We start from the raw sequence: 144,179 nt of genomic DNA on the forward strand, positions 1-144,179 counted from the left end.
ATAACTGTCAGGCGTCACTTGTTTGCTGCTTGCCTCTGCGTATCTCCACCACCCAATCTACTACTTGATTTACAATGCATCAATCTAATCTTGAACTTGCCAACACATCATGCCTTCACCACCACAGAGGCTTCTCGCTAATTAAAGCCTTCTCCTCTAGATGCACAGCAACATTGCACTAGCTAACACCTTGTCAACATTGCAAATTGTGGCCCTCCTACTGCATATTGATCTCCATCTGCTACTCTGATCATCGACAACATACTTCTCCATCGAATTCTAGCAGCACAACTACTTCTGTTTCAAGACCAGCTGTTCTAATCTACTCCTAGACCTTAATCTTGTGACGACAACACCAGCAGCCTTTGCCGCCCCTTTGTCGGCCTACAAGCAGGAGGCACTGGATGCGCTGTTTTCCCTACTACTCTTCTCACTTCCCTCTACTTCTACTACTACTCCACTACTACTCTTTTCACTTCCCTCTACTTCTACTACTACTACTATTGTTGTCTTACTACTACTCCAACTACTTCTACTACTTACTATTGTTGTCCTACTATTAATACTACTGTTATCCTACTACTAGTACTACTGGTTGCTGTTTTTTCCTATGTGTTAAATCCCTGGTACTATGCATTACTATGCATCCCTATGTATTAACTTGCTGTTTTTGTCCTCTCTTTTGCTCTCAGATCCTTTGCGACTGAATTACCATGCGTGACTGTCCAGCGGGTTATTATCTATAATAGACTCGCCCAAGACTTGTTAGCTGTCTTTTGACATTAGCTGCTGCTCTATGTTTGCTAAGCAGTTGTTGCTTTTTTTTCCAAATCTCCCCTCTCCTCTCCTCTCCTTTGTTTTGCCGATGATGAAATTGTTCAAGTCCATACATTATATGGAATATGAGCTGATGATAAAAAAACTTGTGAGGAACTTGGCATCATTAGCAGTCGCCCCTATATTACATTCTCCTCTTTTCTCTGTTATGATGCCTTGATGCTCTAAGTTCATGATCAAATGATGATTGATATGTTTTTGAGGCCTCTACTACTGCTACTACTCGCTTTTTGATATATTGTTGTTTTATAGGACTACTTTGGTTTATAGACCTTTTTTATTTCTTATACCTTCTCGCATACCTAAAGTATACTTTTTTGCATCTATTAGAACAAAGCACGAAATAATGTCGCGGACACCAGACAGTGCAGCCCGATGCCCCGAGCATGATGAACAGCCAACCTATGAGGAGCAAGCACTAGAGGACTAGCTTACTCAGGAGCAATTCGATAACGAGTTAGAAAAAGGATCTAGAAGTGACGCTTACTCAGGAGCAGTGTGACGAGAAGGAAGGGGGAGCAGAAGAAAGAGCAGGAGAGGCTGCTGAAGGCGAAGAAGAAGAGGATGATGATGATGAGGACTAAGAAGAGGGATATGTAAGTCCCAAGGATCCTTTACCACGAGAAACCAGAAGGAGACCAACGGAGAAAGATTTGAACAAGGATTTTGATCTGAACAAGGAGGTAGGGATAAAGCCTTAGCTTGTAAATTTTGCTAAAGCTTTGGCTGTGTTACCTCTGCTAACACTTTTACCTGCCGTATATACAGGTCCCTCCTGAAACTCTAAAAAGACGACGTCGACGTCCATGACATCTCGCCAGACAAGATAGAGTAGAGGAAAGGAGAGCAGAGGCAACCGCCACAGAGATGGACATTGAGGCCTCTGCTCCACAACCTCAAGACACAACCACGAACACGACTACCAAGCCAAAGAGGAAACGAGGGGATAGAAAAGCAAATCAATATCCAGATAAGGCATGCTATGTGATAATGAAGGTCGGGCCAGCAGGGGAGATACTTGAGCTGAAGGAATTCAGAGGACGATTCAGTAATGCGACCGGGGCCCTAGTAAGAGATAAATTGAACCATGAAGCATGAGTTCATGTAGTGGAGGATAGACTACGCAACTCCTGAGGGGCTGGTGTTACTCAGAGACGTAATGGGGTAGTTCATCCTCTGGCACAAACATTATATTAAATTGACTGCTTCTTCGCCGCCTCCCCCTCTCTCAAATTTGGAGCGAGCTGTTGATGATGGGGAGATATTTTCACTGTCTCGTGACCACCACATTCCTGAGATGTCACATTCTTTCCCGGCTCCTAGCTAGCATGTGCCTAATAAGCCACAACCTTCTCTAGCTCGTACTGAGCAAGTGCATAATGAGATGCCACAGTCTTCTCAATAAACACAGCCGATACATGAACAACGAGTGCCTCCTGAAGAAGGTGATGCACAAGAAGATGAGGACGTGCCTGAATGGGAACTTCAAAAGAAGCATCAAATCACCATAAGACCAATATATGTTCCGATGAAAGATGACTCATCGGTGAATAAGTGGTATTCCCATGACTAGTTCAAGCCTGAGAACAAGTTAAAAAAGTCCCATCATGGGCTTCTGAGGAGGCTATCACTAGCAAACTCTACCAAACAATAAAGCAGTATCCAAATATTGATGCCATCAAATGATCAAAGGATTGCCCAAAAATATATGAAAGAGGCAAGCCCTTCCTACCAAACTGGGACATCCAACGCCTAACACTTGGAATGAGAAGGTTTCATGATTGGTACTTGCGTATTCTCCTAACAAGCATAGACCTCGTACAAGCATGCTTCCCTACCAGCACATTTGGAAGCCCAGTCAGGAAAATTATCTTTGACTTCAATGACATGTAGACATGCTTTCACCTCGGAGCAATGGAAATGAATCTAATTCGCACGTAGTGCCTGTAAGTCCTTGTCCTCTCGATATGTGTAGCACCTGGTTTTAAGAACAAAACCAGATACACATCATATGTGAGCCCAAAAAGTCAAATCTCACATATAGCTACAAATAAGGGTAATATCAAAAAACAATACTTAAATACATAGCGTATTAGTATAAAGATTATAACCTCAGAGTATAGACAGTAGAAAGACAACTCCGATCTTCAAGCAAAGACTCCAAATCCACAGGGATAACTAACTAGTTGATCACAAGCCTAATTCCTCCAAATTCTAGCAATCTGGTACCCATCCAGGATTTTTATCCAAATATGTGAAAAATAAAGCAAGCATAAGTACATGTCGTACTCAACAAATATAACATGGGGTTCATGAGGCTCAAAAGGCTGACACTGGTTAACTATGATTAGCTTTTAATGAGTCATAATTTTGCAATTGAGTAGCAACAAGTTCATCACAAACCCATATAAACACATGATCAGGTAAACATGAATAATGAATAGCATAAACGGTTAACCATTAGTGAGCATCTTCATCATCCATATCATTAGTGTTCATCATCTATTCCGTAAGGGTTCCAAGGCCACTCGTGACCGTGAGCACGGCTGATATACCAGTTTTACACTCTGCAGAGGTTGTACACTTTCACTGTGAGTCGTGATTTACCCTTTCGCCCGAGGTGATCAGCCTCTTGACCCGCTACCAAGGAAGGTCGACAGGGTTCACTATGAAACATTTCAAAGGTTCGTCTAACAAGTTAGGGTCATTAGATTCACTCGGCAAACAGATGTAGAGTCCCCCTTCCCAATGGCACATTGACACGTAGCCTATACACATGGGGACAGAGGTTGCACTATACCCAATTCGGCAAGCCATTCTTACGCCAATAAAGGTAACCACTAACAAGCTAGAAAAGGTCCTCATACTGAGCTAAAGCCAGAGCCATGTAGCCCTCACAGCTGTACTGTAAGTCTCGGATGATCACTTACAGATAAGTCCTTAGGGAGAGGAATCTAGAGCACCATAAATAGCCCAATGCTCTAGCCCCCTTGTTCCATGTTGCTAAAAAGCATCTTTTAGTGTTTATTGCATATACCATTAGTCAAGTTATAAGATCATGGTCTTTAATTGAGCACTAGCATCATACTATCCAATGCAATACCCCAAAGGTAACAAGGCACAAGGTACAAAGTACTAGGAATTCCTTAATGACAGTCAAGGTAGACACATGCAGTATGAATTAAATGATTAAAGGTGAATAGGTAACAAGGAAGATCCCATGTTATACTTGCCTTAAAACACCGATCCTTCGGTAAGCTTTAATCTTCAACGCTCTTCTTCTTCTTCTTCTTGATCACCACGTATATCTCACCGACTGGATGTAATCATAAAGCACCACACAAACATTCGTACAATCATACATGAAGCAACAATAGATCTAAATTAGAACAATACACCAAACATAAAATCAAGATGAAAAGTTTGTAAAACGAATCTACGTCTCGCTACGAACACACAGACGCAAAAAACACGCTAATCGAAGCTACGGTGAAAAAGATACATCTACCGAAAGATTTGCTCAGAGGAGAAAATATAAAACTATTAGCTTCATGTGTTTTAAATATATAAAAACATATATAAGATATTTCATAGAGATTATAATTTAAGTCAAATTTAGATTTGATTTATAAAACTAAAGTGAAACAAATCATATTCTATTTATAAAATCCAGTTGTATAATTGTTATTTAAGATATGATTCAAACCATGAAATTCCAGTATTAGTGACATGATAAACACTGTTACTAACGCGTAGATCTTGACTCTATGAATCTAACGCAACTTGAATGGACTAAAACGGATCTAAGACGCAGAAGATATGATTTAAACAAGATTTCTTTTAATCGAATAATAGATTAAATCTAATCATGAATTTTAAAAGTTAAAAACATACTGAACAGTAGTATGAACATGTAGATTATGAAATTACGAACCTAACGCAATTTGAACGGATCAAATCGGAGTTAAAACGGAAAAGTTATGACCAAAACAAAATAAGTGATAATTCTATAAATAGCTGAAAACGTATTTTAGACTTAACCGAAACAAAATGCGCTTTCAAATGAAGAAAACAAAATCTGTAAACATGTTTTGGACTGCGGGTTTATTTTCCAAAAATACAGGGTCTCTTTAGCAAAAAGAACAGCGAAGGGGTATGTTTTAATCTGGGCCATCAATCTAAAAACGGACGGCTCAGGATGATGCGTATTTCTATTGTATTTCTGGATTTGTTTTTGTAAAGGAAAACGGCCACAAATTGAGCATGACGTGGAAGATGATGTCATCAAGCTAACAACCAAATTTAATCACGGCGACGCATCGCATGCATGGCTCTCGGCTAGTGGCGCCATGGCCGGTGACCAGAGCTACGCCGAAACAGTGATTTGGAGCGCGGTTTACAACGGAAAGGACTTAGGGAGGTGGAGAAGAGAATGGTGAGCTTACTTCGGCGGGTCTCGGTGGCGCGGAGCAAGCGAAGACGACACTGTGCTGGCCAAAGCGGACGGCAGATTCTGGCGTTTGAGGCTTTGGCTGCTCGGCGTCTTGGCAAAGGGAACTACAGCGCTGGAGCTCGGAGTATGGAGGCAGCGGCAGACTCCTGGCTTCTTCACGGTGGCTTGGGACAGCTACGGAGCTAAGTTTCCTAGCGGCGAGGGCTTGCGCTAGGGCTTAGTGTGAAGTGACGTCTCGGCAAGGCTTGAGGCGAGGGTAGTGCTCCGAAGCTTGGGATAGGAGGCGGCGCTGCGCTTGAGGACGCGGGCGGCTCATCGGCACGAGCACGCTAGGGCATAGATGGCGGCTGCGGCTTTCTCCAGGCTTGGTGGGGGACGACACGGGCACGGAGGCTTATATGGGGCAGAGCGACGTGGCGCACACGGCAGGGGAGGAGTCGGGAGCGGCGCGGACACGGATTTGACAAGGGTTCATCGGCGATACGGAAGGCGGCGGTCGAGTCTGTGGCGACAACGACAGTACCGACACCGAGGGTCCACCTGACAACGTGCGGAGAGGCGCGGGCCCAGCGGCAGTGACAGCTCGAGAAAGACGGCGCGTGGGCAGCACGGACTCCAGGCAGCGACGACGGAGTCCAAGCGGATAACGAGCTTGTGGAGAGGATGGAGCTGACAGGGCGGCCCCACTTGTCGGCGCAAGAAAGAAGAAGGGGACACGTGAGCGGCTTTCGCTGCTGAGCGACCGAGCGCGCGGGGCTGAGCTGCGGCCTGGGCCATGGATTGGGCCGTGCGGAGAAACGGAGCTGGGCCTGCGTGCGAACTGAACGGGCTGGCGCAGTGGGAAGAGAAAAGATGGGCCACGCGGGGGAAAAAGAAGAAAGGGCCGCGCAGAGGGGAAGGAGCAGGCCGGTGCTGGGCTGCCTGCGGCCACGGCCAGAAGAGAGAAGAGGAATTTTTTCCAAATTGGATTTCCCTAACATTTTTTTAAATGGGTTTTGAATTCATTTGAGCCTAGAATCAAAACCAAACATAAATATTATTTCAAATATACTTTAAATTCAAAGTAAGCTGAACAATTTTGGTATATTTTCAAAATAATTTTTTACAACTTTTTAAATGTTCTTATTTTCTAATTCTCTTTTCTTTCTTTTCTTTAACTTCAAAGTTAAGTTTAATTTCATTTGCAAAAGCAATTTCAACCATTTTAAATTTCCAATCAAAACCACTCAACCAAATAAATCAAATGCAAAGGCATATATGCACAAACATGTTGCTAAACCTTATGATGAATTTTAATTTAATGAAAAAATTTATTTTCCTATATTTTATGAGCACAAAATTCCAAATTAAATCTCTTTAGCTCTATTTCCAAAAATTCAAATTTTAGGGTGTTACAATATGATATGAATGTAATCTTTGAATTTTGTTGTAACTAACCCATGTCGTAATTTGTAGAATGCAAGTGCACATTGTAAAACAAATGCCTAGTGTGAAAGCCGGGTATATAGACCCTCAAGCTATAGCACAAACAAATTTTAATTACCCTAGACAGTGGAAACTGGATGACAAAGAGCTAGCTGCTGAGAAGACCCTTCGGGAGAAAGAGGGCATCCGTGCGATGAAACTAAGGCAAGAGTCCCTTAAGGTTTCGGCAAACATTGCCCTGGCTTTTAAAAATCTCCAACAACACTCTACTATATGGCTACCATACAACTTCGAGTAAGTTCAACTCTATACTTCAAGCTTTGTTTGATATATTTTATTCGATGTAAAAGAGCTTATCTAGTTCTATGATTAAATCTATGCAGCAACCACTGGATTTATATAGGCGTCAATGTCGGGAGGAGCATGACATGTATCTTTGATTCAATAGATATGGACCTGATGACATATAAAGACTTCTTATCGATTCTCAAGACGTATACATATCGACAATCCTCATTAGCTTATATGTTTGTATACATACTTGTAACGTTCACTTTTGGATACTAACAAGTTGTATTTGCTAAAATAATTCGAACAGGGCATTTATGTTCTATGTCAATAAACATCACGGAAGGCATGATCCAGTAAGGAAGGAAAGGCTGGCTATAAAAATACTATGTGCGGTAAGTGTAACTTACTTTAGTGCTCCATTACATGACAGTCAAAATCATTACTTAATATTTTCATATGCAAAACACACAGTGCCCCAAGCAGAAGCCTGGGAGTGTACATTGTGGATACTATGTATGTTCTATGATGAGTAACATCGGTGTCTACAGGAGACGCCCCTTAAGGGTAAGTTTGAAGCTCTTCACCCGTAGTATAAAAACTTCGCACATGATATGAAATACTAAATTGAAACTTGTTCTCTTGTAGTGGAAAGAAGAGAAAGAAATAAAAAGAGATCCATACAAGGATGACCAACTCTTAGAACTCGTCAACGACCTTTGCGACTTCATATTGGACCAGATTGTACACGTCAAAGGCACATACCATGACCGAGATTCTGACTTAGGTAGAAATCCTCAGTGCCAACACTTTCGTGAGACTGAAAGGCTAGCTCTAGGCTGTTGATAAGAATGTGTATGGAATTTGATATTGGACTTTTGAATTATGTTTATTTAATAATGGATTGTATATATTCTTGTGAATTGGACTTATAATGGTAGTTTATATAATATTCATGTGCTTGTAGTAAGATTTGAATTATATATATGTTCTGGTCAGATTCGAATTATATATATATATATATATATATATATATATATATATATATATATATATATATTGTCGAATTTGAATTGTAAATTTGAATTTGTTTTTATGAAAAAATATATTGTAGGTGCGGTTCTAGATTGAACCGCCCTACAAACAGGTATTATAGGGACGACTGGTACTACAGCCGCCCATATAAATCGATTTTGTAGGGACCGCTCCTATAAATCAGCGATTTATAGCCACACTTTGGTAGGAGCGAATGGTCAAACCACCTCTACAAATACCCATTAGTCGCCCCTGCAAAACATATGTGACGTAGTGTCCTGGTATAGCCGTATAAGCCAGGATATATGCGCGGATAAGACTGGGAAAGAAATGAAAGTGCATGTCTGTTCTGTCCATCAGGCGGCAGAAATTGACTCGAAAATACGACCATAGACAGCGAGCTTTGCAGGGTGATTAATGAGCGAGGCAGGTGAGGTGGTTATACTAATTTTATTTTTTCTTTCAATCAAACATGGTTGTCTTCAACTGCCCAGAGGTATTGGAACTGTTCAACAAATTAAATTGGAAACCATAGGACAAACCGAATCCAGTTGGACGGGCATGTACAATAATGTCACGATGGGGGGCCATTCGGCTGGTGAAGAATTCATCTGGATTTCACTGTTTGAGGCTGAAAATTACTGTTCATTCTCTCACAAATTCATCTAGATTTCTCCAAATTCCTCCAAGTGAACAGACCTATACAACGTGGGTGATGAGCAATGGTGTTCTTCTGGTTTGAATTATTCTTCCTGATGACTGGCCGGGTGCAGAATGGGTTCAATGAATCAGCTTTTAAGAAAACCTTGACTGTACAACTCGCATATACGTATATAATTTGTTGCCCTAATCTATCAGTTTCATATATGGCCACGTCCTTAACTTCCTCATCGAACTTTTGGTGGTTCATTATGCTTTTATTATCACTCATCATCATGGGTCATGTGATGTTTTCAGTCTTGTGATGCACACTTGTAATAATCGGACGGTGCAGTGCTTTGAACTGATGAAAGGAGCAAAAACTGAAAGTTTAGTTGCCTCTTTATTTATGACCATAGTTTTTCTTTCAATCAAAATTCAAAAACAGGGTTATGTGAGAAACTGCTCAGCCTCAGCATCAGTGGTAGTGGAGTGGTTTGGAAGTTTGGATAAAGAATAACAACTTGACAAGTATAGGACAAAAGGGATCGATCTAGGCCTGGTTTAGTTTCTCCTTAAAAGTTTACACCCTATCCCATGAAATATTTGGACACATACATGGAATATTAAATATAAACTAAAAAAATAACTAATTGGACAGATTGTGACTATTTTGCGAGACGAATTTTTTAAGCCTAGGTAGTCCATGATTTGACAGTGTGGTACTACAATAACACATGTGCTAATGACAGATTAATTAGGCTTAATAAATTCGTCTCGTGATTTACTGATGGATTCTGTAATTTGTTTTTTTATTAGTATCCGAACACCTCATGCGACACCCCATGTAACACCCGACGTGACACATCAAAATTTTATACCCTAGATTAAAACAAGGCCCTAGTTTGATTGACATGCACAACAAAATGAACAATAAGTGGATGTTCATGTTATGACGTGAGCATTGACTGGATTATTAGTGGACTATTCCAAGCCAATTTGTTTGAACGAAGAACAGAACGCCCGTCGTTATCTTCCATGCATTTGAATGGCGGACATATGGTAGTGATGATGGGATGCCTGATGAACGAGATAGTAGTAGACTGGAACAACTTAACTTTCCGCTTACTGAGACTGGACTGGACTTCCAAGAATAATAGTATCTCATATATCTTCCTATCGCAAAATAAAAGAAAAATAAACTTGCATGTATTTCTTGAAATCTCTGATGACAAACTCACAATATGTCAATACCTACGATTTACCAATATGCAAGAATGACAAAAGGCTCTGCAAAGCCGGTAGGTTTTTCTATGACGTGTTTTTTGATCTATTCTAATTTATGATTCATATGGCAATTCTCATGCCGTCCATTACAAAACAAAACAAAGGCTCCTGTACTAAGGACAAACATCGGAACCGTGCCAATGAACTCTTGAGGTAGCAATCGTGCAAATGCTTGTCCATTTTGTACACAAATCTTCAGAGGGTGTTTAATTTTAATTTTCCCTTCTTTTGTGATATATACATATATAGGACATGCTGTTTCGTAGCTAATAATATATATAAATAAACCTGTTTTCTTATGGCATGTATATTCACACAAAACTAACTATCCTGTCCAAATTGCAGTCTCTCTCTTGATCCCTCCCAAATCCATGGCGTCCACGCAGTACTCCCCTCTGCCCTGATACCTGACCATCAACCTCAGCAGCTCAGTTGCATTCTCCTTGGTTTCCTGTCTGCACCCAGCCTGCAGAAGCAACAGCACCTTCTGGAGGGCGCCCAGCTGCAGCGCCTCAACGATGGCGTGCCGCCTAGCTGCCTCTGCCGCCGCGTCGTCGTCCGGGCATTTCTTGCAGATGCGCAGCAGCGCGGACACGACGAGCGCGGTGGCGGCGTCGGACACCCAGAACATTTTCTTGACCAGAACGGGCATGGCGAGCGCGTCGGCACGGGCACGCGCTCTGCCGTCGCGAGACGCCGCCAGTGCTGCGTCGAGCGCGGCGAGAGCCTTCTCGGCCGTGCTCTTGTCAGCGTCAACGAGGAGCTCCACGAGCACCGTCACGATCCCGGCCGACGCGAGGTGCGCCGCGGCGCTCTCGCCGGTGCACGCCAGGTGGTACGCCGCGACCAGGCACGCCCTGGTCGCCGGCGGGCAGATGCCGTCTCTGATCGTCTTCACCAATACTTGGGGGACGGCCTCGGCGTTCGCGCTCAGATCGATCGTACCGGCCGCGGCACCTCTGTAAGCTGAGAGCGAGACGATCTCTCTGATTACCACCACGGCTTGCAGCCTCCTGTGCAGGTCGCCGTTCGCGGCGACAGCGACCAGCCGCGCCACGGACGCGCTGGACGAGCCCACGGCCAGGATGGCCTCCTCGTCCATCGGCATCACGAGCACCAGCGCTGCCAGCACGACGTCGAGGACGTCGTCAGTAGCGGCGGCCGCAGCATCGGCGGTGCCCGCAAAGAATGTGAACGCCGCGGCGAGAGCGCGCGCCGCGCCGGCGGACTCGAGGCGGCTCCGGTTCTGCGCTGCCGCCCGCCAGGCGAGTCGCCGGACCCCGCGCGCTGCGGCAGCGCACCGCTCGGCGTCGCCTGCGCGCGTGGCGCCCTGGAGCTCGGCGACGGCGGCCTCCTCGGGCGTGGCGGGGACCCGAACCCGATCGACGCTGCAGCAGCAGCAACGGTTGGTGGCGTACCAGTCCTGGATGAGGCGGCGGAGAGTGTGGTTGGGGACGAGGTCTCCGGCGCGGAGCTCACCGTGTGTCACAGGACATGTGCGCTGGCCGCCGGCGAGCAGCCAGGTCTCGATGGCAGCGCGGTCGTAGGTGATGCCAGTGGGCGCCGCGACAGGGTCCTGCATAAGGTCTAGCGTGATCGGGCACAGGAACTCCGGTGGCGCCTCCGGCTTGGCGGGAGCCGTCCACAACTGCTGGGACGACATGGACGACCAAGGTGGAGACTGAATAGTGGGTGAGCGGAGCGTTCTGTGGAATGGATCAGTGAAGGACTTTATTTATGGAGGCCATTCCTTACGTAGTTAGGTGCCACTAAAAAGTTCTAAATTTCATATCTATCAATAAATAATTGGTATGCCATATATTAAATCATTGCTCTAACTTTTACGACCCTCGTGTGCCACTTGCGTTAACATGTCGTCCAATCTAACTGCTAGGTGGTGGTAGAAAAGAGACGACTTTTACGCTCACCGTTGCCATCTCACCATATCTATTACTGTCGACGAAATATGATCGACAGTCTACCTAAGGGTATGTCTAAGGTAGTAGATTATCGGCAGACAGATGCGTAAGCTACACAAAAGATGGTGACGCAAAACAGACACGAAGTTTTATCCAGGTTCGGCTGCCGTGAAGGCGTAATACCTACGTCCTGCGTCTGATTGTATTGTTATATATCAATGAGAGATGTTTTTGAGAGGGGTCCCCTGTCCGCCTTATATAGTATGGGGGGGGGCAGGGTTACAGATCTGGAAACTAATCCTAACCAGTTACAATTGCCATAGGTGGCCGAATAAGGATCTCTATTCTAACCGACCAGGATCTTGCTTGATTTCAAAATCTGTCTTGATTCCTTGCGCGGGACTCCGAGCAGATTGACCGGGCCGCACTTCGTCTTCTAGTGGGCCAGACCCCCTGGTCCGGGCCGGCCCAAGCCTAGCCGTCAGGGTATAGGGGTTAATACCCCCACGGCTAGTCCCCGAGCACCATGTATTATGTTGCGACACGCCGTTCGATCTTCTTCAACTAATACGATCTGTCTTCATGTCATCTTCAACTGGCTGAAACATTGACCAAGCAAATGTGCCAGTATTCTGGTCAGCACAGAGAGCAGTAGACCACGATTATAGCCGAAGATTCCGGTTGTCCGAAAAATGCATGGTGCTCTAAAGAAAAAAGAAAAAGATTTCTTTCCTGATTAAGTGTGCCCACTTGTAACACCCCAGGTGTTTAGCTTCCACATTTGCACTGCATTTCATGAACATGAGCATCATGCATCCCTTCGTGAACTTATAGCACATGAAACATAATTGCAAAACACTGCAACGTCTTGTATATTTCATGTGTGTTGTTCTTTTATGAAATGTAAAGTGTGCAACACTTAAGTGCAACATGTGCCACTCACTTAGTGAAACAAGATTAGTTAATACTATGCAACAAGGTCATGAAACATGTGAAACATGACTATGAAACATTTGCAACATTCCTTGTGTTTTTCATTGTTTCAATACATGTGATGCTTGATTCTTGTGTGACCAATGTGTGGTGTGGTTAATAATCATCCTAAGTAACTTAGTTACACCTAGAATGTCTTTTGGAACATTGTTCATGTTGATCACTTTGGCTAATTAGGTTTCCAAGTCATGGTTTGACCAAATTTGACCCCTGAACCCTTTTTGTTTGACTGTTTAAAAAGTGTGGCTTAGGAGATTTGCATGTCTGAGCAACCTAAAGCAAAGTTGTAGCAAATTTAATAAGGAACAAAAGTTGTTTTATGGCCATCTTATGAAAATGTGCACAACATGTTCAAAAATGGTCCACAAGTCAGTTTTGAGCTCTATTTAGAAACTCTGAAATTTTCTAAGTGTTGTAACTGAGTTTCAGTTTCATGACCTCAACTTTGGCTTGATATAACTCGTGATCCGTGGAGAGTTAGCTGTTGATTTCTAAATCAAAGTTGTAGCTCTACTATAGCTCTACAACTTTCATGTTCATTATTTTCTCTAATACGTCTCGGTTTAGGAGCTAATCGCGGTCAAACTTGGCCTGTCAGTCGGCTTCATCAGGCCTGATGGCCGTTCTGACCGACCGGTCATGGCCGACCAGCGACAGAGGACGGCCGCCGCGTGGCCGCCACGCGCTCGAATTGGCCTGACCGCGCCGTGTGCTGGCCGGATTGAAATGGACGACGCCACCAGCTCACTCCACTTCCATTTCCTCTTCTTCACCGTGCAAGCCGAGGCGGACTGAGGGCGACGCCATCGCCACCGCGGCCACGCCGAGCTCGCGTCTCGTCGTCATCGCATCTCCGCTCGATTCGAACCACCCAAAGCTCCACCATAGCCTCTGTTTGCTTGTCCACCTCGCCGTTGTGTCAGTGAGTCAAGGGTGAGGCCACATTTCTCCTTCCCCGCGTCGGAGCTCCATTGCCGCCGTTGGTTTCGACGAGCTCTCACGCGCTCGCCGTCGTGTCTCACCTCGCTCTATCTCGCTCATAGCTCGGCCTTGAGCTCCTCTACCTCGTCGTCATCTTCGCGCAGCCGCTCGACATTTGGTATGGCCGCTTGGTCGTTCTGCCGCCGTCCGAGGCTCGCCGGAGTTGGACCTCGCCGTGGTCATGCTAGCTAGGGTTCTTCTCACCCTCCGTTTCCTACCTCGCTAGCTTCGTAGTGACACCGTGAAGCTCGTACCGAGCTTGGGTGGGGCAGTGGGGGCTCGCCGTCGCCGGGGTGCCGTAGCGACCTTGCCGCCGTCCGCCATTGTCGACGCCGTCATAGCTAGAGCATGGTAGCGGTTGGGGAAAAGGTATAGGTAGGTGCGTATCATCTCTAGGAGCACGCCAGTGTCATTGGCCTCGCCGGAGTTCACGCCGCCGGCGAGCTAGCGCCGCTTCCGCACCGTCCCGCGTCGTCCCCTGCTTTCGGTTTCGCTGACAGACGGGGTCCCCTGACCAGTGGGTCCCGGTTGCAAGTGAGTCAGACCCAGGAAGCTAGCTCAAAAATACAGTTTTGAATGCCGATTTGTGATTTTTGTAACTCCCAATTGGTAGATCCAAATTGAGTACTTCCAATTTCGTTAGACTCACAGTTAGGTCTAGTATTTAAGAAAAATATATCTTGAGCACATTTTGTAGAAATTTTGGATGAATTAAATAGGAACTTAAAAAGTGTTTTCGAGTGCATGCAAACTTGTTTAAATCATATCTTGAGTTTCTGTGATCCAAAAATTGTGAAATTTTGTGGGTAAGCTAGTATTGCTTAGTAGAAGCTCTGGTTAAAATTTGAGAGTCATTGCATGTGTAGTTTTTAAGTTATAGATTTTCCTTTTATCATTGGATGATTCTTGGGGGAATTTTAGTAATTTATTTATGAATCCATTGACTATGAAATTTGTTGGAGAGTATCCTAGTACCTTAAGGATGCAAGGAAAAATATGAAATCTGTTGCTTGACACTTTTCATTAGGGTTTCCTAATTATGCCAATTTAAGCCATTATGTCTTATCATTTTTGTGTAGGCTTTTATACTTGCTCAAATGGTGTGAAATTTTTATGGTAGTCTACTTAGAGCATGTAGTGTCTACTGTAATTTTTGTACAATTAATGGGGTAGTTTTCATATATGTTTACTATTTCCACTAATTAATTAAATAAATTAAGAAAGGTAGTAAAAGAAATGTTTTGGTGATGAACACTTTACTTGCTGGTGTTCTTACGATATGTGTGATGAGATAGTAAAGTTGGTTTTGTCTAATTATATGTTTACATCATAAGTTGCTAATTATTTGTTGGTATTATGTCCCTCTGGACAGATCTGGGGACTTTAGAAAGCTCCCCATGATAATTTGGTTTTCTGTGCTTGTGTTGAATACAAAAGTTGTATATAATTTATGTGTCTAGCTCCTGTCAAAATTTGAGGGCATTTGGCCCAGTAGTTAGAAACTACAGCTGTTTAAAGTTAGGTTGCAGTTTTTGCTGATTCTCTGCCTTGTGAGGATAGACTTCTGTTGATTGATGAATTCGACCTGGTAAAGGTTTGAATCATGCTTTGAGGTCTGAAAATGTTTTGTAGACAATTTTATAAGCTTTCCAGATTGTCTTGTTGCATCTCAATTGGATTTATAAATCTCCAGTTATAGCTAGTTTACTGCACCGCTACATAGTATTCATTTTGCTGAAATACAATTGCTTGAGTGTATGTGGTTGCAATGTTCTCGTTGATTGTTTAGGGGTTAGCCTAACTTGAGAATATGCTTAGGTGCAGGTGCTAGGTCGTTAACTGAAGATGAGCAATTATACATTAGGTTGTATAAACTTGGTAAGTAAAGTGATTTGAATAGGGCTTAAGTTGGAATATGCAAACTACAGCGAACATGTGCATCCCCCGAGCATCCCTGACATTCGTTCATGTGCATCCATGATATTTATCTGCGCATTCATGCAATAGGTGTGCCGGAGGGAGTGACGTTGCTGGAGTTCGAGGGAGCCAACCAGGAGGAGGAACCCGAGGTGCAGGAAACCGACGAAGCAGTCGCCGCGGAGGAATTGCCCGAGTGCCCTGACCACCAGCCTTCCTCATTCCTGAAAGGCAAGCCCCGGAGCATATTAAGTCTCCTATGTTTTCACAAATACATTGAGTATCTTTTATTGTTGATGATGCATTAAGTATAGGAATTGGTTGGAACCAATTGCTGCATTATATATCCTTCCTTGTCCAGATATCGCACTGGAATCCTATTTAAGTTCAGGACGGGTTAAATGCTTAGCCATGCTTAGTGCGGTAGAAGTCAGGTGATTTCCTGTCACCTGCGAGCTTTAGGATGAGGTGGATCACGGTTGGCTATATTTGCTATCGTGGAAAAGAACCATATGAATAATGAATTAAGACCGGGCGGGGTCTTGTGTAGGTTTGAACATAGTGACTCCGTCTGAGTCGTTTAAGGACCGATACGCTGTACGTCCTCATGTCATGTTGAACGCAGCCTAACACTTAGCTGGCCAGATAAGTCGTTCCGACCACGAAGCCTAGTAGCTCGACTCAGGCCGGGGACGCGAGCAGTGGCGACATTCTGGAGGTAGTAAGGATGTGCGGAGAGCCATTGGCATAAGTCCAAGGCGGGTTAGAGTCCCGAACAACCTTGGCAGAGTGGGTCTCTGAGAATGTCGATCTGTTCGGACTCGCGACTCCTGAATCGTACCAAAGGTGACTTGTTTGCGACCCTGACGGGGGAAGCAGGGTTTGTGTTTAGGAATACCCCTCCAGCTGGATAGGAATCGATTCGAATCGCCGTCTCTCCCGGATAGTGAGAACTTGACTGAGCAGCGGCAACGTAGATTCAATTAATTTAACGATATGGTTAAATGGATGATGATAAGGTTGCCACAATGAATACCTGATATGGTTATTAATGTTTGCACCCTAATAAAATGATTGCTTAGTACAGGTGCTAATATAGAGGATAGGTTAATGGCTAAAAAGTCACTGCTAGTTCAGGTTAAGAGTTGATCATTATTACTTATGCTTTTCTGCAAAAAGAAAGGGTTAGCCAGCTCCACTACATTAAGCTATGCATAATCCTTGGTGTCATTTGTTTGGTTTTCGACGGGTAAGTCTAGCTGAGTACATTCCCGTACTCAGGGTTTATTCCCTCTTGTTGCAGATGACCTCCTATATCAGGGATTCTGCAAGTACTGTCTCCACCTGGCGGGTGATGAGGACTAGATCATGGGCATGATCTCCTTTCTCTTATCTGAATGCTTTTGCGGTCTGTGATCAACCAACCAATATGTGTATTTGAACTCGGTGTGTGAGTTAAACTATTTGCTTCCGCATGTTTTACAAGACTTGTTTTGTAATAACAATGACTCTGTGATGATGTAATCTATTTGCGAACATCTGTGAAATGTTGTAACGTACGATATGTTATGTTGGATTACTGTGATCTTGGTTGTATGCAAGTTGGTTTGAAATCCTTCGAGATTTCAGTTGACTACCGGGTTTATATGGGCTCAAGTTCGAGAATTTGATCGTTTCGGCGATTGTTTTTGTACTTGTGCTCTTATAAATTGGTCGGTTCCGTGACACACTTGTATTTCTGAAAAGAAATGTAAGTGACCCTTGTACAATAGTAGTTATGGCCAACAGTCAGAGCGTAGGGGTCGATAAAATAAGCACATTCACCGCAAGGTGAAGTGTGCCCACTTAGTCCCCGAGCCTGGTAGTAGGTGACGCAGGCATGTGGTGCCAGGGTCTAAAAAGAATTCCCAATTAAATTGAGAATCCAATCATCGTGCAAGCGAAACGAGATGCATCGACAGGTGCATCGTACTGATGTAGTCCCCGAGCTTGCTGGAAGGCAATGTATCAGCCTTGTAGCAAGGTCTAAGTGAGAAAAAATAAATGCCTCTCAACTGTATGTGAGTACAAATCACATGTAGCCGAGGAGAACGGTCTCCGAGCAATGGTCGAAGAGTGGTCGGGGCAGTCCCCGAGCACGATGGTGGTCTGGATAGTCCCCGAGCATGATGGTGATCTGGACAGTTCCCGAGCACGAGGATAGTCGCGACAGTCCCCAAGCATGAGGGTGGTCTGGTATATCCCCAAGCACGAAAAGTGTGGCAAAAAATCACATGCCACTTGTACTATTATTTTATGTATTTATTTACTTGTTCCATCAAGTCCAATCTGACACGTCTGGTCAAAAAAGTAGACGGATATAGCACGTCATACTGCCTTTTTGTCCTGTCAAGCAAACAGTTGCATGGCACCTGTCAGTAGGTGCGTCAGCGTGGGCCCTCCCACACTGGCAATGAAGAGGCGCATATATTGGCATAGATCTCGAGGCTGTGAAAACAACCGTCTACGGCGCGTGCGCACGTCTCCCAAGAATTCTGGGCAGACGAAACGACATAACTCTTGGGTGAAATACGGTATAGGACAGGTAAGTTATTATTTACTGAACCCCATTGTCATTCGCAACCGCATCTTTCTTCTTCCTCTCGCCAACCCTAATACATCCGAAATCGCCACCAATCAATCCACCGCCATTTCCCCGTTCACCAGCAAGGCCAGAGTCATGGCGAAAAGTGATGCTCAGAAGAAAGTAGGGGTCATGGCGAAGGAATGGTGGAAATCGAGAAGCAACGAGCAGACCATTGAAGACCTCATCACCATGGGGGTACTCACAACAAGGAGCTCGCAGGATGGCGTGCGCCAGAGGGTGAGGGGTACCCCGATCCATGACCAGGTGAGATCGTGGTGTTCGAGGATTTCTTTAAACGGGGATTTGAGGTTCCGGTACATCCTTTTCTTCAGGGGCTTTGTCTTTACTATGAGATTAGGATTTGCAATCTGCATCCCAACTCGATCCTCCTTGTCGCCACTTTCATACATCTCTGTGAAGCATATGGCGGCTTCCAGCCCCATTTCGATTTTTTCCGCCACCTGTTCTGTCTGCGGAAGAAAGGAAGCGGCGGTTCGAAGATAGCCGGGGGTGTGTACCTCAACCTCCATGACGGCATGAAAGCCCAGTACCTGCACTGCCCATGGAACACGTCGCTAGACGACTGGTACAAGAAATGGTTCTACATCCGCAAAGAGCCGAACACGATCACGCTGTGCGACGTGGGGTACATTCCGGAGAAGAGGACAAGCTGGTTAGAGAAGCCCGAGCACCTGGAATAGATTCCAGAAATATTTGGGATGATCCTGTGGAAAAAACTGGATGGTCCGAGCATGGTTGGGAGCTTCATCAGCCGACGGATCCAGCCCTGCCAGAGGAGGGTACATCCTGGCTATGAGTATCAAGGTAGCGCGGACCCGACAAGGACAAGGCAGGGGGCGCTTGACAAAAATGAAGTCAAAGCTAGAATTGGAGAGCTATTTAACTTAGCTGATCCAAATTATGCTAGATTGAGCGACATCGAGCACGCTTTCAAGCTTGCCCGACCTCCCCCAAAGGTAACTCATCTTGCCTTGTACCCATAGTCTTATATTGTGGTAGGATAAGTGGAAACTTACTGTGTTCATTCCCTTTTGTTACCTAGGTTAATGGTTGGGATAGAGCGACCGTGTTTGTGTTGCCACCCCCTGGAGTAGAGTGGCCACAAGGAGCTGATCCCACCACCTAGACCAGCGTCGAGATCGAGGACGAGGACGTCGACTGGGTGGTGCTTGGAGCTGGAGAGGAGGCAGCGGCCAGAGCCGATGGTAAGCGGCCGGCTGCCCCCAAACAGTCGAAGAAGAGATCAGTAACCACCCTGCTCACCGGGGGGTGCTAAATATCAATGAGCCCGAGGGGGGCCCGGAGGAGAACCCGGCCAGCAAGCGTCGGCAAGCGATTTTTACTTGGTCGGACGATGACGCAGAGGAGGGAGAGGATGCAAACACCTTTTGACTTGTCCCTCGAAAGAGAAGGAGGCAACTGGAGTCGATGGAGCAAGGTGGCTCCTCCGTGCCGGTGGGACCTACATTGCCGACGGCGGTGAAGGATGTAGCCGGGTCAACCTCGGGAGTACCAGGGCAAGGAATGCGACCGAGCACGCCACCGATCACTGCAGCGCAAAGGATAAGCGGCGGAGGGGTCGAGCACCAAGGCCCAGCGATAGTGCTGGATGTAGAGGGAGACCAAGGGTCACCCGCACAGCACGTAGAGCAAGTACAGACAAGGAGACGCACCTTCTCCACATCATTCCATGCTTCCAACATGTAAGTATTTGTAACCTTGATGTAAGTTAGGAATTTGCATTGAATATGATTGTCTTCTGAACTTATCTCGGATGTACTAGTTCGGCGTCCACAGAAAGTCTGGATCAGCTAGCCGGAAGTAGCGTGGCTCCGCCAATAAGTTCAGTGCATACTGCCCAGCAGCCGGCCATCGAGGAAGCCATAGTAGAAGATCCGTCGGGGCCTCAGCAAACGAGCAGTCAGATGACAGTCCCTGAGCAGGTGGTTGAGGGATCAGCTGAGCCAGGCACGACTGCTCCGAGCGCTAAACCTGCTGAGGGCAACACCTCAGCGTCGAGGGTGACAGAGTAGACCGAGGAGCAGCGGCCAGAGGTGAGAGCACAACCCACATTTGCCGACGCTGTAGCTCGTGGGAAGGCTGTGGCGATCACGGATGCTGCCGATGCCAGGCCGGCATCAGGACCCAAAGAAGAGCCCAAAGAGGATGAGGTGGAGGAGGTCCTGGGCCATCCGCAAGACAAGCAACAACATGTGTATGTGTCACATTGGCGGAATGACCAATGGGTTGTCCATGAGGAAATCTCGAAGGTCGAAGAAACCAAGAAAGTTGAACGGGCGGTGAAACGGCTTGTGACGGTGGTGCAGGTAAGCTTTGCTTCACCCCCTGGTCTTGCCGTCTAGTCATAATTGTCTGACTTAGCTGTCTGCACATAGGACCTAATGAAGACCGCAAGGTACCGCAAGAAATGCTTCGACCAGATCGAAGGGATCGCTGCAAGCAACAAGGAGCTGACGACGGAGGTGGAACGCTTGCGCTAGCGACTTGAAGCCACCAATCATGAAAAGACGGTGCAAGAGTCCCAGAACCAGAACCTGGTCATCTAGCTCAGTAATAAAGAGCAGGAAAGAAAAAGTAAGTAGCCATTTTATCATACCGACTACTGACAAGTGTTGTTGTGTTGTTGGTAGTAACAGCTGTAGTGCATGCTTAGAAGCTGAAGTGATCCATCTCTGAGAGGAGAACAGTCGTGCGGTCATGGAGTGTGATCGCCTGAACGAGAACAATAGAAAACTATTGCAAGACCAGTCGCAGCTCCGGGACCACACGACCAAGATGACAGAGGAGCTGAAAGGTAAGTTATTCAAACGCCTTTGCTCATTTTTGTTGCCTACCATATTTTGTCGTGGTATGACATTTTAATAGCGTGTGCGGTTTGCAGTTATAAAAGTCAATGCAAAGAAGCATCTGGAGGCCATGATGAAAGACCGTGATGGCTGGAAGGCACAATGCCAAGAGATCACCAAGGACTGTGACACCTGGAAAAGCTGGTGCCAGGAGGTGGCAAAGGGCATTTTGCCGGTCCTTAACCTCATCGATCCGGCGCTTGTAGAAGATGTGCCAAGGACGCCATAGCCGGGATTGATCGAGAGATGCCAAAAGGTATGGGGATGGTTCTAGGAGTTCGTGAAGGAGGCAGGAGAGTACGCAGGTGCACATGTGCTGAGCATGGTACGTGCTCACTACCCCCTGATCGATCTCAAGCGCCTGGAGGCTGGATACCCAAGGAGGTAGATCCAGACAAGGTCGAGGAGCTATGGATGACCCAGCTGGACTTGTCGGCGAAAATAATTGGTGATATTAACTTGTGTGGAGGTGCGACGCCATCCGTACAAGGAACGCCGTCAACAAGTCAGCTAGGAGCGCTGCCATTTTCAAGCCAATCGGCGAAGCCCGCGGTCTCGACCAGCCAGGCATCGACGGGGCCATCTTCTTCAGCTCGATCAATGCCAGAGTCCTCGAGACCCTTGCACGATGTCAGGCCCAGCGAGTAGCAGGTGCCGTGTGCCCCGACCAGCCATTAGTGTAGGCTACAGCTGTAGAAGAAGATGTAGTTGTGTTATTGTAAACTTGGACCTTTTTAGGCAAGCTTGTAATAACGTAACTGTATATCAACATGAGCTTGTTTGTTTTGTAGAAGATGTGTTTAAGCTCGGATATCGTGTTGATGTAACTAAGTTAGAACGTGTTGGCGTTCTGTTTACTTGTACCAGTTTAGTCGACACATCATCCTAAAGGTTTGTATGGCCATGGTTTGTCTTGCAGTCGGAGTGTGAGGCGTGTAGCTTGTGCACATGTAGAAACACACAAGTCAAACCAGAGAGCACCTGCCGATCACCCATAGCGTAGAGAGCGGATCCCATGCACGCGTTGGGAGGAACCGGAGACAGGGCCTACTCCGAAAACTTGAGAAGGAATGGTGGTCGGTTTTAACTGGTTGAGTTAAAATAACAATAGACTTCAAAGTGACACATTAGAGTGGTCGGAGAAATCATAATAGCTTTATTGAAATAACTCGAAAGTACAAGAGGGGTACATATCTTAGTAGTTAAGCATAGAAACGCCTAAGTTTGTCGATATGCCATGAATTAGGTACGTCTATACCATCTAGGTGAGCTAACCTATAAGATGTTGGACATGTAACCTCCTTGATCATGAAGGGCCCTTCCCATGGGGTTGTGAGTTTGTGGACACCAGCCTAATTTGTCTTCCACTTCAGGACCAGATCCCCAACCATGAAGAAACGCTCCTTGACGTTCTTATTGTAGTACCTGCGCAACACAGCAAGGTATTTGGCTGTACGTACATAAGAATCGAGCCGCTTCTCTTCTACACTATTCACTTCTAGCTCCCATACTTCATTGGCCTTATCTTCATCGAAGTTCTCTACCCGTGCTGATCTGAAGGCTATATCTGCCAGGAGCACTGCCTTAGCACCATAAACCATAAAGTATGGTGATACGCCGGTATTGCGACTAGGCTGGGTTCTGAGACCCCAGACCACGGCTGGTAACTCTTTGAGCCATCTTCCGGGAGCTTTGTCATTTTCTCTATACATCCTCTTCTTAAGTGCGTCCAGGATCATACCATTTGCCCACTCGACCTGTCCATTAGCTCTAGGGTGTGCCACCGAGACGTATTTTACTACTATGCTCCTTTCATCGCAGAAGTCCCAAAAAGCATTCCTGGTGAACTGAGTGCCCAGATCAATGATGATGCTGTTGGGTATGCCAAAGCGGTGGATGACCTGGTCGAGGAATGCTACAGCCTTTTCTAAAGATGCCTTGACCAGGGGCATGTACTCTATCCACTTGGAGAATTTGTCGATCAGCACAAAGACGCATGTAAATTTCCCAGGGGCCGGTTTGAAAGGCCCGATCATATCTAGTCCCCAGCATGCGAAGGGCCAAGAGGCTAGTATAGTCTGAATCTCGTGTGCTGGTACATGGATTCTCTTGGCGAAGAACTGACAACCTTCACAATGGCGGACTAGCTTCTCTGCATCGGCTACGGCTGACGGCCAATAGAACCCTACTCGGAAAGCCTTGCCAACCAGCGTTCGTGAGGCCACGTGGTTGCTGTAGGAGCTAGAGTGGATTTTTTCTAGGAGATGTTCACCATCCTCCTGGGTTATACACTTCATCAAGATTTCCTCCTTTTTGTTCTTGCGCCACAATTTGCCATCGACGAGCAGATACTGCTTACTGCGACGCATCAGGCGTTCATTTTCTATCCGATCAGTGTAACCGCTACCATCTATCAGGTACTTGATGAAAGGTACTCTCCAGTCAGGCTCTTTAGTGGTCGGAGGTGGTTTGGTGGTGTTTGACGCCGGAACCATAGCCACCAATAGCTGGTCTAGAGGCTTGTCGACCGTGGGATCTTCTTCTTTGATGGAGGGCGTGAGCAGGTCTTGAACAAATATGCCATGTGGGACTTTGGCTCGGGATGACCCTAACTTTGATTTTTGTCCCAGATCACATGTGTGTACTCGATGCCATAGAACTTGCCTTCCAGCTTTCTGATCGCTTTGCAGTATGCGTCCATCTTTTCGCTGGTCGTATCCCAGTCCTTGTTGAGTTGGTTGATGACCAGAGCCGAGTCTCCATAGACATAGAGATGCTTGACACTGAGCTTGACCGCAATGCGTAGACCGTGTTGGCATGCTTCGTACTCGGCGGCATTATTAGACGCCGGGAAATAAATCCTGAGGACGTATTGAAGCTGCTCCCTGGACGGTGATACGAAAAGGACTCCTGCTCCTATGCCGTCGATGTTGAGAGAGCTGTCGAAGTACATCTTCCAATACTCGGCGGTCCCCTGAGAGGCAGGTGTGCTTAAGTCTGTCCACTCAACAATGAAATCGACAAGTGCCTGAGACTTGATTGTAGTACGGCTTACAAATTCCAAGGAGAAAGGGCATAGCTCCATTGCCCATTTGATGATGCGCCCATTTGCATCTTTGTTGCGAATGATGTCTCCCAGAGGGTACTCAGTCATGACCACCACACGATGTCACAGAACCGACCAATTTATAAGAGCACAAGTACAAAAACAATCGCCGAAACGATCAAATTCTCGAACTTGAGCCCATATAAACCCGGTAGTCAACCGAAATCTCGAAGGATTTCAAACCAACTTGCATACAACCAAGATCACAGTAATTCAACATAACATATCGTACATTACAACATTTCACAGACGTTCGCAAATAGATTACATCATCACAGAGTCATTGTTATTACAAAACAAGTCTTGTAAAACATGCGGAAGAAAATAGTTTAACTCGCACACCCGAGTTCAAATACACATACTGGTTCGCTGATCACAGCCCACAAAAGCATTCAGATAAGAGAACAGAGATCATGCCCATGATTTAGTCTTCGTCACCCGCCAGGTGGAGATAATACTTACAGAATCCCTGATATAGAAGGTCATCTGCAACAAGAGGGAATAAACCCTGAGTATAGGAATGTACTCAGCTAGACTTACCTGTCGAAAACCAAAACAAATGACACCAAGGATTATGCAAAGCTTAATGTAGTGGATCAGGCTGACACTTTCTTTTTGTAGAAAAGCATAAGTAATAATGATCAACTCTTAACCTGAACTAGCAGTGACTTTTAGCCATTAACCTGTCAACTATATTAGCACCTGTACTAAGCAATCATTTTATTAGGGTGCAAACATTAATAACCATATCAGGTATTCATTGTGGCAACCTTATCATCATCTTCCATTTAACCATATCGTTAAATTAATTGAATCTACGTTGCCGCTGCTCAGTCAAGTTCTCACTATCCGGGAGAGACGGTGATTCGAATCGATTCCTATCCAGCTGGAGGGGTATTCCTAAACACAAACCCTGCTTCCCCCGTCAAGGTCGCAAACAAGTCACCTTTGGTACGATTCAGGAGTCGCGAGTCCAAACAGATCGACATTCTCAGAGAACCACTCTGCCAAGGTTGTTCGGGACTCTAACCCGCCTTGGACTTATGCCAATGGCTCTCCGCACATCCTTACTACCTCTAGAATGCACGCCACTGCTCGCGTCCCCGGCCTCAGTCAAGCTACTAGGCTTCATGGTTGGAACGACTTATCCGGCCAGCTAAGTGTTAGGCTGCGTTCAACATGACATGAGGACGTACAACGTATCGGTCCTTAAACGACTCAGACGGAGTCACTATGTTCAAACCTACACAAGACCCCGCCTGGTCTTAATTCATTATTCACATGGTTCTTTTCCATGATAGCAAATATAGCCAACCGTGATCCACCTCATCCTAAAGCTCGTAGGTGACAGGAAATCACCTGACTTCTACCGCACTAAGCATGGCTAACCATTTAACCCATCCTAAACTTAAATAGGATTCCAGTGCGATATCTGAACAAGGAAGGATATATAATGCAGCAATTGGTTCCAACCAATTCCTATACTTAATGCATCATCAACAATAAAAGATACTTAATGCATCATCACAATTTTTGGATCACAGAAACTCAAGATATGATTTAAACAAGTTTGCATGCATTCAAAAACACTTTTCAAGTTCCTATTTAATTCATCCAAAATTTCTACATAATGTGCTCAAGACATATTTTTCTTAAATACTAGACCTCACTGTGAGTCTAACAAAATTTGAATCATATCATTTGGATCTACACATTTGGAGTTACAAAATTCACAAAATAGCATTCAAATTAGTAATTTTGAACTAGCCCTATGAACAACAGTCACTGATGCGTGGGACCCAGGTGTCAGCTGGACCCGCTTGTCAGTGAGACAGAATAGGGGAGGCGGCTTCGACAGCGCTGACCACGGTGAAGCTCGCCGACGGTGACTCCTCCGGCGAAATGGAGGACACCTACATGATCTATGAGACAAGACGCGTCGATCAATGCTACTATTGTGATCTAGGTTTAACCGGAGGTAGCTTGTCGCCGGTGATGGTGGCACGGCAGAGCTCCGGTGTGAGCTGCCGGCGACGGCAAACCATGGCCGGCTCAACCGAGCATGGTATGAGCTACAGGAGGTCGCCACGGTGCTACCCCAGCAAAGAGAAGAGGCAGGAAGGTTCCTAGCTACCCCGACCACGGCGGCCTCCTCTCCGGCGAGGACACGCTCATGGCGGCGATGGCTGGAGGCCCTCACCTAAGGACGATTGGCTCAGCTAGAAGGTGGAGAAGGTCGAGAAGAACACGACGGAGCTACAAACGAGCTGACTGACGCGTTTTTGCGGCGGTGCATGAGCTAGGCGACGGTGGAGCACCACGGCAGCAATGGTGGAGTGGCTGTTCTATTGCTGCTCGTGGGTGAAGGCGAAGAAACTGAAAAACAGACTAACGAGCTGGTTGGGTAGGCATGTGGGGGTGTTCACATCGTGGCCGGCCGTGCCAGGATGCCTGCGGCGCGTGGCCTGCGTGTCAGGCGACCGGCGACGAGTGGCGCCACGCGGCGTTCGTTTTCTGAAAATGGTGATCACTGTAGCTTGCCTGAAACGCTGATTCAGTGATCCATCACCCGACTGACAAGCGATGTTTGACAGGGATTAGCTCCTAAACCGTGACGTATTAGTGGAAGCAATGAACATGAAAGTTGTAGAGTTAAGCTAGGTCTACAACTTTGCTTTAGAAATCAATAGCCAGTTCTCCATGGATCAAGAGTTGTATCAAGCCAAAGTTGGCTCAATCAAACAGAAATGGCATTTAGGACTTAGCAAAATTTTCAAGTGTTGAATCAGCTTTCACTTCTGACTTGTGGGTCCTTTTTGAACATGTTGTGCACATTTTCATGACTTGGCTTATAAACAAAGTTTGTTCCTTATAAAATTTGCTACAACTTTGTTTTAGGTTGCTCAGACATGCAAACATCCTAAGCTACACTTTTTAAATAGTCAAACAAAAGGGTTTAGGGGTCAAAATTGGTCAAACCATGACTTGGGAACCTAATTAGTCAAAATGATCAACATGAACAATGTCCCAAATGACATTCTAGGTGTAACTAAGTTACTTAAAAGAATTTTTAGCCACACCATACATTGGTCACCCAAGAATCAAGCAAGGTATGTACTGAAACAATGAAAAACACATGAAATGTTACAAATGTTTCATAGTCATGTTTCACATGTTTCATGATCTTGTTGCATAGTATTATCTAACTTTGTTTCACTAAAGTGAGTGGCACATGTTGCACTTAAGTGTTGCACACTTTTCATTTCATAATGGAAACAACACACATGAAACATAACGATACGTTGCAATGTTTCAAAAACATGTTTCATGTGATATAAGCTTGTGAATGAATGAATGATGCTCATGTTCATGAAATGCAAGTGCAAATGTGGAAGCCAAACACCTAGGGTGTTACAGCCCTCCCCCCTTATAAAAATCTCATCCCAAGATTTGAAAAGCGTACCATTGTTGATAGAATTCCTTATAACCATCCCTCAAATAATCTTCCCTTTCCCACGTTGCATCGCGTTCACTACCATGATTACTCCACATGACTTTGTAGAACTTGACCACCCGACTCTGAGTCACTCGCTCACGAGTGTCAATCACTCGAACCGGCTTTTCTTCAAAGGTCAAATCAGATTTTAACTTGATATCCCCCAATGGAACTGTCTCTTCAGGGACACGAAGACATTTCTTCAATTGGGATACATGAAAGACATTGAAGATAGCACTCATCTCTAGAGGTAATTGAATCTTGTATGCCACTTTACCACTTTGTCCAATGATTTCAAACGGACCGACATATCTCGGCGCAAGCTTTCGCTTCACACCAAAGCGTTGGACACTCTTCATAGGTGAGACTTTCAGATAAACGAAGTCTCCAACTTTGAACTCAATAGGTTTTCTACGTCGACCAGCATAACTTTTCTGCCTAGCTTGAGCTGCGGCCATGTGGGTTTGGATAGTACGGACTTGTTCTTTAGCTTCTTGAACAAAATCAATTCCATAATATCTCCTTTCACCGGCTTCTACCTAGTTCAACGGGGTTCTACACTTCCGGCCATACAAAGCTTCGAACGGTGCCATCTTGATGCTCTCTTGATAACTATTATTGTACGAGAATTCAGCTAGGGGCAACCATTTTTCCCATGAGCCCTTAGCCGAGATAACACATGCTCTCAACATATCTTCTAAGATTTGATTCACTCGTTCAGTTTGTCCATTGGTTTACGGATGATAGGCAGAACTTCTTACTAGCTTAGTTCCTAATAATCCGTGTAAGTGCTCCCAAAAGCGAGCAGTGAACTATGGTCCTCTATCCGAGACAATAGTACGAGGGATCCCATGAAGTCAGACTATCTCATTGAAGTACAACTCCGCATAGTCAGTTGGATGGAAATCTATGCGAACAGGAATGAAGTGTGCAGACTTGGTCAGTCGGTCTACAATCACCCAGATTGAGTTAAAATTCCTTTGCGTAGTAGGGAGTCCAACAATAAAATCCATACTTATCTCTTCCCATTTCCATCCTGGAATAGACAATGGCTGAAGTAATCCAGCTTTCAGGTGCATGGCCTTGACCCGACAACAAGTGTCACACCTAGCCACATAAGCGGCTATCTCTTTCTTCATTTTGGTCCACCAAAATCGAGGCTTTAAATCATGATACATTTTACTACTACCAGGATGAATAGATAATTTAGAGGAATGAGCTTCGAATATGATTTGATTTCTAAGCTCTCTATCCTTCGGAACTACCAACCTATCCTTGAACCATAACACGCCTTCCTCATCTATTCGAAAATGTCTAGTTTCTTGCTCTTTCATCTTGCGCTTGATATGAAACACACCTGGATCTGTCTTCTGTAGCTCGATAATTCGACTCTATAGAGTACAACTGACAGTGATGTTGTGAAGGACTACAGGATGAAGGAGCTTTGACAAATGGACGTCACTTTCAATTAATGAGTGGCAATGAGACTTTTTGCTTAAGGCATCCGCTATGACGTTTGCCTTGCTAGGGTGATAATGCACTTGGAAGTTATAATCCTTGATCAACTCGAGCCATCTTCTCTGACGCATATTCAACTCTGGTTGAGTGAAGATGTACTGGAGACTTTTTATGATCAGTGTAGATGTTGCACACATTGCCAAGTAAATAATGTCTCCAGACTTTCAAAGCATGAACAACAGCAGCGAGTTCTCAGTCATGCGTTGGATAATTCACTTCATGCTTTTGAAGTTGGCGAGAGGTATAAGCAATGACTCTACCCTCTTGCATAAGAACACCTCCTAACCCAATACCTGATGCATCACAGAACACATCAAAAGGTTTCTCGATATCCGGTTGTGCCAAAACCGGAGCCGACGTTAGAAGAGTTCGCAGGGTGTGGAAAGCCACATCACACTCAGGAGTCTAGACAAACTTCATGTCTTTTTGCAGCAACTGAGTCATAGGCTTGGCTATTTTAGAGAAATCCAGGATGAAGCGATGATAATAGCCAGCCAACCCCAGAAAACTCTGAACCTCGTGCACCGAGATGGGAGCCTTCCAGTTCAATACTTCTTGCACCTTGGTGGGATCAACCATAATTCCACCATCGGACAACACATGTCCAAGAAAAGGTACCTCATGAAGCCAAAATTCACATTTGCTGAACTTTGCATACAACTGGTGTTCTCGCAATCTAGTGAGAACCACCCGTAAATGTTCAACATGATCTTCTGCATTCTCAAAATAGACCAGGATATCATCTATAAATACCACCACAAATTTGTCCAACTCGGGCATAAACACCGAATTCATCAGATACATAAAATGTGCAGGGGCATTGGTCAATCCAAAAGACATAACCAGGTACTCGTACAGACCATATCTTATAGAGAATGCGGTTTTTGGGACATCCTCAGGCCAAATTTTGATTTGATGATACTCAGATCTCAAATCAATCTTGGAAAAGACTTTTGCTTTAGACAATTGATCAAATAAGATATCTATGCGTGGCAGAGGGTACTTATTCTTGATTGTAACTGCATTCAAGGGTCTATAATCTACACACATGCATAGGGATTGATCCTTCTTCTTCACAAAGATCGCTGGGCACCCCCACGGAGATGAACTAGGACGGATAAGGCCTTTCTTTAGAAGTTCATTCAACTGGGTCTTAAGTTCGGCTAGTTCATTGGGAGGCATTCTATATGGCCTTCTAGAGATGGGAGCTGTGCCAGGAAGCAACTCTATCTTGAACTCCACTTCTCGATCCGGGGGCAATCCAGGCAAATCATCGGGAAAAATATCTGGAAAGTCACACACAATAGGGATATCTACCAGAGACTTTGCTTGCACCGCATTGGTCGTGCAAGAAAGATTAATGTCTCAGGGTAACTATACTAGAAAACCCACCTGATTACCAGGATCTCTGAGCATGACTACCCTAGTCGATGTATCAATAAGCACTCCATGATGGCTCATCCAGTTCATTCCCAATATCACATCGATACCTAGCCCAGGTAAAACTACTAGATCAACCTGATAACTTTGCCCCTCTATCTCAAATTGTACGTCACCAACTACCAGCTTGGTTGGGATAATACCACTGGTAGCCCTAATACAATAATCCTCACCCTCAATAGTATATGTTTTCTGCATAAACTTGGATGCAAATGCTAGACTAATAAAGGAATGCGAAGCACCTGAATCAAATAGTACAACTGCGGGGTGTTGATCAATCAGAAACTTACCAGCAGTCACCACCTCTCCTGAAGGAATCTCAGTAATATTAGTGTGGTTCACTTGCCCCTGACGGCCACCCCCTTGGTAGTTATTCTTCTTAGGGTAAGGGCACTCCCTTGCCTAGTGGCCTGTCTTGTTGTAGTTCCAGCATAGCATGTTGCTTGGAGGAGCCCTAGAACTACCCTGACTGGTAGTGCCCTTGGGAAGAGCAACTGTAAATGCCTTGCGAAACCCAGTCTTGGCGGGATTCTTCTTCTGCGGTGGGCGAAACTTAGCGGCTGACGCTGGAGGATGGAATGGAGCCCTCTATGTGACGGGAGCCTTGGATTGTGAGGCACCTGCCTCATAGGCCCTCTTATGACTTTTTGAAGCAGCATACATAGCATTGTTGTTCTCTTGAGATAAAGCATCACTCACAAACTCATTAAAATGAGCACACTTGCAATTTCCCATGGTCTTCATCAGTTTGGGGCTAAGTCCCCACTTGAAGCTAGCAATCTTCTTGGCATCAGTGTCCACAAACGCGGTAGCATACCTTGCAAGGTTGTTGAAAGCTTGCAGGTATTCATTCAGGCTCTTGTTCCCCTGGGTCAGCTTCATGAACTCTGCGCCATGAGACCAGGAGGAATGTAATTTCCCCTGAAAGCAGACTTGAACTGATCCCAAGTGATTTGGGCATTAGCAGGCATAGTGGACCGATGATGACTCCACCAAATGCCAGCTGGCCCATGCAGTTGGTGAGATGCGTACTCAGTCTTCAGCACCACAGTCAAGCAAAGCAGACGGAACTTCTGCTTGAGAGTATTCAACCACTCATCAGCTTGTAGAGGCTCCTCAGCCTCCTTGAAGATCGAGGGTTTCGTGTCAAGGAAATCCTTGAAATCACTGTATTGATTTGGTTCTAGTCCTTGGCGTGGACCATGACCATCCCGATTCGCAATCGTACGGAGGGCCTTGGCCATAGTGCGCTGTCCTTCCGCAAGCATTACTATTAATTCCGTTGGTGTGGGTGGTGGTGGTGGAAGATCATCATCATCACTCGCACCGGTGGAACGAGTATGAGGCATCTGCACAATGCGCAACCAATAATTATTGATGATGTCAGCACATTGGAGAGGAACAATATAATCGTGCCAAACTGAATTTACTGACGAGAATGAAAACTTCATACAATAAATAGAGGCAATAATTCATTCTCCAATCACCACATCATCAAGTAGATTACTAGCACCATACGCAGTGCATTCCAACATGACAAGTTTTAAACTTAACCATTACGATACGCATCCCAAAGGGAGCAAATTAAAGTACATTACATGCCGAGTTCGAATTTAACAGGGTACATCCAACATCAGTCTTCGTACTTAAGTTCATTACATCAATGACTACAAAAGCCTAACTAGTGAGACTTGCTAACGAACTACTCGTCGAAGTGATCGTTGTCCACATCGGAGACACCTTGGACTTCTTCTGGGTCTTCCTCTTCTTCTTCATCTGCCGGCTCAGCTGCATTGTCATCCATCTGCACGTCCTCTTCTTCCTCATCGGCCTCAATCACTTGAGGTCCACCCACATTTGGATACCTTGGTATGGGGCGAGGAATAGGAAACAGATGGTTGTGCAGTTGATGGTGCTCAACCTAAAGCTCTTCAAGCTGTTCTTGTAGTGCTTGCTCCCTTTGAAAGGCGTTGTGGTTGGCCAAAATCCAACCCCGACGTCTTTCTTCTGCTAACTCTAAAGCTGCATCCCGGTGACGTGTCACACGATCCAACTCTTGTGCAGCCTCATCTCTCTCAATGGTGAGGTTCATCAGCTAGTTATGAAGCTCGTCTCTCTCGCGTGCGGTTTGACCCCACTGTTGCAGACGATAATTTGCAATACCACGAATCTCCTCAACTTCTTGCTGAGCTCTCCCACATGCATCCGCCCTATGGTGATACTTGCGGGCACGCAACCTGAACCTGTGCTAGGCTTCCATTGCCTTGCCAGCTTCATCTAGCGCACTTGAAAGGGTGTTTTGCCTGACTCGACAAAGCTTCAAGACTGCCATCATAGCACTCATTCCCGCGTTGTTGCTCTGCACATGTTCGCCACGGCCTCGAACCAAGGCCTGACCAATGTCCTGAGTCCACTCAGCCTCAGTAGGAGCCACTCGAGGAATGGATGAAGCTGGTCCACCCACTAACTCATCCCTGAAGCTCTATGCTATATCCATCAGCACATCAAGGGCAGCAACCTGAGCGGCTTCCCATGGGCTTCGTCCATTAGTCTCAATGCTCCACCCATGCCACAACGGTCTTGTGGGGTTTTGCGGCACTACAAAGGTCACGACATACCATGGTACATCTCCCAATGGTACCGCCTGCCTCCATGTGTAGCTAGGTGCCTCCGGGTACCCAACGGAACTGAGCACCCTCCAGAGCAAGGTGGGAGTACCGAACTGGTCCAAAAAGGTGCTGCTACCAGTAGGAAACACGGGCACGGCCATCTGTATCAAAAAGGGATGCAATTCACATGAGAGGATTATTTTGCTGAGAGATTGCACTTTACACTTGGGATAAGCAATTATAAGGGAGGGAGTAATGCAATATGTATAACATGAGTGAATATGATGCATGCTCGTTCCGTACGTCCTCACAAACCTAAGAAAATTTAAGCTTTAGCGGAATATACGGTGGCATACATACGTTCTCTCAATTAGCGGTAACTAGTCGATCTACACGGTGTGTTGTTAGCGTACCTGCAGAAAAACTTCATTGCAGCCCAACCCAACAAGATATAATGCTAATTACACAAGTAGTAACTAAGATACTCTCCATATATACATCCCCCGATATATATACTTCGGTATCCAAACTACCCGACAAATGTACCCACAATTAAGTACCTTCATATATACATGTATGCAACATGTAAATACTCCAGTAACCACAACTAGCTCTCCCCTAGACCGACGGTTGGACGGTCATGCTCTCGCAACTCACACTTACCTTAGTGTAGAGGCAATTGATCCATACATTACCATTCAAACGAATGGCATCCATGCAATATCATGCCACATGGACGATGAAATAGAAACAATCAATTCCCCCAAGTTAGTAATTATATATAAGCCACCTAAAAGTCCTTAAGTGGGCTATAAAGGATGTGATCACCAGTATACCATAAAATTTTTTGATTTTTGAACACTTATATATAACTATAAGTTGGAAAACCGTTTTTACAACAAAAGCTTTTGTTTTAAATAGCCGTAAGACATGTTTAATGTTGAATCTAGCTCTGATGCCAGCTGTCATAGAACCGACCAATTTATAAGAGCACAAGTACAAAAACAATCGCCAAAACGATCAAATTCTCGAACTTGAGCCCATATAAACCCGGTAGTCAACCGAAATCTCGAAGGATTTCAAACCAACTTGCATACAACCAAGATCATAGTAATTCAACATAACATATCGTACGTTATAACATTTCATAGACGTTCGCAAATAGATTACATCATCAGAGAGTCATTGTTGTTACAAAACAAGTCTTGTAAAACATGCGGAAGCAAATAGTTTAACTCGCACACCCGAGTTCAAATACACATACTTGTTCGCTGATCACAGCTCCCAAAAGCATTCAGATAAGAGAACAGAGATCATGCCCATGATCTAGTCTTCGTCACCCGCCGGGTGGAGACAATACTTACAGAATCCCTGATATAGAAGGTCATCTGCAACAAGAGGGAATAAACCCAGAGTACGGGAATGTACTCAGCTAGACTTACCCGTCGGAAACCAAAACAAATGACACCAAGGATTATGCAAAGCTTAATGTAGTGGATCTGGCTAACACTTTCTTTTTGCAGAAAAGCATAAGTAATAATGATCAACTCTTAACCTGAACTAGCAGTGACTTTTAGCCATTAACCTGTCAACTATATTAGCACCTGTACTAAGCAATCATTTTATTAGGGTGCAAACATTAATAACCATATCAGGTATTCATTGTGGTAACCTTATCATCATCTTCCATTTAACCATATCGTTAAATTAATTGAATCTACGTTGCCACTGCTCAGTCAAGTTCTCACTATCCGGGAGAGACGGCGATTCGAATCGATTCCTATCCAGCTGGAGGGGTATTCCTAAACACAAACCCTGCTTTCCCCGTCAGGGTCGCAAACAAGTCACCTTTGGTACGATTCAGGAGTCGCGTGTCTGAATAGATCGACATTCTCAGAGAACCACTCTGCCAAGGTTGTTTGGGACTCTAACCCGCCTTGGACTTATGCCAATGGCTCTCTGCACATCCTTACTACCTCCAGAATGCACGCCACTGCTCGCGTCCCCGGCCTGAGTCGAGCTACTAGGCTTCGCGGTTGGATCGACTTATCCGGCTAGCTAAGTGTTAGGCTACGTTCAACATGACATGAGGACATACAGCGTATCGGTCCTTAAACGACTCAGACGGAGTCACTATGTTCAAACCTACACAAGACCCCGCCCGGTCTTAATTCATTATTCACATGGTTCTTTTCCACGATAGCAAATATAGCCGATCGTGATCCACCTCATCCTAAAGCTCGTAGGTGATAGGAAATCACCTGACTTCTACCGCACTAAGCATGGCTAAGCATTTAACCCGTCCTGAACTTAAATAGGATTCCAGTGCGATATCTGGACAAGGAAGGATATATAATGCAGCAATTGGTTCCAACCAATTCCTATACTTAATGCATCATCAACAATAAAAGATACTCAATGTAATTGTAAAAACATGGGAGGCTTAATATGCTCTGGGGCTTGCCTTTCAGGAACGAGGAAGGCTAGTGGTCAGGGCACTCGAGCAATTCCTCCGCGGTGACTGCTTCGTCGGCTTCCTACACCTCGGGCTCCTCCTCTTGGTTGGCTCCCTCGAACTCCAGCAATGTCACTCCCTCCGGCACACCTATTGCATGAATGCGCAAGATAAATATCATGGATGCACATGAACGTATGTCAGGGATGCTCGGGGAATGCACATGTTCGCTGTAGTCTGCATATTTCAACTTAAGCCCTATTCAAATCACTTTCACTTACCAAGTTTATACAACCTAATGTATAATTGCTCATCTTCAGTTAATGACCTAGCACCTGCACCTAAGCATATTCTCAAGTTAGGCTAACCCCTAACAATCAATGGGAACATTGCATCAAGCATACACTCAAGCATTTGTATTTCAGCAAAATGACGATGTAGCGGTACAGTAAACTAGCCATAACTGGAGATTTATAAACCCAATTGACATGCAACAAGACAATCTGGAGAGCTCATGAAATTGTCTACAATTCATTTTCAGACCTCAAAGCATGATTCAACCCTTTACCAGGTCGAATTCATAAATCAACAGAACTCTGTCCTCACAAGGCAGAGAGTAAGCAAAAACTAGAACCTAACTTTAAACAGCTGTAGTTTCTAAACTACGGGGCCAAATGCCCTCAAATTTTGACAGGAGCTAGATACCTAAATTATCTACAACTCTTGTATTCACCACATCCACAAAAAATCAAAATATCATGGGGAACTTTCTAAAGTCCCCAGATCTGTCCAGAGGGACATAATGCAAACGAAATAATTAATAACTTATGATGTAAACACACAATTGGACAAAACTAACTCTACTCACATGTCACTCATATCACAAGAACACTAGAAAGTAGGGTGTTCATCACCAAAACATTTCTTTTAATATCTTTCTTAATTTAATTAATTAATTAGAGGAAATAGTAAACATATATGAAAACTACACCATTAAATCTACAAACATTACAGTAGACACTCCATGCCCTAAGTAGACTACCATAAAAATTTCACACCAATTGAGTAAGTATAACAACCTACACAAAAAATGATAAGGCATAATGACTTAAAATGGCATAATTAGGAAACCTTAGTGAAAAGTGTCAAGCAATAGATTTCATATTTTTCCTAGCATCCTTAAGGTACTAAGATACTACCTACCAAGTTTCATGGTCATAGGATTCCTAGATAATTTACAAAAATTCACACAAGTATCCATCAATGATAAAAGGAAAATCTATAACTCAAAAACTACACATGCAATGACTCTCAAATTTTAACCAGAGCTTCTACTAAGCAATACAAGCTTACCCACAAAATTTCACAATTTTTGGATCACAGAAACTCAAGATATGATTTAAACAAGTTTGCATGCATTCAAAAACACTTTTCAAGTTCCTATTTAATTCATCCAAAATTTCTACATAATGTGCTCAAGACATATTTTTCTTAAATACTAGACCTCACTGTGAGTCTAACAAAATTTGAATCATATCATTTGGATCTACACATTTGGAGTTACAAAATTCACAAAATAGCATTCAAATCAGCAATTTTGAACTAGCCCTATGAACAACAGTCACTGACGCGTGGGACCCGGGTGTCAGCCGGACCCGCTTGTTAGTGAGACAGAATAGGGGAGGCGGCTTCGACAGCGCTGACCACGGTGAAGCTCGCCGACGGCGACTCCTCCGGCGAAATGGAGGACACCTACGTGATCTATGAGACAAGACGCGTCGATCAATGCTACTATTGTGATCTAGGTTTAACCGGAGGTAGCTTGTTGCCGGTGATGGCGGCACGGCAGAGCTCCGGTGTGAGCTGTCGGCGACGGCAAACCATGGCCGGCTCAACCGAGCATGGTATGAGCTATAGGAGGTCACCACAGTGCTACCCCAGCAAAGAGAAGAGGCGGGAAGGTTCCTAGCTACCCCGACCACGGCGGCCTCCTCTCCGACGAGGACACGCTCATGGCGGCGATGGCTGGAGGCCGTCACCTAAGGACGATTGGCTCAGCTAGAAGGTGGAGAAGGTCGAGAAGAACACGACGGAGCTACAAATGAGCTGACTGACGCGTTTTTGCGGCGGTGCATGAGCTAGGCGACGGTGGAGCTCCACGGCAGCAATGGTGGAGCGGCTGTTCTATTGCTGCTCATGGGTGAAGGCGAAGAAACTGAAAAACAGACTGACGAGCTGGTTGGGCAGGCGCGTGGGGGTGTTCACATCGTGGCCGGCCGTGCCAGGACGCCCGCGGCGCGTGGCCTGCGTGTCAGGCGACCGGCGACGAGTGGCGCCACGCGGCGTTCGTTTTCTGAAAACGGTGATCACTGTAGCTTGCCTGAAACGCTGATTCAGTGATCCATCACCCGACTGACAGGCGATGTTTGACAGGGATTAGCTCCTAAACCGTGACGTATTAGTGGAAGCAATGAACATGAAAGTTGTAGAGTTAAGCTAGGTCTACAACTTTGCTTTAGAAATCAACAGCCAGTTCTCCATGGATCAAGAGTTGTATCAAGCCAAAGTTGGCTCAATCAAATAGAAATGGCATTTAGGACTTAGCAAAATTTTCAAGTGTTGAATCAGCTTTCACTTCTGACTTGTGGGTCCTTTTTGAACATGTTGTGCACATTTTCATGACTTGGCTTATAAACAAAGTTTGTTCCTTATAAAATTTGCTACAACTTTGTTTTAGGTTGCTCAGACATGCAAACATCCTAAGCTACACTTTTTAAATAGTCAAACAAAAGGGTTTAGGGGTCAAAATTGGTCAAACCATGACTTGGGAACCTAATTAGTCAAAATGATCAACATGAACAATGTCCCAAATGACATTCTAGGTGTAACTAAGTTACTTAAAAGAATTTTTAGCCACACCATACATTGGTCACCCAAGAATCAAGCAAGGTATGTACTGAAACAATGAAAAACACATGAAATGTTACAAATGTTTCATAGTCATGTTTCACATGTTTCATGATCTTGTTGCATAGTATTATCTAACTTTGTTTCACTAAAGTGAGTGGCACATGTTGCACTTAAGTGTTGCACACTTTTCATTTCATAATGGAAACAACACACATGAAACATAACGATACGTTGCAATGTTTCAAAAACATGTTTCATGTGATATAAGCTTGTGAATGAATGAATGATGCTCATGTTCATGAAATGCAAGTGCAAATGTGGAAGCCAAACACCTAGGGTGTTACACACGATATCCGTCGAAGTAGTGTTTCAACTTTCGGGATGTGATCAGGATGGCGTAGATCAGTTTCTAAATCTATGGGTACCTGGTCTTGGACTCATTGAGCACCTAACTGATGAAATAAATTGGTCATTGTACCTAGTAGACGTGGCCGGGCTCATCACGCTCAACCACCATGGCGGTGGAGACCACTCGATTAGTTGCCACGATGTAAAGCAGGAGGGTTTCGTCTTCTCTAGGAGCAGTGAGGACCAGAGGTGATGTAAGGAATTGTTTCAGCTATATAAAGGCAGCGTCTGCTTCCTCCGACCACTCGAACTTCTCGGATGCTTTGAGCAGCTAGAAAAACAGTAGTCCTTTCTCGCCTAATCTTGATATGAAACGACTGAGGATAGCCATGCATCCTGTAAGCTTCTGAACATCCTTCACCTTTTTGGGTGGCTTCATGTCCAAGACAGCTTTTACTTTCTCTGGGTTAGGGTGTATGCCATCGTGACTGACGACGTTGCCAAGTAGTATACCAGATGGAACACCAAAGATGCACTTCTTTGGGTTTAATTTCCATTGGAATGTGTTAAAGGCTACAAAGGTGCGTTCTAGGTTGTCGACAAGGGTATATGCTTCCTTGGTTTTGACAACTACATCATCAATATAAGCCTCAACGAGGTCATCTTTTATCTCGTCTTTGAGGCAGGCCTGTATGGCGTGTTGGTAGGAAGCCCTGGCGTTCTTGAGCCCGAACGACATGGTCGTGTAGCAGTAGGCACCGAAAGGCGTGATGAAGGATGTCTTGATCTGGTCGTCCTTTTTGAGAGCGATCTGGTGATAACCAGAGTAGCAATCGAGAAAGGAAAGCAGCTCGCAACCGGCAGTTGAATCTATGACCTTGTCTATGCGAGGTAAGCCGAAGGGGTCTTTAGGGCAGTGTTTGTTGAGATCAGTGTAATCAACGCACATTCTCCATTCCTTATTCTTTTTGCGTACAAGAACTGGGTTGGCTAACCACTCCGGATGATACACTTCTTTGATAAATCCGGCTACTAAAAACCGTGTAACTTCTACCCTAATAGCCTCCTTTTTGTCGCGAGCGAACCATTGTAGCTTCTGCTTGATGGGTTTGGCCTTGCCATCGACATTTAAGGAGTGCTCGATCAAATTCCAAGGTACACCGGGCATGTCGGCGGGTTTCCATGTGAACACACTCACGTTGCTTCTCAGGAACCTGACGAGCGTGTCTTCCTATTTAGGATCCAGGTTGGCCCCGATAAGGGCCATTTTGCTGGGATCGCCGTCGACCAGCTGGATCTCTTTGTGCTCTTTGGACTTGATGTTCTTGCATGGGGCCTCGAGCTCTGGGATCTCTAGGTGATCGGCTGGGGTCTTCTTGGCGTCGAACGTGGTCTCGGCCATGCGAATAGAGAGGTCATGAGCCTCTGCTATTTTGAAGCTGCCATCCTCGCAGGTGTAAGCTGCGTACACGTTGCCCCTGAGAGTTAGAACCCCCTTCTCAGTAGGCATCTTGAGCACCAAATACCTATAGTGAGGTATGGCCATGAACTTGGTGAGCGCTAGTCGACCAAGGATAGCATGGTAGGTGCCTTCAAAGTCAGCGACCACGAAGTTGACATAGTCGGTGTGGAAGTGGTCTGGGGTACCAAATTGCACAAGTAGCGTGATCTGCCCAAGAAGTGTAGAGCTCTATCCGGGGAGAACACCCTAGAACTGTGCCTCGTATGGCTTGAGATCAGCCTGGGTTATCTTCAGGGCTAGCAAACTATTCTTGAACAGTATATTGATGGAACTGCCGCCATCATCCAGCACTCTATCAAACTAAACCTTGTTGATACAAGGATCCAGAACCAGGGGAAAACGCCCTGGCTCAGGTATAGCAGCCCATTGGTCCTTTCTGCTGAAGGAGATCTCGTGGTGAGACCAAGGAGGGAGCCGCGGATCGGCGATGAGGTTGTCGGCGTTGGCCACGTTCAAGCAAGCACGGGTGAGCAGCTTGCGTTCTCGTTTGATCTCGATGGACACTTTGCCCCCAATGATGGTGTGGACGCGATCGGTTGGCTTGATGTACTTGTGACGGGGATCTGCGTCTTCATCATCGTTGTCCTCGTTGCGCTGTTCCCCTACGTCGTTAGGCTTGTCGGATGTATCCAGAGCCTGTTGACGCGTGTAGATAGATTTGAGAACACGACAATTCTCCATGGTATGGTTTGACTTGGGATGGAGCTAGCAGGGTCCTTTCAATGCTTTGGCGTAGTCTTCTTCGTAATTGCGACGTCCGCCACCTTTTTTAACGGTGTTGACTTCGCCATCATCTTCCCGAGCACGCTTGCCCCTGTAATCGTCACGGCGATTACGTCGCTGATTACGCTGGCCGCGATGGTCGCGGGAATCATTGCGCTGGTTGCGGCGATCAAAATTATCGTTCCGACCATGGTTGCCGCGGTAGTCGTCGCGGTGTGGGGGGGTGGTCAGAGCGTGGAACCCTTGCTGCTTCTTCGATGATTATCTTTTTAGCATCAATAGCATCCGCATATTTTTTAGCAGTGGCTAGGAGCGCTGTGATCGATTCTGGTCTTTTGCGAAGGAGCTTGTCCCTTAGGGCATCGTGGAAGCGGAGTGAAACGTCCTTGATTTCCACGAAGGGAAATCCACAGAAACGATGTGTAAAATGACGAACGATTCATCAATTTACCCAAATCTCAGTGATACATCAAGTCATACACGATTATCAGAATACCATAGAGAGTTTTACATAAATTATTCTCTTCGCCACGCAGGGCGGAACACACTCACACATAGCATCCTGAACAGCATCAGATGAGGATAGCAGCGGAAACACGATCTCCTGAAACCAGCTCGAGCGCAGAACAGACCCTCTAGTTTTCCTAGTCATCGCCCTCGTAGTCGTACTCGGGCTCGGAACCTGCCAAAAATCTATCAGTACACTTGGTACTGGCCACGCATCGCCCACCCCATGCTTGCATTGCTTTGCGGAGAGTGGAATGCATTGGGTAAAAATAGAAAGAGACCTATTTAGGCTGTGGGTTTCCTATGCAAGTGGTTAATGTATAGACTATAATATGTTCATCAGGTTTTCTTTACTTAACCCATCATGTTCACACGTTCTCCCCACCCATCACACACAACTCATCTCATCTCACTCTCTCCCTAGGCGACGAGATCGACTCCCACTCAGATCTCGTCTCAACGGCCAAAGCTGGAGTCCAACACAAAACCCAGGGGAAAGGTAGAAGGGACTCCTCTCTCTAATCAAGTGAAGCGTAGGTCATGGAAAAGTCCATATCCGAGGACGCGGCTATACGTATAGATCGATCAACTCTGCAGAGCATGTACACCTGGTAATCCACAAGATCGCCATCCTCGACGATCCGGCTCGTCTAGGCTGATTCCGACTGCCTCCCAACCGGTACAGTACCACCCTACCACTCAGCCCTGGGCCACCCCGGAGTCCACCGAAACGCTGAGACTGTGAGACATAGTACCGGGCCCCCAAGGTCACTACGCTGTCTTAGGAGGGTGTGGGTCCCCATGCCCGTACCTCCCTACACTATCACCTTCCATCCTAGTAGTGGTGATACTGCCCTAATCAGTCGGGTAATCGTCCCCCGCCCATCGGGAGCGAGTGGTGTGCACGAAGGTCCCATGGTTCCGGTTCACAAGACATACCAGTCCTTAGGGGGACCGGACAGGATATCTTCTCAAAAAGGGGATCACCTACTCCCCGTGCCATGACAGCACCTCACCAGGGATAACCAACACCCCGGTCCACCTCTCTCATATACCCGCCACAGGTAACTCTCGCAAGGGATGCCCAGGTCGCACCCCTTCAGCAAGACTTGCCCCAAAGACTCGTCGTAAGATCCTGTCCGATTGACTCAACCCTCACCACACACCCAAGACACACGCCAAGATCTCCCCATGTTCATTGTCCAGTTTTTACCAAGTTTTACGGCACCTCGTGCCTTACGCACATACGTCTCTCCCTCACCAGCATCACATCACAGATATAATGCGAGTAAGAGTAAAGCAGTAAGTATGTAACAAGTGAGCATCTAGCCTATCAGCGGGTGTGCAGGAGTAAGGTTGCAGCAAGGTATAAGGCTCAAGTAAAACTACCATGCAACCTACATCGTATTATTGCATAAAAGATAAAGCGCTAGCAATTCTAGTTATAGCATGCATAATAGGATCTACGAGTTTGGGTGGGGCGTGGCACCTGGCAGGTCGTCTCCCAAGTCCTCGCTGTAGTCAGGGTCGTACTCCTCGATCGGCAGGTCCTCCGGCTATGTTAAACGTATCATATGGTCGCGTGAGCAACTCCTATAAAGGTGCACAAAGAAGCAACAGAATTTCGAAAGATCCAAATGCATTCAAACACAAGCCTATGACGTAGAGCTCCTTTTTAGAAAAATTTGGACTCTGGTTTGGTATTTTTCTGAGTTAAAATGAATTAGTTATGAATTTTCTAAGCTTAAATGAATGCTGAAAAAGAAAAATGAACTGGGAACCCCAGGCAGTGACACGTGGCAGCTCCTCGTGATGCCACGTTGCGCTGTGGATTTGAAAAAGGGTCCCAGTCGCTGTGGGCTTGGTCCACGGTGGGCATGACCGAGCAGTCCACGGGTGCACGTGGGGTCTACGGTGGACCGTGTTCACCTCCCTTTTTTTTCCCCTTGGTCCACGGCGCACCTGGTGCACCGAACTACTATCCCGGCTCCTCCCCTTGCTTTCCCGCGTGGTGGCGCGTCCGCCGGCGGTGAGCGGCCGTTTCCTAGCCATGGCGGCTCCTCGGTAGCGTATATAGGCTCAACCGAAGACTTCTCGTCTCGCCCCTGTCCAGCGAGGTGGCTGGGCGATTTGGACGCTCTCGCACGACGGCGCTCTGGAGCGCGGCTCCACCGACAAGGTGAACGCGAGCAGCTCTCTCACGTGGCTCTATTCCTCCTCTTGCTGCGCGCGGTACGTTCCTTGCCAAGGCGAAACAGGTAGCCCTCCTTCCCTCGCTTCTACTGGCCTAACGCGGTAAGAACAGAACCTCACCATGGTGAGCTCTAGCCATGGCGGGCATGCTCCGCAACGTGTCACCCCTCTAGCATTCCCAGGCCCTCGGTGCTTAGTGCGGTCCGTGGCTTGGACGATAGGTGTACGTGCATGTGTGTAGGCAGGTTCAGGAGCCAGGGCCTCCTCTTGCTCGCTCCCGGTACGGAGACGGCGATGTGATGCCCGCGAGCACTACGGTAAAGAGCCGAAAGGGTGATGGACTCACCGTAGGTGGCGATGGCGAAAGGATGTTGATGCCGGGCGAGTCGAGGCAGTGTCGAGGCGTGGCCGTGCCGTTCCGAGCAGCTGCTCCGCCGTGGTCGGACGGCACGTCGTCCTCCGAACCAGCGGCTCCTCTTCAGCGGCCTTCTCTTGCTGCCCCCCCCTTTCTTCCCCCTTCCCTTCCCTCTCTTGGTTACGACGGAAAATGATGGCCACCAGGGCGGCGGCGGGGTGATGGGAAATGGCTAGGGCACCTCGGGGTGCCTTCTTATAGGGAGGCGGTGATCATGGCGAGGTGAACGGCTGAAGGGAGCTTGGGGCCACGTGGAGGGGATCGGTGCGCTTAGGTTAGGGTTACGGTCATGGTGCGGTCGCGGGTCACCCTGGCGCTTCTGATTCGGCGCAACCACCCGCTCAGACTTTGTACTATGGTGCCAGGGGGCGGTTGCGAGGGTGCGGGCCACAGTGGTGGCGTCATGGTGCGGATGGCTCCAGCTGGGGGCGGAGGCAGTGCGGATAGACGAGGTGGCGTCGCATCCGCGCGTCCGTCGACAACCGACGTGAAAAGAACGGCTGGCGATGGAGATTTCCTCCTCCTTTGTCCTGACTCGGCGCGAAAAGGAGAAGAGGCGCAAGGAAAGTGATGACGACGGGGTCCCAGCTGGCGGTGACCGGGAGAGAAAAGAGGGCAGCTCCCAGCTGGGCCGCTTGACGCTGTCGGGCCGCGCTGGATTCGTGGCCCGTCACGGTGGAGACGAGGCTGCCTGCGGATTCTCCTTGGCTGGGCCGTTTGGGGTGGGAGTTGGGCCGGCCTGCGGCTGCTGGTGTGCGGCCTGCCAGGCTGAAGCTCGTTCGCGGGCTGTGGAAACGGACTGGCTTGTGCTCCAGGGCCAAAAGGGGCTCCTCCAATTTAGGTTAATTGAATTAGCTCTTACATGCATACACATTTATTTCAATAATTAAATAAATGTTGTTGCTTTTGTTAATCAATACAAAAGAACATAAGAAGCAACTCATGCAAGTTTAATTTAATTCGAGGATATAAACATCTACAATAGGTACTACTTATGCAGCTAGGGTAGTTTTCCTACAAGACAGTCACCAACCATTGGCTATTTCTAAGAAAAAATTTTGTAGTTGTGATTTTTATTCTTTTTGTTTCTAGGAAAATTCTGGGTTGTTACAGTCCTTCCCCCTCACAGAAATCTCGTCCCAAGATTTAAGGTGTGACATACCTTTCGAAGAGATAGGGGTAAAGCCTTCGGAGTTCGGACTCCTTCTCCCATGTAGCTTCCCGTTCAGTGTGGTTGCTCCACTGAACCTTGCACATGGGTATCACGGTGCTTCTAGTCTCCTTCTCAGCTCTGTCCAATATCCGGATCGGGTGTTCTTTGTACTCTAGGGTGTCCTGAATATCTAGTGCATCTGTGAGTACCTCTTGCTCTGGCAACTGCAAGCACTTGCGTAGCTGGGACACATGAAACACTGGGTGTACTCCTGTCAGCTCCTCGGGCAACTCTACCTTGTATGCTAACTTGCCGATTCTCTGACAATTCCGGTAAGGTCCCACGTACCTGGGGGCCAACTTCCCTTTCACATGAAATCTGATAGTGCCTCGGAGTGGGGAGACTTTGAGATAGACGTAGTCCCCAACCTGAAACTCGAGGTCTCTCCGACGGTTATCTGCATAGCTTTTCTGTCGGCTTTGGGCAATCCTCAGGTTCTCTCGCACTTGGGCGACTCCTTCTTCGGCATCTTTGATCTTTGCGGGGCCAAAGAATGATCTCTCTCCTACCTCTGACCACATCAGAGGGGTTCTGCACTTTCTGCCATACAACGCCTCAAACGGTGACATCTTGAGACTAGCCTGGTAGCTATTGTTGTACGAGAATTCTGCGTGGGACAAACTTTTCTCCCAATCAGAACCATACTTCAAGACACAAGCTCGGAGCATGTCCTCCAAAATCTGATTAACCCTCTCTGTCTGACCATCTGTCTGTGGGTGGTACGCGGTGCTGTAATCCAGTCGAGTCCCTATAGCTTTGTGGAGACTCTTCCAGAACTTGGACACGTATTGCATGCCACGATCAGACACTATGCTAGTGGGGGCTCCGTGGAGTCTGAGAATGTGCTCGATGTACAGATCTGCTAACTTATCAACTCTGTAGTCAATCCTCACCGCTATGAAGTGAGCTACCTTGGTCAGACGGTCAACAATCACCCAAATCGAGTCATGGCCTTTAGGGGTTCGAGGTAAACCCACTATAAAGTCCATGGATATGCTCTCCCATTTCCACACCGGGACGTCCAAGGGCTTAAGCAACCCGGCCAGTCTCTGATGCTCGGCCTTGATCCTATTGCAAATGTCGCATCGCGCGACATGCCCAGCAATATCTGCCTTCATGTTCTTCCACCAAAACTGATTCTTCATATTGGCATACATTTTGGTGCTTCCTGGGTGGATACAATATTTAGAATCATGACCCTCTTCCAGGATTTCTTGTCGCAAGGCGGGATCAGATGGTACACAGATTCTGTCCTTGTACCAGTACACTCCTTGCTCATCTTCCCTGTAATCGGGGCACTTGCCCCTCTCCATGAGTTCTCGGATCTCCCAGATTTCCGGACACTCTAGTTGCGCGTTGCGGATTCGATCCTTGAGGTTGTATTGCACTCGAAGCTCGTTTAGCATGCCCTTTGGTAGAATCTCAAGACAAAGGTCACCCATTTCCTGACACAGCTCGGGTGGTACAGCTTCCATGGACAGATGGTGACAATAACTCTTTCGGCTCAAGGCATCAGCGACTACATTAGCTTTTCCCGGATGATAGTGAATCTCCAGGTCGTAATCTTTTATAAGCTCTAGCCATCTGCGCTGTCTCATGTTCAGGTCCTCTTGTGTGAAGAAGTACTTCAGGCTCTTGTGATCGGTGTAGATATCACACTTATTTCCGATCAAGTAATGCCTCCAAATCTTTAGGGCATGCACAACAGCGGCAAGCTCAAGATCGTGGGTCGGGTAGCATTGTTCATGGTCCTTCAACTGTCGGGACGCATAGGCAATGACTCTCCCATCTTGCATCAAAACGCAACCCAGTCCCTGTCTGGATGCATCACAATAGACTACGAAGTCTTTCTGGATATCGGGCAAGGCAAGAATAGGAGTGGTGGTAAGCTTCTGTTTCAGAGTCTAGAAGCTGTGCTCGCACTCGGGCGTCCATTCAAACTCCTTAGTCTTCTTCAGTAGGTTGGTCATGGGCTTGGCTATTTTTGAGAAGTTCTCAATGAATCTTCGATAGTACCCAGCCAATCCGAGAAAACTGCGGATATCGGTCACATTGCGGGGTTGTTCCCACTCCTTAACAGCTTCGATCTTTGCGGGATCTACAGCGACTCCCTCAGCAGTGAGTATGTGACCAAGAAAAGTGACTTTTTCGAGCCAGAAGTCACACTTGCTAAATTTGGCATAAAGCTGATTCTGCCTCAACTTCTCCAGAACCACTCTCAAGTGTTGTTCATGCTCTCCGGCGGTGGAGGAGTAGATAAGGATGTCATCAATGAACACCACCACGAACTTGTCCAGCTCGTCCATGAACACCTTATTCATCATGTTCATGAAATAGGCCGGAGCATTAGTGAGTCCGAAGGACACCACTGTGAACTCGTATTGCCCGTATCTGGTGACGAAGGCCGTCTTAGGAATGTCCTCGGGTCTGATTTTCATCTGATGATACCCCGACCTAAGATCAATCTTGGAAAAGTACTTGGCATCTTTTAGCTGATCTAGGAGGTCATCGATCCTAGGCAGAGGATACTTGTTCTTGACTGTCACGGCATTCAAGTTCCGATAGTCAATACACATCCTCATGGATCCATCCTTCTTTTTCACGAACAGAACAGGGGAACCCCAGGGTGAAGCACTAGGTCTGATGTACCCCTTGTCCGACAACTCCTTGAGCTGTTTCTTTAGCTCCTCCAGCTCATCGACTGACATGCGGTAGGGTCTTTTAGCAATAGGTCCGGTACCAGGCAGAAGGTCAATCACAAACTCTACATCCCGATCAGGTGGCATGCCTGGCAATTCCTCAGGAAACACATCAGGGTACTCATTCACTACGGTCACCTCCTCGACTGTCTTGGCCTCTAAGGCACACAACATGGAGACGGCCTTTCCTTGATTAGGCTTACAACGGATTATGTGACCATTCGGGTGTGTGATCTCTACGTACCTCGGTGAACAAGATATCACTCCTTTGTGCTGTGTCAACCAATCCATTCCCAGTATGACATCTAGTCCCTCAGATGGAAGTAAGGTGAGATCGGCTAAGAAAGGGTAGCCCTCAATGGTGATACTCACTCCCTGACATCTCTTGGTGCATAAAATGCGACCCAAAGGTGAACTAGTGTCAATGGGCTTCTTGCGAGGGGTCACAGGTATGCTATGCTCTCGTGCAAACTTGGTGGAAATGTATGAGCAAGTAGCTCCAGAGTCGAACAAAACCGAAGCTATAACTCCCTGTACCAAAAACATACCGTACACCACGTCGGGAGCGTCCTGGGCGTCCTCCGCGGTCATGTGGTTGAGACAACTACGGACAGCCCCTGCAACATTCTTGCGCGGTGCAGAAGGTGTAGCAGCCGGTCTCGTCTGGGTCGGAGCAGGCGGTGTGCCGTTCTTGACAGGGCACTCGGCGATCTTATGACCAGGCTGGCCACAACCGAAGCAAGTGAAGGGCACGCTACCTGTGGGGGTGGGTGTAGCGGACCTCCACGTGCCAGCTCCCTGAGTGGGGCGACTCGGAGCAGGACCGCTCTGAGCGGGGCGGTGGTAGTTGGCGGTGTAGGTACCACCTCCACGGCTCGGTGCGGTCACAGCCCCCCTGAGTGTAACGTGGGCGGAGCGGGGGAAGCGCGTGAGCACGTGGCCTCTGCGGAGCCAGGCCACGAGAGGGACTCTCGAACCGACGCTTCTTCTCCTTGTGGAGGGCGTCCGCCTCCAGACGATCCCTCTCCATCTCTAATACCTTGTTGACCATCTCACGAAGGGTGCGGCAGGCATGACCCGAGAGGGCCACCTTGAGACGAGAGTTCAGCCCCTTCTTGAAGCAGTACATCTTTTTCTTCTCAGTATCGATCTCACCCGGAGCATACCTCATCATGCGGGTGAAGCGAGTGGTGTACTCCTGAACCCTCTAGGAGCCCTGGGAGATGTTGCGGAACTCCTCCACCTTGGCATCCATGACACCTTCGGGCACGTGGTGCTCCCGAAAGGCCTCGGCGAACTCCTCCCAAGAGATACTCCCTGGGTCCTCGTGGGCGTCATAGTAGCTATCCCACCATGCGCGTGCAGTGCCAGTGAGCTGGTGGGCGGCGACCCCCACACACTCTTCGTCAGTGCAGGTGGTGAGGTCCAGCTTCTTCTCCATCTCACGGAGCCAGTCCTCAGCGGCGATGGGGTCGTCATCGGCGGTGTCGAAAGTAGGAGGCCTCAGCTTGAGGAAACCCTCCAACTTCCGCTGGAAGTCGTTGGGAGGACCCCCGTGGCGATGTAGCATTCCTTGAGCCAGCGTCTCCAAGAGGCGGGTTTGGCGGTCCATCACCTCCGCCAGCAATGGTGGCGGCGGCGGTGGTGCACCTCCTCCAAGCTGCTGGGCGGCACCCGCCCCCAGTGCGGGCTCCTCTGGTGCGGGCTCCTCCCCGGCACCGAAGGGTGCTCCCCTGCCCCCTCCACGGCCACGGCCACGACCACGGGCCATGGGCGCGGGGGAAAGCGAGCGGTTGTTCAGACGAGCAGAATGGCGGCAAGACATCTCTCTGCAGGGTTAGGTCATTATTTAACATTTTTCGTTAAATTCATTGTTAAGTGGTCTATCAAATTAAAACAAGATTTCTATCCAACACTCATACAAAGAAGCAAATAAGAACCATAAGATGCGATAAGATCCAAAACATCCATTACATTAATTTATTACATAGCGACATCTCCAGTAGCTACACTGACAGATTCGCGGGAATCGTGCTACTCGCAGGTAGCTCCAAAAGTGGGACATCCTACTTTGCTTCATAGGTGCGTCATGTCTCTAGCCACGCAGGGCTCAACATGTCTACTACTACATTGACTACTCCTGACCGGAAGTGTCGAGTGGTGTAGAAGGTCCGGAAGTGGAAGCCTCGGGAGTGCCCTCCATGGCACGGAGCTCGTCGTCGGAGCGGTGGATCCTTGCGACGTAGGTGAGAGCGTAGTCTAGCATCTCTGTCCTCGGAACCTCTGCGTAATCCTCCGTCGAGCAAGCCTTGAAGTTGAGCTTGGTGGCCTCAACGTGGAAAGGCTGTCTACGTGGCTTCTTGCGCATCCCAGGTAAGAGGACGCCCTGGACCTTTCCGATCTCCTGGACGCGCTTGCGATCAGCGTCGATCCAAGCCTGGCTGATGCGGTTCACCTTGTCCTGAAGGTACTCGGTGCACTTGATGTAGTGAACCAGATGTTGCATGTTGTATGTGGTGGTGATGGCAGCCTCCACGGCTTGCTTCTCCATCGTGTTGCAACGGGCCTCCAGGGCAAGCTTCCTGATGCCATGGTGCTTCTCCTTCTCATGGAACTCCCTTAGGGTAAGCCTCTGACGCTCAATCCGGTCCTCACACTCAAGCACCTTGGACTCAAGATAGTCGTGGCGAAGCTCAGCCTCCCCAACTTTGTCCTTGAGGTTGGCGATCTCCTCCCGCAGTGACTTCTCACGAGTCTCGTAGAAGGTCTTCATTCTATCATAGCCCATGCGCTCCTCCTCGAGCTTGCCGACCATCTCCTCTTCCTTGCGCTCCACCTTGAGGAACTCCTCGTCGCAACGGAACAGGAAGTCTCGGTAGCGGCGGTTCTGCATCTCCACATCCATGATGTAGCGATCCTGGGCGATGATGTACTGCGCGGAGGCTCTCAGGCAGGGGTCGACCTCGTCACACGCGGCACGGTCTGCAGCAGTGATCTACGGCTCCGAGAACCTATTGAGGTCCAGAGCGGCAGGCAGCAGGCGGTATGGTCCCGTCTTGAGGTAGTCGTGTGCGTCACGCATCACACTACGAAGAGCAGTGCGCGAGACGGACTGCACGCACGAAGTGATGGAGTTCTCCACCTCCAGTGTCTCGAAGGCACGCAGCACGGGTACGAACTCACTAGCGGGGACCTTGAGGTGGACCACGACGTGGCCCTTGAACCCGTCGGGTCCAGGCTCACCACGGCACACGTACTCAATCCCCTCTGTGGGGACGCCCAGCGAGTCTAGTACGTCATACAGGATCGTGGCGAACCCACGGTAGGCCAGTCCGTCCACGGGGAGCTCGACAACAGGAGCCATCTGTAATTTTTAACCGTAAGACGAAGTCAGTACTTGTCGTTTATGAAGTATCTTGGGTATTACAAGTGAAACATGGTAAGTCAAGGCAAAACATGGTAAATCAGGGTGATACTTGGTGAATTCTGAGTGATACAGGATGAATCGGGGTGGGGCGGAGCGATGTGATGGGTATGGTAGAACGAAATTTAGGTAAGAGAGTGTGAAATTGAGGTAAGCCATGCACGAAAATGCAGCATGGTCGGTAATATAACCGAAAGTGTCAAGATCTTTCATAATCCTATTGTCCAAACCTATGGGTCCGTCCTAGGGTCAAGCATGGCTCTGGTACCAACTGAAACGTCCTTGATTTCCACGAAGGGAAATCCACAGAAACGACGTGTAAAATGACGAACGATTCATCAATTTACCCAAATCTCAGTGATACATCAAGTCATACACGATTATCAGAATACCATAGAGAGTTTTACATAAATTATTCTCTTCGCCACGCAGGGCGGAACACACTCACACATAGCATCCTGAACAGCATCAGATGAGGATAGCAGCGGAAACATGATCTCCTGAAACCAGCTCGAGCGCAGAACAGACCCTCTAGTCTTCCCAGTCATCGCCCTCATAGTCGTACTCGGGCTCGGAACCTACCAAAAATCTATCAGTACACTTGGTACTGGCCACGCATCGCCCACCCCATGCTTGCATTGCTTTGCGGAGAGTGGAATGCATTGGGTAAAAATAGAAAGAGACCTATTTAGGCTGTGGGTTTCCTATGCAAGTGGTTAATGTATAGACTATAATATGTTCATCAGGTTTTCTTTACTTAACCCATCATGTTCACACGTTCTCCCCACCCATCACACACAACTCATCTCATCTCACTCTCTCCCTAGGCGACGAGATCGACTCCCACTCAGATCTCGTCTCAACGGCCAAAGCCGGAGTCCAACACAAAACCCAAGGGAAAGGTAGAAGGGACTCCTCTCTCTAATCAAGTGAAGCGTAGGTCATGGAAAAGTCCATATCCGAGGACGCGGCTATACGTATAGATCGATCAACTCTGTAGAGCGTGTACACCTGGTAATCCACAAGATCGCCATCCTCGACGATCCGGCTCGTCTAGGCTGATTCCGACTGCCTCCCAACCGGTACAGTACCACCCTACCACTCAGCCCTGGGCCACCCCGGAGTCCACCGAAACGCTGAGACTGTGAGACGTAGTACCGGGCCCCCAAGGTCACTACGCTGTCTTAGGAGGGTGTGGGTCCCCATGCCCGTACCTCCCTACACTATCACCTTCCATCCTAGTAGTGGTGATACTGCCCTAATCAGTCGGGTAATCGTCCCCCGCCCATCGGGAGCGAGTGGTGTGCACGAAGGTCCCATGGTTCCGGTTCACAAGACATACCAGTCCTTAGGGGGACCGGACAGGATATCTTCTCAAAAAGGGGATCACCTACTCCCCGTGCCATGACAGCACCTCACCAGGGATAACCAACACCCCGGTCCACCTCTCTCATATACCCGCCACAGGTAACTCTCGCAAGGGATGCCCAGGTCGCACCCCTTCGGCAAGACTTGCCCCAAAGACTCGTCGTAAGATCCTGTCCGATTGACTCAACCCTCACCACACACCCAAGACACACGCCAAGATCTCCCCATGTTCATTGTCCAGTTTTTACCAAGTTTTACGGCACCTCGTGCCTTACGCACATACGTCTCTCCCTCACCAGCATCACATCACAGATATAATGCGAGTAAGAGTAAAGCAGTAAGTATGTAACAAGCGAGCATCTAGCCTATCAGCGGGTGTGCAGGAGTAAGGTTGCAGCAAGGTATAAGGCTCAAGTAAAACTACCATGCAACCTACATCGTATTATTGCATAAAAGATAAAGCGCTAGCAATTCTAGTTATAGCATGCATAATAGGATCTACGAGTTTGGGTGGGGCGTGGCACCTGGCAGGTCGTCTCCCAAGTCCTCGCTGTAGTCAGGGTCGTACTCCTCGATCGGCAGGTCCTCCGGCTCTGTTAAACGTATCATATGGTCGCGTGAGCAACTCCTATAAAGGTGCACAAAGAAGCAACAGAATTTCGAAAGATCCAAATGCATTCAAACACAAGCCTATGACGTAGAGCTCCTTTTTAGAAAAAATTGGACTCTGGTTTGGTATTTTTCTGAGTTAAAATGAATTAGTTATGAATTTTCTAAGCTTAAATGAATGCTGAAAAAGAAAAATGAACTGGGAACCCCAGGCAGTGACACGTGGCAGCTCCTCGTGATGCCACATTGCGCTGTGGATTTGAAAAAGGGTCCCAGTCGCTGTGGGCTTGGTCCACGGTGGGCATGACCGAGCAGTCCACGGGTGCACGTGGGGTCTACGGTGGACCGTGTTCACCTCCCTTTTTTTTCCCCTTGGTCCACGGCGCACCTGGTGCACCGAACTACTATCCCGGCTCCTCCCCTTGCTTTCCCGCATGGTGGCGCGTCCGCCGGTGGTGAGCGGCCGTTTCCTAGCCACGGCGGCTCCTCGGTAGCGTATATAGGCTCAACCGAAGACTTCTCATCCCGCCCCTGTCCAGCGAGGTGGCTGGGCGATTTGGATGCTCTCGCACGACGGCGCTCTGGAGTGCGGCTCCACCGACAAGGTGAACGCGAGCAGCTCTCTCACGTGGCTCTATTCCTCCTCTTGCTGCGCGCGGTACGTTCCTTGCCAAGGCGAAACAGGTAGCCCTCCTTCCCTCGCTTCTACTGGCCTAACGCGGTAAGAACAGAACCTCACCATGGTGAGCTCTAGCCATGGCGGGCATGCTCCGCAACGTGTCGCCCCTCTAGCGTTCCCAGGCCCTCGGTGCTCAGTGCGGTCCGTGGCTTGGACGATAGGTGTACGTGCATGTGTGTAGGCAGGTTCAGGAGCCAGGGCCTCCTCTTGCTCGTTCCCGGTACGGAGACGGCGATGTGATGCCCGCGAGCACTACGGTAAAGAGCCGAAAGGGTGATGGACTCACCGTAGGTGGCGATGGCGAAAGGATGTTGATGCCGGGCGAGTCGAGGTAGTGTCGAGGCGTGGCCGTGCCGTGCCGAGCAGCTACTCCGCCGTGGTCAGACGGCACGTCGTCCTCCGAACCAGCATCTCCTCTTCGGCGGCCTTCTCTTGCTGCCCCCCCCTTTCTTCCCCCTTCCCTTCCCTCTCTTGGTTACGACGGAAAATGATGGCCACCAGGGCGGCGGTGGGGTGATGGGAAATGGCTAGGGCACCTCGGGGTGCCTTCTTATAGGGAGGCAGTGATCATGGCGAGGTGAACGGCGGAAGGGAGCTTGGGGCCACGTGGAGGGGATCGGTGTGCTTAGGTTAGGGTTACGGTCATGGTGCGGTCGCGGGTCACCCTGGCGCTTCTGATTCGGCGCAACCACCCGCTCAGACTTTGTACTATGGTGCCAGGGGGCGGTTGCGAGGGCGCGGGCCACAGTGGTGGCGTCATGGCGCGGATGGCTCCAGCTGGGGGCGGAGGCAGTGCGGATAGATGAGGTGGCGTCGCATCCGCGCGTCCGTCGACAACCGACGTGAAAAGAACGGCTGGCGATGGAGATTTCCTCCTCCTTTGTCCTGACTCGGCGCGAAAAGGAGAAGAGGCGCAAGGAAAGTGATGACGACGGGGTCCCAGCTGGCGGTGACCGGGAGAGAAAAGAGGGCAGCTCCCAGCTGGGCCGCTTGACGCTGTCGGGCCGCGCCGGATTCGTGGCCCGTCACGGTGGAGACGAGGCTGCCTGCGGATTCTCCTTGGCTGGGCCGTTTGGGGTGGGAGTTGGGCCGGCCTGCGGCTGCTGGTGTGCGGCCTGCCAGGCTGAAGCTCGTTCGCGGGCTGTGGAAACGGACTGGCTTGTGCTCCAGGGCCAAAAGGGGCTCCTCCAATTTAGGTTAATTGAATTAGCTCTTACATGCATACACATTTATTTCAATAATTAAATAAATGTTGTTGCTTTTGTTAATCAATACAAAAGAACATAAGAAGCAACTCATGCAAGTTTAATTTAATTCGAGGATATAAACATCTACAATAGGTACTACTTATGCAGCTAGGGTAGTTTTCCTACAAGACAGTCACCAACCATTGGCTATTTCTAAGAAAAAAATTTGTAGTTGTGATTTTTATTCTTTTTGTTTCCAGGAAAATTCTGGGTTGTTACACGGAGACCGGTGATGAAAGCTTCAATTGCCTTGTTGTCGGAGATTGACGGGACCTTGATGCGCATCTCCGAGAAGCGTCGAACATACTCGCACAGTGGCTCATCTTTGTGATCTCGAATCCACTGCAGATCATATTTGTTGCTGGGTTGTTGGCAAGTAGCAATGAAGTTGTCGATGAATGCTTGCTTGAGCTCTTGCCAAGAATCAAAGTAGTTCACTGGCAAGCTGACCAGCCATTGGTGGCCTGCATGGCCGACGGCGACTGGGAAGTAATTAGACATGACGTGCTCGTCAGCCATGGCTGATCTGCACGCGGTTTCGTAGAGCATGACCCATAACTCGGGGTTCTCCTTGCCATCATACTTCTGAAGTTTTTCGAGCTTGAAGTTCTTGGGCCATATGACTTGGTGAAGGTGTGGAGTAAACTGCTTCAAACCCGGAGGGCCGTGGGTAGTATCATATTCCATATGGCGATAGCTTTCGTGGGATGCACGATCGTTGGCTCTTTGGTTAATGCGATCGCGCAGATCGCGTTCTCCGAGGGAATGGCGGAGATCATTATTGCTGTCACGGTGATCCCGATTGCCACCCTGATTAACCCTGCGACCACGGTTATCATGGCGATTGTCGTGGTTGTCTCGGCGGTTGTCGTCCTGGTAGTTGCGGCGGTTGTCGTCCCGACCACCATCATGACCACCATTTCCACCTTGACGGTTGTCTGATGGGTCGTTGTTGCGCAAGCCACGTTGGTTGGGTGGCTATGAGTGACTTGAGTACTGGCGGCTGTGGCTGGATTCGACTGAGACAGATGGAGCCCGGGCTTGATTTGCAATCTCTGTGGTCTGTGCCATAGCAGCCGTCAGGTAAGCTTGTATATCATCACGAACTGCCTGGATTTCTAGGGTATTGGGTAGTCATTGCATTGTCGCCATAGCAACAGCTACGTTGGCGCTTGGAGTCCTAAAGACCTGCTTGTCCCCCACCCTATCAAAGGCATTGTTAAGGTCGCGTGGCTGGACCCTTATGCGTCGTGCCTCCTCTTCTGCCTCGGCTTCGGCTTGTCGGCGATTGAACCGGTCAATATTTTTGTGCTTTGCGTGCTAGCCTTTCTTGTTCTGTTTCGCCAACTGTCGGTGGCTCATCATTACTGACGACATTGATCAAGTCTCCTTGCCTTGGTGGGAAGGATGGGAATCGTGGGAACCCCGGGGCGTGGTCTGGGATATCCAGATCGTATTCAATGCCTTCATTGTCATGATACTAGAGCTCGGTGTGGATGGAGCCATTAGATGCGATGCCGGACGGGGAGCTTGAGCCGCCCTCTTGAACTGTGTGGACCGATCCTTCTTGATACTCCTCAATCTGGACCATGTTGATGAAGTTGTGTAGGTCATAGGGCTGAGCCTAGTAGTTCTCCATCGAGGCTTCGCACTCGGAGAGCCGGAGACCCATCGTGGGGGCTGGTCGGCGACGAATAGAGCGCCCTTTAGGAGTAGATGTGACCATGAGATCCGTACCGAGTCGCGCAGGACGACTGGCCCGAGCTGGTTGGGTAGATCTATTGTGGGTAGTGGTTACCTGCTCATTAGGTTTATTTTGAATCGAACTTACCAGAGCTAGGGTTTCAGCAAGCTTGGCACCGACCCGATCGATGGAGTCAAGCAGGTGGGTGTTGTCGATCTGCCTCCCTTTGTAGTGAGGATGCGGACGGTGGGTTGTCGGCGTGGCTGAAGACGATGCTGGTGTGGCCGGAGCCAGATCCATAGTGGTCGGCGCCATAGCTGATGCAGGTGAAGCAGTGGTCGACGCAGATTGAATCCGCGCCTCCTCCATGGTCATGGCGATGAAGTTGTCGGAGCCAGTGGTCCAGGTGATCTGGCCGATGGTGAACGTGAGGCCATTCGGCGTAGCCATGGAACCGGGGATGATGACCATCTTGTTCGTCTAGAGAGCAGTACGCACACCCCCTACCTGGCGCGCCACTGTCGATGAAATATGGTCGGCAGTCTACCTAGGGGTATGCCCAAGGTAGTAGATTATCGGCAGACATATGTGCAAGCTACAAACAAGATGGTGACGCAAGACAGACACGAGGTTTTATCCAGGTTCGGCCGCCATGAAGGCGTAACACCTACGTCCTGCGTCTGATTGTATTGCTGTATGTCAATGAGAGATGTTTTTGAGAGGGGTCCCCTGCCCGCCTTATATAGTCTAGGGGCAGGGTTATAGATCTGGAAACTAATCCTAACCAGTTACAATTGCCATAGGTGGCCGGATAAGGATCCCTATTCTAACCGACCAGGATCTTGCTTGATTTCCAAATCTATCTTGATTCCTTGCGCGGGACTCCGAGCAGATTGGCCAAGCCGCACTTTGTCTTCTAGTGGGCCAGACCCCCTGGTCCGGGCCGGCCCAAGCCTAGCCGTTAGGGTATAGGGGTTAATACCCCCACACTTACGGACTCAAATTTCCTAACTTATACCAATGTAAAGTCGCATTGTAGCTTTCTCCTCATCTCTGCCTTCCAATTCAGATCCAAAGGTTGTCATTCATCTCAGCTTAGAAGGCATCTTTCAGTCGCTGCCTTTGGACCTTTTGGTATGTGCAGTCAACAAACACTGCCGTAGACCATTGTATGCAATGCAACCTGCAAACACGTTTTGTTGTGGCACGCCGCCTCAACACACTGCGGTGCTGCGCCAAGCCGCGCGCCATCCTGCGCTATGTATATATCAGCTGTATTTCAAGCAAACTCTAGGCTTCTTGCCTTGTTTTCTTACAACAAGCATGCTAAAACATGCGTAGCACAAAGAGCACCACCTTCGTTGGAAATACTTGGAGTCTACCTTGCTACTCTTGGCTTCATATTTAGGGCCTGTTTGGTAGGGCTCTGGCTCTGGCTCCTCTGGAGGAGCTGAAGCTGTTCTGGAAAATGTTAGGCAAAACGGCTCCTTCGCACTAGACGACGTGAACCCACAGCAAGGAGCCGCGCGAAGCTCGTTTTTTAGGCTTCTCCCACGCAGGCAAAAAATGGCTCCGGCTCTTGACCGGCTCCACATATGGAGCCCTTTCCAAAATAGGCGTTTGGCACAACTCCTGCAGGAGCCGGAGCTAAAGCCCCTGCAGGAGCCCTACCAAAGAGGCTCTTACTTGCAGCAGCTCCTACTTCCTCTTTTTGCATAGAGGATTGAGCTAGATTTTCAACAACAATCGACTCATCAATTTCATTAACAGGCACTTACATAGAGCCTCTTATAATTAATGTTTGCTTGACTTAATTGAATCAGCAGTAATCTCCTTCTTCTTAAGCACATAAATTTTCTTTGGAGGCCAGACTTTTTTTATGGGTTGATTCATCTAATCCACTTTTTGCTTAGTATACTTGTTCATAAATTGGTCAAAAGCTCATTGAGAGCTTTTGGAAAAAAAAAAACTCATTGAGAGCACCTCCTTACTAGAATTATTGATTTTATTGGCCTTCAAGTTCCAACCTCTGATTGCCTTGGTTTGTGCATGCGCGATGGTCTTTGATCCACCTTAACTAGGCCGATAACCTTATTGTTTTTTGCTGTTTAATTCCCCAGACAACAGCAATAACATCTTCGTTTTGCTTTCTCACGTTAGTTTTTGTTTCACCAACGAGCCTAGAAGACTTGATTACGATTTTAATATTCTCCTAGCCATCCATAGACCTCTCGAGGATGGTTTCACGGCATAATAAAGTCTTCTCAATAATCTTGTTGTCTCCCCTAGGATAATCAATTATCATATTTTTTTTCTAGTAGTAGATTTGGCTTGATTGCACCGAACCGAGATAATAGGATTCTTCCATTCTAAAGTGTTGATTAGGAATGTCCTTATATGAACCTGCATTTCTAATATACTCAATCGTCCTTTACTAATGGTTGATTGAACTTGCCACAGAAAGACATTGCGGTCATTAGTAGCATCAGGAACATAATTATACCATTTACAATATGCATGGCGCTTCAACTCAGGAAGTGGCTGGAAATGATGTGACAATTTAATGTATACATTTTTTAACATCTCATCAAAGATACAATCACACCTAGATAATAAAATACAAATTTCATCTCCATTTGCAGATTCTTGTGAATTAGCTTGAGGGAAGAGCATGGAACTAAATTAGATTGTGCTGGCCATACAAATTCAGCAATAAAACAATATTTAGTTTCATCATCCAAGCTATCTGAATGATGATCAAAAGCATGCATATTGATATGATGTGAGTTATGATATTCTCCAGAATTACTTTGGCTTTTAACGGCTGAAACTTTTTGCAACAATTGATTAAGAAAGAGAAACTCAAAGGACACGTTTGTTTGCCTGGCCCAACCAGGGCATTGCGCCCATAGGCTGCAACCCTTGGTGTTTGTTTACCTAGACCCCCTCCCTAGCCCGTCCCTCACGGTCATCAAAGCAGGGCTGAGCCAGGCTGCGGGGGAACAAAAATGAAATCCGTTCCTCCTAGGCTTGGCTCGCTTGGGCGCGCGCGTGGCCATTTCGGCCTCCTCGCATTTGACCCCCGCGGGCTCGCACGGGAGCAGTGAAATCTCCACGTGCGGTGCCGTTAGGGTTTTGGCCTCCATTTATCCCCTCCCTCCCTCCCCTCGCCGCTCACTCGCCCTCACTCTCCCCGCTCTCCTTCCTCGCTCCACCTGGTGGTGTCGGCGCGATCGCAGACGCTCCCGAGCCTTAGGGTTTGGGAGTTCTCCCACTGCCGTCGGTCATCTAGAGGTGGTGTTGGTGGTGCATCTGCTTCGTCTCCACCTCCGGTCCGCCGCCTGCGTCCTTTTCTTCGCCTAGTAGTGGTGGTGGTCGGTGTTGCACAGGTCCCGTCTTCTTCCACTGCTTTGCATCTTCTTCCTCCTCTCCGACTCCGGTGCGGTGGTGTTTGTTTGCCTAGACCTCTCCACCTCGCCTCTTCTTCCTGTGGTTCCTCGTCGCTCGTACCAAGGTGATATCATTTCTTGGACCTTACCTCGCGTGGATCTGGTGTATTTGGATCTAGATGGTCCAAATCTTGAGATTTGAGGTGGCTGTGTGCAAATTCCTGGCCACCATGGTGCCTTTGATGCTGTTCTTGGTGATTTATTACTCTGTTGCTATTGTTCTTCTCGATTTCGTATGTGATATGCAGTACTTGATCGGTTAGGGTTTACTGTTTATTGTTCGGTATGGATTCAGTGATGGTTTGTGGTTTTTTATACTAGTTGATGATGCTGTTATTAGGTCCTGTGGGGCTTCTCTTTGGAGAAGCAGCCGTTCCTGTTACTTTTTATCCATCTGTTTATGAATCCAGTTCATTTAGAGGCTAGCAAAGGCATTTCTGATGACTGAAAACTGTTTTTAATAACTGAATGTAGATGGATCTAGCCCGCTAGCATTCTGTCATGGCCAGTCAGGCTACAGCAATGGTTGTGGTCATGGTGGCTTTTCTGTTTTCTAGGATTAAGAGACTGAGGGGTGAGGATAGACCCATACCCTATGGTCCTACAACTTTAGTAGATGAGCATAGGAAGAGGAACTTGGACTTAATTTATAACTCCACTAATAAGGAGTGCATTGCCATGCTAAGGATGAGTAGGGCCCCTTTCTTTGCTCGTTGTAATCTATTTAGGCAGAGGGGTCTTGTGCTAGACAGTGTAAATGCAAGTGTTGTGGAACAAGTTTCTATGTTCCTCCATATTGTTGGACACAACCAAAGGTATAGGGTGGTCCACAAGAGTTTTAGAAGGTCCATAGAGACCGTGCACCGCCATTTTCACCAAGTGTTGTATGCTGTTGGGGAGCTTAGGAGTGAGATGATCAAGCTTCCATCCTAAGATTTTTGGGAGCCAGAGATGTAACCCATATTTCAAGGTACTGTACCTTATTTCATTAGTTGATGGTTTACGTATTATAAGTGAAATACACCTAATTTGTTCCAATTAAATGTTGTTTAGGGCTGCATTGGGGCTATTGATGGCACCCATGTGTTGGCTAGGGTGCCTAGACATATGCAGGCTGCCTTCAGGGGTAGGAAGAGTAACCCCACTCAAAATGTTATGGCTGCCGTGGACTTTATCCTAAAATTCACCTATGTATTGGCTGGGTGGGAGGGATCAGCACATGATGCTTTGATCCTGACAGATGCTATTGAGAGACAGGATGGGTTGAGTGTAAGAGAAAGTAATTGTATTGTTAATAGTATGAGTAATTTAATTGTTGAAACAACAAACACAAACTGATTGCAGTCCCTGTTAATGTTGTAGGCAAGTTCTACCTAGTTGATGTAGGCTATGCATGCCGTCCTGGGTTCATGCCACCTTATAGAGGTGTGTAGTATCATTTGTCTGAGTTTAGTAGCAGAACCTACCCTAGTAATGAGAGGGTGCTCTACAACTTGAGGCACTCCTCCTTAAGGGTGACAATAGAGCATGCTTTTGGGCCTTTGAAGAATAGGTTTCGTATTCCAGACAACTAGCCTTTCCACACCTACAAGACCCAAGTGAAACTTGTCCTATCTTGCTGCATTTTTCATAATTGGATTTTGTCCTTTGGCATTGATGAAGTTGGGCCAACTGAGGAGTCTTGGACAACCATCCCCCATGTTGTGTTAGGGAACCAACCTATTAATCATCTGCAGTCCCAGCACAATAGTGGAATGGCAGCTTTGAGGGATGCTATCTCTGCTAGCATGTGGGCCAATAGGGGCACTACTAGGATTTGAACCACATTTATGTAATAAATTTGTATAATTCAGGATGCCTTTCTATGGAACTAATTAATGAACTATGTGTATGACTATTTATGTATGTCATGGACAATGCTGAGACTAATGGCTTCCATTATCCTATCTTGGTTTTTTATTGAATGTTGGTTATGTGTTGTTCATGGTGTATTTGTTAGTTAAATGTTACCTTGCTGCACTTAGGATGGCTTTTTGTCAATGTCAATGGTGCTGGTGGTGTTGCTGTTGAGGGGTTTGTGACTGCTACCTCACTAGTGCCTGGGGTTGGGATGGCTGTTGCTGGTGCCCCTGCTGGTGCTAATGTGCAACCCTTGCCTACTGCTGGTGGCAATGGGAATGGTGCTATTGCCAATGCTGGTGGTGTTGGGCCACCTATGAGGTAGACTAACAACACTAGTGGGTTTGTGCTGCGCAGGATGAGGCAGCTCATCCAATCTGGTGCTAGAGCAGACAAGGGCTTCAAAGAAAAAAGACATTAACTAGGTAGCTAAGGCCTTGAAAGAGTACTCTGGTGAGGAGCACCTTAGGAAGTGGAGGCAGAGGTGGGGGAGGGTGTCCAAGTTGAAGGACCTCAGTGGGGCACTTTGGGATGATCACACCAATGCCATCATGCTAGGCCAGGACCACTATGCTGGTCATGTTATGGTAAAGCTTGCTGCATTTTGTAGTTAATTATGTTTAGTGTTTTCTCATTATGATTACTAGCTGTCATCTCTGGTTTTGTGGTTGCAGGACCATCCCAAGGATGTTGAGCACCTGAACACCCCTATCAGGTTCTATGATGAGATGGAGACCATCTTTGGTAGCACTATAGCTACTGAGAGGTTTGTTGTTGGCTCAAATGAGCCCCTAGGGTGAACTGCAACTCCACTAACACTGCAGCAGGTAAGATGGAGGGCACATTTGGGCACCAGCTGGGGGATGAGAAGCATCACCATGGGGAGAGCTGCAAGGCCACTGAGCTTAATAGCTCTGTAGTGGGTGGGAAGAGGAAGAGTGCTTGCTTTAGTGAGGATGAGATGCTGCTCATGACCAACATGACTGATGCAGTCAACAATGTGGCCAATGCTTTGAGGGAGATAGTGCCTGCTCATGTTGATGCTGATCTATACCATGCTATGATGGACATGCCTGGCTTCATAGAGGAGGCCTTGATTGTGGCATTTAGCCACCTTCTGGACAACAAGGCACATGATAAGGGTTTTGTGGACATGGTGGACAACCATAGGGTTATCTGGCTTAGATATTCACATGTCCTAATCTATTTATGCATGAGTTGCCTATTTATTCTGTTTGTAGTTTTGCTTTTGGGTGGCTGGTTTGCCACACCACGAGATACATCCATACCCAACTAACTACCTAATGTGGTGATGTTTCATCATGTGGCTAGCTAGGGATGGGTGCATCTCATGATGTGCAACCATTCACCACTACTAAACGTTTTTGTCATCCTTTGCTGTTTTGCTTCTGTTTCATGGTTTGAAACACCATGTGACACGTCCATTCCCAACTAGCATCATGATATGCTCATCTATGATCATGTTGTTAGTTGAGGATGGTGTGTCACAAGCTTTGCAACTATTCAATAGGACTGACCAGGTTTTTGGACTTGGTGACGATTTGGGTAAGGCCTATGATGATGATATACTATGATGAGGTGGCACTGTCTTCTTTTGATTCTATTGTTCTTGCTTTTCCTTTCTATGCTGCAACCTAGGGCGTATGTTGGTTGCTAACTATTATGTCTAGGCAAACAAACACACCCTTTTGGTATTGTCTAGTGCTTGAGTTTGTATTGTCCAGTGCTTGAGTTTTATTGCTCGGTGCTTGATTCTTTACTGCCTTGATATTTTTCTAACTTAATCAGTGCCACCAATGATTCTATACCAATGCCATATGAATTTAAAGAAATTTGAGGCCAACATTGATCTAATTGCCAGTGATGTCTTACATGTTGGATGGATTAGGATGCAGGCTATTTACTTTGCTTCCTGCATCTTCTCTTGGTGCCTAAACCAAGTTATTCTTTGGTTAATCACTAGGCGAAGCCATGGAAAGTAAAATGATGGTCTATGACCATCAACCACATGACTGAGGCCTACGCTACTCTACTGCCCATGATGTTTACACTCGTTTGCTCATTTGGTTGGATCTATAACATAAACTAAGGCAGCTTATTTCTTTTTGCAGAACTCAGATGAGTCCATGGTACACTAACTACAAGAGATATGACCTTCTACGATGATTTTCTTGTGACGATAGCTAAATTTGTCGCTAAGTCATTCTGCTTTACGATGTTTTTCAGCGGGTTCATGACTTTACGACAAAAATTATATGTGTGTCGCTAAGATCTTGTAGAAGTCATCGTAAACAGAAGGATTTCCATGTTATGAGGAACTATAGTTCTTCATGACATGCCAACAAACAATCGTCTTATTATCTAAATTTTAACTTGCTAAGCTCAACTCCACGTATCATATGTTTGAATTCAAAATTTTGAACTGTCCAAACTACCTCGGATGAAAAAAAGAAAACCAATGTTCTAGATCTCGATGTGACCAACAATGTTGTAGTTGATGACTTTTTAATTTCAAATTATTTTTGGTCCTAAAATTATATATGAAGTTCTTATATTTTGAAATTTAAATTTTTTAAATTACCTCAAATGGAAAAACAAATAGAAGCAAGGTTATAGATCTTAATTAGATCTATAACATTGTAATCCATGTCTTTTTTTATAAAATATTTATTGTTCCAAAAGTCTATTGAAAATTGACACTCATATTTTTTTATCATACCCATCTCTAGGTATTTCAACCGGCGCCAATTTTTTTCCTCCCTTTTCCCGCTGATGTTTCCCCTCCCATGGCGCCAAAATTTCCTCTACGAGCTCTTGCCACACCAAATCCGCCAACCCTAACAATAACAAAAAATAAAATAAAAACCACATACTTTGGCCATCGTCAGTTCTCTCAGTTCTCACTCTGTTGCCGTCCTCCCATCGACGCCTCCCCAAATTCCACCAAAGCCCCCATCGCCGAGCTCCTCTAGTCCCAAGCCGAGCTTCGCCAGTGCCATGGCCGATCTCCTCCCGATGGGGCGACCGCCGCGGGGAAACACCACATGCCCCTATTCTTACTGAAGTCGGTATGAGCCATGGCAGCATACACCGGCGGCTGAGGCAGCCACCCAGCACCCTGCTCTTCCTTGAGTTCGCGTCTCGGCAGATCCACCTACGGCAATGGTAGGTCAGCAGTCATCCTGACCCCTTCCCTCTCCTCCCCTCCCCTTTGCCTCGAATCTAACAAGTGAGGGTCGAATCCATATAGGGTCAGCCAGATCCACGGTCGCCCTTGGAGAAGGATGTCGAATCTCTGTCTCCAGTGGGAGCCTTTCTTCTTCCTCTGCAGGATTTGACAAACTGTTGATCCGGCATGGTGGAGCATTGGTGCTTGTGACCATGTGATTTGTTAGGTTTTGTTTAGTTCCCATTACTTCCTTTCTCATGTAATCACTCACATGTACTGATTTTTACTCAATAATAATCGTCTTTCAACTTCCGGGGATTTTTGATAGGGTGGCTTTAGGTTGGATCTTTCGGTGTGACACAAAATGGCAGGCTCGATGGAGTTTCTTCTATGAATTTGATCTATGGTGCTTTATTCACTTCTGAGTTAGTTCTTCCTTATCTTTCTGATACACGTGTTGCCTATTTTTTTGTCTGTGTGTATACATAGCCCATATTTAATAGAAATGTGGTATTCGGTTCATAGCTGTAACTGACCTTTTATGCAGCAAAGATCTCTTGTGTGACTGTTGTTAAAAAGTAAAAATGACTGCTAATATTATCAAGGAAAAATCTCTTGTGCTTCGATCTTTTATGCAGGAAAAAGAGAGTAGATTCCACACTAACCTATGCAGTTTGTACTCTGAACATTAGTTTAGTTGCTCCATGTCTATTAGTGAAGTGTGGCTTAGTTTTTAGGTCACTTGTAGATTTACTTTCCTGGGCCACAGGAGAAATCACTTGGTGAGAAAAAAAATGAAGCATGACTTGTCCATTAGTTGCATTGACATGCTGCGTATGGAAATATTTTTTTTATAAAAAAGAGTCTGATTGCTTCTGTTTTACATTTGTCGTGGACCATATCTATTGTCGTTTCCATTACTGCTACTGTCTATTGGTTACTAATGTCCATTAGTTCCATTCATGTTTATTTGCACAAGAGAAAATGATCTTTCTACTATTTGGAAAATACGAGTGCATCAATATAGAAAATTTTGGCAATTTGGTATTTCCTTTCAATATAGAAAATTTTAGATACTGAGATGAATCATCTGGGTTAGAAGTCTATGTGAGAAATAATGTTGTGACAACTGGCATACTGTCTACAGACAGTAGTCCATTGTAAGTGACAAACTTATTCTTTGCTTTCCCGGTCTATATCTTCATGCATGCATATGGTAAATGACTGCTAACTTTAACTTGTCCATATTTGGTCTCACTATTTGCAAACATGTTCAAGCAAGTATCTAATCTAATTTAATTCAATTTCAGGGCAGAAAATTGGTAGCTGTGGGCACCTTGCAGCAAATGTTTATGTTGGGGCAGTTACAACCTAACACAGGTCATTATAGAATCAATTTTGCACAAGTATTTCTGCATTGCGTCTTTGAAATTTTCTCTACAGAGCTTCAAGGGCTACTAAATAAAATAGATGTGCATTGCTGCACCTCTATCCCACATAGTTGTAATTCACCTGGTAGTATTTCATTCTTGTGTTACTTAGGATTTTAATCTTCGGTGATGGGCTGACGATGAACTATTATGCGAGAATGAAGTAGGATCTCTGTACCTTCAAGAAAGGAGTGAAAAGTATGAAAAGGTACATGTCAGATCAGCTACTCTGCCAAGCTATCTTTAATGTGCAGTACCCAACCAATTTAGATGATACAGGCTGTGATAATGTACCCTTGTAACATTATCAATCTGTTCCTTTTAATGCCTCTAATTTAGGTTTGTGTTATATATAAAATATATTAATGTAGAGGCCTTAAATGCAGAGTGCAAAAGTTGGTCTGTGTAGATCATTTGGTGCGATAGTACGAGGCAGACTCATAGTTGTTTCACAGATATGCCTTATGCTTCCATGCCTTTAGTTTTCCTTGGTTGGTAATACCTTAAGTAGGTCTTGGATTTGTATGTGAATGGTCCAGTCAACTCTAAAGCAATTGGTTGTTTAGAAAGTGCTGCTGCTGTTGGGATTATGGGATACATTTTTTGCTAGGATTCCAGATTTTGTGCATTTATATTCGGAAAATTTGTCTAATAGACACCACTGAACTATTGCTTTTTGGAATCTGAATATTTTTACACCATGGATGGCACTTCCAGCTAGCTATTCGTTAAAAAGAATCTGAATATTATTGCAGACTGAATTTTTATGATAATGCAAACTCAAGCTATTGTCCTAACCTGAGATGAATATGCTCTTTACTATTACTACTACTTAGCTACCCTTGTGCAACCCATTTTAGCTACTCACCCAAACTATTTTTTTGTCATGTTAGGCTCAAATGAAAGCTATCATGGCTCAGTTTGACCAAATGGGGAATAACCAAAGACTCTTGAAGAAGTCATTGCTCATGTTTTGCCATCAAATAAATTTCTTCGAAATGTTGGCCTCAAGTCAATGGCCTCCAAGAGAACACTACTGCTGCAGCAACATGTGTACAAGAGTTGGTGCAACACTTAGACATTACTTGTTGGGCAACGTATGTCACATATACACTAACCACAAAAGTCTCAAGTATATCTTCATTGTAACACCCTAAAATTTGCATAATTTTTAAATAGGAGAAAATGATTTAATTATGCATTTTTGTGAGCATTTGAATTTAGAAAAATAATAATCTTGTCAAAAATAAAATCAAATATAGGTCAACAAACATGTATGTGCATTCATGCTGCTGTATAATATTTTGTGTTGCTTGGTTTGAAGTCAGATTTCAAATTAATTTGAATTTGCATTTTGAAATTGCTTTGGAAAAATTGAAAAAGGAAAATGAATTTCGCTCCTTTCCCCTTTCCCCGCTTTCGGCCCGTAGGCCTGCTCCCACGCCGTGGCTGCTTCTCCACGCCGGCCCACTCATGCCCTGCGCTTCTCTTCTCACTGCGCTGGCCAACATTCTTTTCCTTAGCCCCGGGGCCCAGCTAGCAGCAGTGCTGGCCATGCTTCGCCGAAGGCCCAGCCACACCAGGCGCTTCTCCTCTCTCCCTCTGTCTCTCTGACCACCCGTCCCCGCATCTTCCTTTCGCTGACAGGTGGGTCCACCCTATCAGGACTGTCTCCCACCTTGAGCCATCCCCGCAACGGACTCTGTTCCACGCTCGGAGTCTACGTTCGCCCCGCTTTTCCTCGTTTTGTGTGCACCGCAAGCCGCCTCGACCCTCTTAAATATCGCCCGAGCCTACGCCGCCTCCCTACTCCGCCTCAAAGCAAGATTTCACCCTCGCATCGAGCTCGCAGCCGCCTAGCCTAAGCCACGACCATTGCCATCCGCCTCGCCAAGCGCCGCGCAGCCTTCGTCACTTCCCCACTTGTTCTTTCGGCTTCGATGAGTTCCCCATCCTCTCCTCTCTCTCCTAGACTTCTCCGTTCAGAAAACCATGCACCGTAGGCTCTTAACCGTCATCTCTGGTGAGCTTCTCGCTGTTTCGACCATGGCGCCGCCGCGCCCATCATGTTCCTATCGGCCGCCGTCACCTCTCACCCGCCTGATTCAATCTCAGCCGCCGGCATCTAATCCGACGGCCCATATCAAAGGATACCCCTTCGCTGGCGTTTTCGCAAAAAACCCCTTATAAGTATTTGAGTCTTTTCCCACAGTCCATAGCGTCTTTCCAAATTTTGTTTTCTTCTTTTGAAGGCATACTTTGGTTTGGCTAGATCTAAAATACGTTTTCAGCAATTTACAATTTTGCCACTAGATTTGTTTTAGCCATAAAATCTCTGTTTTAACTCTGATTTGATCCGTTCAAGTTGCCTTAGGTTCGTAATTCCATAATCTACATGTTTATACTACTGTTAAGTAAGTTTTCAACTTTTAAAATTCAAGGTTAGATTTAATCTATTATTTTACTATAGGAAATCTTGTTTAATTCATAACTTCTTCATTTTAGCTCTGATTTTTTTAATCTTCGTGTCAATGTGCTTGTAGAAGACATAGATTCATTTTCCAAACTTTTCATCTTGATTTTATGCTATTGGTGTACTATTCTAATCTATAGCTTTTGTTTGCTATGCAGGATTGCTTCTGGATGCTTGTTGCTGTGATTATCGAGTGTAGACGGTGAGCAATTCGTGGGAGATCAAGAGTATTACTTTGATGTGCTGGATCAGCAGGAGTACTTTGCTCAAGGAAAGTATAGCATGGGATCATCCTTGTTTTCTATCAACTTTAATACATTTAATTCATATTGCATGGGTCACCTTGATAGGGATTCCTTAGAATTGAACTTATACCTTGTCACCTACGGGATATGCATTGGGTAGCTTTGCTAGTGCTCAATTAAACCATGATCTTGTAACTTGACTAATGGTATATGCAATAAACATTAAAATATGACTTTTTAGCAACGTGGAAACAGGGGGCTAGAGTGTTTAGCTACTTTCTAAATGCTTTAGATTCCTCTCCCTAAGGACTTATCTATAAGTGATCATCCTAGATTTACAATATAGCTATGAGGGCCATATGGCTCTGGCTTTAGCTCAATATGAGGACCTTTTCTAGATTGTTAGTGGTTACCTTCATTGGCATAAGAATAGCTTGATGAATCGGGTATAGTGCGGCCTCTGTCCCCATGTGTATAGACTGCACGTCAATGTGCCATTAGGAAGGGGGATATACATCTGTTTGCCTAGTGAATCTAATGACCCTAACTTGTTAGATGTACCTTTGAAAGGCTTCATAGTGTCCCCTACCTACTCACCTTGGAAGTGTTTCGAGAGTAATTAACCCAGTCATATGTGTGTCATGACTCACAGTGAAAGTGTACAACCTCTGCAGAGTGTAAAACTGGTATATCAGCCATGCTCATGGTCACGAGTGGCCTTAGAACCCTTACAGAATAGATGAACACTAAGAATTATCTATTTATGCTATTAATTACTCATGTTTACATTGATCATGTGTTTTGCATTGGGAATTGAAACAACTTGTTGCTACTCTTAAACTAAATTGTGACAACTAAAAGCTGAACGCTATTAAAACTATGTCAAGCCTTTTGAGCCTCATGAACCCCATGTTACACTTGTTGAGTACGACATGTACTTACACTTGTTTATTTTTATTATTTGGATAAAAATCCTGGATGGGTAACATATGGCTATGGTAATGATGATTTCCCTCAAGATTACTAGACTTGTGATCAACCAGTTGACGTCCCTGTGATATGGAGCTACCTAGAGAGATCTTTTCTTTATTCTTCCGCTACATTTATGTGAAGACTTTGTCTTATTCGTGATGTAATAAACACTTGTGATGATACTATTCATAATTTGTCGACTTATGTGTGTGACTGATCTCTGGGCGCACATAAGATTTTGCATCCCATTTTATCCTAAAAATTGGGTGTGACAGAGTGATATCAGAGCTATGTTGACTGTAGAACGCAAGCCTAGTTAGCAATGGATGTTTTAGCTTCTTTGCTTCACTCATTTCATGCTTTCCATCTCACCCTTGTTATTTGCTAAATTTTATGCTTCTTTTTCCTTACTCCATTATGAAAGTTATTGGTTCTAATCTAACATAATCTAATTCTATAGATGCCTCATGCTAGTAAGACTGCCCGCATCAGCAACGGAGGTTACTACCTACCCATGGTTTGTCCATGGAGCCTGAGGAGGAGGAACCCCAAGAACAAGAATTTGATTCGCCAACACCTGTACCTACGCCTGAGCCAGTCTAGGAGGAACCCAAAGAAGTTGAGGTCATCTTACTGTCCAATGATGATGATGAGGAAGACGTCGTTGAAAAGGATGAGCTGATCCCGCCCCAAGGATGGACGACAAAGGTCTGGTATAAGCTAGGGTGTGAATCCTCTGTTTCGCACCACCGACTCATGGGGATTCTTCAGACCTACTATGGAGATTGGGACGCAGCTATGGAGTACGTCTGCAAAGAACACACGCACCCTCTAGAAGACACCTATTAGAAGACCAAGGTGTGCATCTCCATCAAGGACAAATAGAAGACACATATTCGAAGATATGAAGGATGACCAATATCGATTCCTCCCTCACCAGCACCCTGAATTGGAATGGGCAATGATGGACCCGCATGGCATGGATCCAACTACCCAAGTGATGGTACACTTTGGCTATGAGTTCGTAGCAAAGATTCACCGACTAGAGGTTCAGTTGAAGGCACAGCAAAAAACCATTAAGAGACACCAATAGGTGATAGATGAGCAAAGGGTGTGCCTCAACCTGCCAAAGATGTACGAGGAGCTTCCCTATAAACCTCGCCCATAGATGTTGGAGTCCCTTTTTTGTAATAAAATGATAGTAGAACGAGTCAAGTTGAGTCTATTAGTGTGCTGTGAGCATTGGTGTGCCTAGTTGATTTGTTATTATGTTTATGTGTGAGTTGGATTTTTGTAATGCGTGCTGAAACTTTGTGGGCATGTCCGCAAGTTTCATAGTTAAGAATATTAAAGTTTGGGTCAATAAATAAATAGTTGGGTTTGGTATATCTTGTTCTCTCGGAATCTGTTTTTTGGAGCAATCTACCTTTATCTCAATTCCAATTAAAATCTGCTCAACCAAAAATTATGAAATTTTTATGGAAATAACTAAACTTAAGTATCTTTCCAATGCCTCTAGAATCACCCTCATATCTGATCTAGTTTGTGAGATATCACTGTTTCAAGATAAAGTTTCTACGCAGTCTGGAATCTAGAAACAGTTTTGGTCATATCCTATTTTTGAGTAACCTAACGACAGAATCTGGGAATGTTGTCTGAATAAAAGTTGTAGATAATTTCTTAATATTTCCAACCATATAAATTATGCCTCTTTTGGTTATCTAGAACTCGAGATATGACTGTTTTACTGAGCTGCTGATGTTAGAACTCGTCCAGAAAATTTTCAGAATGTATTCTAACATGGGAATCTCTAAATCTTGAATATTTATGTTGGATGTCAGATGTCTAGAAGAGGAAGTGGACGAGGTCACGAACGTGTTCCCCCACATCCACCACCACCACCGCCACCTACTATTGAGCAACTACTGGCAATGCAGACATAGCTCATGTAAGCGTTGGTGTAGAATCAGTAGAACCATCCAGTTGGTGGAGCACCGCATGACAAGCGTGGTGAATTCTTGAAGGGCCATCCCCTAGTTTTTCTCATGCTACTGATCCACTGGAAGCAGATGATTGGCTTCATGCAGTGGAAAAATAGCTCAACATAGCGTAGTGCGATGATCAGTAGAAGGTGTTGTATGCTTCAGGACAGCTCTAGGGAGAAGCTAAAGACTGGTGGTAGTCATTTGAGTATGGACGTCCCGCTAATGCTCCTCCTATCACCTGGTAGGAGTTTAGAGAGAACTTTAGATCTTACCACATACCAAAGGGATTGATAGAGCTCAAGCAGGAGGAATTTAGAGCTCTAGAGCAGGGATCCATGTCTGTGGCTGAGTATCGTGACAAGTTTGTTCAGTTGTCATGTTATGTTTTGAATGAGGTGGCTGATGATGCTGATAAGTAACGCCACTTTCTCAAGGGTCTATATGATGGTCTACAACTCTAGCTTATATCCAATACATACCCCAACTTTCAGATGCTGGTGAATCGCGCTATTGTTATTGACAATAAGCACAAGGAGATGGAGGCCAAGAAGAGGAGGCTTCAGGGACAGGCTTCTGGAAGCAATACATGTCCGTGCACCAATCCTCAGCAAGGCTTCCAACAGAGGTACCAGGGATCACCCTATTAGTGGAATCATGGCCAGTACCCTCAATGCAACAAGAACCAGTTATAGAATGGCAACCAACATCCTCAGTAACAGAGTGGTCAGCAGACACCACGCCAGGGAACGCCTAACAACACTCCCATGAAGACTAGTGCCCCTATCACTCCCAACAAGTGTTTCCGCTGTGGTAAAGAGGGTCACCTGTCTTATAATTGCCCGAAGAAGCCCAACCAACAAACCCCCCAAAGGCAGAATGGTTATTAGAAGCCAGCAACCAACATAGGAAAGGTGAACCATGTGTCTACTGAGACGGCGCTTGCAGAACAAGAAGTCATGCTCGGTACGTTCGATATCAACTCAACCCTTGCCACTATTCTTTTTGATTCTGGAGCTTCACATTCATTCATATCACAAGCATTTGTTAGAAACTATAGCATACCATTATGTGCCATGCAAAATCCTCTATTAGTAAACTCACCGGGAGGTAGTATGCAAGCTTCTTACCATTGCCTTCTGACTAGTCTATCCTTAAGGGGGTAGAGTTCAAAGTGAGCCCATTGTGTTGAGAACATCTGGTATTGATGTGATTCTAGGTATGGATTGGATGATGCAGCAACAAGCAGTGATTCAGTGTAAGGAGAAGGTAGTTGTTGTGACCGCACCAAATGGGGAAAGGATCAGTGTTGATGTTTTAGTGCAGAAGCAGCCGACAACCATAGTGAACCAGCTTGATGATCGTGTCAACAAGGAAGACCCAGTGGCAGATGAGTTTCTAGCTGTGTTGCCCGATGACTTGCTAGGTATGCCACCTGACCGTGACATTGAGTTTATTATTGAATTATTACCTAGAACTACACCTATAGCTAAGCGTCCATATAGAATGGGGGTTAATGAACTAGAGGAACTTAAGAAATAAATAAAGGAGTTATAGGAGAAAGGATTCATTCGTCCTAGTTCGTCACCTTGGGGAGCATCGGTTATATTTGTTGATAAGAAGGATGGTACTCAGAGGATGTGTGTAGATTATCGGTCACTCAATGAGGTTACTATTAAGAACAAGTACCCGCTACCTAGAATTGATGACTTGTTTGATCAGTTGAGAGGTGCTTGTGTTTTATCTAAGATTGATCTTCGTTCTGGTTATCATCAGTTGAAGATTTGTGCAACTGACATACCCAAGATAGCTTTTACTATGAGGTACAATTTGTATGAGTACACCATTATGTCATTTGGATTGACCAATGCACCTGCATACTTTATGTATTTGATGAATAAGGTGTTCATGGAGTTTTTGGATAAGTTTGTGGTGGTATTCATCGATGATATATTGGTATTCTCCAAAATAGAAGAAGAGCACGCTGAACATCTAAGGTTGGTCTTGCAGAAGCTCAGAGAACACAAGTTGTATGCTAAGCAAAGCAAATGTGAATTCTGGTTGAAGGAAGTTTCTTTCCTAGGCCATGTTTTCTCTAATGGTGGAATCTTAGTAGATCCAAGCAAGGTGAAAGATATATTGAATTGGAAACCACCAACCGATGTGGGAGAGATTTGTAGTTTCTTGGGATTAGCTAGATACTACAGGAGGTTCATAGAAGGTTTCTCTAAACTTGCCAAGCCTATGACAGCTTTGTTGGAGAAAAATGCTAAGTTTGTGTGGTCCAAGAAGTGCCAGGCTAACTTTGAAGAATTGAAGAAGAGTTTGACTACCGCCCCAGTGTTGGTTTTACCAGATTCAAACAAGAGCTTTTCAATTTATTATGATGCATCTCGTCAAGGTCTTGGATGTGTGCTTATGTAGGAAGGAAGAGTAGTGGCCTATGCATCCCGACAGTTGAGAAAGCATGAGTTAAATTATCCTACTCATGACTTGGAGTTAGCAGCAGTGGTTCATGCTATGAAGATATGGAGGCACTATCTTATCGGACATAAGAGTGATATCTATATTGATCATAAGAGTCTGAAGTACATTTTCACTTAGACAAATCTGAATATGAGACAACATCGATGGTTGGAGTTAATCAAAGATTATGATCTGGAGGTACACTATCATCCTAGAAAGGCAAATATTGTTGCCGATGCTCTTAGCAGAAAGAGTTATGCCAATGAGGTGCAAGTGGTACTTATGTCAAGTGAGTTGTGTGCCGAATTTGAGCGACTAAATTTGGGCTTTGTCACTAATGCAGTGGAGTTGGTAGTGGAGCCTAAATTGGAGCAAGAAATACGTAAGGGACAGTTACAGGATGCAAAGTTGAAAGAGATAGCAGAAAACATAGTGATTGGTAAGGCACCAGGATTCCATATGGATGATAATGGAACTCTTTGGTTTGGGAAAAGACTATGTGTGCCTAAGAATAAGGCAATACGAGAGGCAATTCTTCATGAGGCACATGAGTCTACTTACTCTATTCATCCTAGAAGTACCAAGATGTATTTGGATTTGAAAGAGAAGTACTGGTGGTATGGACTGAAGAGAGATGTTGCTGAATATGTTGCTTTATGTGATACGTGTTAGAGAGTCAAAGCTGAACATCAAAGACCTATAGGATTGCTACAACCAATGAAGATACCTGAGTGGAAGTGGGAAGAAGTTGGTATGGATTTCATTGTTGGGTTACCACGTACTCAGTGGGGCTATGATTCTATCTGGTAATAGTGGATCGGTTAACTAAAGTTGCTCACTTTATACCAGTCAAGACTACTTATAATGGACCAAGGTTTTCCCAATTATATATGGAGAGAATAGTGTGTCTATATGGAGTTCCTAAGAAAATTGTGTCTGATCAAGGTACTCAATTTACATCTCATTTTTTGTAGCAAGTACATAGTTCATAGGGAACAAAATTGAATTTTAGTACAGCATATCATCCTCAGACAGATAGGCAAACTGAGAGGATTAATCAGATATTAGAGGATATGTTGAGAGGTTGTGCATTGTAGTATGGTACAAGTTGGGACAAGACTTTGTGCTATGTAGAGTTCTCATATAACAACAGTTATCAGAAGAGTCTCAATATGGCCCCTTTCGAAGCTTTGTATGGACAAAAGTGTAGAACCCCATTGTTTTGGAATCAAATGGGAGAAACTCAAGTGTTTGTACTAGATGTTTTGAGAGACGTAGAGGACCAAGTAAGGATGATCAGAGATAATTTGAGAGTGGCTCAGTCTCGACAGAAGAGTTATGTTGACACTAGGAGAAGAGAATTGATTTTCAAAGTATGGGATTATGTTTACTTGAAGGTGTCACCTATGAGAAGTGTGAGAAGGTTTAACATGAAAGGAAAGTTAGCACCAAGGTATATTGGGCCTTTCAAGATTTTAGATAGATGTGGTGAAGTAGCTTATTAGTTGGAATTGCCTGAGAGTTTGTGAGGTGTACATGATGTGTTCCATGTGTCTCAACTAAAGAAGTGTTTGTGTGTACCCGAGGAGCAGATACCATTGAAGGAACTTATAGTTAAGGAAGATCTCACTTATGAGGAGTTTCTGGTAAGGATTTTGGAGACGGTAGAAAGAGTTACAAGGAGCTGAGTTATAAAGATGTGTAAGGTTCAGTGGAATCGGTATACAGAAGATGAGGCTACTTGGGAAAGAGAAGACGATCTAAGGAAAACATACCTGAAGCTTTTTGAGTAAGCATTGTCCGAATCTCAAGGACGAGATTCATTTTAAGGGGGGTAGAATTGTAACACCCTAAAATTTGCATAATTTTTAAATAGGAGAAAATGATTTAATTATGCATTTTTGTGAGCATTTGAATTTAGGAAAATAATAATCTTGTTAAAAATAAAATCAAATATAGGTCAACAAACATGTATGTGCATTCATGCTACTGCATAATATTTTGTGTTGCCTGGTTTGAAGTCAGATTTTAAATTAATTTGAATTTACATTTTGAAATTACTTTGGAAAAATTGAAAAAGGAAAATGGATTTCCCTCCTTTCCGCTTTCCGCGCTTTCTGTCCGTAGGCCTGCTCCCACGCCATGGCTGCTTCTCCGCGCTGGCCCACTCATGCCTTGTGCTTCTCTTCTCATTGCGTAGCCCAGCATTCATTTCCTTGGTCTCGCGGCCCAGCTAGCAGCAGCGCTGGCCTAGCTTCGTCGAAGGCCCAGCCGCACCAAGCGCTTCTCCTCTCACCCTTTGTCTCTCTAACCACCCGTCCCCATGTCTTCCTTTTGCTAATAGGTGGGTCCACCCTGTCAAGACCGTCTCCCACCTTGAGTCATCCCCACAATGGACTATGTTCTACGCTTGGAGTCCGTGTTCACCCCACTTTTCCCCGTTTTGCGTGCACCACAAGCCACTTCGACCCTCTTAAATACCGCCTGAGCCTGCGCTGCCTCCCTACTTCGCCTCAAAGCAAGATTTTGCCCTTGCATCGAGCTTGCAGCTGCCTAGCCCTAGCCATTGCTATTGTCATCTGCCTCGCTGAGCGCCATGCTACCTTCATCACTTCCCCGCTTGTTCTTTCGGCTTCGGTGAGTTCCCCATCCTCTCCTCTCTCTCCTGGACTTCTCTGTTCGGAAAACCATGCACCGTAGGCTCTTAACCGACATCTCCGGCAAGCTTCTTGTTGTTCTGGCCATGGTGCTGCCGCACCCATCATGTTTCGGCCGGCCACCGTCGCCTCTCACCCGCCTGGTTCAATCTCAACCGCCCGCATCTAATCCGACGGCCCATATCAAAGGATACCCCTTCGTTGGCGTTTTTGCAAAAACCCCCTTATAATTATATGAGCCTTAACCCATGGTCCATAACGTCTTTCTAGATTTTGTTTTCTTCTTTTGAAGGCGTACTTTGGTTCGGTTAGATCTAAAATACGTTTTCAGCAACTTACAGTTCTGCCACTAGATTTGTTTTAGCTATAAAATCTCTGTTTTAACTCCGATTTGATCCGTTCAAGTTGCCTTAGGTTCATAATTCCATAATCTACATGTTTATACTACTGTTAAGTAAGTTTTCAACTTTTAAAATTTGAGGTTAGATTGAATCTATTATTTTACTATAGGAAATCTTGGTTAATTCATAACTTCTTCGTTGTAGCTCCGATTTTTGTGATCTTCGCGTCTGTGTGCTCGTAGTGAGACGTAGATTCATTTTCCAAACTTTTCATCTTGATTTTATGCTATTGGTGTACTGTTCTAATCTATAGCTTTTGTTTTCCATGCATGATTCCTTCTGGATGCTTGTTGCATGGAGTTGCACCTTAAATAAAAGTTGAAGTTTGAGTGGTGTAGAATAAACTTTGGTTTAGGACCAATAGCTAGATCAGCTTGTAAGCAAGTCAAACCAAGCCCACAAGTTGGAATCCATTGTAACACCTCTGTGTTATGGTTGTACTAAAACACTTGCATCACATGAGCATGAGCATCATCATCTCATTCATAAGCATCATATCATTATGAATATTATCATTTCATGTGTGTTTCTATTTGAACTGCTTGGTTTATGCTAGCAATTGTGTGTGCTCATGTGTGGTCTATGCAAATGTGTGCCAAATGTCCTCTTAAACAACTTAGCTACACTTAGAATGTCTTTAGCAACAATGTTCATGTTGACCATCTTACCTAATTACACTTCTAAGTAATAGTTTGACTTGTGTTGACCCTAGAGCTCTTATCTTTGACTGTTTAAAAAGTACAACTTAGAGTGTTTGCATGTCTGAGCAACCTAAAGCAAAGTTGTAGCAAATTTTATATGGAACAAACTTTGTTTAGAGGTCAAGTCATGGAAATGTGTGGAACAGTCTCAAACATGGCCCACAAGTCAGAATTGGGGCTGATTCTACACTTAGAAATTTTCTAAGTCTAAGGGCTGATTTCCAGTTTTGCAGGCTCGACTTTGGCTTGATTTTACTCTCTATCCATTGCGAATTAGACTTTGATCTCTAAAGGAGTTTTGTAGCTGGTACATAGTACTTCAACTTTTGTTTTGGAGGTTTGCGCTAATTACCAAAGGATTTGGAGATCCATCGACTCCAAATTGCGCTGTCAGGCGTTGAGGTTCGACTGAATCGGAGCTACAGGGTTTTGGGTTCAGGCCGTCGTGGCCGACCGCCGTCTGGCCGCGCGTGCCAAGTGGAGGCCGTACACCGGCGCTGCCCTAGCTCGTCAGGCCGTTGCTGCCACGAAGACGCCACGCGCCCCTCAGCTCGCCTATTTGCTTCGCCATGCTCGTCTGGCCTCGTCAGTTCGCGCCGAACCGAGCCACAGCCGCTCGCCATTGCCGGCTGGGCCTCCGCCGTTACCTCGCTCTCGCGCCACTGCAAAAACGCTGCTGCCAGCCAGCTCCAAGCTCCGCCGCGACCTCCTCTTGCTCGTCGTCGCCTCCACGCAGCCAGTCAACCTCTGGTGAGGCCGCTTTCGGCATTCCCGTGCCATCGCAACCTCGTCGGAGGTGAGCCTGCCGTGGCCAACCACCACCGGAGCTCCCTCCTTCCTTTCTCTCCCATCCCTCGTTGTCTTTGCGAACTCCTGATGCTCACGCCTGGCTTAGGTCAGTCCGCCATGGCTGAAGTTGGCCGGCGTACCTTGCGCAGCGCCGCCACAAGCACCATTGCCGACGGCAACCTCCTCCTCGGTAGCTAGGGAGCCCGTTTTCTTCTCCCATCGGCGCGGGCGGTGAGCTGAGCACGTTGGTGCCACACCCTTCGCCGGAGGAGCCACCGGCGGCGAACTACGCCACCGCCGTTCCTCCTCCCCTGTTTTCTCTCACTGGCGCGCGGGGCCCTTTGTCAGTCGCCACTGCTGAGGAGGCCACCAGCCTGGGCGTCTTGGGCCGCGCCTGTGCGCTCGTGGGCTGCCGTGTCCTTCGGGCCGGTCCAATAGCAGTAGACTGTTTTCTTATTTGTTTTGTTTTTATTATTTCAACAGATTGGTATATAGATTCAAAAATGTATATCTCCTAGTTGGTAGATCCAATTGCTATGGCTCCAATTTTGTTGTGTTCCTAGTAATGTCTAGTATTTAATAAAAATATTATATGAGCACATGTTTTAGAAATTCTGGATAAATTAAATAGGACTTTGAAATGTGTTTTTGGATACATGCAAACTTGTTTGAATTTTATCTTGAGTTTCTGTGGTCCAAAAATGATGAAATTTTATGGGCAATCTTGTATTGCTTAGTAGAATCTCTGGTTAAAATTTCAGAGCCAGTGCATGTATAGTTTTTAAGTTATAGAATTTCTTTTTATCAATAGATGGATCTTGGGTGAATTTTCATAATTTTTCTATAGATCCAGTATAGGTAAAATTTGGTGAGTAAGGTTCTTATGCTAGAGTGATGCTAGGAAAAATGTGAAATCTGTTGCTTGACACTTTTCATTAGGGTTTCCTAATTATGCTAAAAATGGACATACCACTTGTTATTTTAGGTACAGCAAGTTCTGCTTGCTCAATGGCTTTGAAAATTTTATGGTAGTCTATGTGAAGCATGAGATAGCCACTGTAATTTTTGTAGATTTTTGTGAGCAGTTTTACTATATATTGCTTTAATCACCTAATTAACTAAATAAATTGGAAAAGGATATTAAATAATTTATTTAGAAGTTAGCACTATACTTTCTAGTGTTCCTCTGGTATGTGCAATAAGTTGGTAAGCTTGGTTTGGTCAAATTAGGCTTTTGCATCATCGTTAAATAAATAAGTTAGTAACCCTGCCGTCCTGGATAAATTCTAGGTTACTAGAATTCGTTTTGGTTAACGTAAGTATCATGCTGTGATGTTTACAATTGTTTTGTAGAGAATTTCATAAGCTTTCCAGAATGTCCTCATACAAGTCATTAGGAATTGTAGAACTCTGGTTGTGGTTGAATTAAGGGACTACTTGTATGCCTACGATGCTTTAAATGTTAAATTATGTATACCGTTACTATTTCTAAGTTTATGGTAATGTTCTTAGGTGTTAGGCCTTTAACTGAAGATGAGCAGCTTTACCTTAGGTTATGCAAGTTAGGTAAGTTGATCTTGTTCTTCAAGTTAAGTTTTGATATATGTTTTAAAGTGATTTGAATAGAGCTATTCTTAATCGGTAAACTAGTGTCCAGTGATGTTTCGTTAAACACTTACCGTGATTCATTCATCATGAGCATCATGTCATTCTTTATGCATCCATGATATTTATCTTGTGCATCGGCATGCAATAGGTGTTCCAGAGGGAGTTATGCTTCTAGAATTCGAGCCAGTACTTCTGGAGGAGCAGCAGCAAGCTCAGGAGCAGGACGTGCAGGCCCCCGAAGAAGGAGTCAGCGAAGAAGTTCTTGAGTGCCCCGATCACCAACCTTCATCTTTTCTGAAAGGCAAGCCCCGGAGCATTCTAAGACTCCTATGTTTTCAAAATGGTTACTTTGAGTATCTTTATTTATTGATGCATTAAGTGATAGGAATTGGATGCGAACACTTCCTGCATATATATCTATTCCTTGGCCAGTATACGTACCCTGAATCCTATTTAGGTCTAGGAGCGAATCAAAGCTTAGCCATGCTTAGACCGGTAAAAGTCAGGTGATTTCCTGTCACCTGCATATTAGAAAAATGTCTGGTCATGGTTGGCTATAATTGCTACCGTGGAGAATAACCATGTGTTAATAATGAATTGTGACTAGGCGGGAGGTCGATAGAGAAGTAGCAAGGCAAGGAGGTCTTGGTTGTGGATCTATCCCCGTCTGTGTCGGTTAAGGACCGATTCGCTGTACGTCCTCATGTCATGTTGAACGCATGCCTATCACTTAGTTGGCCGGATAACTCATTCCGACCGTGAAGCCGAGTAGCTCAACTCAGGCCGGAAGACCGAGAAGTGAAAGTGCGCACCTTGGCGGTAGTAAGGATGTGCGGGGAGCTATTGGCGTAAGTCCGAGGTGAGATTGACCACCTGGCAGAGTGGACTCCCTGAGGGTGCGGCGCTGCTCGGAGCCGCGATTCCTGAGATGTACCAAAGGTGACCTAAGGCTGCCTTCGTGAGGTATGTCTGGGTTTGTGTTAGGAATACCCCTCCAGCTGGATAGGAATCGATTCGAATCGCCGTCTCTCCCGGATAGTGAGAACTTGACTGAGCAGCGGCAACGTAGATGCACTGAATTGAACTTGATGGTTAAATGATGATGATGATACAACATTACACCGGATATGGTTACTAATGTTTGGAGTTAATCAATTGCTTGCCCTAGTACAGGTGCTAATCTAGTTGATAGGTTAATATTGTTAAATTGCTGCTTACCCATAAAGCAAATTATGCTCTCGTATCACTAAAGCATTTATGCAAAATGATTGTCAAGCTTGATCCACCGATAAAGCCTTGCATAATCCTTGGTGTCATTTATTTCTGGTTTACGACGGGTAAGTCTAGCTGAGTACCTTCTCGTACTCAGGGTTTATTTCCCCCTTGTTGCAGATGACGTGCTATATAACGGCTACTGCAAGTATTGTCTCCACCCTGTGGGGGATGAAGACTAGATCATGGGCATGATCATCTATGTTATCTCATCTTACTGCTTTTGCTGGATATGACTATGGTACTGGCTTATATTTGAACTAAGTGTGTGTGATGGTGTTAAACTACTTTGCTTCCACTATTTGTGAACTCGTTTTGTAATAACTATGTGTACTCTGATGTATGTGGTACTTATGAAATACTTGTGAAATGGATGTAACATGTGGCTTGTTATGTTGAATTACTGTGATCTTGGTTGTATGCAAGTTGGTTTGAAATCCTTCATGGTTTCAGTTGACTACCGGGTTTATATGGGTTCAAGTATGACGGTTTGATCACTCCGGTGATTGCTTTTGTACTTGTGCTCTTATAAATTGGTCGGTTCTGTTACAGCTGGTATCGGAGCTAGATTCAACATTAAACATGTCATATGTGTATTTAAAACAAAAGCTTTTGTTTGTAAAAATCAGTTTTGACAACTTATAGCTACATATATAGGTGTTCAAATCTGAAATTTTATCTAGGTATGCCAGTTGTCATATCCTCTATGCCCAAATAAGGACTTTCAGGTGGCTTATTTAAGTAATGACTTTTGGGGGGTAATTGCTTTCATTTTATTTCGTCATCCATACGGCGTGCCATGGTATGGATGCCATCCACTTGGATGGTAATGTATGGATCAATTGCCTCTACGCCCAGGTAAAGTGAGTTGTGAGAGCATGACCGTCCAACTGTCGGTCTAGGGGAGAGTTAGTTATGGTTACCGGAATGTTTACATGTTGCACACATGTACATATGAAGGAACTTAATTGTGGGTGTATCCATCGGGTAGCTTTGGATACCGAAGTATATATATCCGGGGATGTATATATGGAGAGTATCTTAGTTTACTGCTTTCATTGCGTACTTATTTCTTTTGTTGGGATGGGCTGCAATGAAATTTTCTGCAGGTACACTAACAACGCAACGTGTAGCTCGACTAGATACGTATATGAGAGAACGTATGTATGCCACCGTCTATGTCGCTAGAATGTTAAATTTCTTAAGATTCGTGAGGACGTACGGAACGTGCATGCATCATGTTTACTCATGCCATTACATTTTTGCATCACTCCCTCCCTTATCTAATTATTCCATTATAGTTTCTCATCCTGTAAGGTAATCCTCTCGCACCCAAGTTGCCATGCTACTACTGATGGCCGCACTACCACTACCACCCTGGAGCAGTCTCATTATACTTAGATGAAATTTCTGAAACTTGAAGTTGATCAAAAATTTGGCATATGAGCGGCTGCATCGCATGAATGTGCGGAGTAAAGTTATGGCGATGTTATGAGGATGAATTATTGTGCCTCTGTTTATTGTATGAAATTAATCTCTCCAATAAGTTTAGTTTGGCATAATTCTACAATCCGTCTGCATTATATCTGACATCGTCCATCATTACTCACAAATGCGCTTCTGCAGATGTCGCGCAATCTACGTTCAGGCCATGGTGGGGGTAGTGGCGATGATGATCTTCCACCGCCACCTTCACCCACGCTGTCTAATCTGTTGGCCATGCTCGTGGAAGGTCAGTGTGCATTGGGTGATGCTATGCATACCATGGCCCAGCATCAAGCCCAAGGCCGCAATCAACGTCAGGGGCCAGAGCCCAACCAGTTTAGTGATTTCAAGGAATTCCAAGATACCAAGCCACCCGTCTTCAAGGAAGCTGAAGAGCCGCTCCAAGCAGAAGAGTGGCTAAACACGCTTGAGCACAAGTTCCGTTTGCTCAGGGTGACAGAGCAGATGAAGGCGGAGTATGCTTCGCATCAGCTACAAGGACCAGCAGGTATATGGTGGCGACATTATCGGTCCACCCTACTAGAAAATGCCCAGATCACTTGGAATCGATTCCAGGAGGCTTTCAAGAGTCATTATATTCCTCCCGGGTTGATGGCCATCAAGCACAATGAGTTTATGAAGTTGGTGCAGGGCACCAAGACACTCACTGAATATCTTCATGCCTTCAACCATCTGGCAAGGTACACTCCAGAATTCGTTGATTCAGAAGCTAAGAAAATTGCCAGCTTTAAGAGAGGGCTTAGTCCCAAACTGATGAAGTCCATGGGGAACAACAAAAGTGTCACTTTCAATGAGTTCGTAAGTGATGCTCTTACTCAAGAGAATAACGATAATGTCTATGCTGCTTCCAAAAGTCGCAAGAGGGTCTTTGAGGCAGGTGTCTCTCAGGCTAGAGCTCCAGTAGCGAAGACTCAGTTTTGCCCACCGACTACAGCTGTTCGGTACCGGCCGCCACAAAAGAAAAATCAGGCAAAGACTGGGTTCAAGAAGGCATTCACTGTACCTCTTCCAAAGGGTACCACAGGACCTGGAAATTCTTTTGTTCCGCCAGCTAATAGGCCCTGCTAGAATTGTGGCAGGACAGGTCATTGGTCCAAGAATTGTCCATATCCTCAGAAGAACAATCAGAAGCAAGGGAATTCTGGTGCTCGTCAAGGACATGTTAACTACACCAACGTGACCGAGATACCCTCAGGAGAGGTAGTCACCGCAGGTAAGTTTCTTGTGAATCACCATCCGGTAGTTGTACTATTTGATTCTGGTGCTTCGCATTCATTTATGAGTCCAGCTTTTGCATCAAAATACAATCAGAAGGTAATTACAGTATCCACGGGTAGTTATTGCATTAGTGCAGCAGGAAGTAATATTTCGACCAATCAAATAGTGCTGGGGGTAAGGATTGAAATAGAGGGACGAGTGTTTATGGCCGATGTGGTAGTCCTACCGGGATTAGGGATAGATGTAATCTTGGGAATGAAGTGGATGAGCGGTCATGGAGTGCTCATTGATACTTCCACTAGGGTCGTTATGTTGAGGGATCCTATCAGCAATGAAGCCTTCCTTGTGCCACTTCCCAGAGAGCTAGAACTCCACAACACTGCTAATGCTATCCAGACCTCGAGAATTGAGGACGTCCCAGTAGTGTGTGAATTTCCAGATGTTTTTCCTGATGATCTACCTGGTTTACCGCCGGATCGAGATATTGAATTCAAGATCGAGTTAGTGCTGGGCACTGCACCTATTTCTAGAAGGTCTTATAGGATGCCGCCCAACGAGTTAGCAGAGCTTAAAGTTCAGTTACAAGATCTGTTAGAGAAAGGTCTTATCCAACCTAGTGCTTCTCCCTGGAGCTGTCCTGCTATATTTGTGAAGAAAAAGGACAAGTCATTGCGCATGTGTGTGGATTATCGTCCACTCAATGCGGTGACAATTAAGAACAAGTACCCATTGCCCCGCATTGATATTTTGTTTGATTAGTTGTCTAAGGCAAAGGTATTCTCTAAAATTGATTTGAGATCTGGTTATCATCAGATAAAGATTAGACCGGAGGATGCGCCTAAGACCGCTTTCTCCACTAGATACGGGTTGTATGAGTATCTGGTTATGTCTTTCGGCCTGACCAATGCTCCGGCATACTTCGTATATCTGATGAATTCGGTGTTCATGGAAGAACTGGACAAATTTGTAGTTGTCTTCATTGATGACATCTTGATCTTTTCTGTAAATGCTGAAGAACATGCCGAGCATCTGAGAGTTGTTTTATCCAGGCTACGAGAGCATAAGCTTTATGCCAAGTTCAGTAAATGTGAGTTTTGGCTTAAGAAAGTACCTTTCTTAGGTCATGTGTTGTCCGATGAAGGGATTTCGGTTGATCCGTCTAAGGTGCAAGAAGTCATGAATTGGAAAGCACCAACTTCAGTGCATGAGATCAGAAGTTTCCTTGGTTTGGCTGGGTATTATCGTCGATTCATCCCAGATTTCTCTAAGGTAGCCAAGCCCATGACTAGGTTGCTGCAAAAAGATGTAAAGTTTGTTTGGACTCCAGAGTGTGAGACTGCTTTCTGCACTTTGAGGACCTTGTTGACATCAGCTCCTGTGTTGGCACAACCTGACATCGAGAAACCTTTTGATGTGTTTTGTGATGCATCAGGTACCGGTTTAGGATGTGTCCTTATGCAGGAAGGCCGAGTTATCGCCTATGCCTCACGTCAGCTAAGGAAGCATGAAGCTAATTATCCAACTCATGATCTTGAGTTAGCTGCGGTTGTGCATGCTTTGAAGATTTGGAGGCATTACTTGCTCGGTAACGTGTGCCATATTTATACCGATCATAAAAGTCTCAAGTATATATTCACTCAACCATAATTGAACATGAGATAAAGAAGATGGCTAGAGTTGATTAAAGATTATAACTTAGAAGTTCATTATCATCCGGGTAAAGCAAATGTTGTGGCCGATGCTTTGAGTAGGAAATCTCACTGTAATTCTCTCTTGGAGGCAGATTATCATTTGGCGCATCTGTTACATCCTGCTGTGTTGCACAGTATTACCCTTAGTTGCTCTCTAGAAAGTAAGATCATCGAGCTTCAGAAAACCGATGTGGGTGTGTTCCACATCAAAAGAAAGATGAAGGAACAAGAGACAAAACACTTTCGCATTGATGAGAAGGGTGTTCTATGGTTTAAGGACAGACTGGTAGTACCGAAGGACAAAGAGCTTAGAAACCAAATCTTAGAAGAAGCTCACTCATCCAAGTTATCTATCCACCCAGGAAGTAGTAAAATGTATCAAGATTTGAAATCTCGCTTTTGGTGGACAAAGATGAAGAAAGAAATCGCAGCTTATGTTGCAAGGTGCGACAATTGTTGTAGAGTCAAAGCAATTCACATGAAGCCTACTGGACTTCTCCAACCATTGTCTATACCAGGATGGAAGTGGGAAGAGATTAGTATGGATTTTATTGTTGGACTTCCCCCTACCCAAAAGAATTTTAATTCCATATGGGTGATTGTGGATCGTTTAACAAAGTCTACTCATTTCATACCAGTTAGGGTTGACTATCGGCCAAGTGACTATGCTGAGCTATATTTTAACCAGATAGTACGTCTCCATGGTGTTCCTAGAACCATTGTATCTGATAGAGGACCTCAGTTCACCGCTCGTTTTTGGGAACAACTACATAAGATGATAGGGACCAACTTAGTTAGAAGTTCTGCTTATCATCCGCAAACCTCCGGACAGACGGAGCGGGTGAATCAAATATTGGAAGACATGTTAAGAGCTTGTGTCATATCATCCAAAGGCTCATGGGATAAGTGGTTACCCTTGGCTGAATTTTCCTATAATAATAGTTATCAAGAAAGTATCAAGATGGCCCCTTTTGAGGCGTTGTATGGTCGCAAGTGTAGAACTCCTTTGAACTGGGTTGAATCGGGAGAAAGGAGATACTACGGCATTGATTTTGTCGAAGAAGCTGAACAACAAGTCCGCACTATCCAAAAACATATGAAAGCCGCTCAAGCTAGGCAGAAAAGCTATGCGGATAAAAGAAGGAAGCCCATTGAGTTTGAAGTGGGTGATCATGTTTATCTGAAGGTATCCCCGATGAAAGGTGTGCAGCGATTCAGAGTAAAGAGAAAGCTTGCACCAAGGTATGTAGGTCCATATCCGATCATAGAGAAGAGTGGGAATGTAGCGTACAAGATAGAGTTACCTTGCGAGATGAGAGCTATCTTCAATGTTTTTCATGTATCTCAATTGAAGAAATGTCTCCGTGTTCCCGAGGAAAGAGTTTCACTTCGAGATGTCAAGTTGAAATCAGATTTATCCTATGAAGAAAGACCAGTGCGGGTTATCGACACGAGAGAAAGAGTAACCCGGAACCATGTGGTTAAGTTCTACAAGGTTATGTGGAGTAACCAGGGTAGTGAGAGCGATGCAACATGGGAACGGGAAGATTATTTGAAGGATGTATACCCTACCTTTTATTCAAAATGGTACGCTTTTCAAATCTCGGGGCGAGATTTTTATAAGGGGGGAAGGCTGTAACACCTCTGTGTTATGGTTGTACTAAAACACTTGCATCACATGAGCATGAGCATCATCATCTCATTCATAAGCATCATATCATTATGAATATTATCATTTCATGTGTGTTTCTATTTGAACTGCTTGGTTTATGCTAGCAATTGTGTGTGCTCATGTGTGGTCTATGCAAATGTGTGCCAAATGTCCTCTTAAACAACTTAGCTACACTTAGAATGTCTTTAGCAACAATGTTCATGTTGACCATCTTACCTAATTACACTTCTAAGTAATAGTTTGACTTGTGTTGACCCTAGAGCTCTTATCTTTGACTGTTTAAAAAGTACAACTTAGAGTGTTTGCATGTCTGAGCAACCTAAAGCAAAGTTGTAGCAAATTTTATATGGAACAAACTTTGTTTAGAGGTCAAGTCATGGAAATGTGTGGAACAGTCTCAAACATGGCCCACAAGTCAGAATTGGGGCTGATTCTACACTTAGAAATTTTCTAAGTCTAAGGGCTGATTTCCAGTTTTGCAGGCTCGACTTTGGCTTGATTTTACTCTCTATCCATTGCGAATTAGACTTTGATCTCTAAAGGAGTTTTGTAGCTGGTACATAGTACTTCAACTTTTGTTTTGGAGGTTTGCGCTAATTACCAAAGGATTCGGAGATCCATCGACTCCAAATCGCGCTGTCAGGCGTTGAGGTTCGACTGAATCGGAGCTACAGGGTTTTGGGTTCAGGCCGTCGTGGCCGACCGCCGTCTGGCCGCGCGCGCCAAGTGGAGGCCGTACACCGGCGCTGCCCTAGCTTGTCAGGCCGTTGCTGCCACGAAGACGCCACGCGCCCCTCAGCTCGCCTATTTGCTTCGCCATGCGCGTCTGGCCTCGTCAGTTCGCGCCGAACCGAGCCGCAGCCGCTCGCCATTGCCGGCCGGGCCTCCGCCGTTACCTCGCTCTCACGCCACTGCAAAAACGCTGCTGCCAGCCAGCTCCAAGCTCCGCCGCGACCTCCTCTTGCTCGTCGTCGCCTCCACGCAGCCAGTCAACCTCTGGTGAGGCCGCTTTCGGCATTCCCGCGCCATCGCAACCTCGTCGGAGGTGAGCCTGCCGTGGCCAACCACCACTGGAGCTCCCTCCTTCCTTTCTCTCCCATCCCTCGTTGTCTTTGCGAACTCCTGATGCTCACGCCTGGCTTAGGTCAGTCCGCCATGGCCGAAGTTGGCCGGCGTACCTTGCGCAGCGCCGCCGCAAGCACCATTGCCGACGGCGACCTCCTCCTCGGTAGCTAGGGAGCCCGTTTTCTTCTCCCATCGGCGCGGGGCGGTGAGCTGAGCATGTTGGTGCCACACCCTTCGCCAGAGGAGCCACCGGCGGCGAACTACGCCACCGCCGTTCCTCCTCCCCTGTTTTCTCTCACTGGCGCGCGGGGCCCTTTGTCAGTCGCCGCTGCTGAGGAGGCCACTAGCCTGGGCCGCTTGTGCCGCGTCTTGGGCCGCGCCTGTGCGCTCGTGGGCCGCCGTGTCCTTCGGGCCGGTCCAACAGCAGTAGACTGTTTTCTTATTTGTTTTGTTTTTATTATTTCAACAGATTGGTATATAGATTCAAAAATGTATATCTCCTAGTTGGTAGATCCAATTGCTATGGCTCCAATTTTGTTGTGTTCCTAGTAATGTCTAGTATTTAATAAAAATATTATATGAGCACATGTTTTAGAAATTCTGGATAAATTAAATAGGACTTTGAAATGTGTTTTTGGATACATGCAAACTTGTTTGAATTTTATCTTGAGTTTCTGTGGTCCAAAAATGATGAAATTTTATGGGCAATCTAGTATTGCTTAGTAGAATCTCTGGTTAAAATTTCAGAGCCAGTGCATGTATAGTTTTTAAGTTATAGAATTTCTTTTTATCAATAGATGGATCTTGGGTGAATTTTCATAATTTTTCTATAGATCCAGTATAGGTAAAATTTGGTGAGTAAGGTTCTTATGCTAGAATGATGCTAGGAAAAATGTGAAATCTGTTGCTTGACACTTTTCATTAGGGTTTCCTAATTATGCTAAAAATGGACATACCACTTGTTATGTTAGGTACAGCAAGTTCTGCTTGCTCAATGGCTTTGAAAATTTTATGGTAGTCTATGTGAAGCATGAGATAGCCACTGTAATTTTTGTAGATTTTTGTGAGCAGTTTTACTATATATTGCTTTAATCACCTAATTAACTAAATAAATTGGAAAAGGATATTAAATAATTTATTTAGAAGTTAGCACTATACTTTCTAGTGTTCCTCTGGTATGTGCAATAAGTTGGTAAGCTTGGTTTGGTCAAATTAGGCTTTTGCATCATCGTTAAATAAATAAGTTAGTAACCCTGCCGTCCTGGATAAATTCTAGGTTACTAGAATTCGTTTTGGTTAACGTAAGTATCATGCTGTGATGTTTACAATTGTTTTGTAGAGAATTTCATAAGCTTTCCAGAATGTCCTCATACAAGTCATTAGGAATTGTAGAACTCTGGTTGTGGTTGAATTAAGGGACTACTTGTATGCCTACGACGCTTTAAATGTTAAATTATGTATACCGTTACTATTTCTAAGTTTATGGTAATGTTCTTAGGTGTTAGGCCTTTAACTGAAGATGAGCAGCTTTACCTTAGGTTATGCAAGTTAGGTAAGTTGATCTTGTTCTTCAAGTTAAGTTTTGATATATGTTTTAAAGTGATTTGAATAGAGCTATTCTTAATCGGTAAACTAGTGTCCAGTGATGTTTCGTTAAACACTTACCGTGATTCATTCATCATGAGCATCATGTCATTCTTTATGCATCCATGATATTTATCTTGTGCATCGGCATGCAATAGGTGTTCCAGAGGGAGTTATGCTTCTAGAATTCGAGCCAGTACTTCTGGAGGAGCAGCAGCAAGCTCAGGAGCAGGAGGTGCAGGCCCCCGAAGAAGGAGTCAGCGAAGAAGTTCTTGAGTGCCCCGATCACCAACCTTCATCTTTTCTGAAAGGCAAGCCCCAGAGCATTCTAAGACTCCTATGTTTTCAAAATGGTTACTTTGAGTATCTTTATTTATTGATGCATTAAGTGATAGGAATTGGATGCGAACACTTCCTGCATATATATCTATTCCTTGACCAGTATATGTACCCTGAATCCTATTTAGGTCCAGGAGCGAATCAAAGCTTAGCCATGCTTAGACCAGTAAAAGTCAGGTGATTTCCTGTCACCTGCATATTAGAAAAATGTCTGGTCACGATTGGCTATAATTGCTACCGTGGAGAATAACCATGTGTTAATAATGAATTGTGACCAGGCGGGAGGTCGATAGAGAAGCAGCAAGGCAAGGAGGTCTTGGTTGTGGATCTATCCCCGTCTGTGTCGGTTAAGGACCGATTCGCTGTACGTCCTCATGTCATGTTGAACGCATGCCTATCACTTAGTTGGCCGGATAACTCGTTCCGACCGCGAAGCCGAGTAGCTCAACTCAGGCCGGAAGACCGAGAAGTGAAAGTGCGCACCCTGGCGGTAGTAAGGATGTGCGGGGAGCTATTGGCATAAGTCCGAGGTGAGATTGACCACCTGGCAGAGTGGACTCCCTGAGGGTGCGGCGCTGCTCGGAGCCACAATTCCTGAGATGTACCAAAGGTGACCTAAGGCTGCCTTCGTGAGGTATGTCTGGGTTTGTGTTAGGAATACCCCTCCAGCTGGATAGGAATCGATTCGAATCGCTGTCTCTCCCGGATAGTGAGAACTTGACTGAGCAGCGGCAACGTAGATGCACTGAATTGAACTTGATGGTTAAATGATGATGATGATACAACATTACACCGGATATGGTTACTAATGTTTGGAGTTAATCAATTGCTTGCCCTAGTACAGGTGCTAATCTAGTTGATAGGTTAATATTGTTCAATTGCTGCTTACCCATAAAGCAAATTATGCTCTCATATCACTAAAGCGTTTATGCAAAATGATTGTCAAGCTTGATCCACCGATAAAGCCTTGCATAATCCTTGGTGTCATTTATTTCTGGTTTACGACGGGTAAGTCTAGCTGAGTACCTTCTCGTACTCAGGGTTTATTTCCCCCTTGTTGCAGATGACGTGCTATATAACGGCTACTGCAAGTATTATCTCCACCCTGTGGGGGATGAAGACTAGATCATGGGCATGATCATCTATGTTATCTCATCTTACTGCTTTTGCTGGATATGACTATGGTACTGGCTTGTATTTGAACTAAGTGTGTGTGATGGTGTTAAACTACTTTGCTTCCACTATTTATGAACTCGTTTTGTAATAACTATGTGTACTCTGATGTATGTGGTACTTATGAAATACTTGTGAAATGGATGTAACATGTGGCTTGTTATGTTGAATTACTGTGATCTTGGTTGTATGCAAGTTGGTTTGAAATCCTTCGTGGTTTCAGTTGACTACCGGGTTTATATGGGTTCAAGTATGATGGTTTGATCACTCCGGTGATTGCTTTTGTACTTGTGCTCTTATAAATTGGTCGGTTCTGTTACATCCATGGCTGTTTTGAGCTCAAAAAATTGGCTAAGTCCCTAATGGACTAAAACTGAGTTTTCAAATTTCGTGTACCCCGCTTCATAGCCATGTTTCTCTCCATCCAGGCCGAATTAGACTTTGAACCTTTAAGCAAAGTTGTAGTCCTCATATAGATCTACAACTTTTGTTACTACATTTTGTGCCAGAACTAAATGGATCAGTAGTTATGAAAGGACAAATATTGATGTTTAGTCGCATCTTTGGTGTAGAATTGAGTTTTGAATCTGATTGTACAGGACCGACCGATGCCCTTAACTAAACTCTGTGCAGTTTCATGTACTTGCGTTTGGAGCACTGTATCTCCCAAACTAGGCCGAACCAGCTCAACTTCATATAAGCAATATTGGTGTACTCATGTAGCTCTACACCAAGGAGTAATCGGTTGAAGCAATCATCATTACGGTTAGAGAGTTGGGAGAGGGGGAAGATGACACTTTCAGTCATTTTTAGGCCAAACTGAACACAGTCAGGAAAACGGTGTCGTGTCGACCGACTTCGGATGTTGCACGCCGCGTGGCTAGCCTCATTAGTCGCATGCTCGCCATGTCGCTCCTCCGATTGGGAAAAAACAAGCCGAGCGCTCACCCCTTTGTTGCTCTCCCAATCTTTCCCTCTCCCTCTCAGTCTCGCTCGCCATGGCTAAGGCAAGCTGGAGCTCCATTCCTGCTGCTGCTCCTTCTCCTGCAGCCCTCCAGCACTGGCACCGAGTACGCCTATGGCTCCGCGGCCGCCTCCCCAAGCTCTAGGCGGAGCCGAGGCCCACCGTGTGCTTGCCGTTGTCGAAGCTACCACTGCCGGTAGTGCCATCCTAGCGCTGCTCAGCTGCTGCTTATAGTGTGGCTAGCCAGGGCCAAGCGTGGCCATGGCTGGTCGCGGCCAAGCCCCAACGCAGCCCCTCCTTGCCGCCGCTAGACGCTGCCCCGCTGCCCGAGCCCTCCGTTTTCCCTTGCTGCTCTGTCCCTGTCTGATGGAGAAGAAGGCGAAGGACCACGGTCATGAATTTGAAGAAGTTTGAGGGCCTAAGTGTGAATCCTTGACTCATAGGAATAGTACCGAGCAGGGCTGATTCGCTGACGTTTGATTTATGTTTTCTGCAGGGACCCCGATGCAAGATTTACATTCCTTTTCTTTTGATTTTGGCATATTTGGATGATCATCTTTGAAAATTTGTAGTAATTAGTAGAAAAATCATAAAATAGTAATTGATGACTTTTTGGAATCCTTGTGAAATTATCTATGTAGTAGATCTATAATATGGCATGCTTTAGTTTAAATATATTGCTGTAAAAATAGATTTATGCAGTTAGGTTTTTTATACTAGTTGTGTCTTGTCTTTTTCATAACTACAGTTGTTTTGCTCAAATAATTGTGAAAGTTTTGTGGAGTTCTACTAAGGTTATTCTTGATGTATGGTAAAAATTTCAATATTTTAGGCTTGATAGTATAAGATCTATAAAAATAACAAATTACCTGTATTGCTTTGCTCCTATTTTGAATAGTCCTATATGTTTGAATTAATTGGCTTAGTTAAGTTATGAATCATGACTTTATGATAATACATGAGTTGTTGTACTTTTATTAAGATTTTCAAAAAGCTAAATATCATGATTTTTGGTTAAGTAGATCTTGAGTTATACTTGCTTAAATCTCTGTGGCTGTTTCTGCCCAAACCCAGAGAGGGTTTCCTTGTTCTTATTGTGGGGACTTCTTAATAGTAGAATTAGCTTTAGGTGTTTACAACAAAGTTGTTTATAATTTACTAAGCTTTCTAAAAAGTCTAGAACCACATTTATTGGACATGTATAACTCCATTTATAGCTGTTTAAAGTGGCATGTCAGTTTCTGTCCATGTTTTAGACAGAGATGCAATTATTGGATTAATTGGCCTTGTTATCTGTAGAATAATCTTAAGATGATAATAATAAAGTTGTAGATAACTCACTTAAACATCTTGTGTTAAATTTTCATGGCATTTGGCCAAATATTTTGTGAGTTATGATTGTTCTAAGTTGGTCTTCAGAAATTGTAGTTCTCTGGAATTTCTGGACCAGATTTGATAAATGTGACTGTTTGACCCTTTTAACTTGGGAATCTTGCTGGGATGATTAAATATGGATTGTATACAATTTCATAATATTTCCATATTGTCTTGTTGCATGTATTTTGGATTAGTACAACTCCAGTTATAAGCTTGTGAAGTTGCATGGCAGAATCTGTCCAAGTCTGGACAGAGGTGCTCAATTGTGCTTGATTGACCTTGTTAATGGTGGAATCACCTTGTGATGATAATAAACATGTTTTAGATAATTTAATTAGCTTTCCAGAAAGTCTAGGATCACCTTCTTTGGATGTTTAGATCTCCAGTTATGGGTGAAACAAGTGTTATCTGTGCTGCTGTCCAAATTCTGTGTTGTGCTTTATAAGTTGATTGCTTTCACCTTGCATTGCCTTATGTGTTGCTAAGTGTAACTCATGCCTTTCATGGTGTTAAATTAAGTTACCTGAGATCTTAAATTGTGATAGATGTTTTCAATGGAATAGCTTAACTCAAGTTATCTGGTGTACCATGCTTGATATGCTCACTATCTTTCTATAATAGATTATGTGATGCATCTCGTATTGCCGTTCTTTTATTCATGCACTTGCATCTTGCATCTCATCTAGGTATGCTAGATGAACCACGTGAAGGATGTGATGTTGGAGCCGAACCCGAAGACGGTGTATGGTGGACCTATCCCAAAGATGGAAGGACTGGACAAGTGCTAGGATGGAAGATGCTCACCAGGCGAGTGTCGTCTAACAAACACTAACCTAGTGTTGGATCCCAGGCAAGCCCATAGCATTCTAAGTCTCCCATGTTTTTATAAATATCTTGAGTATCTTTTATTGTTGATGGTGCATTAAGTATATGAATTGGTTGGAACCAATTGTTGCATTATATCCTTACCTTGTCTAGATAAAATCCTATGAATCCTAATTAAGTGTCGGATCGAATGATGCTTAGCTATGCTTAGACCGGTAGAAGTCGAGTGATTTCCTATCACCTGCGAGATGTAGGATGAGCTCTGGTCATGGTTGGCTACATTTGCTATCATGGAAAAGAACCATGTGTTAATAATGAAAAGAGACCGGACGGGATGACGGTAGTGCAGCAACAAGGCATGGAGGTCTTGGGTGTGAATCTATCCCCGTCTGTGTCGTTTAAGGACCGATTCGCTGTACGTCCTCATGTCATGTTGAACGTAGCCTAACACTTAGCTAGCCGGATAAGTCGTTTCAACCACGAAGCCTAGTAGCTCGACTCAGGCCAGGATCATGAGCAGTTGGTCGCAATTTGGATGGCAGTAAGGATGTGTGGAGAGCCATTGGCGTAAGCCCAAGGGCGGGTTAAGTCACCGAGCACTCATGGCAGAGTGGTTCTCTGATTTTGCGGCACTGATCATACCCACGACTCCTGAATTGTACCAAAGGTGACTTGTTTGTGACCCTGACGGGGCAAGCAGGGTTTGTGTTAGGAATACCCCTCCAGCTGGATAGGAATCGATTCGAATTGCCGTCTCTCCCGGATAGTGAAAACTTGACTGAGCAGCGGCAACGTAGATTCACTAAATTTAAAGATATGGTTAAATGATGATGATAATGATAATGAGCCATGAAATACCTGATATGGTTATTATTGTGTGCAACTTAATCAAGTGATTGATTAGTATAGGTGCTAATATAGATGGTAGGAAATGGCTAAAAGTCACTGCTAGTATAGGTTAATAATGCTAATGATTACTCAAGCTTTTATGCAAAGAGGTTGTCCAGCAAGATCCACTGATAAAGCCTTGCATAATCCTTGGTGTCACTTTATTTCTGGTTTGTGATGGGTAAGTCTAGTTGAGTACATTCGAGTACTCAGGGTTTATCCCACCATGTTGCAGGTGAAGTTCTTGGCCTATTGAAGATGGTGGCTAACCACCGGTGGGCTCGGTGATTCTATAGTTACTTCTCATCTATATGCTTTTGTCAGATGATGTCACTTATGCTAGCAATGTATTTAGAACTTATATGAATGTAATCATTTGAAAGCTATGTTGTTTTCAATAATCGGTTCTGAAACCCAAACTTTTACTATTATTTGTGAATCCATTTGTAATATTATTTATGCTGCAACTCTGCGAATGTGATGTGTATTTGCTTAATCACGCGATCTTGGTTGTGATGTTGATTTACCAAGGTCCTTCGTGACACTCGGCGGACTACCGGGTTTATATGAGTGAAAGTATGTGTGTATCAACGTGTTAGCGGGGACAACCATACTTGATCTTATATAAATTGGGCGGTTCTGTTATAGTTTTGAGACAAATTTTGCTATCTAGAAGCTGTTTTTAGTTTCAATGTGACCTACTTTGGAGCTTTGCATTTTGTAAACCAGTGAGAATTTGGCAATGCTTCTTAAAGCAAAGTTGTAGTACTCACATAGCTCTACAACCTTCACTAATACAGTTTTTACTAATTCTACAAGGATTAGGAGTAACAGTGGTACAAAGTTGGGATGTTAGTCGGCCTAACGACCGATTTGAATCGGCCAGCCGAGCGTGTCATGGCTGACCGCTACCAGGCCACGCGTGCCACATGGTAGTCGCTCGCTGGCATCGGGCCAGTCGGTCTACCTAACAGAGGGAGTAAAGGGAGGCGCAGCAGTTGCTCTCTCCCATTCCCACTCTCTCGCACTACCTCTCTCGCTCTTGCCCTCGCCATTACCGCACTGCCATCGCCACTACCGCACCACTGCCATCCTTGGGCGCCATTCTCACCGCACCATCGTCTAATCCATCTCGCCCAAAGCTCCACTTTGATGTGCTCCACCTCACTGAGTTGCTCACACCATCATTCGAGCAAGGGTAAGGCCGCATTGCGCGTTGCCATCGTTGCCATGGCCATAGAGTGCTGCCGAGCTTAGAGCTCACCGTGGCCAGCCCTATTCGCTGCTCCTCCTACCTCTTTCTCCCCTAGTCTATCATCATCTTAGGTCCCAATAGCTTACGTCATAGTCGGTTTAGCCGCTACCACCGCCATCATGCAGGAATGTGTGACTACACCACATGAGCCCACCATGGCCATGAGCACAAGCTCGCCGCGTCTAGCACCAACTAGACCCCGTCGTCCCCCTCTAGAGTGTGTTTTCGCATGGCTTTGAACCCTAGCACCATCTCTAAAGATGGAGACCCACCACCAACCACCATATCATTCAGAACGGCGAGCATCGCCACGTACGTTGTGCGCTGTCATGCCACCATGCATGTGGCCGAAGCTCACCGCCACTTCACCATGGCTCGATCCGCACTGTAGAGCTCTGCTAGGGTTTGTAGAAGCTGTAGCCGCACTCGCCTGGCCACGCCATCATCAGAGACAGTGAGTCCACCAACGCGTGCCATCGCCGAGCCGCCATGTTCACTGGTGAGGTTGCTCCGGTGATGTGCTGAGCCAACTGAGGATACCCCTCGACGTGGCTTGATGAGGTGAGTGTAGTGGTGAAGACCTCACCACCGGTGACCTCTCGACAGGCGAGATAGGGCCTGTCAACCACCGTGCCCCTGATCTATCCCACTGTCTTGTGGGGTCCTTTGACCCATGGGACCCAACAGCCAGCCATAGTGGGTGCATGGATGGGGTGCACTTAGTTGCTAGGCCTGATTTGAAATTTGATTTTCTTTATTTATTTTCTAGATTTTGTAGCAAACTTTAAAAATCCATATCTTGAGTTAGGAGTGTCCAAATGGGATGATCCAAATTTTGTTGGATTCATCATGAAGTTTAATATTTGATAAAAATATGAAACCTACTGTTGGAGTATTTTTCTAGGGAAAATTAAATTAAACTAGTAAAGTGCTTTTAAATTTGTTGCTATCTTGTAAAATGCATAACTTGAGCTATAGAAGTGTTAAAATTGTGATTCTAATTTTGTGGGTCTTGTGTTGGCATGCTCTAGCTAGGAAAAATACTAAAACTACAGTGGGCATACTTAGATTATGGTCTTTCTATTTCACCTTAATTAAATGCTAGTTTCTAGTGAAGTTAATTGGGGTTAAATACATTACTTATGATCATGCAAATTTCTACACAATGTTCTTATGCTAGGATGAGAGTAAGAAAAATATAAAATCTGTTGTTTGACACTTTTCATTAGGCTAAACTATTTTCACTAAAATAAGCCTATGCAACTTGACATTTTTGTAGAGATGGCTATACTTATCAAATTGGCATAAAATTTGTATAGTAGACTTTTGGGGTCATATGTAAGCTACTGTATTTTTTTAGAATTTATTATGTAGTGGAAGTATTTATCTTCTAAATCGCCCTATGATATAAGAAAATTAATAAATGTATATAAATAAATTAGTTGGGCTTAACCATGATGTTTTATGTGGTGCTTGTGATTCATATGATCTGTTGATATTAGTATTTGTGCTTGGAATTGATTTGTTATAGGCAGCTACTTAATCATTGCTTTATAATTCAACTAGATGTTTGCATGAGTAGTTTCTGTTTTATTGATAAATTCCTGATGATAGTGACTTTTCCTGTTAAACTTGTTAATATAAAAGTTATAGATAACTTACTCATATTGCTTGTCCTAAAATTTTAGGGTCATGGTATTAATGGTTTAAGAATTATAGCTGTTAGAATTCTGCTGTCAGATTTGCTTATCCTCTGGATAGATCTGGAAGATTGAATTGTTTGACCTGGATTGCTATTGAATCACCTTAAGATGATTAAAATAGAGTTGTAGGAAATTTCATAAGCTTTGCAGAAAGTCCACAACCATATTGTTCGAATGCGTATAACTCTAGTTATGGTCAAAACATGTGGCTGCTATCTTGCAGTCCAGATAATACTTTTTATGGTAGTTGTTTAAATTACTAGAGAGGAGATATGCACCCACTCAGTAAAAGAAAGTTAATTTTGTTATCACCTTAATAACTTGCTGCCATGAACATTTAGGAAATATGCATTTCATCATATCATATCATCCATGTCATTATCTATGCATCCTTGATATCTTATTTCAAGATCATGCATATAGGCTCGCCCGAAGTTGTAACCCTACTGTAATTCAAAGAAGAGGCAGAGGACAATCAAGGGACACCCCAACCCATAGCTCCCGAAGGAGAGGAGTCGGCCACTGATGAACTTTTGGAGTGCCCTAATCACCAACCCACCTCTTTCCTGAAAGGCAAGACTCGGAGCATTCTAAGCCTCCTATGTTTTATAAAATATCACTTAAGTCCTTTATGTTGGATGCATTAGGTTATAAGAGTTGATTTGGAAACACTTGATGCATAGAACTATCTTGTCTAGATATATACTTTAAACCCTATGTAGGTCTAGGATCTAATATATGCTTAGTCAGGCTTAGACCTGTAGAAGTCGGGTGATATCCTGTCACCTGTGAGATATAGGTGGATACCGAAGCATGGTTGGCTATATTTGCTATCATGGAAAAGAACCATGGGATAATGTAACTGGAGGCCGGGCGAAGTCTATATGTAGGTTGACTCATGTGATTCCGTCTATGCCAATTAAGGACCGCATTGTTGGAGGCCCTCTTGTCATTTTGAACGCATGCCTCTCACTTAGCTGGCTAGATAACTCATTCCGATAGCAAAGTCGAGTAGCTCAACTTAGGCTGGGCCTTGTTCTGTCAAAGTGCGCACACTAGAGGTAGTAAGGATGTGCGGGGAGCCGGTGTGAGGCCAAGGGCACATTCAAGTCTTGATCGACCTGGCTTCTAGTAGTGTCCCTGAGGGTGCGGCGCTGATCGAACCCATGAAATGTGTACCTGAGTTGTACCAAAGGTGACCTAAGGCTATCGTGGCTGGTAGACCTAGGTTTGTGTTGCAATCGATTCGAATCGCCATCTCTCCCGGATAGTGAGAAACTTGGTGGAGCCCCTTCATCATAGTAATTGGACTATGGAATGTGATGGTTATGATGAACATGGAAAATAATACAATGGCTATGGTTACTCTTGTATGTTACTAATGATATCCCACATGTTTGGCATAGGTTAGTTGCTAATCTAGAGATGAATAGTTGTAATCAACTTGGTTACCCAATTCCAAATGTATAGCTCAACTAGTGGCTTTTATGCAAAATGTTTTCACTCTAGCTCCACTAATAAAGCCTTGCATGATCCTTAGAGTCACTTTATTTTTGGTTTATGATGGGTAAGTCTAGCTGAGTACCTTATTGTACTCAAGGTTTATTTTCCACTTGTTGCAGATAACACAGTGTATCATGGATATTGTAAGAACTGCTTCTATCCTACCGTGGATGAGTAGTAGGCCCTAGGCAAGGTGCTTCTCGTTAACTCCTCTATCATGCTTTTGTGGGTTGTGATCGTAAACTAGCAAAGTATTTGAACAATAGTGTGAGATGTTAGTTTCAAACTATATTTGCTTCCACTACTACTTTATTTTGACTTGAGTTGTAATAACTTTAATCATACTCTAATGTATGACAATGTATTTGTGAACTTTATATAACATGTGGCATGTATGTTAAATCATGTACGATCTTGGTTGTATGTTGGCGATTAATCTAGACCCTTCGTGGTACTCGATGGACTATCGGGATTATTTGGGCTCAAGTATGATAGTGCAACTGCTTCGTAGGCTACCATTGTACTTGTGCTCTTATAAATTGGATGGTTCTATCACAAACGATGCCATAGAGGAGAGGGAATGAGGGAGCGTCCACATGGAGGTTGGGATCGTGGCTCGCGCCCTGACCACCGTGCTAAGCTCATTGTGCGATGTCATAGCCCTAGTTGGCCAGGTATGATATGACCATGTTTCTGACCCTCATTTTCCCTTTTCGTGCCTCTAAGTCTTGTCCTCTTCGTAGTCCCTTATGGTCTGCAGCCAGGAGAAGTCCCAATTCCTTCATCGTGAGAAGGATGTTTGGGACCACCTAGCCAAAGAGACGCGACAGAGTGAGAGGTTGGCCGCACAGCTTGCTGCCGCTTGTTAGGAGGTGGTTGAGCTTGCCCCTACCACCCAGGAACTGGCTGACCTCTGAGTCAGGGAGAAGGATGCTCATGATGAAGCCCACAAGCCTAAGGAGAAGCTCATGGCCCTAATCGAGAGGGCGCGCACAGACACCATGGAGGCTGAGTGGCTACGGAAGGAGCAGGTTGATATGCTCTAGGATGTAGAGGGGCTCTGCACGGAGTGTGACTTGGCTTGCCAGGAGCATGCTGACACTCAGTAGCGGATTGACCTCCTCAAAGGTGAGCTTAAGGGGAGAGGGACCTGAAGGTTGTGGACGAGGGCATGTCCGCCAAGCTCACCATGGAGGTCGGTTAGCGCCAGGAAGAGGTCCGGCGCCTAGAGGCCGAGGTGACTTGGCAGCGTGATGAGGTGCGTAGGCTTTGGGCGTACATGGATGGTAAGCCTCTAGTTTTCTTGTTGTCTTTCTTCCTAGAATCCATGGTAGGCCTTTTGACACGGTCGGTATGTCACTTGGACAGGTCTCGATGACAAGCTTGGGGCATGATGTAGACAAGGCCCGATCTTCCAAAAGGTATGATAGCATCGATTGGTGGAGACTTGACGTTCATGATCTAGGCTTCGAACCAAGACTGATTTAGACCCCCACAACCATTACGCCACTGCTCCATTGGTTATCAACCACGCGAACGCGATTGACCTCGCCGAGAAGGCTTTCCTATAAGCGAATCGAGAACACAAGCAAGAACGGGATAAACGCAATCTGAAATTACAAATAAATATGAGGCTTATGATAACGAGAAGGAGTTCAAGTCTTTATTCAAAAGGACTAATCGCCACAGGCGAACAAGATGAAGAACTAGGGCCCTGGTTCACAGCAAGCAGCCTTGGCGGCACAGTTGCAGCAAAACGATGTATGTTTCATGAGGAAATCAAGAACTAAATAAAACCCAAACCCTAAGGAGAGCAACGGCTGCTATTTATAGAGTCTTGGGTGTCACCCCCCTGGACGCCCCCTAATGGGCCCAAACACGATACACGGTCCAACGGACCAAAAGACGGTGTCGCAGCACCCTGGCAGATTCTAGACGCTGACTTGTTTCGATGATTTCCATTGATTTCGAAAGTATTTTGACATGAGACCACTTGGATTGGCTTCCTTATCAAATTAGCTTTCCAACCATATGTGGATCGTTGAAAACAAAGTCCGGATGCATCCTGGGTGACCACTTTAAGGCAGACTGGTCCTGGAGGCCGAGGCAGACTCGAACTTGAGTTGCTTTGGGCCTCCACCTCGGGGATTCGAACCGAATTAGCCTCGGACCTCCTTCTTGACTTGGACACCCTTGCTGGCCTCCTACCCCTCCATACCTTGCACCAAACATGGTCATATGCATGGGTGTCATGTCCTCAGCAGGGCGGAGGTGATAAAGAGCCATGCCCTAGAGAAGGAGCTTGGCGAGGTGAAATCATCCCACCTAAAGGAGAGTGACGAGCACGATACCGTAGCATCACCGTCCAGCTAGTCTACAACGACATCGAACTAGCCCTAGAGTAGGAGACAAGCTCGCTTGTAGTTCGCGTCGTCCGTATTATGGATTGAGCGCTTGAGATCGCGAGGGACGCACTTTGCTTTGGTGTTCACCGATCATTTGTGATCACCTGTTCTCATTACGAGAACATCGATCTAGCGACGATAAGCCAGGGCTTGGCACCTAGTTACTCCGAGGTTGAGCTAGAGGATATCGAGGAGACAGTGGCCCCCCTAGCACAAGACCTATCAATCAAGATAGAGGATGAGGTCATCCCCCTGAGGGGCTAGTTAGTTAGATAGGCTAGGCGGCGAACTTGTAATAAGTAGACAAGTTCTTAACTTTTGTGTTATAAAATGTTACTGCATTCTGACCCTTTCTATTGTTAAGGATACAAAGCTTAAGGTGCGGGCAATAGAACCCTAATCACGCTGGTGAGCAACAATGCCATAGACGCTGGGGCGTAGGTTCCCTATAGTTTGACCAACTTTACTCAGTGTTTGTTTCCACAACCCTCACTTTTAGATCTTAATGTGAGAAGGGGTTGGGCACAACAATTGTTTCTGAATAGGTATGCTCTTATTAGCCCCCGAGTGAGGCCTGGCCCCATGCCGTTGCTAGGGTTGGGTGTCACTAAAGATCGAGGAGACAATAATGAAATCGATAAGAGAAAGTGTTTTTCATTTTAGAAACGTCATTCTTAATTTTCTTAAGTACATGCATAGATTAGGGGTAAAAGCAATGTAGCTGTTCGATGTTCTAGGCGTTGATGAAGACTTTGCCATCGATGGTCTTGAGCTTGTAGGTGCCCAGTTAGAGCACCTCTGTGATGATGTAGGGTCACTCCCACGACGGAGAGATCTTGTGCCGGTTCTTGTTGCTTTGGATGAGGCAGAGCACCATGTCCCCGATGTTGAAGGCCCGACCCCATAGCCGATGGCTGTGGCACCGGTGCAACTCTTGCTATTACTTGGCCGAGCGGAGGAGGGCAACATCACGTTCTTCATTGAGCTGATTCATGGCATCCTAGAGGGACGCCTTGGCTTCCTGCTCATTGTACGCCCTGACCCTTGGCGCTCCATAGTTGAGGTCAGTCGGGAGGATAGCCTTGTAACCATAGATCATGAAGAAGGGTGTGTAGCCGATGGCCCGGCTAGGGGTCAGCCTTAGGTTCTAGAGCACCACAGGGAGCTCTGCAACCCATCGTTCACCAAACTTGTTCAATCAGTTGAAGATCCTAGGCTTAAGGTCTTGTAGGACCATGCCATTCGCGTGCTCGACCTACCCGTTCGTGCGGGGGTGCGCCACGGTGGCCCAATCGACGCGGATGTGGTATTCATCATAGAATCAGAGGAACTTTTTCTGGTGAACTATGTGCCATTATCCATGATAATGGAGTTCAGGACTCCACACCAAAGGATGATGTCAAGGAAGAATAGCATGGCTTGCTCGGACTTGATCATGGAGATCGGCTGAGCCTCTATCCACTTTCTAAAGTTGTCTACGGCAACAAGCAAGTGCGTATAGCCCCTGGGCGCTCTCTTGAGAGGTTCAACCATATCAAGCCCCTAGACCATGAATGGCCACGTGATAGGGATCGTTTGGAGTGCTTGGGCCGGCAGGTGGGTCTACTGAGCGCAGTATTGACACCCTTCGTAGTTGCACACAATCTATTCAGCGTTGGCTACAATAGTTGGCTAGTAGAAGCCCTGTCGGAACAAATTTCCGACTAGGGTCCTAGGTGCGGAATGGTGCCCATAGACCCCACCGTGGATATCTCTCAGCAACTGCTTCCCTTGTTCGTAGGGGATGCAGCGCTGTAGGATCTCGGTGTGGCTTCGCTTGTGGATCTCTGAAAGCTCTAGTTTGGTTTTGGCGAATTGATGAAACCCTATGTGCTAACCTAGTTTATTAAAGTGATTATGAGATAGGTGGCACATTCCAAGTGGTGAAGCAAATGAAGATCATGACATGATGATGGTGATGCCATGGTGATGATCAAGTGCTTGGACTTGGAAAAGAAGAAAGAGAAAAACAAAAAGCTCAAGGCAAAGGTGAAATTGTGTCGGCACGAAAATTTGTCTCGTGCCGGGGCACACGAGCAAGCTGGAAGGGTCCGCTCGATGGAGCTAGAGATCCGCCTAGCTTCAACGCAGGGATTATCGATCTTGCGCACTCCTCCCGAGACGTGCCAGTCAATTTGACCCTGTAATTGACAATGAGAGAAAGCTAATCAGTAATTTAAGGCAGAACATGCCGGTGTTGCCAGACAGTCCCGAATGTGCGGCTCTGAGAGCCGATGTGGAAGGAGATCAACTAAATAGCCGATTCCTGCATACTCATAAGAATAAATCAGTTAAAGCTCATGGAGTTATGGAAGAAAAATCGGTTATGATTCAGGATGAATATCGTTATTTAGACAAATATTAGTCAATGGCAACAGGATGTCAACACTAATCAGTTTATGCTAAGCCAATGACTACAAGTAACTTAATCCCTTTTTTATATGAAAATTTAGCCCATCATCATTCAACCATTTAATAGAGATAAATCTATGAACATATTTAGATCTCATCTATCGCTATGACCAATGGGGCATGAGGTAGAATCATGCAGGTCATAGAAACAACAATAAATTCAACAACCCTAACTTATTACTAATATTAGTGGGGCATGAGGCAGAATCATGCAGGCCATAATATAATAATAAGATCATGGGACTAACACATCTTTCAACCTATCTTTACTTCAACAGTCTCATGACATGGACTGCATATGTGAAAACACTCGATATCGGCTAAAATAGTCGATTTAGGCATAGGGCATAGTTAAGGTCATGCCATATTAGGAACAAATCTACCAAGTAACGATCCCCACTCCATGGTGCTAACAGTGTGGTGTGAGGCAGAATCACATAGGCCGTGATAACAGGCCATGGAACAGTTTTCATTAGTCAATAGATCTATTCAAGACTAGACATGCCTTAACCGCACACTATGCACGATCAAGATTGACATAAAACAACCGATAAAACATAACTCATCATTTAAGATGCAGATTAGATCAGTTTAGATTAATAAATGATGGGTTAAATAGGGTATAAGGCCGATCTTGATCAATCCCAATTGGGCGAAGTGATATTGCTGTAATTAAATAAATAATGAAAGCAATAGGCAATATCGGTAATTTAATGAATCTATTCAAAGGACGCCACCCTTAGATAGAGCCGATAACTTGACCTTAATCTAGTTCGAGTAGTGGAGGTCGACCAGATCGGTGTAGCCGTACTTGAACTAAACAAGAGTCAATAGCTAGCCTATATCAGAGTCGCAGTGGAGGTCGACCGGATTGATGCAGCCATATGAACAGAAGTATAAGCCATGATGGTACTTACAGACAAGCCGGAAGTTGGCTAGACCGATGCAGCCCTGCTTGCTAATGAACTCACCGAGATCTACTCTACTCCTACTCCTAAGGGGTGGCCAGAGCCAAAAAAAGTAAGTAACTTGTATTTGATTGATTGTGTGTCCTCTTACAATAGCTGAGGTCCAATATTTATACCCGGAGCCTAAACATAAATCCTACTCGAGAACGACTCATTACAATCTTCGGCATAGAAGAAAACATTCCTAATTTAAGATAACTTGGACCCTACTCTTTCCCTTTTTATAGAGTCTGATATGTAGTTTCCTGGCGCCAACCGTAGCTCATCGTTATTATCTGCTGATGTCATCCAAAGAGATCCGATTCCAGAGTCGTATCTGAATCAGCTGATATCGATCCTTATGCAATTGATTCCTTGATTGGCATAATCTTGGAAGCCTTCGAATTTCCACGTTCTTCTCCCAAATTTTGGTGTAAACACATGCCCCCAATTTTGGGATAAAAAGTGATTTTATTCCAAAATTCCTATTTATCTGTTTACCACCCCGCAACCATTCTATTCCGAGATACACGCATGATTCCTAACCTCTCGGCCCAAGTTTTATATAATATCCCAATAGTACCTCATCCAACTCACTCGACCTGTTTGCTTTTCCCATTTTCCTTAAGCAAACCTTAATATTCGACGCCGTCATCGCCAAGGCCTCAAACCCTAGCAAATCCTCTGTCTCATCAAGCCGTTATTCAAGCGTTCTTTGTCAGATTCAAGTCTACTTCTGCTTTAATGGCGACCAATGACCACATCCCTGAGGTATGCCTTTCAAGTTTCCTATTCTCCAAATACCGGTCCGTACCCTTATTTCTTTTTTCCTTAAATTTATTTCATCCGATTTCTAGGAAATGAGGAATAAAATCTTGATTCCATCGGTTGTTGCTTCCAATGTTTATTTTCTCAGCCCTATGGGTGACCCTGATCCATCTGATTTCATCCATCAAGAAACCAACCAAATCCCCTTCAAATAGTCTGCAGTGGATTTGTCCTCTTGGAATACCAAAACTCCCTTCAGAAATTGGCCCAAAATGCCTAAGGGATGGAAAAATTGGTTCCGTAGGGTGTCTGAGGAAAAGGGTGGAGATTGGGAGCTTTATGATTTGAATTAATGCTTGACACTCTCATTGTCCGGGACGGAGAGGAATGATTCACTCTTTATTTCCGCATCTTATTTCTGGTCCAATGCCCTTAATGCCTTTGTATTTGGTCATGGTCCAATGACCATTACTCTGGCCGATGTTTATATGTTGACCAGTCTTAGAATTACGAGATCAATGCAGCCTTACGAGTACTTGAGTGCCGAATCCAATAAATTAGCCAAGATATCTGACTGCACATGATGGGCCAGTTACATTTTGAACCATATTAGAGAAGAATCAAATGTTAGTGAAATGGAATATGTAGCCTTTCTGAACATGTGGCTTAAGAGATTCATCTTCTATGGGTCATCTTGTGGCCCGACTTACAATTATAAACTCATGGCCAAGCATCTAGCAGTAGGCAAGGACATCCCTCTTGGAAAGTATCTATTATGAGTTGCTTATCATCTAATGTACTAGGTATTTGCCCAATTACTGAAGAATGATCCAGTGCATGCTATCAGTGGCCCCTAGTGGTTGATACAACTATGGCTTAACCTGTACATGCACAAGATTGTAAGGCTTCATCTTAGAAACCTGAGTTTCCCTTCCTCCAACTTTGATGAGGAATATAGAGGCGAAGAAGGAAGAACCCATCAATGTACAAGCTATGGTGAGGCTGCATCGGCCATAACAATCGATATTGACATTGGCCATCTCTTCAAAAAGTTTTATAGAGGGTTTGATGCAAACATCCTAACTTGGCTGCCATACAATGAGGATGAAAACAATGAGTTGATCTTTCTATTCAAATTTTGATTTGAATCAGGCTGCTCGGATGAGACGGTGGCTGCAATCTTCAATTCCTTTATCAAGCCCTGCGTCCTTCTAGCCGAATTCCATAATGGTTGTGGCAAAATGGCCATAGGCTCCTTCCTCCCAGGCAACCTTCCAACCTATGAATTCTACAACCCCTCTTTTGTAGCTCGTCAGTTTGGTTTTGGTCAATTGCCTCCTCAACTTTTCTTTAAGGACATACTAAGGCCAAGAGAGGATATTAGTGAAGTACTGGAAGTCTCTAGAGTTTTCCAACTAGGGTCAGACCTTCCTTCCCTTTGCTTGCATGACTAGATCAGAGTCAGCTTCTCTTCCACTCTCTTTGATTCTTGGTGGCAAGAATGGCACTCTTATCTTTTTTGTGGGTTGGTTCACCTTTGTGTATAGCTCTGGATGGGGAATTTGCTTCTGACAGAGAGGTAACTTGCCATTTCTTTTCAAGAAAACAGCTCGATGAATTCCTCTACCAACTGTTCTAATCGACCTTTTCAGGATGCTGAATTTGATCCTTCAAGCTTGGATAGGAAGGGGCATCTTATAGATTACTAGCCACTGTGCCCAGTTTCAAGAATGGGATTGGCTGCGCCTTCACTAAACAAATTGATGAAAACTCATGCTGCCTCCACTATTTTAACATATCATTCTTCAAAGCGCAAGGTGGCTCAAGGGACAACCCAGAAAACCACTACTAGGAAGAGGCTCCACAGAACGAGACCATCAGCTGCTTAGGTAAACAATTCATTTCCTTCCAACAATGATATTCAATTGCTGACCCCGTTCCTTCATAGTTATCGAGCATTGCGTCCCAACCTGCTCTAGGTGTAGGACTGCTATCCCAAGCATTTGACTCAACACCAACTGAACCCCCATCGGCTGATCCTCAAAAGGAGCTGATTTCGGTTGAAATAACCGATGCTTCCATAACAGTAGAAAATGTGAGTTTTTATCCTTGATGCTTATCAGAGCATTTTCTTTAACTTTTTGATCTACTCAGTTTCCATCTTTCACCTAGCTTCTTACCATATCAGATACTTCCTGAGGAAACACACATGCAAGAGCAGGAGCCTGACAGTCCACTTAATGATCCTATCGGCGTCGAAGGTGATCATGTTGCTGTTGACACTCAGACAGTTGATTCCCTAGCTCAGCATGCAACTGATTGTAAGGAAGTTATATGTCCCTTTTATTCTTCTACAATAATTATGAACTAAAATTTTCCTTGACATTGTAGATACCAATGTTAAAAGCTCAGAGCTAATTCAACCAAATATTATTGGTGTATCATCAACTATTCCTTCTTTTCAGATAGAGACTACTGCAGAGAAGGTACTGTATCCTCTTTGCCATCCATTTGTTATAAACTGATTTAAACCTCCTAATCAAGATTTCCTTATACACAGGCACTCAATCTTCTAGCCCTGAGTTACTCTTTCAGTCTTGAGGAGTATCTTGATGAGGATGAAATCAGATCATCATCCACCCCTTCTAAGGAAGTGTTGTCAGAAGAGACCAAAAGTCAGCTAAGAGATGTTCTGCCAATGTTTGAGAAGAATATAGCCGATTTGGTCCAAGATACTGATTCAACACATAGAGCCTTATTGGCCATTAAGGGTAATCCATCTCTGGCTCTCTCAAGAGTTTTATTCCCTCTATCCATTTTTGAAGATCAAGTCCTGAGGGTGAAATAGGCTCAGAGGAATTTGTTCGATCGTGAAACTTTGTTGGCCAAGGGGAACTCCAATAGGCAAGAGGCTCAAGAATTGACACAGTTGATTGATCACTTAAAGAACTCCTCCCTCAATATTGACCCAGAATTGTCTCCACTGGAAACCAGGCATGTAGAACTAGAGAAGGAGCTAGAAAACATGAAGGCTGCCATTGATCGTTGTAAGGAAAATGGACCCTAGGCCCATTTACTATAGATTTTGGTGTTTGATGACCAACACAACCAAATTGGACTAATGAATTTGCAAGTGATTGTTTTGTAGTTCAATAGGATGCAAGACGTGACTTGGACGAAGGCAACGTGATGATCCGATGATCAACACCACAAGCAAGACCTTAGGAGCACAAGAGAAGATCCAAGGTATCAAGCAAAGTCCAAGCACGAAGATAGGAACCAAGCCGCACGCAAGATCACGAAGAAACGAGCTCACAGATGTGACCGGACGCTGGACCGGTTGCTAGAGGAAAGTGACTGGATGCTCTGATCAGTGGCTCGATAACAGCAGGCGTCAGCAGCAGTGGCCGAACGCTGAACAAGTAAATCGACTGGATGCACCGATGGCACTGTTCATTAGCCCGGCAACACACTCAGCATTGACCGGACGCTGGTGGCAAATCGACCGAACGTAGGACAGCAGCGTCCGATCGAGTACAGAGAGGTTCCAGAGTAGCAAAATTGCGACCAGACATGCCCGGTGGCATGTGACCGGACGCTGGCAGCGTTCGGTCAATTGTTCGTGGCTCCAACGGTCGGGACGATTGGACGCGTCCGATTAGGACAACTCCAGCATCCGGTCAGTAGCAAAAAAGCAAGATTTCATCCCCAACAGCTACTTTCTCAGTGGGGCTTATAAATACAACCCCCAACTGGCCAAATGAGGGGAGTGGAGCTGAGGAAACATACCAAGGATGTTGATACACCATTTTAGTGATCTCCACTTGCATAGAGCTTAGTGTTTCATTAGGTGATTAGCGTAGGTGCTTTGCAAAGTGCTTAGGTTGATTAGACCACTGCTTATGTGCTTGCTCTTGGTTAAGGCCTAGTGTTTAGTTAGGTTTGCATACCTCTTACCACTCAGTGCTTGTGCGCACCATTGTTGTACATCGGAGGGGCTTGTAGTCTTGCGAGATCACACCAACCACGTTTGTGGATTGCCCGCCACCGTGTACCAGAGGGAACAAGGCCCGCGACATTTCGGTCGGAAGCTTGATAGTGAAGACGGAGGGGAGCATCCGGGAGAGGCTTGCCGGAAGGCACGTCGGAGACCCACTTGCGTGTGGGGAAGGCCCGAGGCTATTCACGAAGTTACCCGACTAGGAGCTTGGCCCTTACGAGGGATTCCTTGCAAGGGGCTCCAACGAGGACTAGGGGGAAGCTTGCGTGCTTCTCGATACCTCGATAAAAATACCAGAGTCGTCGATGGGAGTTTGCATATCTCTTCCTTGCTCTTTAGCTTCCGCATTTACATTGATTGTATTACTCCTTTTGCGGTAGAGATAGTAACACACTAGCAAAACCGTAGTTGCACATTTAGATAGTTTATCTTTTGCATAGGTTTTGCTAAGGTTAGAAAAAGAGGCCATAGTTTAGAGTTAGATTTTTAAGTTGCCTAATTCACCCCCCCTTAGGCGTCATGGTCCCTTCAATCGTCATAAGTCCACCCTAGCTCAAATACCTGATGCCATTCAACAAAAGAAATAGGAACTGCTGGCCAAAGTCAGAGAAGGCAGAGCCATCTGAAGTAGCCTCGAGGGCATTCCTGGATCAGCCAAAGAAGACAAACAACAGATCACAGAAGTTGATGCTATTTGGCTAGAAGTGTTGAAAGCGATCCAGGATGTTCTAGACTTGTAATTCATGTATCAACATATGTCTTGTGTAGAACTAATGATAACCATACTTTCTGTTGTCTCACTGTGTTTTCTTTGTTTTGGCTCAAGAGCTGACTTGACAATAGTCGATTCCAGACTCCCGATCTTAATCCCATTCAGGTCTGAAAACACGGCCTTTATTAAGAGAACCCCTTGATCTTCTATCTTTAGTCGCCCCACGCCGTATTCTCTTCGGTATTAGTGAAGTGGCACTTCACCTTCTATTAATTGTGGTTGCCTTTTGCACGTCCCGAGGCGTTTACCTCTTCGCTTTGTGGCTTCAAATACTAGCCAAGGGCTTTGGCCTCGAACACATCTGCACTCGCAACTGCTCCTGTTCCTTTGCACTTCTCCACCCTTGTAGAACTCTATAGCGGCCTTTGTCCCTTCTTGTAGATCCAATCAACTTCATGGCCGGTGAGGACAACCGTGGCAAGCGTGCAGCGGAGGAGGTCCCGGAGGAGAATATGCCAGTGAACCAGCGCCTCCGACACATGAGGTGAGATTGACATCTTTTGCTTGTGATGATAAACTATTCTGATTTGTCTATAGATTCATTCTGAATGGTAGTCTTCATCCTCTTCCTAGGGCCGGTGAGCCCTCTGACGCCGCATCTTCTACGCCAGCCTCATCATTAGATTCTTCCAACTCCTACAACGGCGACGATGCCCGGTGTTTTCTTTGAGAGTGGAGGGTGGCTCAGAACCATTATGCCGAGGCAACTCGGGAAAATGGCCAGCTTGAGATCCACCTCGGGGTCTCTTAGGCTACCCTTCATGCGGCCGAGGAGGAGGCTAGTGCCATTCAAGTGCGGCTGGTCGAGTCTGATGCCACGGTGACGGGTAAGATGAGTTCCATGAATGCTTGTATTTTGATTTCCATTGTCTTTATCTTGATAGTTCTTCTATTTTCTGTGATTGTCAGCCCTGATAGTGTAGTTGGAGTCCCTCCAACTGGCGGCGAACATGGCCGCGGACGCTGTCAATGCTCGAGGTCCCCTCATCAATGCTCGCCTCTAAGATATTTTTGCCCGCGTTTAGGAAATCGCCCTCCACGGCGTTCATCATGGCGCGTTCAGTGGCGCTGACCACGACGCAAGTCCAGACCGGGTATGAGATCCATGCCATGGAGTCTGGCTTCTCGATGGGCGATGGCCCCAAGGAGCATGAGGATTTGCTTGAGGAGTTTGTCGTCGTGGTAGAGGCCATTATGGACATCACATCTGCTCAAGATGTGGTGAACAAGGTCTTCGATTAGCTTGTATCTAGGGCAAACTAATGAATGAAACCTTCTATTCTTTCATGAATGTGTTTCAGTGCAATGCCCCTGTATGTGTCATGAATGTCTTTGTTTTTTGTTTTTGCTCTATAGGCGATACATATCGTATTGGCTTTTTCACATCTTCAGGCTTATTTTTGAACTAGAGGAGATACCCTTCTGGTACCGGCTATTAGAGCCGATGACTAAACGAATCGGCTATCAAGTGTTGATCAAATGTTAGGATAATATTCCTTCAAATATATTTTGTCGATTGCTATTGATAGGTAGCACCAGAACTTTTCAGACCAAAGGTTAAACGATCGATCGATCCAAGACAAGCATCTCATTAAGTGAAACAAAACTTCATTTAATAGATCCATCAACTCTGAATTGCATTTATGTTTTGACTTAGCATTCACATATGTCGGCCTAAGCCTATCTCTAGGACCAATGCTTATTCTTCTATAATCCAATGGCCGACGCGAAGCCATGACTATCCACTAAAACAAACTCTCAGAGCTGATTGCTTGAACTGGCTATTGGCCTTCATTATTAATTCTAATGAAGCCTCCTTCCCATATCTTGCCAGAAAGGCATTTGAAGTCCCCTAGTTCCCAGAAGACTGGATCGGCTGTTGTGATACTCATAGACTCATTAGCGCGAACTAGCTCGACATCATCTCCATGCCATTGAATCAAACACTGATGCATGGTTGATGGCACATAATAGTTTGCATGAATCTAATCACAACCAAACAGTAAACTGTATGACCCTTTTTCCATCGATGACGAAGAATGTGGTAAGTAGAGTCTTACTCCTGATTGTTAGTTCAACGTTCATTGCCCCCCGGGTCTTAGACACATTACCCTCAAAGTCCTTAAGCATCATGTCAGTCTCAATTAGATCTCCTGGTCCCTTGCTAAGTTTACGAAAAGTGGTGTAAGGCATGAGATTGACAGAAGCACCTCCGTCCACTAACATCTTATTCATCGGCTTCCCATTAACAAAACCTTTCACATATAAAGCTTTTAAATGCTGATGTTTGACTGGTTTATCAAATATTACTTGTTGTATAACTGTCAACTTGGCAACTATCTCCTCATACTTTGATTCATCAAAATTTGAATAAACTTCTTGATCTGCCAGAGCTCTAAACTCTGATGGCAATAGAAAAGCCATTTGAATATTAGCAGATGGTTGCCTTCTATCGGCTGTTTGCTTAGCACGCCATACTGGAGGTTTACCGGATGCCTAAGCCTGTTCTAACTCTCTATTCCTTAGGCGTTGCACCCTTCTCTTCTAGCTTCTTGTCAAACCTCCTAGACACCATTGGCCTTCCTACCAAACATATTTTTCTTCACAACTTTCTTCTTCATAATCCACCCAGTTTTGATCAACAACTCTTTTTCCAAGCCGATTATGAACACTTCCATTTTTTAAGCGTCGATCTAAGTTATTACGATGATATGCATCTTGAGCATGTTTAGACCGGCGGTTGGCTTGAGATTGCCTAAACTCCCAATATTGATCGCTCCACTTTGGATAGTTATTCCTGGTAGGAAACTTCAAACCTTCGTTCTAGCAATGTCTAAAGAAAGGACAATTTCAATGTGATTCAGCTTGCTTTCTTTCATACCTCTCTTTTTCCTATTGGCACTGGTATTCTTGCTCTTCTAACCAACGCTGATAATCCTTTTCCTTTTGCCACTACCATTATTCAACAAAAATCGAGATGTAACCCACAGCTTTGTCGCCTCACCTTTTGATGTTTCTCCCTGCTCATATCAGCTCTTTTGCTTGTCGTGACATCTTCCAATTTCTCTATATTCATCAGCCGATATTTGCATCTCGGGATCGACTGTTCTAGCTTCTCTTGATTTGGTTGATGTCAGGACCTTAGTCTTTCCTTTGAACAGCCTAGCATTGACCATGTTTCGATCTCCTGGGAAAGGATTATCATCAACTTTCATTTTCTGAGGCGTATCAAATTTGAGTCTTCCTTGCTGAATTGCCCTCTATATATGCTGCCCAAAAATTTTTGCATTCATTAGTGGAATAAGAAGTAGCGCTATGGAACTTGCAAAACTTTTTATTCTTCAACTGATCAAGGGGCAACATAACATGATTATCAGTCAACTTGATATGTCCCTTCTCAAGCAAGAAATCGAAGAGCTTCTCTGATTTTATGACGTCAAAGTCATAGCTCTCCTCGACTCCTCTTCCCCAAGGATTTGGCACTATTACTGTCTTTTTGCCCCAATTCCATTCAGCCATGGCAACCTCTTCTTCTTCATCTTCATAGCCGTCATCGACTAAATATGGATTATAAGCTTCGGCCACTGTGGTACTCTTCTAGAATCGGGTATCTCTGCGCATACTCTACAATTGGCTATTGAGCGCCACCACTCAATAAGCCAATTGACCCAAGTTGTCAAATTCTTGTCCTAGCAGTTTTTCTTTCCATGTTGGTAGCATCCCTTGAACGGCCAAAGTGGCTAGCTGATCCTCAGCCAAATTTAACGAGAAGCCCAAATTCCTAGTCTCTTGGAACCTCTGAAGAAACTCAGTGCCCGATTCATTAGTTTTCTGCCTTATAGTTGTCAAATCAGTAATTTTCTTTTCTCTAGTCTTGGTATAAAAATATGTATGAAATTTCTTTTCTAGGTCAGCCCAATTGGCAATGGAGTTGACTGGCAGTGATGAAAACCAAGTGAAGGCTGGCCCTGACAGAGATAAGGAGAAGAAACAAACTCGATGAGCCTCTTCAACGCATGATTCGCCCAACTATGTAAGATATCGACTGACATGTTCTATTGTGCTTGTGCTGTCTTGGCTAGTGAACTTAGCAAACTCTGGGAGCCTATAATTTGTAGGAAGAGCGACCAAATCATACCATTCTGGATATGGGCGTTTGTATGAGAATGTTAGCCCTTTTGGCTTCAGACCAAACTGATTCTTCACCATCTCGGTCACCTTTAGCAACAACTCGTCAGCATGTGAATTTGGATTTCTCTACACTTGCTGACCCATCTATGGATTGAAATCTCATGTGCCTCGATACCCTAGATTCAAAATTTTGTGAAGGGTGTTATAATCTGTGCCATAATGATACCCCTATGGAATCTCTATCTGCTGAGTCCTTTGCTGGTTTGCTAATTGAAGTCTCTGGTTATAGACATTAGGATCTATATCTCTACGGATCATTTGAATTGATGGTGCTATTTTTTGTGCCGACGATGGTATGTGGCCTGATGTGCCAAAATTAATCACCTAGTTCTGACCTTGCCCCATCGGCTGTTGCACATGCTGTACTAACGATCCAGGATTATACTGTATCTAATTTGTAGTAACACCTTAAGCTTATTCAAATGATCTATGAACTTCCTAAACATCATCATTACTAGCTGGTGCTGCTTCTTGACGGCTAGTACTGGTTTGATTAGTCCTTTGAGTCAATGGATGTGGAATGTTGTAATAAGCCGGTCCAACCTGATCAACTGGAAACCCATGAAACACCTCTTTCATTGTGTTATGGAATGTGTTCAAGAAAATTTCATTATGGTTCGATATGGTATCATGAACAGACTTGTTTATAGCTTCCATGATGAAACACCTGTCTTCAGTCTCATCTGCATCTGTCTGCCCATGCAACAGAACTCTAGGTAGTGGATATTTCTGAACAATTGTATTATCACATGTTTTGGTGTAGGACAATAAACACTTGTTCTAAAATTCTTCTATAGCTTTGCCAATGACATCTTGTTCTAACACATCTTTCAACCTATCTTTACTTCAACGGCCTCATGACGTGGACTGCATATGTGAAAACACTCGATATCAGCTAGAACAGCCGATTCAGGCATAGCACATAGTTAAGGTCATGCCCTATCAGGAACAGATCTACCAAGTAATGATCCCCACTCCATGGTGCTAACAGTGGGGTGTGAGGCAGAATCACACAGGCCATGATAACAGGCCATGGAACGGTTTTTGTTAGCTAATAGATCTATTCAAGACCAGACATGTCTTAACTGCACACTATGCATGATCCAGATTGACATAAAATATCCGATAAAACATAACTCATCGTTTAAGATGCAGATTAGATCAGTTTAGATTAATAAATGATGGGTCAAGTAGGATATAAGGCCGATCTAGATCAATCTCAATCAGACGAAGTGATATTGCTGTAATTAAATACATAATGAAAGCAATAAGCAATATTGATAACTTGATGAATCTATCCGAAGGACGCCACCCTTAGATAGAGCCGATAACTTGACCTTAATCTAGTTCGAGCAGTGGAGGTCGACCAGATCGATGCAGCCATACTTGAACTAAACAAGAGTCAATAACTAGCCTATACCAGAGTCGTAGTGGAGGTCGACCGGATCAATGCAGCCATACTGATGAGGACATCGCCACGCTGGACACACAGACGCCATGGTCTTCCCCAAGTTCCAATTCGTTCCCAACTCAGCTGCCACGTCGCCCTCGGATTCAGCAGACACGTCGTCACTGTTTTGGTCATAACTTCCTCATACGACATCGAAACGGGCCGTTCTTGGATGCGTTGGAAAGGGGACGACGACGCCGTCGTTTTGGATCTGGTCCCAGCTCCAGAAGGTCCGTGGATCATTCTGTGTGACCACGGCAAGGTGCTGCGTCACCTATTTGGGCCAACTTGGCCATGTATCATGTCGGGCCTTAAGCCCAAGTTGTGGGCGCCCAACCCCTGGCCGTCCCCAACCCTAGGTCGAGTCTTAGACTATAAACACAGCCGCCGCCGCTGCTACACAATTGGGTTTTGTTTAGAGTTTAGTTTTCCATCGAGAAACTGAATCGTTCATTGTAACTGTGGTGACAAATCCTTTTACAGTGATCCAGGGCCCCCGTTCTTGATCTCCTCCACTGTGTCGATTAGTCCTTTGGAACCGAGTTCTTGAACCCTCTATTGATATTCGCGACATTCATATTTGCAATTTCAGATTGCGTGTTTTACCTTCTTGCTTGTGCTCTTCGATTCGCTTGCAGGAAAAGCCTTCTTGGCGAGGTCAATCAAGTTGTGCTTGGTTGATAACCAACGGAGCAGTGGTGTAACGGTTGCAGGGTTCGAATCGCGTCTGATTTGAAGCTGGATCACCAACGTCGAGATCTCCACAAATCGAACTTACCAGCTACCTCTCGGAAGATCGGGCCTGTACTCATCACATACGAATAGAAGTATAAGCCATGACGGTACTTATAGACAAGCCGGAGGTCAGTCGGACCGATGCAGCCCCGCTCGCTGAAGAACTCACCGAGATCTACTCTACTCCTACTCCTAAGGTGTGGCCGGAGCCGAAAAAAGTAAGTAACTTGTATTTGATTGATTGTGTGTCCTCTTACAATAGTCGGGGTCCAATATTTATACCCGAAGCCTAAACATGAATCCTACTCGAGCACAACTCATTACAATCTTTGGCATAGAAGAAAACATTCCTAATTTAAGATAACTTGGACCCTAATTATCGGTGCAGAAAGTGACCAACACGTAAATATTTGTAGTTTTGCCATACGTTGTGATCGGAGGTGGCCTAGCACTCAATGACATAGGGTTTATACTAGTTCAGGCAACATACCCTATGTCTAGTTTGAGTCGGTCGGTGACTTTATTCCTGAGCCTAGGTGCTCAAAGTTTGTAGTGGGGTTACAAACGAGAAGGAGAAAGATGGGGGTACAAAAGGTCCGGTCAGACTCTGGTCAGGGGGGCCAAGAGTGATGGGAGCTCTGCTATGTGCTATGTGTTCGAGTGTGTGCTCGAGGTTCGAACCTAGTGGTTCTATTGTGGTGTACTAGTGAACTTGATCGATCTAAATGAACTAAGTTGTGTTTGAGAGAGCACATCCCCATTTATAGATGAAGGGGATGTCCTTACAAGTGAGAGGGAGAGAGTGCGTATGTTTACTATGTCTTGTTGCCCACGCCGGCAGGTATGAGATGATGGTAGGCGCCCACAATACTGTTGAATGTCAGATGCACGGGAGAGGTTGCGTCATCTTCTTCTAGTAGGGCAGATGTCGGTGCCTGGCACACTGTTGATACCCAGAGGCATGCAAGGGGTTTTACCATGTTCACCTAGTATGGTAAATGTCGGCGCCCACAACACTATTGATGCCTCAGAGGAACATGGGGGGAGCCTTACCATTTTTGTCTAGAATGGGAGTTGATGGCGCCCACAACACTGTAGGGAAAATGTCGGCGCCTACAACACTGCTTGCATTCTATCATGCCAGGGAGGTCGTAGGGTACTGTCCTACAGGTGTATAGGGTCCGGTCCTTGGTCTTTGCGGTTGACTTGAGTGTGCAGCCTTACTTTCTCCGCCTGTTTCCTAGTTCTTACCGAGTGGGCATTCCCGGTCGGTTGGTCCCAGTCGGCTCTGATTGCGCTAGTCAGAGAGGAGTTGTAAGCAGGGGTTCGGTGCATCCCCAGTCAGAGAAGCGGGTCGGAGTCAGAAGTGGTGTTTGGCCAGGCCTTCTGGTCGGAGAGGCCATCCGAAGATAGGCTAGAGACCGAAGCGAGCGCTTCGGTCGGAGAGGCGGGCTGGAGACAGAAGCGGGGGTCATTCCTCCTCGGCCAGTCCTTCCGGTCGAAGATTGGATCGCCCTTATAGCCTATCGTTTAGGTACTTGGGCCAGCCCAATAGCTGCGCGTTGTTTGTAGCGTTCGTCTGCTGGGCTGAGCCTTTGCTGGGAAGCCAGTCCATGAGGGACCCCAGGTTTATGAACCCGACAGGAGCCCCCGAGCCCCCGGGCAATTCAGGTAGAATCGTCTAGGGGATTTTTGTCTTGATGGTGGGTGCGCACAAGCGCACCCACGGGTGTAGCCCCTAAGCCCCCGAGCGATTCGGGTAGAATCATCTGGGGGGGTTTTCGTGTTGCCAGAGGGGGACGTTTCGTTTTCTTCGTGGGTGTAGCCCCCGAGCCCTCGGGTGATTCGGACTGGATCGCCTTGGGGTTTTTTGTCAGTGGGCGTGTGTGCGTGCATTTTAGCCGAGACAGAGTCGGTGATTAGTTTTGGGATTGTTGAGGCGGAGCTCACGGATCCTAGCGTCGGTGCAGCCCACGTAGCCAAGGTAGTTAGTTTAGAGATCGGGTGAGATGGAGCTTGCAGATCCTGGCGTTGGTGCAGCCCATGTAGCCGAGGCAGTTAATTTTAGGGATCAGGTGAGACGAAGCTCATGGATCCTAGCGTTGGTGCAGCCCATGTAGCCGAGGTAGTTAGTTTAGGGATTGGGTGAGACGGAGCTCACAGATCCTAGCGTCGGTGCAGCCCGTGCAACCGAGGCTATTAGTCTTAGGGATCGGATGAGATGGGCTCGTGGATCATGGCGTCGATGCAGCCCACACAGCTGAGGAAGTTGGTTTTAGGGATCGGACAAGACAGAGCTCGTAGATCCTAGCGTCGGTGCAGCCCGCGTAGCCAAGGCAGTTTGTTTAGGGATCGGGCAAGACAGAGCTCGTGGATCCTGGCGTCGATGCAGCCCGCGCAACGTAGGTAGTTAGTTTAGGTGTCTTGAGCCCCTGAGCCCCGTTGGGCTTGGTATGGGTCGGTTTGAGTTTTGTGCGTTACCCCATCCTTGGTTTCTCACAACCGGAGGTGCTGAGCTTTGTCGCTTGCCTCAATCGCTCAAGCTCAAGTGACGCACTCGGTGAGCTCGCTAACGGGTATGATTGAGTGGAATCCAGGTCCATCATTCGAGATGGGGTCAGCATAGCCCTCTTGTGACATTCCACTGCTCCTTTACCTGCAACCCGATAGATGCCTAGGTCGTTCTGGAGACCGACCCATGTGGCCCACTGGCCTCCCCTCAATGGAGATTCTGTGGGTTTGGCAAGAGGTTTAGGATCGAACGAGAAGGCTAAGATGACCCTATCCGCTTTGCGGTAGACTGGGTGAGGGCTGCACGGGGCTCATCTGTGTTTTCTCCCCTGGCTCTATTTAACATGAGGCGGCCTCGAGCCCTTCGTGGGCCGGCCTTCGAACCCCAGTTGGTCGTTGCTCATGTTGAATGAGGCAACTGCGGCTTTGTGACGCAACGTGGAGCGTTGTGATGCATTTAGCCGCATGCATGATGCCTTAGTTCTCGAGCCCCAGGTAATTTGGGCCCGAATTGTTCGGGGGGCATGGGCATATGGAATGAATGCGTGTATGGATGCATGAAACGATTATAAAGAAAGAGCGGGGGTCGGTAATGTTACCTTGATGACTTGAGTGACGAGGTTTGAAGTTCTCCAATTGGAAATGTCCGACCGGGACCCATGCTCATCGTTCATGATGGAGTCATCATGGCCCACATGGGGCATCCCTTTGCTCCTTACCTATCTCTCGGCGTTTTCCTAAGCTGTTCGATCGACTTAGGAAGCCCGATGGTCTCTCCTAGTGGAGATCCTATTGTTTGGGTTTTTCCATGTGCCATCTGGGAAGGCGGAGGGCCGCCTACGTGTGGTGGTGCTTTGGTTCTTGCACCTAGCATGTGGTAGTGGTGGGCCATACCCAGGCCACGTCCCATCTAACTAGGCATCATTTTGTCTGAGCAGGCGTCGTTCCGTTGGTCAGTGTGTGTCTCATCGGTCAGGGCGCGTCCCATCATTTCCCATCTGTATTGAACGGGGGAAGGGAGAGAGTTTTTCACTCTGATCCTTTGCCCTTCTTTAGCTGTCGCATTTCCTCCTTAAATAGGGGAAGAGAGAGGGCTTCTTGTCGTAGTCCTTTGCCTATTCTCCAACTATTGCCGCTCCTCCTTCTTCCTCCTCACCGAGAGTGTCTGTATGCTGTGGCGGTTCCTAAGTGAGAGAGAGGGTAAGCATGGGGGAGGACTCACAGATCCCTTCATGAATCTAGAGCGCAATGTCGAGCTAGAGGCTGCCTGAGGCAGTGCTAGCCGTCTTTGCCTAAGAAGGGGCGGCTTCTACCGAAGGAGGTGGTGCACTAGATTCATCTGCGAGGCCTTTTTCGGGATGGAGCCGTGCGTGGACTCTTTTTGGTGGATCTTCACCGGGCGAGCCTTGTCAGAGGGGAAGTTTCCTAGGACCATGTTGGTGGAGGGTTTCGCGCCTGCAGCTGCTCAGGATGGCTAGTTCATAAAGTTTGATGAGATGTCTTCCAACCATGGTGGCCATACCTTGGCGGGCAGCGTCCCTGCCTAGGAGCTGCCTCGACTGCATGAGAAGGTCAGGAGCTCCATGCTCTTCTACTAAGCATCTATGGGTGCAACGCCCTTGAGGTATCCATTATGCTTCACTGAAGTCAAGGGAGCGGAACCGAGTGGGTCCCTTGAGGTACCCGTTGCGCTTGCCGAAGTTGAGGGAGCGGAACTGGGTGGGGCCCTTGCGGCGGCGTGTGCCGTGGCTTCTCCTTTGGCGTCAAGCGATGCCGTCGAGCGGAGACAGTAGTATTTGGAGTAGAAGTAATCAGCAAATGTAATCATTAAGTTAGCGGGGGAGCCCCCGTGTGAACAGTTTTTGTATCAATGAATGCATCAGTTCTGTTTTTTGTGATAGAATCAGTATCTGTTCCTTGTTTTTTATCCTAGCATAGCTTTGTTTTTTATCCTTTCTTTTTTTGCACCTACCTGATCGTTCCATAGGCTGCAGCTTTTAAGAACCTGGGCATGGCCCACGGGGCTCAACTGCTCATAACCATAGGTCATGGCGGGGTGCGTTCGGTTGGGAGTAAGAACAAAGTCACATAGGGTAATCAAAGGAATGGAATGGAATGCCCTTTTGTTTGGGCAAAAAGTTTTTACCATGTGATAGAAAAAAGGGAGGTAGTATTTAGTATTGTACCCTCATGGATCCCCTGAGCGACCCAGGCTGAAAATGTTTGGGCTGGGGGCATTATAGGAGCAAGTGTTTGACCAAAAAGTGGTAAGACCAAATTTAGGGGAAAATGACGTAGATGTTCAATGTTCCAAGTGTTGGTGAGAACATTGTCATTGTCGTCCTCAAGTCGGTAGGCACTCGGTCTAATCACTTCGGTAACCATATAGGGTCCTTCCCATGGTGGAGAGAGTTTGTGTTTTTCCTTCGTTGATTGGGTCCTCCAGAGCATGAGATCGCCGACTTCGAGGGTCCTCACCCTGATCTTCCTTTCATGGTACCTGTGGAGAGTTTGTTGGTAGCAAGCAGAGTGGATGATGATCATCTCATGGGCCTCCTCGAGTAGGTCGACTACGTCTTGCTGAGCCTCCGTAGCTCGGTCGTGGTCAAAAGCCTTCACTCTTGGGGCACCGTGGTCAAGGTCGGAGGGTAGCACTGCTTTAGCTCCATAGGCTAGGAAGAAGGGTGTGAACCCTATGGATCGATTTAGGGTCATTCTCAAGCTCCAAAGGATCGCTAGGACCTTTGCAACCCATCGCATGTCATACTTGTTGAGTCGGTCGAAGATGCGTGGCTTAAGTCCTTGGAGAACCATGTCATTGGCACGCTCAACCTAACTGTTAGTACGTGGGTGTCAGACCAAGGCCCAATCGATCTTGATGCCATATCCTTCACTAAAGTCCAGGAACTTCTTCCCGGTGAAGTTAGTCTCGTGGTCAGTGATGATGCAGTTAGGAATGCCGAACCGGTAAATGATGTCGAGGAAGAATTTGACCGCCTCTTCTGAGCGGATGTTGGTGATGGGCTTGGCCTCTATCAACTTGGTGAACTTGTCAACTACTGAGTAGGTGAGTGAAGCCGCCCAGGCCCTTTTTGAGGGGTCCTACCATGTTGAGGCCCCAGACCATGAATGGCTAGGTGATGGGGATGGTTTGAAGGTCCTGTGCTGGCAAATGAGTTTGTTGAGCATAGAATTGGCATCCCTCATACCTGCGAATGACCTCCTCTACATCTCGTAGCGTGGTGGGCTAGTAAAAACCTTAGCAAAAAGCTTTTCCAAATAGCGACCGTGGGGCCATGTGATGTCCACTGATCCTAGCATGGACCTTGAGGAACTGCTTCCCCTAGTTGGTGGGGATGCACTTCATGAGCACCCTTGATGGACTCCATTTGTAGAGTTTGTCACCGAGCGCGACGAAGGTCTTAGTGCATCAAACAATCCATCGAGCTTCAGTCCTTTCAGGTGGGAGAACCTCCTCGAGGAGGTAGGCAAATAGCAGCACTTGCCAGTCGATTTGATCGAGTGTCAATACAGCGACGTCAGCAGGTGACGGCATCATAGAAGCACTAGGGTCGGAGCTCCCGAGCGCTGGCTTGGAGTTGGGGTCAGAGCCCTCGGGCATTGGCTTGGCATCGGGATGTGTCTAGATAGGTCCTTCCAAGACATGGGTGGATGGCTCATGGAGATCATTGATGAAGATCCCGCTCGGAGACAGATCCCGCTTGGCGGCTAATTTTGCGAGAAAATCGGTGGCATCGTTGTCCTTTTGGGGGACGTGATGTAGCTCAATCCCCTAGAATTTGTCCTCGAGCTTGCGCACCTCCTGGAAGTATGCTATCATGAGGGGGCACTTGTAGGAGGACTCCTTCATGACCCGGTCAATGACCAACTTCGAGTCAGTGCGGACATAGAGTCACGTTGCACCGAGCTCGATGGCGATGCATAGCCTGTTGATGTGGGCCTCGTACTCCACAGCGTCGTTTGAGGCTGAAAAGTGGAGGCGGATGGCATAGCAGAGCCTCCTCCTGTCTAGGGAGATCAGAACCACTCTAGCCCCTGAGTCGAGTGCCATGATAGACCCATCGAATTACATGGTCCAGTACTCGTGGGTGACGTCTGGGGTCGGTAGCTGGACCTCCATCCATTCAGCAACAAAATCCGTGAGAGCTTCAGACTTAATGGTGGTATAGGGGATATACCTAATGTTGTGGCCCATGAGTTTGAGTGCCCACTTGGAGATCTGTCCCACGGCATCGTGGTTGCGGATGATGTCCTGAGTGGGTATGAATTGACGACCACAACTTCATGGTCGATGAAGTAGTGCAGAAGCTTTTAGGTCACCATCAGCACAGCATATAGGAGTTTCTGCACCTAGGGGTACCGGACCTTGGGGTTGGTGAGTACCTCCCCGATGAAGTATATAGGACACTGAACCTTAAGGTGGTGTCCTGGCTACTCCCTTTCAACAACCAGGGTGGCACTTACCACATGGTTGCTGGCCATGACGTAGAGGAGGAGGGGTTCTCCCTATTCGGGAGTGACATGGATTGGGGCCGATGTCAGGGACGCTTTGAGGCTCTCTAGCGCCTGCTGAGCTTCCTCAGTCTAGACAAAGGTGTCCATCTTTTTGAGGAGCTCCTAGAGTGGCATCCCCCGTTCACCGAGCCGAGAGATGAATCGGCTCAGAGCGGCCAGAAAGCTGGTGAGCCTTTGCACGCCCTTGACATTGCCTATGGGGCCCATGTTGGAAATGGTCATGATCTTTTCAGGGTTGGTCTCGATGCCGCGCTCGGACACAATGTATCCTAGTAGCTTCCCCTTTGGAACCCCAAAAACACATTTCTCGGGATTTAATCTGATGTTGAACCTTTGGAGGTTCACGAATGTTGCGGCTAAGTTTGCGATCAGGTTGCAAGCTTGAGCCATTTTGACCACTATGTCATCAACATAGATGGTGATTGTTGGTTTTGGCCTCTTGGCTTGATCAGGCTAATCGAGCAGGTCGATTTGGTCGGCAAAGCATTGCTGCATGCACCTTTGGTAGGTGGCGCCAGCGTTCTTTAGGCCAAAAGGCATGGTTACATAGCAGTACGAACCATACGGGGTGAAGAACGAGGTTGTGAGCTGATCAGACTCCTTCATCGTGATCTGGTGATAGCCTGAGTAGCATCTAGAAAGGAGAGGATCTCGCAACCCGAGGTGGAGTCGACTATCTGGTCTATGCGTGGCAAAGGAAAGTGATCCTTTGGACACGCTTTGTTGAGGCCAGTATAATCAACGCACATTCTCCATTTCCTAGTCTTCTTTTTAACAAGAATAGGATTAGCAAGCCAGTTGGAGTGGAATATCTCTCTGATGAATCTGGCTACTAGGAGTGTGGCGATCTCTTCACCTATGGCCCTGCGCCTCTCGTCGTCGAAGCGGCGTAGGCGTTGCTTAGCGGGCTTTGATCCCGGGATGAGGTGTAGTGCATGCTTAGCGATGTCCCGTGGTATGCCTAGCATGTCAGATGACTTCCATCCGAAGACATCATGATTGGCATGCAGGAAGTCGATGAGCTCGCATTCCTATTTGGCCGGGAGCTGGGTCCCGATCCACACAGTCTTGGTTGGGTCGGTGGGGTCGATTCCCACTGCCTTGGTTTCCTCGAGCAGGTGGAAGGCCATCGAGGAGGTTGGTTTGTTGCAGTCGAGGACTGCCGGGGTCGATGACTCCCCGAGACGTGAGAGCTCAGACGAGTTGATGACCATGGTGGCGAGCTCAAAATGCTCACGGTTGCACATGAAGGCATGCGAGAAGGCGCTGCTCACGATGATGACGTCGTTCAGTCCTGGCATCTTCAACTTGAGGTAGGTGTAGTTAGGGATTGCCATGAATTTGGCGTAGCATGGCCGCTCCAAGATGGCATGGTAGGACCCTAGGAAGTCCACCACTTTGAAGGTGAGGACCTCTGAGCGGAAGTTGGCTTGATTGCCAAATGTATTGGGTAGGTCGATCTGCCCAAGTGGGTACGCCTACACTCCTGGGATCACCCCATGGAAGGGAGAGCCCGCTAGGCAGAGTTCTGACCAGGGGATGTGCATGGCATTGAGGGTGACGATATAGAGGATGTTGAGGCCGCTGCCTCCATCCATCAGCACCTTGGTGAGGTGCTTCTTGTGGATGATGGGGTCAACGATGAGCAGGTAGCATCCCGGTCTCACGACATGGGAGGGATGGTCCCTCGGATCGAAGGTGATTGGAGATTCCGACCAGCTGAGGAAGGAGGGGATGGCCATCTCGGTGGCACATGCCTCCCTATAGCACACCTTGTGCTGGTGTTTGGACCAGATGGCATCAGATCCACTGAAGATCATGATGCATTCCTCAGGGTCAGGGAAGTCGTCTCCATCCTTGCCAGCCACACCTCCTTTCTTGGCTGCCGCCTCTTTGCCGTCTCCTTCTTTTGGCCTATCGAAGGAAATGTTTGAAAATGTTTGAGAAAATATGCTAACACACGTGCATAAGGTGATACACTTCGTGGTTGGCATATTTGAGCAAGGGTGGAGAAGTAAGTGAAGTAAAGGAGGTGATTGTCACTGTGAAATAGTGAACGGACGCAGGTCACCTAGTGACCAAACTTGGGGGAGCAGCGTCTGGTCATTTATAAAAATCAGTGGCGTGCTCAAGCTACGATCGGCCTGAGACCGGACGCAGGTGATTGGACTCTGGCTAAACACTATTCAGCGTCTGGTCCTGCTGATATGGTGGTGCGTAGAGAAGAGGAGGAGGAGCAGACGCACCAGCGCATCTGGTCATGGTCGAACGGACACGTCTGATCAAGAAAAACTGTCTCTAGAACCTTACTACAAACGACCGGACTCTGGTGATGGAGCATCCGATCACTTTGAGCACCGCGTCTGATCACAACTTAAGTGCACTGATGACCGTTGAGATCAAGCACTAAGCATTTGAAGCTGATGATATGTGGCAAGCATCGAGCGACCGGACGCTGGGGTCCCGCGTAAGGTCAACCTGACCGGCGCATCCGGTCAGCCCATGTTTCACTAGACAGAGGAGCCAACGGCTCTATTTCGTTGGGGGCTCTATTTAAAGGCATGTGTCTAGCTCTAGCTTGTATTCTTGGCCATTTGCATTGACATAGCAACCTTGTGAGCTTAGCCAAAGCCCTCCCACTCATCTCCATAATTGATTCATCATCTTTGTGTTTTGCATCTAAAGGCACTTGGTGTTCATTTTTTGCTGTTGGATTCGCTTGTTACTCTTGGTGGTTGCCACCATCTAGACAGCTTGGAGTAGCGAGGATCGTCGAGTGAAGGTTGGTGATAGTCTTCGGCTCCGATCATGGTGATTGTGAGGGGTTCTTGACCTTTCCTTGGCAAAGAGCCAAAAGGTACTCTAGTAAATTGCTTGTGGCTTGTGTGATCCTCATCTTGTGTTGGTTGTGTAGCACCCTATTGAGTGTTTAGCGTGTGATGCCAATTAGCACATGAGCCTTCAAGTGAGTGAATCGCCACAACGAGGACTAGCTTGCTGGCAAGCAAGTGAACCTCGGTAAAAAATCATTGTGTCATCATTTGATTCCGAGGTGATTGGTCTTCATTGGTATTCATTCTTGTGATAGATTGGTTCATTCCTTGACTCGGTGGTATAACCATCTTGCTCTCTCTCTCTCTTTATATTACCGCAAACTAGTTGTCAAGCTCTTTAGTGTAGCTAGTCGTGAGAGCTTGTTAGTTTGGTTAGTGTGGCTCTTTAGTTAGCCTTTGAGAGCACACTAACTTAGTGTAGTTATATAGCCATTGTGTGGATAAAGACTATAGAAACTAGAATTGTGGTAGGTGGCTTGCATTTTTAGTAGGCTAGCGCAACACTCGCTGTGCCTCATATTTGTCTAATCGGTTTGCTAAGTGTTGTTGTAGAAATTTTTAATAGGCTATTCACCCCCCTCTAGCCATTAGGACCTTTCAAGTGGTATCGGAGCTAGGTTACCATGATTTGAGGCTTTAGTTGTAGAAGCAAAGATCATCTTATTACCAAATGCCCATACAATAGCGACAATAGTGATGAAAACAAGAAGGACAAGAAGAAGGACAAGAACGAAAAGAAAGAGAAGAAGGACAAGATGACCTTCAAGAAGAAGAAGAAGGGTGGTTCATATGTAGTCACTTGGGATAGTGATGCTTCCTCAAGTGATGACGATGATAGTGATGATGACAAGACCACCAAGAAGAAGGCACTTGCAAGCATTGCTATCAATGAGAAGCCTTCTCTCTTCGACACTCCATCATGCTTCATGGCTAAGGCCACTAAGGTACAAACTTATGATGATGGAAGTGTTGAGGAACATGATAATGAAAATGAAAATGAAAGTGATAGTGATGATGATGAACCAACTAAGGATGAATTACTTGACATGCTAGATGATGCTAAAGAACACTTTGACATTAAGAGAAGGGAATGCAAAAGCTTGCGTAAGGAACTAAAAGCCCTTAAGCAAGCCTTTAATGAGCTCAATGCATCTCATGAGAGGCTAGACGAAGCCCATGAGAAGCTTGGCAAGGCTCACAAGAAGCTTGAAAAAGCACATTCCTCTTTGCTTATTGAACAAAATGAGAAGAAGCATGTTGAGACATGTGATGTCAAGCCTCCCTAAGTTCGATTCAACTACTTGGTCTACGCACAGCAAAGGAAACAGATCATTTGGACACGCTTTGTTGAGACCCATGTAATCAACACACATTCTACATTTCCCACTCTTTTTTCTTACAAGAACGGAATTGGCTAACCACTCAGGGTGATACACTTCCTTGATGACTCCAGCTACCAAAAGCTTTGCAATCTCCTCGCTGATGGCCCTATGCTTCTCCTCATCGAAGTGACATAGGCATTGCTTCACTGGCCTAGAGCCTAACCTAATCTTCAAGGTGTCCTCGACAACTTCTCTCAAAATGCCTGGTATCTTCGAGGGTTTCCACACAAAGATGTCTCTGTTGGCTAGAGGAAGTCCATGAGCGTGCTTTCCTATTTGGAGGAAAGAGTGGTGCCAACGTGCACCACTTTGCCCTCAGAGCTGCTAGGGTCTATGAGGACCTCCTTGGCACCATCCACAGGCTCTAAAGACTTGGTCGACCGCTTGGGGTCAGGTGCTTCTTCGATGATCTCCTCCCTAATGGCCCTGAGCTCTTCAGAGGCAACAATTGTTGTGGCATGTTCACACCACTCGACCTCACACTCGTAGGCATGCTGGAAGAAGGTGCCGACGGTGATGACCCCGCATGGACCTAGCATCTTCAACTTTAGATAAGTGTAGTTGGGGACGGCCATGAACTTCGCGTAGCATGGACGTCCCAGGATGGCATGGTAGGTCCCGTGGAACCCGACCACCTTGAAGGTAAGGGTCTATGGTGATGATAGTTATCATACATATTTAACCATCAATTAAACATGTATAAGGGTATAAATGAATCACCAATGTAGACTTAGGGGTTTAAACTGACAAATTCCACGAGTTTTGGTGAATCTGTGTTTCCAGCAGGAGTTAATCAGAAAACCACCAAGCAGGACCTAATCGTCAGTGGAAAACATGGAATCTCACTGCGGTACCTATGTGGGAAGACTCTAGAAGGATCCAGGAGAAGAATCACCAAAGCAAAGGACCAGAGGATGACATGTGGGGCCACCTAGCCCCACTATCAGGACACTCGGCCCCCTATGGGCCCACCTATCAGCCTCGTCGCTATGTCGGTTTCCCACTGCCTCCTAGGATGCATCTTCGCCGTTGCTTTAGTCGGTTTGATCCAAGGGCTCATGTTGGACCCTTAGGGCTATATAATCTAGCCCCAGCCCCTGCCTCTCCCCTAGGCATAAGCCTCATTTGATCCTGAGAGCTACAAAGCTAGAAACCCTAATTCATATGTCCACCAGGATCAGGGATAGCAATCAAGAGAAGATTAGTCCTCGATAGGATCTAGTCGTGTTCTAGAGATAGAGAGATAGAGTGTGATGGAAGTGTTTGGAGGAGTCCTGGCCTATTGGTGCTCTCTCTATGGCTTGTACCCTAGCGGAATCAAGTTCTTCTGGAGCTTGCTTCTGAGATTTCTCTAGTAATCGACTTCTAATTCAAGTAAGCATCTTGTTCATATTTTTCTTTAGGTTTGCGACACTCTTTTGAGTACTTTAATCCTTGTAGCTCCTAGGTTAAAGTAGTATTCATAGTATAAGCGTCGTGCTTAGACTTGGTTACTCGTTCATGTACCCTATTTTTTGGATCGGTGGTAGCTTGCGAGGGTTACTCTTATAGCCTCATTGAATCCTCTATAGTCCACCTCCCATTAGTAGGCTTAGCAGGACTTTGTTACTATAGGAAACATACTATGTTTGTGTTTTCTCTAGTAATATCCCCATAATTGAATAATAGAAGACAAAGCTTACCGAAGTTAGAACTAGAAGACCTTAGCAGTCTCCTCTACGCCCCTATTATCTAGCCTTGATTGTGAAGTTGGGTTAAGTTAGAATTAGTTACTCTCACCTTCGTTCCTTTGGGTTCGATATAAAACTAGGTTACTCTTGGTGAAGTGCTACAACGGTATATGTGGCTCACGGTGAACTCGTGTTCATGGTCCATGGACCGTTGGCTGGGTCTTCGGTGGACCAAGTCCACCCTTCTTCCCTCTAGCCTAGTCTATGTGCACCGGGTGCAGGCACGTGCGGCCGGTGAGGGGAGTCCTCTGCTTCCATCCTCGGCGTGCTCCCGCCGGTGGTGTGCTCACCGGTGAGCTCCTATGGCGGTGCTGGCGTCCAATTAAGGTGGGGAAAAGCTTCGTTAGGTCTTGGCGAATACGGTGGTGGGGTCAAGGTGGCAGCCAGGGCTTCCCAGGGCATTGGTCACGGTGGTCGGCGGCTTGGTCGTGGCGGTGCTCACCGGCAGGGTAGCTCGGGGCTGTTATAGGGGTCTTGGTGCCCCGTTCCCTTTTCAGACGGCTAGCGGGCGATAGGGTAAAGTGTCGACGATGACCAAAGGGCATGGCGGAGTCCGCGCGCGGTGGTGGTGCACGGCAGAGCTCCGGCCGGTGATCTGGTGCTCATGGCCAAGGCGCTGCAGCTGGCTAATGGGGTCTCGGTCTACGCGGCTACCCTCCGGTCATCATGGTGGTTCTACGGCTACATCCTAGTCTGGTGAGGTGGTCGGGTGCGCAAGTGGTGGCCGTGCCATGACGGTGGCGGCGTGAGCGCGGTGTGCGCGTGCTCTACTACGGCGTCCAAGGGCTAGGAGGAGGTCTCAGCCAAAAGACTCATCGAGCGGTGCTGGTGGCGTTCAGTGGTGGTGCGGTGGTGAGGCACGTTGTTAGGGTAGGCGCTTGGGGCGGTGCTCCGGCTTCAGTGATCGGTGTCTCCGAGCTCACTACTCGCCTCTCCTCCTCCGAATTCCTTCTCGGCCCTCTTCTCTCGGTGCGGTGCGGGCTGTTGGGCCACCGAGCGGCGGTGTCATGGGCTGAGGAACCCCAAGGGCGCCCTGCCATTGCTTTATAGCCCCGGTGCCCGAGCTCCATCCATGGCGGACGGGGCAGACGGCTGGCGATGCGTCGAGGGCATCGAACGGTATCATGGGCGCGGGTGGTTGGCGCGGAGGTTGCGTGGGCGCGGCACCAAGGGGACAGGGCTAGGTGATTCGTGTGACCCCGGGCCCACGCATGTCACTTTGGTCGGGTCTCGGTCGAAGGTGGTGCCGGCGTGGGGAGGAAGACGACACTGTGGCAGGGGGTGGCTGACACGTGGGGTCAGGTTGGCAGCGACAGTAGGCGAAGCAGGAAGGCACGCAGGCGTGAGTAGCGCGCTGGGCTGGCTAGCGGGGTCGGCTGCTGCCGCGCACACAAGCTGGGCTGGCTTGCTGGGCCGGCTGCTGCTGCGCGCATGCTGGGCTGGCTAGCGGGTCGGCTGCTGCTGCGCGTAGGCTGGGCTGGCTAGCGGGCCTTCTTCTTTTCTTTTCCTTTTTCTGTTTTATTTTTCTTCTCCTTTGTTTAAATTCAAAATTGGTGTACCTTATTCATTGGAGTTTTAGATATGAGGCCCACAACATTCTTTTATATATATTAGGAACCTTATTTAGCTATTTTGTATAACAAAAATAGGTGTAGTTTTGTTATACAAAAATAGAAATAGTTTTCCCTTTAAGCATTTATTCTTTGGTTTGATTAATAATTACTTTATGGTTTATTTCTTTAAAGGAGTTGTTAGGCATTACATAAAACAAATGGAAATCCAAATCACCATTTGAGTTAACAATGTATGTTATATTTTATTTGTCAGTATTTAAATAAACATAATTAACAAATGACATGCCATGCTCATGGAATTGTTTAGTTGGTTTACATCTAATGCAACACCTAGGGTTGGCTCCTACAGATGTCACTCAACATTGCATGGGATTACAACAAAAAATTTGTAGTTGTGATTTTTGGTGTGTGGATTTTTGGGTTGTTATAGTCCTACCTCGTCCCAGAGATTAAAGCGTAACGTACTCTTCGAAGAGGTAAGGATATCGTAGCCGGAGGTCAGACTCTTTCTCCTAGATTGCTTCTCTCTCAGTGTGGTTGCTCCATTTGATCTTGCACATAGGAATAGTTTTGCTTTGGGTCTCTTTGGTATCTCTACCTAGAATTCTGGTAGGATGTTCTTTATACTCGAGTGTATCTTGAATGTCAAGTGTATCAGTTGGAACTACTTCATCGGGCACTCTCAAACACTTGCGTAGCTGTGAGACATGGAATACGGGATGTACACCCATCAATTCCTCAGGTAGCTCAAGTTTGTAGGCGAGCTTTCCAATCCTTTTGCGGATCTTGTATGGCCCAACAAATCTAAGGGCTAGCTTTCCTTTCACATGGAATCTGACAGTTCCACGTAGCGGGGATACCTTGAGATAGACGAAGTCTCCCACATTGAACTCAAGTTCTCTTCTTCTTTTGTCAGCATAGCTCTTGTATCGACTTTGAGCAATCCTCAAATTCTCCTTCACTTGAGCAACTCCTTCTTCGGCATCTTGAATCTTAGCGGAGTCAAAGAACGATCTTTCTCCCAGTTGGGACCACATCAAAGGTGTCTTACAAGGTCTGCCATACAGAGCTTCAAATGGCGACATCTTGATACTGGCTTGGTAGCTGTTGTTGTAAGAGAACTCTGCATAGGGTAGGCATTTCTCCCAATCAGAGCCATAATTCCGTACACTAGCGCGAAGCATGTCTTCTAAGATCTGATTTACTCGTTCTGTCTGTCCATCTATCTGTGGGTGATAAGCGGTACTAAAATCAAGTTTGGTTCCAATGGACTCGTGTAGGGCTTCCCAAAATCGGGACACAAACTAAGGACCACGATCAGATACAATACTAGAGGGAGCTCCATGCAGTCTGAGAATATGCTCAACATATAGATCTGCTAATTTTTCGGCATTGGTCTTGGTCTTAACTGGTACAAAGTGAGCAATCTTGGTCAAACGAACAACAATCACCCAGATGGAATCATTGCCTTTCTGTGAACGGGGCAATCCAACTATGAAATCCATGGATATGCTCTCCCACTTCCACTCGGGAACGTCAAGAGGCTTTAGCAATCCTGCAGGCCTTTGATGTTCAGCCTTGACTCTATTATAGGTGTCACATCGTGCCACATGTCCCGCAATGTCTATCTTCATGCCTTTCCACCAAAAGTGTTTCTTCAAGTCTTGATACATCTTTGAACCTCCAGGGTGAATACAGTACTTGGAATCGTGAGCTTCTGACAAAATTTCCTCTCATAGCACTAGGTCAGATGGAACACAAATTCTGTTCTTGAACCAGATGGTTCCTTGTTCATCTTCCTAGTGGTTGGTCTTGTAGCCTAGTTTCATCAGACCACGGAGGTATTCGATCTCTTCACAACTTTTCTAAGCTTGATGGATGCGATCTGTGAGATCATACTGTATGCGGAGCTCATTCAACAAGCCATGCGGTAGTATCTCAAGTTGGAAATCTTCAATCTCATCCTTGAGCTCAGGTGGTACGGACTCAGTGATCAAAGTGTGATAGTAACTCTTGCGACTGAGAGCATCTGTGACTACATTAGCTTTTCCTAAATGATAGTGAATTTCCAGGTCATAGTCCTTGATCAACTCTAGCCATCGGCGTTGCCTCATATTTAGATCTTCCTGAGTGAAAAAGTACTTCAAGCTCTTGTGATCGGTATAGATATCACACTTGTTGCCTATCAAGTAGTGTCTCCAGATCTTCAAGGCATGCACAACTATTGCTAACTCAAGATCATGGGTTGGGTAACGGCTCTCGTGTTCTTTCAACTATCGAGATTCATATGCTATCACTCTTCCATCTTGCATCAGTACACAACCAAGTCCTTGACGGGATGCATCATAATAGACCACGAAATCCTTGCTGATATCAGGCAATGCTAGCACAAGAGTTGTGGTAAGCTTCTATTTCAATTTTTGGAAGCTTTGTTCGCATTTGGGCGTCCATTCAAACTCCTTAGTCTTCTTCAGAAGGTTGGTCATTGGACGGGCTATCTTGGAGAAGTTCTCGATGAATCGGCGATAATATCCGGCCAATCCCAAGAAACTTCTGATTTCTGTCACATTACGGGGTTGATCCCACTCTTTCACCGCTTCAATCTTGGCTGGGTCAACTATGACACCTTCGGCTGATAGTACATGTCCTAGGAAGGCAACTTCCTGAAGCCAGAATTCGCATTTACTGAACTTTGCATAGAGCTGATGTTGGGCTAGTTTTTCAAGCACAGTTCTTAGATGATGTTCATGTTCTTCGGCGGTGGGTGAATAAACAAGAATGTCATCAATGAACACTACCACAAACTTATCCAGATCATCCATGCAAACCTTATTCATCATGTTCATGAAGTATGCGGGAGCATTCGTTAGTCCAAAGGACACCACGGTGAACTCAAACTGCCCATACCTAGTCACAAAAGCTATCTTTGGGATGTCACTCTCTCGAATCTTCATCTGATGATAACCAGATCTGAGATCAATCTTGGAGAAATACTTGGCACCTCGAAGCTGATCAAGCAGATCATCGATTCTTGGTAGAGGGTACTTGTTCTTGATGGTGACTGTGTTCAAGTTCCGGTAATGAATGCACATTCTCATTGAGCCATCCTTCTTCTTAACAAACAGAATAGGGGATCCCTAGGGTGAAGCACTAGGTCTGATATACCCCTTCAAGATGAGCTCATCAAGTTGTTTCTTAAGCTCAGCTAGTTCATCTACTGACATGCGATAGGGTCTCTTGGCAATGGGTCCTGTTCCCGGCAAAAGATCAATGATGAACTCTACATCATGGTCTGGTGGCATACCCAGTAATTCTTCGGGGAATACATCGGGGTAGTCTCTGATCATAGGAACATCATGAACTATCTTCTCCTCTTTTTGTGATTCTGAACTTGCTTTAAGGGCACATAGGATAGAAGTGGACTTTCTGGACTGGGGTTCACATCTAATAACTTGGCCTGATGGATGGGTCACTTAGACATATCTAGGTGAACATGATATGATACCTTGGTGAATGGTTAGACAATCCATGCCTAAGATGACATCTAGGTTTGTGGAAGGTAACAGGGTTAGGTCGGCTTTAAAGGTAAGACCCTCAATGGCAAGACTCACTCCCTTACAGATGTGTGTGCACTTTAGGTCTCCTAAAGGTGAACTGGTGATGATAGGCTTTTCATGTGGGGTTACAGGCAGGTCATGCTCTCATGCAAATTTGGATGATATGTAAGAACAAGTTGCTCCAAAGTCAAATAGAACTGATGCAGTATTGCCGTTAACTAAAAACATACCGTACACCACGTCAGGGGTAGCCTGTGCTTCCTCGGCGTCCAGATGGTTGAGACATCCACGGGTAGCAGATCCCTTGAATTGAGACTTCTGAGCAGCTGAGTTCTATGGGCACTCAGCGGCTTTGTGACCTGGTTGGCCACAAGCGAAACAGGTGAAAGGCGTACCGCCTATAGGGGTTGGCGCGGGTGCCTTCTAGTTTCCAGTGCTAGGTGCAGAGCGGTTCTATGCTGGGCGTTCATTCATAGAGCGGGAATGGTTGAAATGGTCCTAAGTTTTGTGGTCCTGAGCATAATGGTCCTAGGTGTAACGATCCTAAGCAGGGTAGGAGTATTTGGCGGTATAGCCTCCACTACCCCTGCTCGATCCAGGGTTGTCATCCCTGTTGTGGCGAGAGCATTCCCTAGATGGTGCATCTCTGCGGAACCTCTTGCGATCACGGCCACGGAAGGACTCCTCAGGCTTATGCTTCCTCTCCCTGTACTCCTCTCTAGCTTCAGCACGGTCCTTCTCAATCTAGATGCAACGATCCACCAGAGCACGCAACGTGCTACTCTCAATACCGCCAAACTTTAGCTTGATTTGCGGGTTAAGTCCCTTGCGGTAATAGTACAACTTCTCCTTCTCAGAGTTCACAACATAGGAAGGTGCATAGCGTAGAAGGTTGGTGAAATGAGTAGTGTACTCAGTCACCCTGTCCTTTCCCATCATGATGTTGCGGAACTCCTCAGCTTTGGCCTCCATGATACCCCTGGGAATGTGATACTTAGTGAATGCTTCGGCGAACTTGTCCCACAAGATGTTGGCAGGGTCCTCATGGGAATCACTGAAACTGACCCACTAGGCACGTGCTGCACCTATGAGCTGTTGTGTGGCAGCTCCAACACACTCATCATCGGTGAAAGTAGTGAGGTCAAGCTTCTTCTCCATCTCCTTGAGCCAGTCATTAGCCACAAGCGGGTCAGGGTCGGTGCCATCATAGGTAGGTGGCCTTAGCTTCAGAAATCCTTCCAACTTCCTTTGGAAGTCATTCTGCTGACCTCCCTAGCGACGGTTTGCTCCATTAACAAGAGCTGCAAGAAGTTGGGTTTGTTGTGCCATCACTTCTACCAGGTTCGATGGTGGTGGTGGTGGAATGTTCTCCTCAAGCGGCGGGGTATTCTCCAGGTTGAAGGGTATCCCTCCACATCCACGGCCACGGCCACGGCCACAGCCACGGTTGTTGCCACCACGCCCCCCATTTGGTTCAACTGGTTTGGGGGTGGGCGCACGTCCATGGTTCATTAGGTGATCAGATCGGCGGTTCGACATCTGCAACACGGATCATAGGAATTTTAGTGTTTGTGCCATAAGTGCTTATAATTTAGTATGATTACATGATTTTGATTATTTAAAGAAAAACATTTATACTATCCAACACTCATTACAAAGAAGCAATAAGATCCATAAGATGCAATAAGATCCAAAACATTCATTACATGGGTTTTATTACATAGCATCATCTCCGGTAGCTACACTTGAAGATTCGCGAGAATCGTACTACACATAGTGTCTCATATTACATCTCATAAGGGGTACATCATGGGGTAAATCTTATGGAAGCCACTGACATGACTCATGACCACGCAGGGTCATCTACTCTAACTCGTACACCGCAGCTGTGATACGACTGTTCTCGATCTCGATCTCCTCGTCAGACTTGTGATGTCGGGACACGTACTTTAAGGCCTCAGCGAGCTCCTCAGTAGGCTTGGCTCCAGGTAGGGTAGGGCAGGCATCTAGGTTGAGGCGAGTTGGGGCTAACTGAAACTCCTCTATCCTAGGCTTCGTCTTGCTGCGAATCTCCTTGGGTAGCTGATCCCACATACCCTTCATCTCCCTGAGGCGCTTCTTGTCAGACTTCTGGCAAGCCTGCCAAGTCCTCTCACACTTGTCCTGTAGGTACTCATTCTGCCTGAGTGCCTCGATCAGGTGACCCTAGTTGCAAACAGCCTTCTTCCTGAACTCCTCTAGATCCTGAGTCATGGTCTTGTTCCAAGATTGGATTTTCAGCATATCAATCCCCTTGGACCTTTCTCTGTCTCCTCTGTGGTTGAACTCAGCCTTCTTGTCGTCCAACTCTCTCTGCAACTCCAAGACCTTGCTATCGAGGTAGCAGTTCCTGTTGCCTAGGTCGGCGACTTTGTCCTGTAAGTCTGCGACCCTGGTTCTGTGGACTTCTTCACGACTATTGAGCTCATCCTGTAGCTTGGCAACTGTCTCAAGCAGACTAGCTCGCTCCTGTGCTCCCTGTGAGTCTCGCTCCTGGTACTCCCACAGAAGGTCATGGTCTTGACATCTCCTCTGCTCCAGCTAGGTCATGTACCTGTCCTACTCTAGTAGGTGGATAGCCAAGACACGAAGGCATCTGTCCTCCTCGACAAAGATAACTCTGCCGGCTACGAAACTCTGCTCACTAGGGGTAAGGCTGAGGTCGAGGGCCTAGGGAAGTAGATGGAACTCTGTTGTCTTTAGGTGCTCGTAGTGGTCCCTCATCACTCTACGAAGTGCCTTGTGTGAGATAGCTTGCAGTCCCTCCTCGACTGTGTCCTCTATAGTCAACTCGGTGAAAGCTAGGACAGAAGGTAAGGTAGTGCTAGCTGGGAACTCAACTGAGGTGACAATTGGTTATTCGATTCCTCCTTCCTGAGCTGGCTTCCTAGTGCAGGTGACCTTGACAAACTCGTCGGGGACTCCTAACGTGACGAGAACTCGGTAGAGGGTCTGTGCGAAACCCCCGAGCTCACGTAGGTCGAAGATAAGCTTGGCGTGGTCCAGAGGTAGCGGTACTAGAGGTGGCCATTCGACGTTCGTTGCCATCTACATATTTTAAGGAAATAGGTGTTAGCAGGTCAATAATAGATGAGCCTTGCATAAAAGAAAATGTAGGGTCGGTATATAACCGAAAGAAGGGTTGTTCACGTCCTATTCTATCGTCCATTTCTGAGGGTTTCGTCCTATGGTCAAGTATGGCTCTGATACCAACTGAAACGACCTGATTTCCGCAAAGGGAAATCCATAGAGTCGAAGTGTAATAAGACTATTGTAGATCATATTACCCAAATTCCAGTTGAAAATCACATCCATACAACGTAATATCAGAGTACAAATAGTGCGGAATTACATAAATTATTACATCACCGCATTGGCAGAATCAAAAGTAGCATTCATTCAGAACAGCTTGATGATAAGATCGCCAAACTCGAGCGTAGGAATGAACCCCTCAACCGTCAAACTCCTCGGAGCTATACTCCTCAGCAGAACCTGTGTGCCAAAATTTATCAGTATGATTTTGTACTGGCCACTCCCACCCTATGAGCATTGCTTTGTGGAAATTGGATGCAAGTTGGATGTATTCAAAAAGGAACCTACAAGGCTGGGATTTCCTATGTTTTAGCATGTCAAGTATATAATAATAGTTGGTCAAGTTTTTACACCATTCCCACACACATTCCACCCCATTCCCTTTCTAGAGCCAGGCTTCGATCCTAGGATCGATATACCACCATCCATACCATCGCTCAGTCGATAGGCCAACTCCCTCTCGGCACTGTCTCAAGGTCCGTAGCCCCTGGCTACGACCGACACTCTCTCATGGGGAAAGAAGAGAATGACTCATCTCGCTATCTAGTTTAAGCGAAATCCAGGAATGGTCCATAGCTGACTAGTCGGCACATGTATCGATCGATCAACCATACACTCTACAGAGGTTTCACATAACCATAAGATCTACCTTCTTCGCTGACCGTCGTCAACTGGGCTGATTTTGGCCGCTTGCTAGCCTAGGATAATGCCACTCTACCATTCAGCCCTGGTACACCCCAAGTCTAGTCTGGGGTGGCTGAAACTATGAGTCATGAGCCGAGTCCACAAGGTCTCCATGAAGTCTCGGAAGGGTGTGGGGGAATCCTCCGCGCCCCGTACCTCCTTACACTGTCCGCTATCAACCTAGCAGTAGTGGCAATATCCTACCAAGTAGTCCGGCCGTCCCGCACCATATAGGGCGAGTGGTATGTAAGGCTTCCCGGTGAATCTGAGTACTAGTAAGTCCTTAGGGATGACCAAGCCAGAATGTCTTCATCAGGGTTTCCATTTACCGTGCCACCACAGCACCTCCACCCCGGGCTCCTCCCATCACAGGTTCACACCCAGGACCACCTCATATACCATTTACCCACCACATGTATCCATTCTAGGGGTGCACAGGTAGCACCCCATGGCAAGACTTGCCCTAGGCTCGTCGTATACTCCAACTTGGTCGACACAACCCTCACCCTCCACACACCCAAGTCACACACGCAGCACTCTCCCCATAGTCCAGATAACACCAGTTTCCACCACGCATTAATGTAGTATAAGCATAGTAGAAGTATAAGCAATGAAATATAGCAGTAAGCGTGTGTCTAGCCTAATAGCAGGGTATGCAGTGGTAAGGTTGCGTCAAGGTAAAGGCCATCAAGTAAGCATACTACCATGCAAGTCCTATCATAGTATGATTATAACAGTAAAGTAAAGCAATAGCAGTTCTACATTAGCCATGCGTAATAGGTGCTACGAGATTGGGAGGGATGTGGCACCTTCAGTGTAGTCGTCTCCGTTCTCCTCACGGTACTCACGATCCTCGTCCGTCTGGTTCTCCTCCGAGTCTACATACGTTCGAATTATAGTCGCATTAGCGACGTCTATAGAATAGCACAAGAAGCAATGAAAATTCAAAAGAGCCAAATGCACTCAAACATGGGTTCATTGCGTAAAGCTTGATTTTAGATGAATTTTGGTCTTGGTCTCATATTTTTCTGAGGTCATATGAATTAATTATGAATTTCTGAAGTTTAAATCATCTCTAAAAATGGAAAAGGCTGAATTAATCCTGGGCTGACGCGTGTCACGCTGTGACTGGTCCACGTGGCATGCTAACGTCAGCATGACATCAGCATGACATCATCGGCTCAGCTCTGAGCTGACAAGTGGGGTCCTACTGACGTCATCTTGACGTCATCAACATCATCGTTTCCGATAGGTGGGGCCAGAGGCTCTTAGGTCACTGACTTGTGGGTCTAGTCAAAGTCAATGGGTGAGTCAACGGTCAACGGGTCATGGTCACTGACATGTGGGGCCAGAGCTGCTGACGTCAGCAGATGACGTCACCGTGACATCATCATGACGTCACCTCGGCTGTGTTTGTTACTGACAGGTGGGACCCGCGTGACGTTGTCATGACGTCAGCATGACGTCACTTACTGTCAAGTGGGTCTAGAGTTTCTGTGTTGCTGACATGTGGGGCCAAGTCAACCGTCAGCATTGACCGGTCAATGGTCAACCAGGTTGGGTCTCCACTAGGCTTTGGTGGGCCTGGATGGGGCTAGATTTGGGCCGGGCCGGGCCGGACACATGGCATGCTATGGCGCTACCATGTCGTAGCCAAGGGCCTCCACTGGGCTTCATCCACCATTTGGCCCACACCGCATGGCTCACGGTGAACTCGTGTTCATGGCCCATGGACCGTTGGCTGGGTCTTCGGTGGACTGAGTCCACCCTTCTTCCTTCTGGTCTGGTCTATGTGCACTGGGTGCAGGCGCGTGCGGCCAGTGAGGGGAGTCCTCTGCTTCCATACCCGGCGTGCTCCTGCTGGTGGTGTGCTCACCGGCGAGCTCCTACGGCTGAGCTGGCATCCAATTAAGGTGGGGAAAAGCTTTGTTAGGTCTCGGCGAATACGGTGGTGGGGTCAAGGTGGTAGCCAGGGCTTCCCAGGGCGTTGGCCATGGTGGTCGGTGGCTTGGTCATGGCGGTGCTCGTCGGTGGGGTAGCTTGGGGCTATTCTAGGGGTCCTGGTGCCCCGTTCCCTTTTCAGACGGCTAGCGGGAGACAGGGTAAAGTGTCGACGATGACCAAAGGGCATGGCAGAGTCCACGCGCGGTGGTGGTGCACGGCAGAGCTCTAGCCGGTGATCTGGTGCTCATGGCCAAGGTGTTGTGGCTGGCTAATGGGGTCTCGGTCTACGCGGCTACCCTCCGGTCATCACGGTGGTTCTACGGCTACATCCTAGTCCGACAAGGCGGCCGGGTGCGCAAGTGGTGGCCGCGCCATGATGGCGGCGGCGTGAGCGCGGTGTGCGCGTGCTCTGCTACGGCGTCTAAGGGCTAGGAGGAGGTCTCAGCCAAAAGACTCACCGAGCGATGCTGGCGGTGTTCGGTGGTGGTGTGGTGGTGGGGCGCGTTATCGAGGTAGGCGCTTGGGGCGACGCTCCGACTTCGATGATCGGCGTCTCCGAGCTCACTACTCGCCTCTCCTCCTCTGAATTCCTTCTCGGCCCTCTTCT

The 144,179-nt window shown here is 46.1% G+C and overlaps 1 protein-coding gene across 1 annotated transcript; it reads right to left on the minus strand.

Annotated features, from left to right (window-relative positions):
* Window positions 1-10,169: 10,169 nt before the first annotated feature.
* Window positions 10,170-11,638, minus strand: LOC136490758 (U-box domain-containing protein 21-like). Its single transcript, XM_066486954.1, has one exon. It carries the CDS (start codon window positions 11,625-11,627, stop codon window positions 10,290-10,292), a length of 1,338 nt encoding a protein of 445 aa, XP_066343051.1. The 5' UTR covers window positions 11,628-11,638; the 3' UTR covers window positions 10,170-10,289.
* Between the last annotated feature and the right edge of the window lie 132,541 nt (window positions 11,639-144,179).

The sequence above is a fragment of the Miscanthus floridulus genome, chromosome 1 (assembly GCF_019320115.1).
Source record: "Miscanthus floridulus cultivar M001 chromosome 1, ASM1932011v1, whole genome shotgun sequence".
Taxonomy (NCBI): domain Eukaryota; kingdom Viridiplantae; phylum Streptophyta; class Magnoliopsida; order Poales; family Poaceae; genus Miscanthus; species Miscanthus floridulus.

Excerpts from the sequence above, each read along its gene's own strand:
- LOC136490758 (XM_066486954.1), bottom strand. The coding sequence starts at position 11,627 with ATGTCGTCCCAGCAGTTGTGGACGGCTCCCGCCAAGCCGGAGGCGCCA.